The 132,167-nt window shown below is 41.4% G+C and overlaps 1 protein-coding gene across 1 annotated transcript; it reads left to right on the plus strand.

Moving 5' to 3' along the window:
* The first annotated feature begins 22,754 nt into the window (after positions 1-22,754).
* On the plus strand, positions 22,755-119,497 carry COLEC12 (collectin subfamily member 12). Its single transcript, XM_066562266.1, has 10 exons — positions 22,755-22,866; positions 34,251-34,301; positions 100,155-100,277; positions 106,424-106,522; positions 109,027-110,073; positions 111,498-111,986; positions 112,110-112,246; positions 112,986-113,095; positions 114,778-114,923; positions 116,101-119,497. The coding sequence occupies exons 1-10, from the start codon at positions 22,860-22,862 to the stop codon at positions 116,118-116,120; spliced, it is 2,229 nt and encodes a 742-aa protein (XP_066418363.1). The 5' UTR covers positions 22,755-22,859; the 3' UTR covers positions 116,121-119,497.
* Positions 119,498-132,167: the final 12,670 nt, after the last annotated feature.

Raw genomic sequence — 132,167 nt, forward strand, 5'->3', positions numbered from 1 at the left:
AGAATACTGATTATATATGGAGCCTCTCGTACAACAAATACAGCCTCCTGACTCTGCAGAGAAAATTAAAGAGTGGTGGTATGGGTAGATAAGCAGAGGCCCTGAGGGATTTGTGAGATGGCCACAAAAAAAGAGAGGCCAAGGATAGTCTCAAAGAGGAGGCAGGAGAAGCAAGGCTGCTGTGGGGAGCAAGGGGACAGCAGGGCAGAGGAGGGCAGGGACAAAGGTCTCACCAGGTATCCCTGGGAATGTTGGCCCTGCCAAAACTGCTGCTCTGATGGCTGTAGCAGAAGCAGCAGCGAGTCTGTGTGTCCTGAGCAGTGGCCCAGGCAAGGGAGGCACCCAAGTCACTGTCATTTTCCCATGCAGATGCTCTGCCCCAGTAGCTCTCCATTTGCTGTCTGCTGCTCTCCCTGGCACTGGAAGAGAGCTCTCCACGTCTGCTTTGCCTTTGCTCTGTTGGGTTGTGCTAAATCAAAAGCCAGCCCCTCAATGTGTGTGTCAAAGATGTCCACACACCCATTTTTTGACTCCCAGGTGGGCTTTGCAGCTTCTCTGCTGTCCCTGCCCTTCTTTACAAGTATGTGCTGAACTACACTGTGTCACAAACATGCCAGTTTAGAAAAGATAATTAAAATTTTATTGAAAACATACACCAGGAAGAATGTCTGCTTAAAAGCTGCCTCTCTGCATGTAACTATAGGCTCTACCTTTCTGTTTTCAGCTCAGAAATGAACAAACCACACAGCTAGGACTTACAAGGAATGCTTATTAAGAAAAAGCAGTTTCAAAGAAGAGTCTGAACTGAGAGATGCAAAATTACTGGTGGTGACCTGAAGCAGGTTGGAGCTGCAAACAGACTGTCCCTTCGTGTTCAGTAATTTCACTCCTGGAGCTGCTTCAGTTACAGCTGATTCCCTGCTCTGCCCTGCCCTGCCCTGCCCTGCCCAAGAGCTGTGTAGGTGTATACATACACTTACGTCAAAGGAAAAAAAAAGAAGGATGAAAAATACTTTGTTCTAAATGGGAAAATATCCATCTCACAAGGTTTAAAATGGAGAGCTTTTTTCCTCACAAAATGGAAACCCTTTAAAATGTAGATATGTGTAAAATAGCCTCCCCAAAAAAACTTTGAAGAACAAATTAGCGGGTTCTGTGGCATCTCACCAGGCTGTGGAATTTATGAAAACCACATTCCTCGGATTCTAAAACACTGGCCATCCCGCTGCTCTTTCAAATAATGTTGATTTTGCTGACTAGTCTCTCTGAAAGCCAGCACAGTTGTCTAATTGTAAGTAAATAATCTCAGAACAAATCCATGTTTGACATACTAGCATTTACTGTTTTGCAAAAGGGATTTACTTCAAGGATATTGAAAAATTCCATTGGTGTTTAAGGGGAGTAGCAACTGTGACCCTCTATAAATTAAAATACTTGACCCTGCTATATGATATAGAAGATCCAAAGTATTTCACAGGTTCAGGTCAGCGAAGGCAGAAAACAAGCCCTGCTCCTGAAGGTGCGGTATTGTGTTCGCACAAACATCCGCCAGCACCGTGAAGGTTTACAAGGGTGAGGTATTTCAAGCTCAGCCTCTTAGGCTCATGTGCAGCCCCCCATACCTTCTTTGGGAATGTCTAAGGTTGATTATAAAGGAATACCCTTACAGATCATGTTGCTAGGAAAGGACATGCTGGCCACGCTCAGAGCTGCTGTGAAGTGCTAAAGGGGGACACTGGTGCCACTGTGATGTCAAAGTTCAAGAGCCTCACAAGTCCTGTGGACCACCTACAACCTGAGGCTGCCAAATCCTAGCATCCTCTATATTCAAGGGAAGATGAAGCCATGAAATACAGTCTAAAAGCCTGGAATGGTCAGCTTGAGTGTCACCCACCACTGCTCTTCTGAGACCCTTTCAGGGCAGGCTGGGATAACACAGGGACTGGAGCACCAATGCCTCGCTGCTCTTGAATGCAATGCCATAGTGGTAGCTGTAGTAGTGGCACTACCACAAGCGCCCGTAGAGAAGGGTTTTCTTGGCTGAGATGTCACAACTCTCCTTCTCTATCCATACAAGCCAGGACCTGGCAACTTGGCATATGAGCAAGCTCTGAAGAGCTCATCATGGTCTCAGATGATGATGCCACAGCAGCAACATGGGCACAGCAGACTGCATGGCCTGTGGTGCCTGGGAGCCCCAGCCCTGCCAGCTTGGAGCCTTGCCCAGAGCTAAAAACTGCCAGGACAAGGCAGATGATGAGGGAAATCTGAAGTGCAGGATCACCCCCAGGAATTACATACCCACACACGTATATTGAATATTGTGGCCAGAAATGGGAAGGATGCTGGACTGAATTTCCATCTGTCATTCTTCAATTGAACATAAGAAGCTACATGGTGTGTTGGGTGTTTTTCCATCACCAGTATGAAGATACAGATCTATATCTCCCTTTGTGGAATTCTTTAAGAGCTGATATTTATGATGTCATCATTGTAGTTGCTGTTTTCATTTGTGTTAGCACTACTTACTGTAGCCCTTGTTTAATATGAATATAGAAAAAATGCATCCTTTTGTAGCACAGCCACTGTAATATCACAGTCACTGTATAACTGCTCGAAAAGGGGTGCAGAGCTCCTTACAAGTTCCAGTGATTCCAGATTTACCCCAGCACCATACCCCATTAAACCTGTGAGCCTTATTGAGGCCAAAACCAAATTCTGAGCATGATGCAGAATTCCCAATGATGTGTGCTTTGGTTTGTTAGGTGTAGGCTGCTGTTTGAGGTTTTTTAAGAAGAACACTTTCCAGGTTCTCCCAGTCTGTCACTGTGCTGAATTCAATGTGCCTTGTACCATTAAGTGTTATAAGACAAAAAGGTGACAGATCAAGAGCAATCAGTTTTTCGCATCCTATTTTTTACATGGCTGAATATTTCTTCTTTTTACTATGTGTTTGGTGTACATGGAGTGAAGAGTTTTAGCCTGGGACATATTTTAGTTCTAACCCTTTTAATATTCCCATTATAATGAAGAGACAAAACTGGCTTATTGTGAACTAATTTAATAGAAATATTCATAAGAAACAACAAAAATGTTTTGTGACTAATGAAAGCATTCAAATTAGCTATCCAGTTGTTTAAAAGGTCCTGCTAATAACATGTTTGTATTTGTCTGAAAAGTTAAACTGTTGAAGTACAGTCAGTGTGATGGAAGCATATAAAGTTTTGTTTAAATTTTTGGCTCCTACAGGGAAAACTGTCTCTTTGGATTTGTGTGCATCTGTTTCTGTCTGAAACTAAAATCCAATGAATCAGGAGCTGGAACAGTTTTTGGTGTTGATTCAAGTGGTGCATGAGAATTCAGGTCAGTTTTCTTACTGGATCAGTACCAATTTCACTATTTCCAGTCAAAGAAGTTACAATACTTGTTCTTAAAATGTTCTTGAATGGGACTGCATAAAAAACTCCAGCATGTCAAGCCAGTTCTTCTGGACTTGTGGACTGCTCATGGGCAGATCACTCATAAATGCTGCTAACAAATTTGCCCTTTGTGACCTCATGCTGTGAAGTTACCTCAATAATTAAAAGAGTTCCTATATCAAATAACAAAGCGCCTTTTTTGACAGTGGAATGTGTAATGTTTGTAGATTTTCCTCTCCAGTAAGCTGTCAACATTTTCAAAGGAAAACAGGAAGATGTCTAGCAGGGAGATCACAAGGTAGGGAGCCAGGAGGTCTAGGTTTATTCCCGGCCCTGCCACCATCACATTACATGATGCACAGCTCCTCTCTGCTTTGTTTTCATTATTTCCCACACAACAGTGCTGTTCCTGATGGACTCTGGGCTGTGCTCTTGGTGTTGGGGACCATTGGGGAAGCTCTGGTAGCAGAAGATGTTCACAGAACTCCTGGGTACATACAGCAGTGTGATTTTTCAGAAAACATCGACTGCCTCTGAAAAAAAAAAACTGTACAATTTTTTGTCTCTCTGAAAAGTTCAACTGCTTTGTAGGAATATTAACCACTTTCCCATGAATACACGCACTGGCCACGAAGGTGCCATTATAATAGTTGTCATTTAATCCAATGTTTGTCTTAAGCAATAAATTTTCAGCAACAATCCAATTATATTTCCCTGGGATCTCAAATGGCTTCTTTTTTTTTCTTTTCTTCTTTTTGAGGCTGAATTAACAGTTACGTAATATAAGCAGTTTTTTTTTTTTGCTTTTGCTTCATAAATGATTTTTTGTTAGGCACAGTGGAAAAAGAACACTATATAACAATTCAAAATGAAGTCATCTGGCTTTGTGTCCATCTAACAATGTTAACAAATATCCCACATCTAAAGGAAACAAGAAGCACTATTTCTGTGCCATGTTCATTAACTGCACTTTGAAGAAGCACAACACAAAGATGCCTTTATTAAACCAAGCATGCATCTTCTTTTTTATTTCCCATGGCATTTCGTTACTTTTTTGCCTGTGTTTCAGTGATGTTGCTTCCACTGTGGTGCACCTTAAAAAATCAGAAACAAATTCTCAAAGCCATGATCTTGCTGTTCCACTCGGTGTGGGTTCCTACCTTGCAGCCCAGCAGAAGGGAGCTTGTCCAGCTGGGACTGCAGATAAACTACTCCACACAAAGGGAAAATAGAAGGCAACTGCAGTTATCACCAGCACACAGCCTTAAAGTTACTTCAGAGTAACTCATTGGCTTGTCCCATGCTCTAATGGGTTTTTGCTTCCAGCATGTGAGTATATTGGATGATGCAAGATAAATATGAAAAATGAAAATATTAGAAATGTCTCCCTGCTTGTTGGCATTTCCATATTGCTTCTGGGAAGAAAAATAAAAGAGTAGAAGGGTTTTCAAGCTTAGATTCATGCTACTAGGAAAGTCTTACAATTAGTCTACGCCCAGTCTTCCTTAATGTGTGGTCTCCAAGACATCAGAAGGGAGACTGTGAAATGATTGCGAAAAAATTTAATAAACACACACATGCACACATATTCCCAGAGATTCAAACAAGCAAGAAGGAAAAGCAGGAGAAAATAAAACTAAAACTATAAAACTAAATAAAAATCCTGTATGGAGTCTAACCTTAGTATTTGACCATAGTGAGAACTACCTTGGTAAGGTAATCCTTGGATTTCTTTTTTCTTCCCTCACCTCATTAGGTGGTACTTCAGTAAGGAGGAGTGATAACACTGGCAAACACCTTGAGTGAAGGCACAAATTTCACCACTGAATGGAGTTTGTGCTCACACAGTAAAAGGACTTCACAGAAAAAACATCACAAATAGACACAGAATTTGTATGGACAAGCGTGTCAGTTTGGAGTGTTTATTTTAATCCTCCTTTCTCTAAAGCCATAGGCCAACACAACGGCTCTGGCCCTTCCACCATAAGGAAGTAGGACAGACTTGATGAGATAGCTCTGCTTGGAAGTGAAGATGGATGCCTCTGTAGCTGCAACTTATTTAGGTAAGGAGGGAATTGCATCTCTCTTGGATTCTCCTCCAGAAGCTGGTACCTTTCTGGTATATTGTACAATGAACTCTCCCTCTTGGGGGCACAGAAGAGATGAGCAATGGCCAAGGACCTGTGCTGTTGCAGATCTCTTTGTCCCTCCTCTCCCACCACTGACCAAAACTGCAGGTGCCAGATAGAAGAAAACTCAAAAGAGCTCCTGCAGGGCAGCTGTCTTGGTCTCTGCACCTCTTCAGGCCCAAGACAAGCACAGCTGAGTAAGCAAATCCATAGGGGATGGCCAAGGTAAATGAATAAATTAGTTAATTAAATGTTGATATAATTAACTCCTAATTTTTATATAGCACCCAAAAATTATCATTTGAGCCTCTCAAAAGATGACAACAGTTTGGCATATTCATTAGAAATTGCATTATGTTTTTTCTGTTTCTTAAAAAAAAAGTCCAAGGAGCCTCTTGCCTTCCAAGAGAGGAGCTTGGGCACCACCAGCAGTGGTGGGACTCCAGCAGATGTGAACGGGCTCTGCAATAGGGTATGGGCTCTTTTCCTGGAAGTCCAGATCTTTGCATGCACACACACACACGCTCAGCTAATGCAACTCTGCTGATACTATCAACAGCTCTTCTTCTTCTTTTTCATGACCATGTGTGGTTTTGACTCGATTATTCCAAAACTGTGCAGCTAAGTCTGCCCAGCTATCTAAAATTAAAGATCTTAGCTGGCTTTTCCTTTTTTTCCCCTCCTTTCTTCTTTTAAGGTGGTTTCATTACAATCTGTCCTCCTTTCTGCTGTTATGACTGAAAGGAGATAATTTAGGTGAGAAGACAGGGGAGAAGAGTTCAGAAATCCTGTGTGGTATCATCTTCATGTAGGGGAGTGTGTCTGAGAGAGCATTTAAATCTTCTGTGTCCAGGCTGAAGACTTTCTCTTTTTCCTGGTGACGCAAGTGTTTTCTTTGCCATTAGCTCACCATGTGGGAATCAGTGTTTTAGCATGCATAACAGCATGGCAAAAGTTTAGAATATGCTACAAAGCTTAATGACAAAAATATGTGTAGAATCAAATAAATCAAAATCTTGCTTTTGGACTGGGTTCTGTGGGTGGAAGGTTGTTCTTATATTTCATTTTAAAGCCTTCATTCATTCCTGCAATAGAATGCTATCTGTTTTGTTTTTAATTTGGTCAACTTCACACAGTTTTTCACATGCAATAGATATAAGATACCTCTTTACTCTCTTGTTTCTTTATCCAATATATGTTTTAAAGTATGTAATATTTACAGTTTGACAAAAAGTAATGCCTTTTACTCATCTTGGAGGGCTTAGCACCAGGGGCCTCATCAAATGAGTGTCTCTTGATTACAAAGCCAAGCATTAAGGCTCAAAGAGATGATTCTTTCTAGCATAAACTCACAAAAATATGTCTTGTTGAGACCTCTCAATATGATGTAATATAAAAAACATATATAAACACAGGAATTATTCAGAGAGGTTTTGCAATCTTGACAAACGACCCATTAAAAGATGGATTTTTTCTCTGAAAGGGAAAGTTATTCTTAGCATCAGAACATTGCCACTTTCAAAGTAAAGTAAGTGAAAGGGGGTTGTATCTGTTCACAAGTAGTTCAATTTTGTACAGACCTTGAAAAAATTGCAAACAAAAAAAAAAGTCTGTTGAATTTTGCATCAACATGTAGAGAATGCAGTAAAAAACTTAGAAGTGTTATGAGCAGAGCAGGAGTGGAAAAGTCAGGGTGGGCAACCACCCTAAGAAGCAGCAGGGGAAGGTTTATGAATGCAATATCTGCTGACAATACCTGAATTGGTGGCACATGAAGTACCCGTGGACTGCGTGCAGCTTCCCAGGACACCCAGACTGGGAGACACAGAGGTGCCCAGGCTGAATAACTGATGACCTGATTTCTAGATGGTATGAAAGAGGCACATACAAACCCACATCACTGCCACCAACCTAAGGAGAAACCAGGACCTGTGGGGAGGACTTCACAGGACGCATCCCTTGTCCTACCTGCCAAGGAGTCCCAGGCAGACTGGCTGGGTACTCATATCTGGATGCCTGAATGCATTTATTTGGGTATATACCCCTCCTGATGCTTGTCAGCATATGGGCACAAGAGTGTGAATGAAATTTACTCCATTTTACCAATAGAATCACCTTCCCCTCTCTAAAGTGATCTTTGATAAATCAAAGTAGTGTAGTGTTGCAACATTATTTCTTACAGATGTATGGGGAATTCTGGCTTTCAAAGAACTTTGTGTGCTGTTATGAAACAGCAATTGCTCTGCCGCCTGCTTGCAGTGAGAGCATGGGCAGGTTCCAGCACAATTTGCCTCTAATAGCATAAAATAGGAGTTACACATCCAAACCCATCAGATCTTTGTTTAACTGGATTGGTTTTGCACGGCTTTCCTTTCTGCCAAGAAAATAAATAAATAGAAAAAGGTAATCTTCTCAACATGCAGGGAAATCCTGACTCTGCTGAAGCCAGTGGCACATATCCCATTGATTTCAGGAAGGCCAAGTTTTCAGTGATAGCTTCTGGTCTTCCAAGCTGTTGAATGTGAAAGCTGAAGGCAAAGGACATCTGTAAAGGTTCCTCCTTACCAGACTGTCTAGAGTTAGCACCATCAGAAAGAGCAAAAGCAGTAGGACTACTCTAAAATGAACATATCCAAATATCATTTGAAGTTCAAGCAGATATTTAATCGCTTTTAAAGATCTAAACAATACCCACTCCTGTACGAGATGAAAAGTAAATAGCATCTTTCCCATTAGGTTAATGGCAGCTTGCTCCATCCCTCAGGAAACAAGCAGCAATATTTACATCCACGCCTGCACATGTCCTTGAAATGTGTTCATTTCCTTCCTATACAGGTTTTATTAAACTACCATCCTGTCTTAGAACAGGTCCTAAAACACAGGCTGACTTTTTCATCAAAATATTTGCCAATGCAGTAGTGCTCACTTCATCAAAATTTGAAACATTTTAAAATATGTTGATAAAAATCAACTCCACTCCAAACTCTTTCAGTGCAAATGTTTCAAGAAAAGCACTATTTCAAGAAAATAGATTTCAGCATACATTATGAAACTTCATTTCAGCATTCTGAAATTATGTTTCTATTTGTCTTGAGTTAATTTTAAAATAAATTTTATAACATGGCAATTTATACAATACTGCAGTTAGCAGATGACAACAGCGTAATGCAATAAAAACTATCATCACAGCTGAAATATTTTATTCTCATCCTGGGTTTTACTATCTTTTAAAATCATTACTGTGTGCTGCTTTCTATCACTGAATGAAACCTCTTTCCTTGATCACAGTGTCTCCTGTTTTTTGCGAAGATCTGGTATGTCACTCCTATCCAAGTATTTCCTGTTTGTTTTGGAACTAGAGAGTCTGATAAATTCTTTCAATGCAACAGAAATTGGAGACAGCTACATTGAGAAGATAAAATGCTTTAATGTCAATAAACAGAAGCCAGACTTTAAAATTATTTAAAGTAATATAATGAAATATAGCTGAAGTCATAAACTGATTTCAAAGCAATGAAAGTGGCATAAAGTAATATCAAAATGTAAATCATAAAATAAATACAGCATACATTTAAAAATTTTTAACCCAGAATTTCAAACTCCAACCCATAATTTACAGTCTTCCAAATAGATAGCATTTAAATTTTTTTTGGCACTGTGGAGTATAAGAAAAATAGGTTCAAATGTCATTTATCCTTTAATTCAGAATAAAAACAAATTTTCAACAGCAAAATTTCCTGAGCACATACATCCCATGTTTTGATCAGGACTGATATTTAGACAAACAAGTTAAAAGAGAATTCCTCTTTCCAAAAAGTGCCACATGTTATAGAACAGCATGAGCCTGAGCGAGCATTTAATCAAAACTGTTTAAATTTGGAGTGCTATTCATAAACCATGAAGGAATTCAGTCATTGTTCCAATATCAATCCATATATCATCACCATGTACATTGTAAGATTATATATAGTTTTCTTATTAGCCAAAAATGCTGCCCATCAGCGTAACCAGGAAATCCATGTAAAGCTGTGCAATTATATACAAACTGTTTCAGCTCACCCTTGCCAAGAAAAAACATCAACAGAAGTGTTGTCTGCATGACCAATTAATTCCTGCAGAAGGCTGAGAGCGTCGGGCCATGCACGAGGCTCTTCACCTGCAATACTTGGTGATACAGGCATCTACAACTGGGTGAACACGTCTGAATGTATCATTTGTAACAGTGTTTTGCCTGACTAGAATGAACTTGCCCTAAAACAAGCAACAGAGACTCTAATGAATAATTTAGAATTTACTTTTATAAAGAATCACTTAGGTTGGAAAAGACCTCCAAGATCATCGAGTCCAGCCGTTAACCCAGCACTGCCAAGTCCACCACTAATCCATGTCCCCAAGAGCCACATCTACACAACTTTTAAACATCTTCAAGGATGGTGATGCTACCAGTTCCCTGGGTTGAAATGCAACAAAACAATCCGCTCAATAGGGCTCACCTGGACACATACAGGTTTTGAACTTTCATCTTTCTTGCTCATTCTTTGCAATTATTAGTTGCAGTCTTATTTCACAAGACTATTAAAATTCAAAGTTTTGGTAAGAGCAATCCATTCCAAGGACTGCCACCACCCTGAAAAAAGCTTCCAGTGGTATAAAATGCTGCTGCCTACTTAGTTAGCAGAGCAGATCATGTCCCAAGGTTTCATTCTTCACATTTCAACCCCACCATAAAAGAAATCCAATCCAAGATTTCTTGTTTGGTGACCAGATGCCCACATAGCTATGGCAGTGGATGAATTCATCTCCATCATTATCACCTTCTACAGCAGTTGTTTTTCTGGAGCAACTACCAAAGTCAGAAAAGAAGCTCCAAAGTGCAGCAAATGAAGGGCTCACAGGAGCACTCTGCTTCCAACTGGATGAAAGAAGCTTGAGCACGGCCATGCCATTTAACATAGGACCATGTATTGTACCTCCTATCAATGTAGAGGACTTTCATATTTCACTGATTCAAAGTTGAATTGGGACTGGAATACATTCTGAGAAGACATAATGAGGGTTATAGACTCCATAGTTTCCCAAATAACTTATGTAAAATTCATGTTTATGCTTTAGCTTAGCCCCAGTAATTCACCACAGGCACGAGAGGAGGGTGATATGGAAGACCACAGAGCTGGAGCACCTCTCCTATGAAGACAGGCTGAGCTGGGGTTGTTCAGCCCGGAGAAGAGAAGGCTCTGGGAAGACCTTATGGCAGCCTTCCAGTGCCTGAAGGGGGCAAGGGTTAGGCAAGAAGAAATGGAGAGGGACTTTCTACATGCACATGTAGTGATAGGACAAAGGAGAAGGCTTTTAAACTGACAGAGGGTAAGTTTATATTAGATATTAGGAATAAATTCTTTACGGTGAGGGTGGTGAGGCACTGGAACAGCTTGCCCAGAGAAACTGTGCATGTCCTATCCCTGGAAGTTTTCAAGGCCAGGTTGGATGGGGCTTTGGGCAGCCTGGTCCAGTGGAAGTTGTCCCTGCCCATGGCTGGGTGGTTGGAACAGGATGATCTTTGATGTCACCTCCAACCCAGACCATTCTGTGATTCTATGACTCTATGTTGAACACTTTTTCTGAAATTGGAGGCTGCACTTTCACATCCCCTTTCTTCACCCCAAGGCCACAAAGAGGTTAGGAAGAGTTACCAGAAAACACTCTTAATCACAAGGAGCTCATTCCCTGTAGGAGGGGGAAGTGAGAGGTGGCTGCAGTCACGCCCAAGGCTCTGCTAACCCAGTCTGTTTTCTGGCAGCAGCTCAGCCAGTCTCTCTGAGGCAAGGTAATGCTTGTTCCTGTAGCCAGCAAATGCAGCCAGTTCTCACCCTCATCCCAAGGCACCGAGCTGCTGCTGCTGAATCAGGGCTGCACAAAGACGAATGAGCCCAACGGGAAAGGGCAGGGAAATGGAGACAGCTCACACTCATAAAATGAGAAACACAGAGTTAGAAGAATTACAGAAACTATAAAAATCCTCTGCACTTTGGAATGTCCTTCTACCAGCAAAGCCTGAGAAGTCCTTTCCCCACAGTAATTCCTCTTCTGTGTCATCCAAACCTCAAATTCCTCTCTGGAAATGAATGTGGATGGGACTATATTTCCCTGTGGTTGTTGCTGAATGACTCAAAACTTTTCCCTCCCTTTTCCTGTGAGACCGAGGGGCCACATCAACCAGCAGCAAAATATTGCACTCTGCATTTTAAGTCTGTGAAAAAAGTAGTATCTGGGCCAACAGAACAGGAAAATTGGTTACAAGTTCAGGTTTCTTTAATTGCAAACACAAATATTATCAATATGTAAAATGAAAGATGATAACATAAAGTTAGGCTGCTTGGTTGGGTCTACAGAGGCTTGCAGGCGTGGACAGAAAGTGGCTCCAGATGTCCTGCCTTGAGGACAATATACACTACTGCTCCTATGAGCTGGGCCAAGGCAAACTGCCTCAAAGCATCCTAGCTTGCCACAAACACCCCACTGCTGGCCATATCTCCAGCAGGTTCTTCTTGAGACTTGTCTGGAAAGGTCAAGGGGGAGAAGACCACTGCCAGGAGCAGCTTGTACCCTCCACTGCTGAATGCAGCAGCACCAGCAACTTCAAGGCTGAGAAATGGCTTCTGTGCCTTGGTCTTCAGCAACAAGGTGTCTCAGACCTTTATGCCTAGAAGTGATGGTCAGGGAGAGAGAGAAACTAAAAAAAAAAAAAAAAAAAAAAGGAAAAAGAACTGAGTCAGAGGTTCCTTGGGAAACTTTGATCTATGTCGATGGAACTAGATAGGGTTTGTGCAAGGGCTCCAAAAGGTTCAAAGGATAGTGGTTAATGATTCCTGCCACCTTGTCTGGTGACCAGTTACAAGCAAGATCTGTCCTGTCTTATACCTATATTTCTGATCTGAAGGAGGGGATGGGGTGCACTTTATTAAATCTACAGATGAAACAAAATTGGGGAGTGCATTCACTGGGCTAGAAAGCAGCCCTATATCTAGGCAGGCTGGAGGACTGGGCCAACAGAAATGTTTTGAATTGAAGAGCAAGTTCAATTTTCTGCTCCTGGGATGGACCAACTTACTGGAATGGGACTGGCTGGGGACTGGGAGCATGGGGAGCAGCTCCACAGGAAGGGCTGTGGGGCTGTGGGGGACAGCAAGCTGAACATGAACCAGAGGTGCACCCCAGCAGGTGACAGCAGCTCCTGCTGGGAGGCTGGGGAGGAGATGGAGCTGGGCTCTACACTGTGCTCCACGCTGGGAGGATGAGAGACAAGCATGCATTGAAACAAGGGAGATTCAGACAAGATACAAGAAGAAACTTGTTCAGCCTGAGTGATCAGTCCCACCCAGGCAGGGGTGCAGGTTGCCCAGAGAGGCTGTGCAGTCTCTGCCTTTGGAGCTTCCAAAATCCAAATGGGAAAAGTACTAAGCAACCTGGTCTGGTCTCACAGCTGACCCTACTTGGAACAGGAGGCTGGACCAGAGATCTCCTCATGGTTCCTTCCAGTATAAATGACTCTGTGTTGCAATTTTGCTATTCCAGTGAATTTTGTTCTCTGATGCTTCTGCATATATTTGGATATTCCTTTCTTTGCAAGTACCTTGACTACGTTCATTTAATAAATTAAAAAATGGAATTTATTACACAGGCAAGTATCTCAAGGGGGAAAAAAAGGAACATTGTGAGCAGACTAGCTGCCTGTTACCAATTTTGAAGTCTATTTTCTGAAATCTAATACAAAGCAAAACCAGTAACACTCCAAAACTCAGAAAAATACATGGTAACAGAAGAAGCAAACTCTTCCATACTTAAACTTATGAACATCCCCCAGGAACAATGGTCAGGTGGTGCCTCTGGTGCCTTGCTTCATTTTCATTCCTCATGAAGATTTTTTTTTGGATGTATTACATGTGGCACATGGACTGAACACAGTGCTGCTCCATGCTTCACAGTTCTCCCTGCCCTTGCAGTTATCCATTGCCCCAGAAACCCCAGAGATCTCCAGGTCCTAAGGGAAAAGTTTGAACAAACAGGTGTATGTACATACTTGTTCTGCAGTTCATGCTGAGTTTGACAGATTTTGACTGTCAACAGGCACGCCTGGTCTCTTTCCATGAAGAAAACAGCATGACAAATAACAGCATGAAAAACTCTGCACTTCAAAGGGTTATTTTATAAGTGTGTGACAGAACTCTTTCCTCTCCATCCCAAGTGTCCCTGCAGGAACAACAAAGCTGGTGAATAATGTGGAGCTTTGCTCCTGATCTCTGTGCTGCTCCCTTTCTGGGAGGCAGAGCTGGAGACCTCACTGAGCTCTGTCAGCCACAGCAGATATGCCTCTGCCAGAGCAGGAGGGAGTTTTTTCCAATCTCAATACTCTGCTCTAGCACCTGCACTGAAATGGGCTAATAACAGCACTTCTTTCCTGAACTTTAACCTGAAATGTTTGGAATACCCTTTACACAATACTCTGGAAGCCAGCTGCATGCTGAGCAGCCATCTTTAAAGTAGAGAAAAGAGGTCTAGACTCTACCTGAGGGTGCATGAGTGGCTGATGCTGAGTCTGGAAGCCAAGGGCTGTAACTCATTGCTCAGCTGGGCTTGTAGGTAGTTTTATGTGGATCTGTAAGAGGCATGGATGCATGTGTTTCATTCCTCACAAATATCTCAAGTAGAGAAATTGACTTTTCTAATGTGGGAGAAAGCTTTGTAGAGCTTTCAAAAGACCTGACAGCCTGGACTGACACAAGAAAGATCAAAATCAGCTTGTTCCCCTGTGTCCTCTCCACAGATACCTCCAAACACATTTTGGGTTATGTCTTCCCTTTATAGGGTTGCATGGTAGATGAAAGATTAAAATCTCTGGCCACCATGGTCATTCTTTCTTCATTCCTGAACTGGTTTTGGCCTTTCTTTAAAGTTACCCAATACTTTCCATTATAAGGACCTTACAGCCTTGCCAGAATTCAGTCATCCTAGCTGTAATTTCTCCTGCTGGCCGGATGCCTCTGGCTGATTTTGTTTGGACTTCTTTTGATAATTTTTTTGGAAAATTTTCAGTCATTTCCAAGAAAGAACTTAAGGGAAAATGTATATATTGTCGTCTATGTCAAAATCCTGTAGATGTTTTCCTTTAAAAACTCTCATTTCCCAGGCTTTGCATCAAAATCCTGAAATCTGGAGGATAGGTGATCTTTGTGCCTGGAATAACATTTTCTCTTTCCCAGTGGGAGTCTGCACAGCATAGAAGCAAGATGTCAACCCCAGGTTTGTACAGTGAGGAAAACTTTAAGTCTTTTAAGAGTTCTACCTCACTTATTGTAAAGGTCAGAGAAGAGGCAGGGAAAAAGAAATTTCTGATTTTCAAAGCTGAAACTAGAGAACAAGACTCTGACTCTGCTAGGCAGTGCCCATGTGATTGGAGCAGCTACACTGGGTCTGGGTGGGGTGGAGGTGACTTTCTTCAAGTGGCCAGCACAGTGCTGTGGTTTAGATTTGTGACCAAAAGAGTGCAGATAACACATCCATGTTTTTGCTGTTGCTGAGCAGTGCTTTCACAGCACCAAGGCCTTCTCTGTTTCCAGTTTGAGTAGGCTGGGAGTAGGCAAAAGGCTGGGAGGGGGCAGCTGACCCCAACTGCCCAGGGATGTTTCACACTAGATACAGCATGCTCATCAATGAAACTGCAACTTTTTGTGCTCAGCTGCTGCTTGAAGACTGACTGGACATAGGACTGCTGGTGGGAGGTGATGAGTGATTGCCTTTGCATCAGTTGGGATCTTCTTTTCCCCATTCACTTATTAAACTGCTTTCATCTTCACCCATGAGTTTCTCTCACTTTTGGCTTTCCAACTCTCTCCCCCGTCTCTCTGGGGGAAAGTGAGTGAGCAACTGGGTGGGGGCTGAGCTGCCACCAGCTGGCCTCAACCCATCCCAGCAACTCACCAACATCCAGCTCATCCCTGTCTGTCACTACCCATGTTTTTCTCAACAATCCTGACAGGAACCCTATGGCTTCATTTGCAGAAGGGCTGAGCACTGCCCCCTGACTTGGAAGTCAATGGGATGTAGCCTTCAAGCTTGGAAACACTGGGCATGACTGTAGCTGGATTGCTGGTCCTCTGCAATCAGCAGTACCCCTCATGTCCCAGTGATCCACTCGTGGGGTTTCACTCAGAGCCTGCCAGGGCTGCTCTTTGCAGGTTTCACACGCATGGAAAGATGGGAGAGAAAGGTCAGAGGCAGCACTGTGTGTAGCTGAGCCTTGTGGGGCTGTCACTGGGACTTTCAGCCAGGCTTGGAAAGTAGAAAGTGGAAGGTGCCCTCAGGTGTATAGTGTAAACATCAACAACAACACTGGGTAGCTCAAGAAATCATTGCACTTCAAGGGACTCACTTCTTAGGAGAGAATAGCTTTAATCTTACTGTCTTTCAGCCCTATAAAACAGAGGTATTAATACTACTTATTGCTTGCAAAGTTGAATTAAGATTTGTGAAATGCTACCCTGATGACAGACATAGAGGAAATCAATAATTTTACCTTCAGTGAGGAGCACGAACATTGCAGTGAATGGGACCTATAGGAACAATGAAGAAAAGATAAAATATTGAAGGGGTGCTCCCTAAATGAGTTCAGCCCTCCTCTGTACCAGATAAATGGAATTATGAGAGAAAAAAATTAACACACCATTATGAACTAGTATTCATATTGATACCTTTTGTCAGTAGGAATGTATGTCTTGTCAATAATTCCAAACATAGGCAAGTGAGCTGAAGTCCCATGGGAAATCTTTCTCCTGGCATTTCCTATTGTGAGTGCTCAATTTCACCACCTCAATAATGTTTTTTGACCACAACTATTTGCGCATGCCTAACAAAATGAAAAAGCCACAGTATCTCTTTATAGCCTTCATTAATATTCCCAGTGAGTATCTCATGCTCTGTAATCTACCTGAAAGAAGACAGAAGCAGAACACCAGTTGCACCAGAAGCAACTGTTGATAATAGGTCTCAGAAGCAATCACTTCCTATCTTTTGGTACATTTGCTCCTTTTGAAGTCCATTTGCTGTAAAAAAAATATCTATGTAAACCTGGTAAATTCTACTAAAAATACTAATCAGAGTGGCCATCTTTTATTTTCAGTATGTTCCAAAAAGCAAAACTTCAAAGGTTCAACACTCTCCATAAATATTAATTTAGATAATTTACAGATGTGTTCTACATAGCGTGCAAAATACTTTACAATTGCAGTCATGATGTTCCCTGATTTTCAAAGGGTTTTTTTCTCTTTTTGGGCCAAAGTCAGAGCTGAAGGGTTGTAATTTAATATTCCCCTGGACCTACTTACACCCACTTGTTGAAGCGTCAGGGAGTCCTAATGGGTGGAACTCACAGGCTGAGGAGCCAAAATACATTGCAATAATGTTAACTTAATATAGGGAGGATTCACTGTATTTTTATTTGCTTTTCTTGCTGGGATCCTCTCCTGTGACCAAGCAATATACAACCACACTCAGTCCCTGTTTGACTCTGAGATCTGCACTGCCAGGCAAGGGGTCAAGAAGACCACATATGGTATTCCAGTACCTGAAGAGATCCTACAAGAAAGATGGAGAGGGACTTTTCACAGGAGCTCACAGTGACAGGACAAGGAGGAAGGGGGGTTCAAACTGAAAGACAATAGATTTAGATTAGATAATAGGAAATAATTCTTTACTGTGAGGGTGGTGAGGCACTGCAACATTTCCCAGAGAAGTGGTGGATGTCCCATCCCTGGAAGTGTTTAAGGCCATGTAGGATAGAGCTCTGAGTAACCTGGTCCAGTGGAAGATGTCCTTATGCACAGGAGGGAGGTGGAACTAGAGGATCTTGGAAGTTCCTTCCAACCCAGGCCATTCTATGATTGTATGATTGTGTCATGCATTTGGACTTACCATGTGAATCTCTATTGACATAACCAGCAAATCTGGGGAGTGGACACAGCTGAACTACGCTGCTGTGTTGGTGTCTGTGAGTAGCCTACACCAGCTTCCACTCCCTCTAGTGCCAGGTGCGCCTACAGAGACAGCTCTGTGCACCACTTTGCCTCTGGGAGAAGTTGCACAGCCAGACTGGGGCGTGCAGAACACACCCAGCTCATGCCCAGATGTGTGGCACGTAAATGACAGCAGACTGATTCTTCTCTGGGCTGACACAGCCCAATTCTGGGTTCCTGCTGACTTGCTCCCACTAAAGATAGCCATAAACTGAATGTCATTGGCATTTGGACAGTCTCAAAACGTGGAGAGACCTTTGCTGCTTTCTATTCACATAAATCAAACTCTGGCCAGTATCATTTTTATATACTCCAGCTGAAGAGAGAGCTGACCTGGTTAGACCTCAGGCAATAAGAATCTATTCCTGAGGCAATCAGAATTATTTTTCTGTGTGTTGAAAGAAACACATTCTATGAGCAAACAAAATGTCATAAGTAATGTATAAAAATCTGCTTCTGCAAGGATCCTAATTAAATTGGCACAAATTATTTGGTCTTGGTTTTAGTGTCTTCAGCATTTTAGCACTCTAGCAGTAATGGAATTACTTTTCATTATGGAAATTTTGGAGTGCAAATGTCAAATATTTCATTGGTTTGGATATTCAGCAGATACAATGGCTACAATTGTTTTAGACAACTTTGACAAAAAACTGTGCAAGGAAATTGGTCTGTAAATTGCCAGAATAAAATTTCACAAACTTTCTGAACTGTAAACAATCTCTCTTCATTCAAAATATGAAAAAACACCACAATGATGTGTTTTACCAAATATCAAAAATATTAAACAGTGGTCCCTCAATCTCACCCGCAGATGATCGTAATAGCTGTACTTTTACTTGCATTCCAGCATTTTGCTTTTATTTAAATTTAGTGCAATGTGACTGTCCAGCCTATTCTAGAGCTATCTTCCTTTTTTTCCTTCCAAGATAAAAAGTTCACAGCAATTGAAAGACAAGAGAACTGGCACATGAGCCTTTGCAGGATCAACATCCAAACCATGGCTAGAACAAGTTTGTATCTCTGAGTAATTCTGGCATACCGAAAAGACAACCAGGTGTTTTGCTACTTTCAGAATCCCCCTCAGTCTCACAGTTAATCAAAAAATAGGAAAGGAAAAACAAAAATCAACCTCACTTGCCAGGGACAAGTCTAGATAACTAAATACTTTCAAATTATGATGCTAATTACCCAGATTAAGAAAAGGTTCATCTGTAGATTTAACAAAAAATTTTAGCAAATAGCTTCACCATTTGTTCAGGATCATTTACAAACTCATTACCCAGATCCAAGGATAATGTCTTCACTCTGGGCAGAGCTCCAAAATGGTCATTAACAACAATATGAAATTGTTGTGCAGAAAAAGATTTATCATTAAAATATGTTATAATACTCAACTCTTACTTTTCAAATGAACATTTTGTATGGAACCCAAATGGTACTTACTTCAGACAAATGATCTTCCACATATGGTTCCCGTGTCACATGCAGTTCTCCTCAATGATGCATGCAATTTTTTTTTTTTTGAGACTTTTTTAAATTCAATTGCTGCCCTTTGTATTGTATGGGAGTTCAGGCTGTGAGAAAGCTGCCGATCAAAAGAGAATGCCACACATGACTCCATGTGCAAGGAGCAAGGCTTCCAGGATCTCCAAGACTTGCCAAAGAGCACAAATTTTGTAGGTTAGGTTCTGGGAATGAGCCAGGTGAGGGTAATGGTCCGTTTTGAAGTGGAATCAAAGTGAACAAGAACTGAGCCCATTACCTTGGGTTTAAATCACTTTAGCACAGCCTGCACAATTTATTCTAAAGTGCACACGGGGAGATTAAACACTGACATCTTTCTCTTTTGGATTACTGCTGAATTTCAACACATTTTGCAGAGCAAAAGTGAGTGAGACTCGTTATAAACAAACTTCCTTTATATTCAAGAGGAGACTGTAACAAGAAAAAAAAATAAACAATGTGCATGTGGTTGGTAAGTGCTTAAAGTCACACCGTGCCACAGCAACTGCAAAGCACTCACATGGGCACCTTATTTCAGCATTTGATGAATAAATTGTAATAGTTCCATATAAACAAGCCATATTAAGGCAATATGTAAACATTTCTGAAGAAGGATGATTTGTTTAGATCCTTTAGCCCTTCTCTGAGTCTGAATCTGGCTGCAACATGGGATGGCTTTGTGACAGTCAGCCCGTTGTGGTAGTAAGCTGCTGTTATATTGTTATTGTTGGATGAAAAAACAGGCTTCATAATTTATGGCCTGAACTAGGGTAACAAAGAAGCCCCTAAAATGAAGCATTTCTGTGAAATTAGTTTCCCTAGAACATGGTCTAAAGTTTCCTAAAAATAAAAGAATATGAAAATACACTTGAAACTTTTTCTGAGAAGATCAGTGGTTTTCTGCGGAAAAGCAAAGTAACCATGTTTGGCAAATTTCACCATAGATTTAAATGAAACTTGAAAAATATGAAAGAGTGTATAAAAAGCTAAAGTTTGTGAAGGCCTGTGACTGAGCAACACAGTATTATGTTTCCTAGCATAATACAAACCTGTATTATATAGTGTACTGCACCCTAAATATGTATGTATTCAGCTGAACATATACAATAATGTATATGCTCCATAATATCAATTATCCACTTATGTTTGTTAAGTGTGCTTGATCAATTACCCCATCTCCATGATCCATCAACAATCTGTCCTCCCCTTTGTTAATCCCAGGATTGCTAAGGGTGGTGATGGTGTCTAACACCTACACCCTCCTCTGGTGGACAGACATGGATTTGTGGGAAGGAAAAAAGAATGCTCACTTTAGAAGCTAAAACATAAAATACTTGGGTTTAAAGGAAAGATTTGACGTGTGAAACAGTTCATGAGTTTCCTGCATTTCTTTACTAACACTAGATTTTTATAGCAGTGTTAGCAGAAGCTCATCAGCCATTTAAATTAACATATTTTTACCTATACTTTCTCACACATTCCTAACATACGTATAGGAAATCCAGTATGGAATACAACTTACACGATTAAAAGCCCATATGGAAGTTTATTCCAGAAATATGAAGTGTCCCACTGTGTTCACAAATTAATAAATATTTTCAAGCCACAAGAATGAAGGTAGACCCCAGGCCTACTAAATCAATCATAAGCTCTGTATGAATTCAAAATATGAATAATTTTTCTTTCAATTAATAAGGAACATATTTTCCTCAGATGCAGAAATTAACTCATCAGGCTCTGCAGCTTTGGTTGCTACTCTTCAGTTCATTAAGGTTACTGTATAAAAAATTAGAAAAGTGTTATCTTTACTGCTTTTGAGGAATTTTCTAAATTCCTGCACAGTCCTACTCCTTGCACGTCACCTGATGACACAGGTTTAAGGCCATATTCTTCTTTCCCTATCTTTTTTTAAAGCACTTCTTCTGCACTGTGTTTTCAAACAGAGGTACCCTCCTATGGAGAAATGGGGCTTCATTTACTGCTTTCATACAATCAATGAAAAGTGGTGGAAAGGTTTCTTTTTGCAAACATACTCATGGGCTTTGGATCAGAGTTTTGATGGCTTTCAGTTTTGAAAACAGAATTTTATTGATTCTTTAAAATAAAAATTGTAAATTAACTTTGGAACCTCACACCACCAAGGAAGCATGAGCGTGTCTCATAAACATCGCAGTCCTAATCCAACACAGCACTACAGGGACCCCGCAGTTACCTGATGACTGTATTCAGATTTAAGTGTTTTACTCATGATATTCCAACTGCTAGAGTGTAAACTAAAAGCTGAATCAAGTCTCTTTGATATCTGAGCCCTGCTTTAAAGCAGCAAATGGCTGCTGCAGCTGGTATTCCAATATTTTCATCAGTCCCAAACTAAAGGTACTGCCTCCAAGTCAGTGAAACATGCTCAAGCTGATGTCAACTCAAGTAATCAGAACAACTGAAGGACTTCAGATGTCTGAATCTGTTCTTTCATTTTTGCTCCAGAATGACTACTTTTAGTGGATTTAATCCTCCATTCCTTGCTGATATGAGATCCTACTTGATAGGTTTCCAATGTTTTTTGACCTGGTGTTAAATTAATGCTGTGACCCTGAGCCATGACCTTTCTGGTACACTCGGTCCTTAATAGAGGTATAGACCCTCTGGAAAGACCAAGCAGTATAATCATTTCTTTGGGCATCCCTACATTCAACAGGCTGTGGTACCTCTAATTGCAAAGGCAAAATCGTGTGCATCTTCTCACTGAATCAGGAGGGTCTCTGGTGCCTCCACTACTCCCTGCCTCCACTACTTCATTCCTCCCCAGACCGAACTGGGGCACACTGCACCTGCCCTGCCTCATCAGCACTGATGTTAACACTCAAAGCTGGATCATAAACATTTATCACCGTCTTCAATTGCCTAAAAACTGGTAGCTTTGCAGAAAAACAAACTATGCCTTTCATGAAAACAGGAGCCTGGAAACGATCCCTTATTCCTGGCAACATCCAGAACTAGAAAAATAAAAGATGACTGGCCGTTATATCCCTAATCCCACAAATATTTACGCACACTCTCCAGTGCCTGTAGTGCACGCAGTCCCATTGAATCCAACAGGACAATTCGTGGCCCTTCATTCAGCACCAGGGTGAATTTGGCACATCCTGCAGCAGTCAGCTATGCACCCCCGCTCCAGGGTCCCTCCATCGGCGTGCCGCGAGTGAGGCGCGCTGCTGTGGGGAGCCTGGAGACATCACATTGGAGAGGAATCCCCCGGGTGCCTGCACGGCCGTGGGGAGTGCAGAGCCGGGACCGTTCTCCTGCCGGGAGCACCACATCCCGCCTGAGCTCCCGGGGTCCCTGACGGGTGTCCTGTAACTCCCGTCCGGGGCTGCTCCCCACGGGCACCCCGGGCTGCCCACGGCCCCGCACCCCGGGAGCCCCGCGGTCCCGCAGGACGCGGCGGACGGGGCGTGACACCCCCGGGGCGCGACACCCGCAGCCCCATCCTCCGGCGGGACCCCGAGCCCGCCCCCGCCGCCCGGCCCCGGCCGCGGCCCCTTCCCCGGGGCGGAGGGAGGGAGGCGGGGCCGGGCCGGGCTCCGCGGGGCTGGCGGCGAGGGCTGGGTGCCGGCGGCTGCTGAGCAGCGAGGCGAGCGGCGGTCATGGCCCGGCAGTAGGCAGGGAGCGCCCCGCCGCCCGCCGCTCCCGGCGGCAGCCCCGCCGCGCCCCGACCGTCCTATGCGAGCCGCCCCGGCGCCAAGATGAAAGGTAGGGACGGAGCGGGGAGCCCGCACACGTGCACCGGGCACCGGGCAGCGCGGATGGACAGGCGGCGTGCGGGAATGCCGTGCGGGAATGCCGTGCGGGAATGCCGTGCGGGAATGCCGTGCGGGAACGGGGCGGGAGCGCGGACAGTCTCAGCAAGGGGACACTGCGGGCACGGCGGTCTTGGGGACCGTGCCCGCGGGACACGGTGCGGGCAGGTGGCGGGCACGGGCTGCCGGTGCCGGGAGAGGCAGAGCGGGGTCTGACCGCGACGCCGGGGTGCGGGGTCTGCGCCGCCGCCGCGGCTCGGAGCGTGTCCGTCAGTCCCGGTCCGGGAGCGGGCTGTCCCTGCGCGAGTGTGTGAGTGAGCGGCATGTGTGCTCTCCCCCCGGCACGGTTTCCCTCGGCACCCAACTTTTGTCTTCCCCCTGGCCGGTGCCCCGAGAAGAAGAGTTGTGTTTCTCCCTGGTTGATTTGTTTATTTTTTGCCAGCGTTTTGCGATGTTCTTGGTGTTGCTTCTAAACATCTGGCAGTGATTAGGTGCCAGTAGAAGCTTAACTGGCTTGTGAAATGTATTTGGCGTATTTCTCCTCTGCATCCACCGCCTGGAAAATTTTTGGTCTTTACTTTGCATCTGTTCAAACTGAAACTTTGTTTCTTTTCCTTTTTCTCTCTTTTCCTCCCTTCCTCCTCTTTTTGTTTTAAATGAGTGGAATGTCCCTGTCCTACATAGCTGTGACTGAGAGGCATCACAATCTTTAAAATGAAATAAAGAAGCAGATTGCCAAATTTCTACTCTGTAACCTAGTAAAGATGTATGGGAGGTGCAAGAAAGCCTTCTGTTTATGAAAATTGATAGCCTTACTGCAAAAGGCAGAGGCTTTACACACTGGGGAATACTTACAATGAAAACATCAAAGGACATTATGGAAAGTTTAGGAGTTGGTTGGGACGTTGTGAGAGTTTAATTCAGTTTTTCTTCAGAGGCAAAAATAAGCTTAAGGAAAAGACATACATATATGAAAATTGCTTTTGGGCACCACTGTGCCTGTTCTTGGACTGCAGAGTTTTATTCCAGATGCCAGGAGGCCAGTAAACATCATGATAGTTACACTGAGTTTCCAGAGTCTAAGATACCAAATGATGTGATTATTTATTCACTTGCCAGAGTAGCTGCCTGAAGGGAGGAAAAACTTTTGGGGGGCATTTATTTTGCAAGCCCACACACACACTATTTAAGTGACTTCTGACACTGTGGCATGGTGCCTCTCCAGGGCTGTGCAACATATGACAAATAATGTATTTACAATGTTCTTTTTTTATAGGCTGCTCATGCCAAAAATTTTGTCATCAGCTTGTCATTATCAGCATAAGTGTAAGGGCAGGAACAAACCAAAATAATGGGGATCTGATAGTAGATAGAACAAACCTGTTACCACTGAAAGCCTTACACTGCTTTCTTTGGGGTTTTGGGGAGAGGTGGGATGCAAAGGAACAAGGATAGGAATAACATATAATGCAACTTGTGTCTCCTTCCATTCTGCTTCCACCACTCTTTGCAAAGCAGAGCAGTGGCGTTCAAAGGGAGGATGTAATTCCTGCTCCTGGGAGCACTCCCTGCTGCCCCACACTCCATCAAGAGGGAGTGCTAGTCCTTACCATTTGGCTTGCCTAAGAGTGATCACAGCCAACTTATTTCTTTCCCCCAGAGAGTTACAGAAATCAGTCACAAAACATGCAAAGAAGAACATTTGAATGACTGTGCTAATAGCAAAAGAAAAGAGTCAAACAAATCATCACATCAAGTGCTTCTGCCAGTGTAAGAGAAGTCAGAGAGTCAAACCAAATTTTGACTCGGTCATTTCCTTTTCTGGGTATGGAGTTGGATTTTCATGTTTTCTCTATAAACTTGATGGTAGTGATAATTGTAGGACTGTAGAACTTTGTATAGTTTTGTATTTGTTTTTGTTCTCAATAAAAACAAAAAGATCTGTTGATTGCAGCTGTCTCTGTATCTACCCTCTCTAGAGAATGGAGGAATATCTAAATAATTACATCACTAAATATCTGTAAGGAATAAATTATATTTCCATTGCTAGTATTTGTAATGTGTTATGTTTTAAATCAGTAAAACAAATTGAAGTTTATGTTCAATATGCTGGCAGTTTTATTTCCAGAAAACAACACTGAGCTCACAAACTTTGTCCTATTTTTTAGCAATAATTCATATGATTTATATAGGGATTTGTCTGCTCTAAGGTCAGATATATCTTTATCAAATGATACTTCTAAGTTATAGTTATTTATTGGGGTATGAAAGAGCACTCGTTGCCTGGGAAACAAATGAAAACAGCTTCCTCACAGTCAAACACCACCACATGTTCAAAACCATTGGCCCTAATTTAAGACAGGGACAAGCATTGTTACAACTGAGAGCTTCTTCCCATATAGCTGCAATATATTTTGTAATTGCTACTTTAAACTCTACCTGTAATCACAACTGTCATGGCAGTGCTGGTGATAAGTATTTTCCTCTGAAATATGGATACTGTTTGGATAACCACCTAATACTAATGCCCAAAATCAGGCAATGACAAAGCCAAAGTGGTCATTTTGGGACTGCTGCTCCAGGATGCCAGAGAAGCTCTTAATTAATGATGCTTAAAGTAGCTTAGCTGCTTCTTTTCATTCCTTCTCCTCCTCCCTCTCTGCCATGACAAGCACCTTGCTGTGTACCGCTTGTATAATGGTGCTGGAGGACAAATCATCTGGGATCCTGTGGACCAAATATTCTGTCTCGTGCTGTTGCTCTCATTCTACACAAAAGGATGCACGGGGGAGAAGCAGGTGTGGCCCTGGTTGTGTTGCACTGGAGCAATGAAGCCCTTGGTGCCTGGGGACCAGCCTGGCCTGAACGCCTGCCCTGCTCATCCTCAGCCCCTCTGCCTCAGAGGCGCTCAGTGCGCTCCGTGCACAGGAGAGGAGAGCACACCCAGCTCCCATCTCATGGGGCATGCCACTTCAGCTGGCCCCAAGTTTGCCTTACACAGTGAACACTTTAGCAGACAATTAATTACCATATCAGCCTGAATTGCTAAAATTGTCCCTTCTGTGGGACTTAGAGCCGGGATGTAATTTGAAAATAATGCTTACAGTAGCAAAAGCTGATTGTGTATGCAAGATCACTTCTTTCTTGACTACCTTGAAAAATTTTAAATCATCTATTTATGTGATGGTTACCTTCTTGAGAGGTTTTGTCTTTCTCTCAGTTTTGATGCCACTGCTAATTTTAAAGAATAAAGGAATAAAAGTTATAATTTTGTAACACTGCAGAAAACTCTCTCTCTCTCTCTCCCCCTCTCTCCTTTGTGTGCACAAAATCAAATGAACAGTCATCTGCAAATAGGTCTTTCCTGGATAGAAACTTCAAACCAAGAATTTTTTTAAAAATCTGGTCCAGAGCATTTTGCAGAAGCCAGAAAGCATCTGAAAACCAAGGATTAGAAGTGGAGTGATCCAGTAACCTTTCCTTAGTCCATTTATAACAGAGCTTATATGAATATAGTGACATGAACATGAAACATATGCAGGAGGTCTGAGTGGTGTGTGTTGGACATGTCACAGGACCCTACAGCAGAAGTTCAAAGGCACGAGCAGTTATAATAAATGTGTGATAAAACACAGAACAAATCCTGAGCAATGCTACTATACAGTCAGTGTGTGTCCTGAATTGATTGGTAGCACAGAGGATTTTAAACATATGGATGAGAAAGATGCAAGTGTGTATCAAAGCATGTTCTTACTAATACAGAGGAAAACAGAGCTATGAAATTATAAGAGAAATTAGTTCCTGTACAGATAGAAATATTACTATACAACTGCAAAGGATATTGAGCAGAATTAGCATATAAGCGATTTATGACAGGAGCATTTTCAGTAAGAACTTGTAATGTTTGTTATTGCTTCAATTCTACTTTTCCCAGCCACACAGGACTAAGAATAGCAACTAAGAATAGCACAGACAAACCTCCCTATGAAGAATGGAGTTGTTTAAAATATACTTTTTCTTCTTCTTTGGATAACGTAGATTCATTTTAGTCTGATTTTGCTACAGCTGGGGGCTGAACAGAGCCCTTTTTTTGTCACAACCACTAAACAGTTTACTTAGATCCACACTGAAAGACTGTTGTGCCCAGAGGTACAGACACTTCTGCCTGCTAGGATAAGGGGGGAAAGGTAATCTTGCAGAGAGATAGAGCTGATCAGGCCTTGCAGAGATAAAACAGAGTAAAATAAAGAGAGCTGGGACAAATGTCAAGGATGAAAGCAGCTCAGTACTGCAAAAGATGCATACCCAGTTATCTTCAGCTTCACAAAACCTTCCTTATTCTGAGGTTCTGTATGTCAGAACAGAGAATCTCTCCTCCCAGCCCTCCCCCTTGGAAAGCAAAATAAAGACACTTTTTACAAGGCATGGAAAGTGAACCTGATCCTCCTCATAATGTGAGTGTGGTCTGTGCGAGCGAGGGAGCAACCTAAGATGAATTGTCTTTGGAGTTTCACTGCTTCCTCCTAAAACTGCAATCCCTTTTGGTGCATAAATTTGAGGTGCAGACTGGGACATCACTGGGGAACAAAGTGACTGAGTTATGGGAGGTAATAGAGACGTGTTGTTAGGAATGTGTATGCCATTTTAATACAGCTGTTAATTGCCTCCTCTGACATACAGACAGGGAGGCACAATTTTTCAGTGCACTAATGAGAACATATCTGTTTGCTCTTAAATCATTATTCTGAAATACGATATGATTTAAACTTTTAACTTCTAAGGTTGATCCTCCACACCATGCAGCTGCTCCTGACCCCGGTAAGGTAATGATATTCTGTGGCACTTATAGGCTAACAAGTCTTGTTCAAAACTCCCTATTTACTGTCTTCATCTTGTGGCTAAAAAGCAAAACCAGAGTGATTGTTTTTATACCTCTAAATTTCACAATCTTCTGTCTTTTTGTGTGTGTTCCTAATGTAAGTGCTCACATTTTTTGGGCACAGCAGTAGGGGAATAGATGAAGGCCAAGACATTAAAGTGCACCCATTTGTCACGATTACTGGTTTTGTTTGTTTTATGCATGTGTTAAGTGATGGGAGACACTATCCAAGTCATAGGATAGTACCAAGGGAGGATCTCTGATCTAGGACATTGCCTCTTTCAGTCACTAAGATAAGCAGAAAAATTCCCAGATCATCAGTCTCGGTTGGACAGAGCTGAGGAAAAGCCTCAGTTTTGCTGCCAGAATCCAAGCTCAAACAACATCCCAAAGGATGTTTTGGGATGTAGGGAGGTGGTCTCTCTTCCAGGACAGCCTCAGCTGAACTTCTGCCATGGCTGCCCTAAAGACCAGGTACTCTGCAAGTGCAGAATCCATGCCATCCCTGTCCAAGAGAGTCTGCTGCCTGACAAGCCAGACAAAGGAAGGGTTGGATAATATGGCAACACTCAGCCAACAGCAGTGACTGTTAGTGTGACGTGTCAGCTTGGGATCCTCCCAGTCAGGAAGTGCTTCAAGTGTGGGGTAGGATTTTGTGAGGGAGAGCTTATCAAAATAGAGGCTGAGAGAGAGACTTGACTATGAAAGGGGCCTATAAGGGAAAAGTAGTGGAGAAAGGCAGAACAAGAGGACAAGTGAAATAAAGCATCTGTGAAGAGAGCTGGGAATGAGCAGCCCATTAGCACAAGCAGGAGACTGTCCAAAATAAAAGCTATGAAAACCAGTGGAAACCAATTAGACTGATGAAGTCATCAACATCTGAAGGCCACAGCTGCTTGCTGTGCTTCTGCTGGCTCCATTTCACCTCTAGGTCAGCAGTTTGAATGTAGACCCAGTTAATAGTGAGCAGAAATGCATATAAATCTGGTGGCAGCTCAAAAAGCTTTTGAAATGTGATATGAGAAAGATATTGGTCTCGCTGTTCTTGTCTGCCTGAACAGTTGTTAATATTACAGAAACCTCACAAGTGGACGAGTTTTGCCTTTCAGTGAAAGTGCTGAGAGGGAGAGAGCAGGCAGAAGCAGCTTTTTGACACTGCAAGCAGTCTCTCATGAAGGAGAGGCACTTGTTAGACAGTTCTGAGTAGAGTTCTTCATCCATGCTGATGGGTTAAAGAGTGGAATACTGTGATTTTCAACTAATGGGCACAGCTTCTTTCCAAAAGGTACAAGTAAAAATCTCTCCTTGATAATATTAGAATGAGCTTTACAGAGTTGCACTGAGGTGTAGCTCTATAGTTCCCATTAAGTCAGCAGGAAAGGCAGGGCTCTAACCATTAAAGCCCTTTGAAAGAGAGATTTATTTTAGAGGAAACTCATGCACTGGACGTCATTTTTACTACAAATTAATCTTACAGTCTGACTTCCCAGCCTGGTACTTAGGGGTAAGTTCTAATGTACTGTAATTTGAGTTTTCAGGGGGTTATAAAAGAACTTCTAAAATCTGGGGTGAAACTTGGCATGACAATTTTCAGCCCAGATGCTTCATTCTCTCCCGGAATAGATTTTCCCAGATTTTGAAATGCAATGTAGAATATTGGTTTGTTTTCTTTATTTAAGACTTCATACAGGTCTTTAAAGAAGGATTTTGTATCCATGTTTGCAGCACACAAGTGCTCTTGAAATTATTGGATACCACATGTCTGCAGCCACCATATGACCCAGCATCTCTAATGGTTCTGAGGTCTTGTTTGCCTCGCTAGTTAATTAGGTTTAAATGGCTGAGCAAGGTGTACTGTTAAAAGGAGACAGCTGGACATGTACATTAGCAGGTTTCTTTAACACCTTCCATATGCCAACAATGACACCCATGAAAGGAAGGGGCTAAAATGGAAACAACTTCCCTAAAATCACCTTGCACCAAAGGCTCCTCAGATCTGGTGCTGTGGTTTTATGCCCTGTATTGTCTCAGGGGCAGATTTAGCATCCATTTTGGCTCCAGGCCAGCTCTTTCTTGACCTCAGAGTGACTCATAAGTGATCCATGATTAATTTATTTAAGGTTTAAGAACAAGAAATTAAACAGTTCTACTCCACAGATTTGCTTTGCCACTAGCAAATTAATCAAATGAGAGTCTAATTTGTTTTAGATTAAATGAATTCCCTCTGTTCACTGTGCTAATCCCCAGCTGAACTGCCTTTTCATAACTCCCACTCCCTTGAAGTGTTGTACTGTAACTTATTTAACTCTACAACTGAAATTACTAGAGGTGTTGCAGTAATAGCTTATAACTGGAGGGCAAGTGGAATTTGGCATTGGTACTCAATTGGGCATGGATATTGCCAAAATCTCTCAAAGGGTTTTTTTTTTTTACTTTTTTGGACCAGAACTCTTACTTTGCACTGACTTCCTAGAATATTTGATGTATTGCTGTTCAGCCTCAGTGAGACAGTGACTTGTAGCAGTCTGCTGTAATCTCCCCATGACAATCTGTTCTAGCATCCAAGGAGTCTCTTGTAAACCCAATAAAACAGGAGATCTCTGATGGCCCTTCCCTTACATGGTTAAATAAATTGGTCGTTCACATATGTTTCTGTTCTGCCCAAAGTTCACCTTTTTTATGGACCTTCCTGCTGCCAGAGTTCTGTACAAGTCAGTGGAATAAGGGACCAGCTTTTCATGTTTCTTCATCTTTCTTATTCTGGATTTGCGGTTCACAGCTGAGAGCTCAGTTGGGTGTCTTATAACTGAGTTAGGGCTGGTCTTCCCCCTACTAAAGAGTTAATTCTTGTGACCAGGACATAACAACAAATTCTACTTGATTGTCTGCTTCAAGGAGGAGTCTGCCCTTCATATTTTTCGCCTATGAAAATAAGCCTTGCCTGCATATTAATGCATGTGTATGTAACAGAAATACTGTGTTCATTCCAGTCCTCTTTGTAACTGAGGACTGGATTTAAACTAAAGTAAAATATTTCTAACTTAAGGCTTCCACAGTGTCCAGCAAACTCCTCCTACACCAGCTGCAGCCTCACTCAAGTGTGGGCACCGCTGATGTGAAAATGCAGAATTTCCATTTCTAAGATCAGCCACTGGTGCTCAAAGCTCATGAATTTCTGCCACAACAATTTCTGATATTACCTTTAAAACCATAAGTCATTAAAATATACTGGAGGTGTTCATAGTATTTGACTTCTTACTTGGTGTATATTTTCTTAACCTTTGTAATTCATAACAGATCACATTTTCATAGTTTTAACTAGAAAAGCTGTTACCTTTTAAATGAAAACTTAGGTTCTCCTGTATTTTGCTGATTTGAAGATATCAGGAAACTTTGAGATTTTTGTAGAACTTGTGACAAAATTTTAATATTTTCAGCACTGAAAAAGGGAGCTGAGGATCAAGTTTCTGCTGCCTCCAGTGAGGACAATACTGCCCAACAGACATGGGAGGAGCAGGCTGGGTGTAGGGCTTTGCCTTGGGACTTAAATTTATAGGCTTGTTTGTCAACTGCATTTTTAATATTTCAAACATAGACTTCTTCTGAGGTAGGACTTTCAACCCATCTTAGTCTCTTTTTCCAAAGTGCTGTAATTTCTGAATGTTTAGTCTAAGCTTGCTTTATTAATTTCCTCCATCTTTTTTTTCCTTAAACTTGTTACACTACAGTTAATATTTTAAAGTACTATATTTGCACATGATTTCAGCAAAGTTGCAGTTGTGACTGAAAGAACATTGAGCTTTGTCTGTTAAATAATTTTTAAAGATTTCTCCTAAAATTACATTGATTGCCTATTGCAAGATCAGCTCACAGAGATGATGTTTGAGATTTTACTGATCAGGGAAACGAGTCACCACTTGACATAACTGCCCTTGCCCATCTCCACTTCTTTGTTTCAAATATCACAAGTGCTCTTCAAAATTAGGAGATGAATGATTAATTATAATGTATCCAAAGCTTAAGGAAAAAGCCCATCCCTAGAAAGAATAACATGCAGCATTGCAAATACTGAAAAGCATATATATATAGATACTTAAAAGTATATGTGTGTATAGAAATGTATCATATGTACATATATAAACATGTTGCATATACCAAAATGGCCAAAGAAACAAAAATGTTGCAAAAGCCAATGTTGTTGGTCTAAGCATGAAAAACAAGAAAACAAGAAGGGGCTGTCAGCCCGGGAGGAAGGACTTGGAGATGTGGTGTGGGATGAAGCTGCAGGATTTAAAGGTGGCCTGGCTGTATAGATCAGCTGCGGGTCAGATAAGCCAGGTGACACTCCTGAAAAACAAAGGAGGCAATTGTGTTGCAGCCTGATAGCAGGAGAGGGCAGGAAGCTAAGGTCTCTGGAGCTGTTATCTTATTTTGTGCAGCATTTTATCTTTCGTGCAAGAGGGGAAGATCTTTCCTGTGTAGCTCACTACTGGGATGAGAAGTTGGTTGCTGACTGTTTATGGTTTATTAGTACTTGTCATGTTTAGCTGGGGGGCCTTGTCTTCAGATAACATTTGGGACAATTGTGAGGGTTTGTTTGGCTTGGTTTTTTTAAAGGTTTCTTTCTGTCTTCAAAACCAGGATGTGTTTGTTTTGCCTAAGGAGCTTCCACTGACTCTTCCACTTCTTAAATGCATATCTGAGTTGGGGGTCTAGCTAAAGATATGGACAGGAGCACTGCTGGCAATAAGCAAAATGTCTTACCTGGTGAAGAATATGTTTTTAGCTGTTTAATCAATTGTTCTGTCTGAGTAAAGGGTGATGTTCTGCAAAATGATGCATTTCATGGACTCTGCTGCTGCTTCAGGCAAAGTGTCCTGAGACTTCTGTCTGTGGCACCTCACAGGTCAGAAGGAAGAACAAGTCAGATTTCCTGCTGGAGACATGCACACAAATTGTTTAGGCTTTGTTGAGCCTGGATGCAGACTGTATCTTTGCCTTTGAATTCATCCCCCCAAGGCTCTGTGCTGTCCCAAGTTAGCTGTGGCACCAGTTAGCCCAGTTTCATGATGCCAAGCAGCCCAATCATGTGCAGCAAGTCTGTGGGCAAAAAAGATCTAACTAAACACAGACTTCTCACACCATCACACGTGTTTATCTGCTTTGAGCTTGCTTTTCCTCCACCAGTCATTAAATGTTCCCTCTGGGAAATACAGAGGTGGGAGAAGAACAGCCTGGGTTATGCTGCCCTCCCAGCAGTTGATGCAGAGGCTGGGGCTGGTGACAAGGCAGAGCTTTTGCCTTTCCTGGCTCAGCAGAATGAGAGGTTGTTTTGGTGGAAGCAGGCTGAACACATGAACACAAACATATTCTTTTTTTAATAAAGAGTCATGGGTGTATTTCTTTTTTGCTGATGCCAGCCTTTTCCTTTGCTGACGGAAGGAAATGGAGAGAAATTCCGCTTCTGACAAAATAACCTTGTGATTATTAGCATATTACTGCTTGCTTACTGTAAAGATGAGAACAAAAGGCATGATGGAATCATCAAATGATAGAATATCCTGAGTTGGAAGGGACACTCAAGGATCATCAAATCCAACTCCTGTCCCTGCACAGGCCAGCCCCAAGAATCACATTGTGTGTGTGAAACCATTGTCCTAACACTTCTAGAACTCAGGCAGGCTGATGCTGTGACCCCTTCCCTGAGGAGCCCGATATTCTCCTAACAGCCAACCTAAACCTCCCCACAACTTCCCTTCCCTCGGGTCCTATCATCAGTGTTTGCCCCTCCACTTCCCCTCACGAGGAAGTTGTAGATTGTTGTGAGGTGTGTCCACGGTCTCCTCTTCTCCAGGCTGAACCAACCAATTGACCTCAGCCATTCCCCTCTAGACCTTTCACAATCTTCACCATCTCCGTTTTTATTTTTCTTCTCTGAGTGTCTCTGCTCTGTTTCCCATGTTTTATGGGATGTGACATTTTCAGGCCAAGCTAGTGTGCATGGGAGGTGATGGATGGATGGATGGATGGATGGATGGATGGATGGATGGATGGATGGATGGATGGATGGACAACCATCCCCTCAGACTCCTGTGGCCCGGGCAAGCTTGATCAGGTTGCACACTAGTGACAATTGTGGCTGTCATTGTGATGAGGAACATATATCTGCTCTGCTCTGCACTTAGCTGGCCAAGCAGGCCTCAGGATGGCTGCCAGTGACAAATCTGCACAGTTTGTAATCCAGAGTTCTGCTGGGGATTCTCACTGGGGGAAAGGTTCTGAACTGCCTTCTGCACTTGGAGACAAAGGTGGGATAGGAGCAGCAGAGGGGAAGAGCAGTAGCATGCCTAACAAACCAAGTAAACTTACATTATTTGAACATGCACCTGTAAAAACTTCTTCTCATCTTTTTCCAGTGGTAGTTGTAATAATCTGCTGCTGTGTCTTTCTTTCTCCAGACGACTTTGCAGAGGAGGAGGAGGTGCAGTCCTTCGGCTACAAGAGGTTTGGTAAGTGACAGCAGTCTTTCAGCTTGCTTTTGCATAGTGCTTAGGGTAAATCAAACACTTGCTATGAAAAACTTTCTTGCTGGCAGCATCGAAACATACAGGTACAATCCCATCATCCACATCCAATATCCTCCCAGAGGAAGGTGTGATGTTTAGACTTGGTTTATTTTCTTGGCAAACATAAGGCTTCCAAAATAGTTCTTTCATTAGGAAACTGAAGCCCACACCTGAAGAGAAATGAATGTGCTGGCTGTGAAAAAAAGGGGCCATGCCTCTTACATGTCCTCTGCCCAGCTGGGCACTGCTTCAGCCCCCATCTGCTGATGTGCAGCAGAGTTTGTAGGTTTTCCCCAGAGTGGTTTCATGGCATCTCCTGTAGACATGGCTCAGTTGTACCAGTAGCTGAGCCACAACACAGGCTGTGCACTCCTCTCAGAGGAAAAGTATATGGTATGAATGCATTCTGATGTCAAAAATTATTAAAATGAGGTTGCTTACTTTCTTTCCTTTTTCCTCTTTCCTCTTTTTTTTTTTAATGTTTGTTCACCCAAAATGGTCTTCTCCTGTGAGGAGGGTAGTACCACGCACAGGGGTTAGCAGCCTTCATGGCCCCTGTTTCCAAGGCTCTTGTGATCTCTTTCTGTTGGGAAAACAGTCTCTGCAGTCAACAGTTTCACCCAGGGCAGGAGAATGCCTGTCCCTGTGGCAAGGGGAGGGTTACATGGTGGCCTCTGAGCTCCCACAGTGCCAGCTCAGCACAGCCAAAGGGGCTCATCATCAAAGCTGCTGGTGCCTTTTCACCTATAAGCCACCAGAATAGTTCACCTCATGTTTTCTGTCATGGGAAAGTAGCTGCAGCAAGAGTCACTTTCAATGACCCCAGTTGGCAAATGGATAAAAAAGGCAGGCTGAAAATAAAAATGAAAAGTAAAAAATTCCTTCCATCCCAAAAGGAGCAGGAGGAGGCAGCGTAAGGAGATGTGGAGTTTGGGAGGTGAGGATCACATTCGCATGACCTTTTCTACCCCCTGAACTACTCCATTGCTCCCTGCTGCTGAGCTTTATTTTGGATAGACCAGCCAACCACAGAGCCAGCATCTGTGGCTTGGAAAGTCCTCCATAAGGCTGCACACAGGGTTTTTTCCTTTTTTGTTTGTTGTTTTCCTTTTGTTTGTTTCCATTTGTTGTTGTTGTTCTGGATTAAGCCCTGGAATAGCAAAAAGGCAAAGCAAATCTTGAAAAATAGGAAGAAATGCTAACTGTTGATTTCTGTCACCTTCAAATAAGTAAAAATTACTGATATTCATTAACAGCTATAAAAATAGATTCCTTTGGTGTTATCCTCTACCTGGCTATCCCTGGTCAGCACTCTTGCAGTGAACAAGATTTTAGGGAGGAGTGGGCACTCCATTATCCTTACTGTCTCAATAGTAAGTGCACTGTTGTGACGGGATGGGATTTTTGCCTTCTAACTTGCTGTCATTTCTTTCCTTCTCCTGGGTATCGTGATGCTACCAAGGTGAGTTATTTCTCCCCTTAGAAATACAGACCATTTCTAGAAATGCTTGTGCTGTTGTGCTTGGTGGGGCAGCATGGAGAGAGGAGAGGACTTACAATCTGGAAGTGGTAGGAGGAGATTTCACCACAAGAGGAGGAGTCAGGGTAGTACCACCCTTAGGAACCAACCCTGAGTGCCTTATGCCTCAGGAAAACAACATTGCTGTGGTCAGGAAGGTATCCCAAATATCTGCAGTACAGAAGAGTCCTGAATAAAGGGGGAATGGGATGATGAATCCATAGCATTGACACGGGTGAGAGCTGTGTAATTCAGTAGGGTCCCAATCCAAGAAGCCACCTTTGTCCATACTATTTTCGAGCCCAAACTTCCTTCCATACCCTTCTCATCTTTCCCAGCCTCATGGGGCAGCTCAGGGAGGAGCTAGGCTGGCCTGGTTTCCACACACCCCTGCACCAGCATACATGGTGTTTGACTGTAGGTGCTCATGCTTTTATGTCCCTTAAAGGGTTTATTTCCCCTTCTTCAGGAAACCTGACTCAGTGAGTTCCCACCTCTACAGTCTCTGCTGCATTTCCAGGCAGCCTCTGAGCAGCCTCTGGAGAGAGTGGGAGCCTCATTCCTTCAGCAGTGCTGGCTGCTTCCTCATCTGGCACTGGGGTCCTCCAGACAGAAAGGTGACCTGCACGACTTTTAAAGACTCCAGACTCAGTGGACAGCTGGGTCAGCATTTCAAGTGAAGCACCAGAGGTTGCTCTTGGGGCCAAAATGCAACTGAGCTCCTGCCTGACCAGTAGGAAATGTTACTCCTGCTGTCTTGGTGTTCCCTCTTGGCCCTGTGTCCTTCCTGGTAAAAGAAGGCGAGAAGGGGGAATCTCAAGGCAAGAACCAAGTTTTATTACACAAACCTTGATAAAAGGTAATTTTGAAAGAAGTGCTGTCTGTCTGCTAGCTGGCCCTGTAGAACTGTTCCTGTACAGCCTGTTGGTGTAGGCATGGATGAAAACAGCAGTGGGGATTTTGTTTGAGGAGTCAGAGTGCAAGAGCAGTTCTGTCAATATATTGTGATTGGAGAAGTCCCTGTATGCTCCACGGACATGAGGCATAGTAGGTGGACCTTGAGTCAAGTACTTTTGACTCCATCATTTGGAATTGGGAGGTCTTGTTTGGAGCAAAATGTGCTCTGAGGGGCAGAAGGCTGAAGTATAACTGGTTTAAAAAACGTGGCTAGCAGTCAGTCACTGCTGGCAGCTGGGAACATGTGTTGGTCAGCATTTGGCAGGCAAAGCCTTGACCAAGCTGCTTTCCTAGACTTCAGCTGAGGAGTTTATTATTAGCTGCCTTGTTCCCAGAGCCCGTAGTTTGGTTCAAAGAAGGAAGAGATCAGCAGAAGGAGGGAAGGAGGGAAAGAGGGAGGCATTCTCCAGCAATTCTCATTTTGGGGAAGAAGTTTTTGAAAAGAGGACTGAATACGCACTGTCTTGCACCACTTCCCCTTTTTCTGAATCATTCTGTCCTTCCTTCTCAAATAAGTTAATTTCTGAGAATTTGTCAAGCTACTGTATTTTTTAGTCAATAGAACATTAACTGGTCATAGTAAGCCAAACATACTAAGCATAACACACTAACATATTAAAGAGTAACGAATACAGATGCAGACAACTCCTAGGAAAATACACATCAGATTTTTTTCTCCTTTGAGGTTGGGACAGATTTGCTGCAGGGGGTCAGTAAGGAAAACAGTCTTTCCAGCTCACTGATGCTGTTTACTTCTTTTCAATGAATGCTACAGATGTGCAGGGATGCTGCCAGAAGTTGCTCAGCTGCAATGCCTCCAGATTGCTGCACTGGAAAAGTGAGGAAGCATATTTCTTATTCCAGTTACTTCATCTTCAATCCCATTTCTCAGGCTGTTTTAAAGTTATCTGCTCCAGATTGCAAGCTAAGTCTCTCCACTGGTTTTCCTCTACCAGATTGCCACCAATATTAACTCTTTCATCAATCAGTGTCACTGGTTTGTACCACCTCATGCACAACTCACTTTGGGAAACAATGAATCAGGAAAGGGCAAAACTTCCTTTCCAATATGATACACTTTGGGGATGCTAAATCTCAAGCATTAGAACTAAGACTAGTTTCTAAATGGTAGGCAGAATGATGAGATCTCTTTCTGGGAGGGTTTGACTCTTTCCTCTGAGATTTGGGCTCTGGGCATCTCCACAGGCAAGGGAATTGAGGGGATGAAATGGACTCCAAGGTAGAAGATCTGATCTTCCTAATTCATGGCACTCTGAGGTAATATATGTAGAATTCATTATGCTTTTTTAAATTTTATTTTAATGTTTAAGAACTTAATATCTCTGCTTTAATAGAGTCTTTGAAGTAGAAATTTCCTGTTAAATTACTGGTTGCATAGTGCGGAGCAATGGTACAATATGGAATTGCTGAAAGCAGAGAAGATTGTCTTTGACCTGTTGCAAAGCACACTTGCAGTGTTTAGAAAACAGGCTTCAAATAAATGAGCTGAAAGCCCTGCTGATGAAGAGAAGCTTCCCATGGAATCAGAAGATAGGACCAGTACACTATAGATAAGTGGAAGACTAAACAGCTTGTGCAAGATAATTACCCTTTGCCCTTGACAAATACAGCCAGAATTACAGACTGTGAGCCTGTTCTCCACAGAAACACCCATCTTGGCCACCTCCATGCTCTAGATGGTGGGTCAGGATACTCCTCACCATCCCCTCTCCTCTTCCCTGCTGAGCTGTCAGTAGGGGACAGTCTCTCATGTCCCCAGGGGGGAGGCCCAGTGCACACCAAGCCACTGATCCTCCAACCTTCCCTGCACCCCTTAGGTCAAGAGCTGCCAGGGAAGGGGAGATAAAAATTACCATGGGCCCCCCTCAAGGAAGGCAGGTACTTCTTTAGGTATCTTTTGTGGGGTATGTAAGATTTGACTGGGTTAGGATACCTCTTCCGTGCAGTTACAACCATCTAGCTCCTAAGCATGATTCCAGGTGTAAGAATAAAACCTAGGAATTTGTGGACCAGGAATGGATGAATCATCCTGCCATGGAGTAATGAAATCTGCTATACTAAAAAAAGGTGAGGGGGAAAAATATGTTTAAAAACATATTTGTAAAACAGGGTTGTTTTTTTTTTTCTTGATGAGTGGTCTGGGAACAGCTGAACAAGATCCATTTAACTGTTTTCTTGCTGTGCACTTTTTATAGTATTTTGTACAGTAAGAAGTTATATATTCTTTCTTCACCTTTGATAACATATAACTAGGGAGTTTTAGGAATGTACAACTGATAAAAGTGTTGTGAATGGATTACAGCAAAAATGAAAACTTTAAGATACAAAGCTTTTTCTGAAAAGGATTTTAAAAAATACAGGGTAGTTTGTGCCTATAAATAACTGTTCAAACATTATCAAAATTCATGGCTCAGAATTTTGTGATAGTTCAGGAACAGCATTTATTCATTAACACTGCACAGATGGAATAATTTTACTCCTTGTCTCTGAATAAATCCAGGCCATTGTTCATATCTCTAATAACAAGCAGCAAAACAATGTCTGGCATCAGCCTGGTGGTATGCTATATCTACACAAACCTTAAGCCCCTATGAAAAAAAAAATTCTAAGCTTTAGGAATTTGTCGACTTTTCTTTATGGTTTGTAAACGACCAGTGAGGGATTTCAGGTGCCACAACCACATACCTCCCTGGACATTCTTTCACTTGTATGCCTGCAGTGTGTAATCATATGGCTTAATAAAAAGTCACAGGGTCACTCACACTCACAAAGGCAGAGGAAAGTCAGGCACTGTTGCTTCCAGTTCACTGATCTGGCCATATTTGACAGATGAGGATTTTGCCTGCGTGTGTCCTGGGGTATGAAATCCCCCCTGAATGGCGATGCCCGTGTGGCTGTTCATTTCAGGCCAAGAAATTTCATTTGAAATAACCCTTTTAATTGCCATGGCCAGTAAGGTGGGAGGGGATCGAGCCTGCCCTCTCCTAGGGTGAGCCCTGAGCAGCTGAGAGAATCCAGCACCCTCAGGGGTCCTGGGTTTGTGCTGGGGCTTCAATCCCAGCATCAGGGGCTGCACAAGGAGGGACCACCTATGTACGGTTTCTTTGTCTTGCTTTTCTTTTCCAGTAGATACTCCCAGTACTGGAGCAGTTGGCAGGGAATTGAAGTCTCAATAAATAAATAAAGGATGCTGACATGTATTGCCACTGCAGAGGAATGTGCTCAGGAACTGTCAAGGTGCTCCTGTGCCACCATTGTGTGTCCCTCCTCTGTCAGTACCTTCTGCCTTTTGCAATGTAATGGCACATGTGATAGATGGGATATCCAAACAACAAATTTGAAACCACCTGTCTTCATAAAGATAGAGAATAGTTGGTGGACCCTGAGAAATCCATTAGTGTCAGGCAGTAATAGCAAGATCCAAAAAGTTATCAGGTCTATGTGCCCTGTGCTAACTTAGTCAGGAGCTGAAAGAGCCAAGATGTTCAGGTCTGTGGGTTTGAGGCTGCCCCTATCCAACCTGTCCTGCTGTGCCTGGCTAAAGGCACTTCTAATCCAAGCCCATAAAGAGGCCTCTTAGCAGTGCCGTGGGGCTAAAGTCATTCCAGCTGTGTGTTGTTATGTAGGCAATCTATTTTCTCTTAGTTACGGGTTTTTCCTATTTAGTACAATTAAAATTCTTGACGTGCTTCTTCATATATTGCATTCGCATTCTTGGAGCAATACCTGCTTGATCAATCTCTGTCTTTTACAGGGGTGAATTGAAAGGCAGTGTGGTCACCATGATGTGTGAATTTTGCTCTGTCTTTTTCATTAGAGCTATAAAATAGGTGTGTGGGCTGAACAGCACGTTGTATTTACAAGAGGAATGAAAAACATTGGCAACACTGTAAGCAACACCTGGGGATTTTGTTTTTATTTCCCTGTAAACTAGCTGGACAAATAATGATGTTTGGTAACATCAGCTTGCTGCCAGAACATCTAGGCTGCATTTTGGACTGTTCAGCTTTGTAGCAAAATTACCTGTGAAATTACTATTTTGGAAGGAAACTGTGCACTGTGTTTTCAGTGCTTGGTACCATTATGTTTCCATGCAGAAGAGTAACACAGGAAAACTGTGGCAGAAATGAAAACTTCAGATATGACGCCATCACAAGATGGAAGGAAAAAATAATGGAAAATACACATTAGTGGACTCTCCCAGCATGGCCGTGGGATTGTAGAATGCACCAGCATTACTCTTGAGCTCCTCTTAAGCTTTATTCCAAATACAAATCTGCATTTGTAGCCAGCTGCTACTATAGCCAGCTGAACTTTAGCTTTCAAGTGCTCACATGTCTGCAGTTGATCTTTGGCTTTTCTGTACCTTCTTCATAATGATTTTATCTGAAAGTGACACAGGGACACTGGTCTTTCCATGAGAAAGGGGATGCTGTATTCCCTTGAGGCTATTTTTTTGGAGGAACCTAACAACACACACAAACACATACCTGTGTGTGTGCTGCTTACTTTGATATCCTGGATTCTTTTTATTTCTTAGGAATTTCTTCAACCTGTACTGTAGCTCTTTGCATAGTTGGTGCCTGGTTTTCCATGCTCCTGGGGGAGCCACTGCAGAGAAGGTGTGAAAATTACCCAGCTTCACCCAGACCTGAATGTGGGACCTGGACCTAGACCCAGACCTAAATATCTCTGCTGTCCTCTGCCATCACACTCAGCAGCCCCGAGCCTGGCTAGTGTCCTGGCAAGGTAACACTCTGAATGCAGCTACATCACGTTGCTGTACTTGGCAAATTTCTTGATAATTTTCAGAGAGAAAATTTTCTGCCTGAAGATTGACTTCCATATAAAATCTGAATATAGGATTTAGGGTAGGAGTTATGTCATCTACTTTTAGGGATCTGTGGAAACTGCCTCTTTGAAGACACCTGTCCTTAAAATAGCAATAGCAAGGAAAGGCCAGTGCTGCCGGAAAGGACTTCCATGCTGAGCAAGAGCATCACCATCCTGATCATTTTGAGTTACTACATAAATAATACTGTCAACTCCACATCTCTGTAATATGTCTTATATAAAAGCTGGGGAAAGCCTAAAGAAGCCTGTGAGAGAGAACAGTATAAGGGATAGCACAAATGAAGAACAGGCTAAGTGTTTTAGGATGATTTGTCCTGTTTCAAACACTAACAAGGAAGCAGGATGCTTCCTCCTCCAAACCAATCCAAATTCCACTGTTCTGCACTACAGAATATTAGCCAAAATAAAGCTTGGATTAAAATTTTACCCAGTCTCAATTAGCCTTCTATGGGTAAATCTTAGGTGAAGCAGCCAAGAGCCAAAAAATTTCCATTTCTCCTGTTCCAGCCTGGGCTAAGTGAGTGGGCTGAGATTCTGGAGAGTGGAGAGAGTTTGGGAGAGAGGCGTGAGTGGAAAGGAGTCTTGCTCGGTGCCCAGACCTGGCACGGACAAGAGTTGTGCAGTGGGTGTGTGGAGAGCTTTGTGTCCTGCAGACACTCTTCAGCTTGGTCAGGACTGCATCTGGAAAATCCACCCACTCAGCCAGAGAGAGAGATTGATGCCTTAAATAAATAAGATGTGAATGTGTTTTTGTGATTCAGCTTGTGACTCTTAATAGAAACAGCTGAACTTTCTGTAGTAGAGGGAGGGTGAGACCCAGGGATCCACTTTGCTTCAGCCCAACTGAGGCTTGTAAGGAGATTTTGTATTTAAGGTTGTGTGAAGACATTCAGGCCTAGCATAGCAGGACTTTATGTCTTCTCTGGCAGCTGTTTCATAATGCCACAAAGAGGCAGAGCAGAATTGTTTTCCCTTAAGGATATCTGGGCATCAGGGTCTGCTTAACAGGGCTTCACTGCATATTTTTCAAAACCTAACATTTTAAATATTTGGAAAATGCATGTTGATTTGCATTACATAGCCTGTGTCTGTGAGCTTGTTTTTCAAGGTCTTGGTCAGGGAAGATTGAGAATTCTACCCATTTTTAAATTTTTAATTAGTCCAGGAATGGACATGGAAGCTTTTACCTCCCAGGCTTGTTATGATCAATATACCCTACATTTGGTAGTGCTCAATGGCAGGAAAAAACCTTCCCTTTTGTGTTTTCTTAGTGGGTGAAGGTATGATTTCAGACCATCTGTGTATGTAGTGACAACCACTGACTGAAAGATTCTTTACATATATTTCTGCTTTATCATATGATAGGAGACAGTCTGGTTCCAAGAAATAATAATACATAGAGCCAAAAAATAATTTTTTTCCTTCTTCATTTGTTTCCAGAGGTTATTTGCTTCAGGTGGAAATCTGTTGTATAATGCCCCACATTTATTTCATTTTAGATTTGACCTGTGAGTCTTGAGTTGGGAGTGGGAGAGATCTTGTCTTTAATTAAGACTGCACAGTCTGAAGCCAATTAATCCAGACACACACTGTCCAGGTTTCAGCACAGCAGCTGTGCACAGCTAAACTCACTTGTCCCCAGAAGTTGCCACACGTCCCTTCTTGCATGCACAGATGTTTATATTTAAACCTGTGTGCTTTGTGTGAATACATCCAAGCTGGATTTGGCTCAGTGTGTAGGACTACCTAACAGCACAACTTCAGAAACAGACCTGTAGGACCAGATTGCATGTAGGTTCCATCTGGAAATTTATGCTCCAAATATTGTTTCCTAGATCTGGAAAGCCAAAAATCTGAGAGGTGCTTGTGCTCACTGTATTCCAAGGCCCCATTCAGGAGTATTCTGGCTGCCTCAAACAAAGTGACTTGTCTCCTTAAGAAAACAGGCTTCTTCTCATTTAATGATGCTACATGTTAAACTTCTTTAGCAAATTTATAAAAATAACCATGTGCAGATTTCAGATTTTTACAAAATTTCTTTACTCAGGGTGCCTTGCAGAAAGCAGCAGCATAGCTTAGTTTTAAGGGAAGGCAAATAAACCCACATCATGTTCTTCTGCTCATTACACAGGAGCTAAAAAAACTTTCCAGAATATTGACAATTTTAATACTAATATGGATTTAAATAGTTAATCAAGGGTAGCTAAAATTAGGAGTAAACTTGGGGGGTTCAAAGTAATGAGTTTGGTATGCATAAGGGTCGGAATCAGCTGAAATACTGCAGGAGGAAGAAGAAGATTAAACTTGTCTTCATTGTCTTTCTCTTGCCTCATCAAAGAGAACCAAAGTAAAGATCATTTTTCAGAGACCTGTCATTCAACCCTCGGAGACCATCTCTGCTGGTCTCAGATCAGAACCATCCATTCTGCAAAGGTCCAAAGCAGCACATGAAGCCACATCTGTGAAAGATCTCTGTGCTTTGTGTGGTGGTCACAGCTCAAGTTCATCATGCTTCAGAAAACTGCAGGCTCTGTGGAGATGCTGGTTTGTGGTGCCGTGGTCTGCTTTGGCTTTTTTAGAGGTGATAGGAGCAAGGCATATGTGGCTCCTGTCCTTTCCATGTTTAGCTGCAACTCTGTCCTTTATTCCCCCTGCCCATATCAGTTAGGTCTGGAGTGGTCCAGCAGAAAGTAGAAAGCTCATTTCAGTACTCAGCCCATCAAGAGGATGCAGGAGGGAAGTTTGGTAGCTGCAGGAAATGCCTGCCCTTGTCAGAGGGCGATTGGCACCCCATAAACCCCATAAACTTCACAGCTGCCTCTTGCTTCAGCAGGCCTTGACTCTGGGCCAGGAGCAGATGAGACTCAGCATGAGTTTGAGCCCCTTTGCCCAGCGTGTGACCACCGTGCGTGCTGACCCACAGGACGGGAGGGTGCTGGCAGGGGCCCACCTCTGCAGCAATAGCCACATCTGCTCCTCTGCTGCAGCTCTGACTCCTGAGAAACTCGTGCTCTTGGCAAGCTGCTGTGTGAAATACAACATGGTGAAGCTGTTTTTATTCTCAGTTGTCCTGCAAAAGGTTACTGTGAGTAGTTCTGTGCTTTAATAAAAAGAAATAGAGCTGTGTTCTTCACAACAAGCCCTTTTTATTACAGCTGGTTTGAATAGCAATTGGCCTCTAATCATGTCTCAAATAGAAAGAAGACCCCTTATGAAAGCCATTCATTTACTACAAAGAATGAACTTTCCCATGCATGAAACCAGATTACCAAAACAAACCCACCAAATAAGCAAAAGAGCTACCAAGAATTTGTATATGTGGGTATTCAAGGTGACTTAGAAGACATTAAGTGGAAGTGTCTTTGTAAAAGGAAGCAGAACAGCTGACTGTGAAATTAAAAAGCATTTTACGTCAAAGGAATACTTAGATCACTGTAGCCTTCTTCATTTTGAGCTTGACGATTGTGCTGATGTGGCACTATAATAATTTACTTTATTTTTCTCCCTTCTGGGAGGTTTCTAAAACAATATTTTTAAAAGAAAAATAAATAATGTCTAATGTCTTTTCAGTTGTTCTTCTGGGAAGTCTTGTGGTGAGTTAAAAGAAAATACTTGGTGAAGCTGTGAATGGGAGACATTTCCAGGGTGGGAGTGTTTTGAGGTTTGTTTGGGTTTTTGTATTACTCTACCCCTATGTGTTTTGGGGTTTTTTTAATAGTTTTCATAAGCTTTTAATACAGGGGAAATTAAATTGAGAAACTCTTCCTTATTCCACCAGTTTTGGGAGCTTTGCAGGACGATGAGTTATGGGACCATTACCCTCTTTGAAGTCCTGATGGAGGGAAGCCATGATACCACCCTAGTCCTGCAACCTTCTCTCAGGCAAATTCCCAGCAAGGTTTTTTTGGTGGTCACTTCTCTCTCCTTTTGCTATCAGATCTGTATATGAAAAGGTTTCGTAGCCTCCAGGTGACCATGTTTCACCTTTCAAGACTGCTGTTTCTAGAACATCAGAGTTCCCAGAGGGAACCAAAGGTAGTGCTGTGGTCATTATGATCTCATGAGAAATGTCTTCTTTTCCCCCAAACACCTTCAGTTTGGAGATTGCAAAGCTTGTTCCCCTGCTCCTCTGCTCTGAGCAGCACTTCACATCACAGGTTCCTAAGCATCCTCCCTCAAAGTGAAAAAAACACCACCTGAAATCAGATCAGTACTTGAGAGAATAGGTAATGTGTTCATATAATTTCCTTTGAGATTTTTAAAATAAAATACAGCCCTGCAGAGTTGACTGGTTTTATGAAAGACATCCCCTTTCTGATGGACACATTGCATCAACTCAGCCACCAAAACTATGAAGTTGAGGGCACAACTATTTTTTTTGTACTAGAATTACTAAAGCTGCATGAAGTCAGATGGGGTTTTCCTCCTGTCCTGTGCTGGCAGTGCAGTGCTGAGAGCAAGAGCAGGAGAGCCAGGCTCAAGATGACAGAGATGCTCTGCAGCTGTGTGGAGGCAAAGCCACACAGAGCTGGCAGGGATCAGCAGGGAGGGGGGTCATCCCAAAACTCTGCCAAGGGACTCTGTTATTGCAGTCTGGTTACTCTGATTTGACCACTGCTCAGCAGGGTTCATATTTCTGTGCCCATTCATAAAAAGCAGTGTAAAGACCTTTTAACCTCTCTGACTGATGCCTGTTGGGGCCATTCCTCTCCTGCCTTGATTTGCTTTTATTTTATGTACCAGGCTTGACTTCACCAGAGCAGAGCATGCCACACAGGCGCGTTTCAGACAGTGTTAAAACAATCTGCAGTCTGGAAACCAGCAGGGTCCCCAGAGAGGGAGTTAAACCCAGGGAGTACTGATCTGTTTCCTGCCTTTGTTATGATTTCTGCCATGTAACCCAATCTCGCCCACCAACCAGCCTGAGCGAGCCCGGCCAGCTGAGTCAGCAGGGCATGGGCTGCTGCTGCTCACCTCACGTCAGCACAGCCAGCCTCCAAAATCCCTGGCAGGTTTTCAGGTTAATCCTGCCCCAAAATAGGTGGGTGCTCACCACCTTCACCCCCAAGCATCAAACAGAGCAGAGAGGAGGTGGGCAGGGTACAGGGTGTGCTCCCCAGTCAGCTGCCATTGTGTGCCTGTCTAGAAGGGATATCCAGGGCTATGAACCCAACCCTCTGCTCTTATATGGGTCTCAACACAGCCCTTTAGGAAAATCCCACAGAAAATGGGTATGGCATTTAAGACTCTCGGGTGGGGACTCTTCTTTCATGTCAACCTCCAAAATGTTTAAAAGACTTTATGTTCTTAAAGAAAATAGAGCATTATCTGCACATTTTTAGCCCAGCACAGTGTGTGTAATCTTGCAAATGCAAACAGGTAAAATGGGACGTAGTGTAGCGAGGGCAGGGAAGGAGATGGTGCCATGATCTGGCACTGCTCACAAATCCAGGGAGTTTCACCTCCCACTCCCAGAGAGAGCCAGGCCCTGTGAGGGCAACCACTGCCTGCCTGTGAGCAGGGCTGCCCTCACCCTGAACCCTTTCACTGTTCAATGTCAAATCAAACCAGCACCCAGGATTCTTACCTTCTCCAGGACTGCCAGCCCAGTGAGGAGGAGCACTGGGAGGAAAGTCCTGGTGCTGCCAGGATAAAGGCTGATCAGTTCTTTGGGGAGAGGAGTGGGGCAGTGCTGGACAGCACAATCCCAGTCATGCTGTGGGTCCAGGTCTCCTGGCAGAAATGCTGCGCTGTGCCCAGGAGCCCTTGTGTGCAGATGGGGAACCTAGAGTGATGCATCGCAAGAAAAAATCATCTTCTCACTTTGTTTTTTCCTCTTTCTTGCATGACTGGCATGAGCTGGAGCTGACATCTGATCTGCTTTTGATCTTTTTCTATCATGGGCTGTATGTTTTTTGAAGCATTTCGCTGCCAGAGCTGACCACTACTGAGAGACAGAAAAAGCAGTCAGCAAACATCCCCTTTTAAAACTGTGCTGGTTTTAAAGCTTTGCAGATTACTTTGCTTGTTTTTCAGCCAACTCCTAAGATGTTGCCAGCAGATTTCCAGTAAATTAGACATTTAAGTCAAAGTGGCTTATTTGAAATATTTGAACAGTGGCATGAGGAAAGCTTAGGTGAAAGACAGAGCTGGGAGGAGGATGATCTGTAATTTGTCTGCAGCTTTGCCTGGTGCAGATGAGATACTCACAGCAGACCATCTTTCTCGTCAGGTTATGGTTTGTTACAAGGATTTGTGATTTTCTGTGCTGATTTCCCAGGCCTTAAAATTCTGATTATTCATTTCAGCTGTAGTACAGTAAGCAAAACATTGTGCATTTTTTCGGGGATTTCTTGCTTCAGGCTCTTTTTGAAATTCATGGAAGCTATCTGTAACATAATTTTCTCATAATGATTTTAAATGTCTTTTAGAAATCTGAGGGGAGTGGAGAATTTTGTGACTATCTCTCAGGAGTTACATTCTTAGGTCACAGACAATTCTTTTGCAAATAAGTACAGCTCCACTGATTAAAGCAGTGTTGTCCCTGACAGTGTTGAAGTGTGAAATGATTTGGGTAGATTTGTGTCATCCCACTGTTAAAAGACAGAGAGTTAAACAATACTTGTGCAGGCAGCTGAAAGGCCTAAATAAGTATGTTGCTTTAAATCACAATAAAATCCATCATTTATTTTCATTGTATTTAGTGAATTAGAGCCAGGAACTCAGTGAGCAAGACTAGTTTCCTCTGTAGTTGCTTGCACCATGCAGTCCTTTAACGCTTGTCAGAGGAGCATAAAGAAGTTTGTTAACATCAAAGAATTATTGCATCTCACTGTGAAGTTCTTAAAGTTTTGCAGTAGTAAAGTTAGTTCTGCCATGAAGTTTTGCATAAGGTTGGTATGGGATTTATAAAAATAACATTTTGTTCAATACTGGGTCTCCTCACTAACTGATAGTATTAAGAGACTCTTACTTTCCTTCTACTTAACTGGTAAGTTGGTCTTTACTACAGGCTGATTTGAGATTCCAACATTGTCATTGCTGTATTCTTAATATTTAGTGAATATTGTCCTAGATGACTGGGTGATAAAACAGCTAATAGCTAAATTTGATTTTATGATAATTTATGTTCTGAAGCCATGACCATCTCCTCCATGTATAGAATATATATTATCCCAGTATCTATGTTTCTGATATTTTCTTCTCTTTTAATGGGGAAAACGTTGTCAGAAGCAGATTGAAAACTCAGGGCCATGCCCCAACTGTCCCGCAGATTTATGCCAAAGGAGAAATAGCAAGGACCAGGAATAAGCAATATCTTACTTCCTCTGTTTTGTTCAAAAAAGCTTCAATGTTCCTCAGTTCCCTTGAGGCAGTCCTCTGTCCTCATCTTGATTCTGGAAAAGTGTTTCTTGCTGTTTTTATGTATCTGGCCCACTGGGCCGTACACATGTCCCTGCTCTGTAGATGAGCTGCCTGCCACAGCTATGTTCAACCCTCCCATCCAAGCAGAAGCAGCCCTCTTGCTCTGAGAGGTGGGGTTTCATTCATGAGATTACTTGGAACAATGCCTAAAACACAGAGACAAAAAAAAAAAATTAAAAAAAAAAACAGTTGAGCAAAAGAGGAAGGCCAAGCCTTCCTTTTATCACGAAATTCAGTCATGAGTATCACCAGCCTCTGTGGAGGGCAAGCTCATACTCATTCCCTCAATGGCATTTCCACTCCAGGCAGAGGGAGTGACCAGGAGGAGACAAAGCACCTGCTTTGTATCCTATGCTGGCTGCTGCAGCATCACTGTGGCCTGAACTAATCATTATGGACAGCAATTAAGAGTAATTGAGGTAGTCTTTCTAGCCCAGTGCTTTCTCTGTAGCTTTTAATAAGGAGAAATTAGAAGGGGAAACAAATGCTGTTTTTCACTAAGCTCTCATGAGCAGTTTCTGATTGTCTCAGGATTCAACAACTCATTAGGTGGAGAATTGGCAGTGCCTGGTTTGAGTAACACCAGTTTTCTGCATGTCTGTGTGATGACGCTGTTTACATTCTTGAAACATGTGGAATGTTAATTTTTCTGTTCGTTTCTTCCCCCCTGGTATGGGGTTCTTGGTCTATTTTGAGCCTGAGCTTGTTTTCCTCTATTATGTAAGAAGAATATAGGAAGTGATGTGCTTTCCTCTAGTGATACTGCAATTAAAGAAACTATGAAAACAGGACTGGCCAAATAGAATCTTTGTCACAATAAATCACTGGGTTTGGAAAATATAATGATAATGATATGATTTTGTTTGGGTTTTTTTTTTTAATATTTCCCGTGTTTGGTGAGATGAGGACAAGTTCCAAATGGATTGCAAAAGAGCAGCATGTTTGTAGTGGTAACAGCCCTGGCTGAAACAGCTGCCTCACCTGCAGCCTCCAGGCTGGGCAGTCTCTGCTGGGACCATGTCTGACATACCAAACCTGTGAGCAGTGTCCAGTGCCTGCCAATGAAAAGAGAAAATGTCTAGGGAAATTTTATCTCCCTTATCCCCCATCCCAAAATGTGGATTAGTTTTTTTTCTCCCCATTTGTTTTGGCCTAAATTCAGGACCCCAGAGCAAGAACTGCAAATGGTTGGTGAGAAGGAGCAAAGAAGATTCGGTGCTCATCCTGCTGCCTGCACAGCAGGATGCCCATTCATCCTCATGCCCACGGCTCTGTGGATGCCCTTGCCACACCATACCTGTGGGAAGACATCTCCATGCATGCCTACAAATTGGGGTCATCAATAGCCTCTATTCATAGCATGCAACTAAAAGGGTGAATCTTCCACCAAATTTTTCTCGTAAACACCACACATTTTTTACAATCGGGCCATTTGAGCATAACTTGGGGTCAGCCAACTGTGGTAGAGAGTGCTGTAACAAATGGGAAAACTGTGCTTGTAAATGCATAAGCTTTTCAGAGGCAACTGCTGATAAATTCTTTCAGTTTACCACAGTTTCTCCAAGGAGATTTGCATTTTTCACTTTCTTGTCATCAGGGCTTCAAAAATAAAGGCATATAGGCTGATGTCTTCATCAGACACCCTTCAGGCAACGCAGGTCTTGTTTTGGAGGGTCTGTATGCTCTCAGGCTATCTGTAAACAAAATGCATATATTTATGACATGTTCTAGAGAAAGCAGACAGAATCAGAGGTCTTTACTTCTGATTAGCTTCTACTTTGAAAATATTTTCACAAATGCAGTTTTCACATTTAAATAATAAAATGTCACGTTCCTCCTTCTCACATACCCCTTGCCTTACAAAGATGTTAATGTGCATTATTCCTGTCATCTGTGCAGTAACCCTCATCTTTGTTCATTACATGCTTGGATCTTGTTTTTCCAAAGCCTGACTGAAACAATCTTGTGGCTTCCTGTAAAGCTGGGAAAATCAGAGATTCTTCTTGACTGACCAATCAAATACATGAAGAAAACTGTAGATAGATAGTGATTGATGGTCTGAAAGAAGTTTGCACCCAAAAGCTAAGTCTGCGGCCATGATGGCACAAAATATCCAAGTAATGAAAATCCCTCTGGATCCTCACTCTCTCAGTGCTTGGATTTCTTTTTGGATGTCTAAAATCATAGAAACAGAATCAAAGAATGTTTTGGGTTGGAAGATACATTAAAGATCATTTAGTTCAACCCCCATGCCCTGGGCAGGGACATCTTTCACTAGATCAGGTTGCTCAAAGCCCTGTCCAACCTGACTTTGAACACATCCCATAATGAGAAATTTATGTTGTCTCTGGGAAACCTGTCCCAATGTCTCACCACCCTCATAATAAAAAATTTCTTCCTGGTGTCCAATCTAAATCTACCCTCTGACAGTTTAAAACTGTTTCCCCTTGTCCTGTCACTATAGGCCTTGCTAAAAAGTCTCATTTCATCTTTCTTATAAGCCCTTTGTAAGTACTGGAATGCTTCTATAATGAGTCCCCAGAGCCTTCTCTCCTGAACAACTCCAGCTCTCTCAGTCTGCCTTCATAGGAGAGGTGCTTCAGTCCTCTGACCATTTTTTTAGCCCTCCTCTGGATCTGCCCCAACAGGTCCATGTCTTTTTGTACTGTGGAAACTGGATGGACATACAGAACCGGATGCAGTATTCCAGATGGGGTTTCATGAGAAAGGAGTCTTGTATTTGTGGGGTGCCCCATGTCAGGAAGGAATGATGCATCTGACTCCATGTTCTTAGAAGGCTAATTTATTATTTTAAGACACTATATTATAAAGAATACTATACTAAGCTATACTAAAGAATAGAGAAAGGATACTTACAGAAGGCTAAAAGATAATAATGAAAACTTTCCAGAGTCCCAACACAGCTGGACGGTGATTGGTCATTGAGTCAAAACAACTCACATGAAACCAAAGAACAATCACCTATTGAATAAACAGTCTCCAAACCACATTCCAAAGCAGCAAAACACAGGAGAAGCAAACGAGATCATATTGTTTTCCTTTTTCTCTGAGACTTCTCACAGCTTCCCAAGGGAAGAATCCTGGGCAAGGGGATTTTTCCAGAAAATATGACGGTGACAGAGTTGGCAGAGTGACCTGCTGGCCATGTGTCTTTAATGCAGCCCAGGGTGTGGTTCTTGCTGGTTCATGCCAAATTTTTCATGCACCGGTATCCCCAAATCCTTCTCTGCAGGGCTGCTCACCTATCCATTCGCCTCCCAGTCTGTACGGATACTGGGGATTGCCCAGACCTATGTGGAGGATGTTGCACTTGGTCTTACTGAAGTTCATGAAGTTCACGTGGGTCTGTTCCTTAGTCTTTGTCATGGTCCCTCTGGATGGTGTCCCTTTGCTATGATGAGGGACCACCAATGCAGTCATTCCATCATAGAATTCCACCAGATTATCAGGCGTGATTTGCCCTTGGTGAAGGCATGCTGGTTGTCTCTAATCACCTCCCTCTCTTCCATATTTTTCAATGTAACTTCCAGGATGATCAGTTCTTACCAGGCATGGAGGGGAGGCTGACTGGTTGGTAATGATATCTAGCAGTGAATTAGGAGTTTATTGAAAGACTGGGAAGAACAGGTATTTTTTCTGCCTGTTGTCACCATGATTCATGGCCCATCTATTTGTGATATGGAAGTTTCAAAACATGAAATGCTTCTTTCTTATAGATTTCACATGTGGGATTACATACTGCAAGTAGGACTGCATTGCATGAGGCTGAATTTGGTGTTAAATTCCAAGTATATAAGTTTGTTTTTGTACGGAAATACCTCTGTTCAGAATTAGTGCAGTGCTGATGTATTGCTCTAATATTAGAGCTTGCCAAAAACTTTCAACTCTTTTGTCCCAGAAAAAAAGTGCTGGCATTTCATTTTTTTATTTTCTTGTTCTGAATAAAGGCACCATATGATTCCCACCCACCTTCCCCCACCAACACGGGACAGTTGCAGAAAGGATCATCTTGGAAAAGCTTATACAGCTTTATTTTGAGGTCTTCAGCTGAAGAGCAGCTTCAGAATTCCTGAGCAACTGAAGTATTCTACTTTATTCTGGTGTGATTTTAAATTTTGTTCTTCTGTTTTATGGGCAAAATAGATCAGATGAATTAGTCTCAGTTTTCACTAGGAGGCTGGGCTTCCAATCCAGAAATGCATCGGGTGTCACAGTGGTTTATTTAGGAATACTGTCCAGTGTTTCCTTTTTGCTACCTCAAAATAAACACATTTCAATTGAGTAGTGCAATTTTTCACTTTTGCAGAATGTTTTGAGGCTTGTTCATTATGCTTTGTCCAGAATCTAAACATTACCCACAGCTTATTTTAGCTTTCATTAAAGAAAAATCTGAAAGTTTTTGTAAATACTAAATCTTTCAAATGGAACTGCCTTCTTCCATAGACGCATTATTCTACTAAAAACTTCTACTGGGTTTAATTTCCCAAAAAAAAGTGTCAGATTTTTCACTGTGGTTTCTTCATCAGTGCCCGACTCAAAAATATATTGCAAACTACTCCTCCTTTTATAGAAACTATAGAAACTATGTATTTATTATCTGCAGAAAATCTGAGAAGATCTGACTAAAATGTTTCGTGCTTGCAGTGAACAACTGCTCCCTTTCCAGGGTCTAAATGATGGGCTGCTGCTGTTACTCATGGTGCTTATTTCATAGCATCTGAAATTCATCAACAAAAAATTCATAGTAAGAATCGTGCAAGATCTTGTGGTCTCAGCAGGTGAGATGAAGAAAGAGTGGGTAATAACCTGCAGGCTAAGGGAAGGATGTGACAACAGGAATTCACACATCTGCTGTGTTGGCTTCTAGGCTTGAGATCCAAAGAGTAAAAATAATAGACTGTAGTAGCATTTTAGGAGCATCCGCGATTCCAAGAGAACCTTCCCCACTGGATGACTAAGTCCTCAAGTCTTTATGAGCAATAAATAAATTAGTTCATCTGTTAGCTGTCATATAAAAGCATATTTTCATCTATATTGCCTTCCACAAAAATTATTGAGAACAGGCAAAGGTTTCTAGCCCTGTTTATAACCAGCTAGTAAACATGAGGCTGAACTACTCTCCAATTCATAAATGTTTGGGTTTTTTTACTTTTAAAAGTCATTTCATCTTAACACCTCTGGATTTTTTGGTACAGGGCAGGGAGAGTCTTTATATGTCAATCATCTTTATCTCATTTCAACTTCTTAATCTGGAACTACCACAGGGACATTTTACTAAGGGATTTCCAGTTGGTTTTGGGGTTTTTTTCACTTTGAGTATCAGAATGCAATGTGAGTTTAATGAACACAGTCTAATAAAATCACCAAGAGAATATGTAGTAGAGCTCAAATTACGATTTCTAGATGCATCCAGATTATGCTTTAGAGAATAAAAACCTCTCTAAAACTTGCAGAATAGGGCACAGAGATGAAGGATGGGAGGGATGTAGCACTCCCATTCTTCTGCTCAGTTCGGCAGAGGTTTATCATCAAGTGATGTGTTGCGGCTATAAAACTGCTCAGTGTCCCACTCAGATCAGGGCTCTATTTGCCTGGAGTGTTCTATGCTGAAAAAGGACTTGTTGACAGACTCCGTGCAGCAGCAGCATCACGGAAGGTATTACAGCTAATTCAACATGTCTCTGGCAGGAGTTAGGTAAGTTTGAGGCTTCTGTGGTAACACTGGGCTTCCACATCAGCATTTGTGAGAGTTAACTCAGTTCCTTGTGAGCAAATATAAACAGACCAGTTCAGGTTGTACAAATTCCAGGGGTGGAACCAGTGCTCACAGCTGTGACAAAACAGGAGTGTGACGTGTCCAGAACAGAAGGATACTGTTTCTTCTTGAAACACTCTAAAGGCAAGGAAGATGGAATCTGCTGAAAATGTATTTTTGATGAAAAACAACCTTGAAGTTATAGTGTTTTCTGATATTTAACTTATTCTGTTTGTCATCTGAAATGATAGCACAGACCATTTTTTATTACTGTAGTACATGTACCAAGTCTCATGTAATTAGACTGTTTTCAGCAGAAATAAGCAAACTGAAGAAGCAAGTGAGATTTTCCTGACAGAAATCCATGATAAGCAATCAAATGTTTGTCTTGTCACTGTGGAGAAAGTCAGGCTGCCTGCTCAATCTGATGAAAGTTTTCCCTTGGATTATTCAAGCAGCTGAATCCATCAGCTCTGCCTAGTTTGGGGTGTTTTTTGTCTGAATTAGGTTGTATGTGACATGGAGGTATGAAAGAAAACCCACTGGACAGATCATGCTTCTGTATGATGCAGAATTTTTCATACTGTTATTCAGAAAGCTTTTTGAGAATTGCAGCCCACCCTGTTGGGTGTTTTCAGGTGGAAGCTGACTGCGTTCACTTTCTCTCAGCATTGAGGGCTCCACATTAGAAAATGGTCCAGGAATTGGCTGCAAACTGTCCATAAGCTGCATTGTTCTGGCTGAGGTGGTGTGCACCCCAGCTCCCAAAACATGTGATGTAAACAGGATGAGTGTTTTGCTTTTTCTGGTCGAGTGTGGAAAGAGTCTGGCTGACTTGTTGTGCTCCTCTCCAAAATCTTTTGGATGACTTAGAGGAGCTAGGGAATCACCAAGGGGATCAGGGGTTGAATCATAAGGAAGGATAGTGGAGTTTAGTGTGTGCTCACTGCTAAGCACTAATGAAGCGAAGCTGTCCTTGACTGTGCACGCCAAGGGGTGATACTGAGTTATGTAGCCCATGGTCCAATTCTGTGTTAATTAAGCCCTTGTTGACACCTAATTGGGTTTGAGTGGGTGGCATGCACCATTTCCTTTTCTATCCAGAGCATTTTTGGGTGGTCACAGCACTTCAGACACTTACACTGTGTATACCTCAGGCATCCTGACCTATGGCCCACTGTCCTCTGCTCAGGACAGTGTGGTGACAGGGTGGGCAGCAGACTGCTGTCTCCCATGCCTGGGTTCAACAGCAGTGGCTTTGAAGCTGTGCTTTTGGGGCTGCCCCCACATTTCACCACAGCTCTGTCAAACTGAGGAATTTTCACTTGATCCATCTCACCAATCTAAAAGGTATCACACTTTTTATGCCTATTGACAACATCTGTCATGGCTAACCAAACTAAGTCGGTATTGATGGAAGAGAATTTGGTGTCCTGGATCTACTATTAACTATTACTCAAGAATGACCATGAGCTGCAAACTTCTTCATGTCTTCCCCAGTTTTCATGAGGATAAATCCATGATGAGAATAAATCAGGATGCAGTAAATGGTGTAAAGGAAACAGTCATTTGGAAAGAAGGATAGAGCAGCCTGGATGGGTATGTTAACCTGGGCACTGAGAGAAACTTTAGATTCTTGAAAATGTTTTGCAGGGGCTATCCCAAAGTCCATGTAGCTTCAGTAATCCAGTGATCTGTTCCAGCTGTTATCATGAGCACCACAGCATAATAATCACCTCCGTGTGCATTACTCATTCTGCATTTTGTGGTATGTCTCAGTACTTATTGGATCATTGACAGGGGAAACAAGCCATCCATTGAAGGAGACCTGGATGTAATTAAGCATTGTTCAACTGAATCCTATTAGTGTTGAATAACAAAAGATGTTCCACGTAATCTGAATTAGTAAACTACATGGAGGAGTACAGCAGAGTCACGAAGGCAAGGAGCGATGCTCAGCAGAGACTGCTACTCTGGGAGATATAGCCTTAGTGACATATTAGCCACAATGCCTGTTAGCCATGTGTCATTAATTCTGGCTTAACATTCTCCAGATATGAGAGGGAAGTGCTGAGGTTATGCAGGCGTTGACTAATGACAAATAAAACCTGGCCTGGCACGGAAGAACAGGAGATTTTTGTAGTCTATAGTGAGCACATGCCCAATATAAGAGAAGACAGAAAATATTTCAGGATGGTGCTTCTGCTTTGTCACAGGAATGGATGTGAAGTCCTGGGGAATCTGCTGACCCTGTGTAACAAAACAATAGGATCCAGACAGACCGCTATTAGCAGACCCCAGTAGGATCTCCTTGCCCTGCAGGTGGCTGATGCTGCACTACAAGTCTGCTTGTGTAACTGTGATGCAGTGCAGAGACACACATTACATAGTAAACAGTACCATCAGCATCCAGGGGAGAGATGCTCAGTTTCTGCAGCAGAGTCCAAGGCAGGCTGGGTAATCCCCAACCCTACCAAGCACCAAGCCCATGTTCTGACTGACTTGCATCCAGTGTGTGGCTTGCACTCTGGCTCAGATTGCTAATAAATTTAGTCTGCTGAGGTGCTCAGGGATCAGTTTTTAGGCTCTAGCTAGGTGTGAGTCTTGCCAACGTAACCATGCTCAAGTACTTAATTTTAGACAGATTTCCTCTTAGCACCTGGACACCTATAAATGTGTAAGCTGAAATGCAGAGAGAGAAAATACCTCAGAAACTCAGCACTACATTTGGCACTTTTAATGTTCTTGATATCAGTGCAATGCACTGGGTGAAATGTACCAGTTTTATTCCACCATAAAAATGATGAAAAGGATGCAGTTTTCAGGTTTCTTTCAGTCAATTGTGTGAGCTTTCCTTGTTGATATGGTTGTTAAAAGAAGCTTCCTGTTCTTTTTAGTAAGTGTTGTGGCTTAACCCCAGGTGGTAGCTAAGCCCCACACAGGCACTCATTCACTTCCCCACTAGCAGGATCAGGTAGAGAATCAGAAAAGTAAAAGTGAGAAGACTTGTGGGTGGAGATGAAGACAGTTTAATAGGGAAAGCAGAAGCTGTGCACAAGCAAAGCAAAACGAGGAATTCATGCACCACCTGATACTAGGTCAGTAGGTTACAGCATGGTGCTAATAACACCAACGTTGCATGTTTGATCACTATCCAGGCCATTCACTTGAGAGTTGGACTCAATGATCCTTGCAGGTGCCTTCCAACTTGGAATATTCTGTGAAATATCTGGGAGATAATTTATTTCCCCTGATCAGGCAAGTATTCAATCATCTCCAGAAAAGGTGAGCTCCATCACATCAGTGAGTTGGGGAGACAAGCACCATCACTCTAAATGTCCCCATCTTCCCCCAGCTCTGTATGCTGAGCATGATGCCATATTTTATGGAATATCCCAGTGGTCTGTTGGGATCAGCTCTCCTGGCTGTGTTCTCTCCCAGTTCCTTGTGCACCCCCAGTCTGCTCACTGGTGAGGGGACGTGAGGAGCAGAAAAGGCCTCAACTCTGCATAAGAGCTGTTCAGCAATAATGAAAATGTCCCTGTGTTATCAGCGCTGTCTCCAGCACAAACCCACAGCATAGCCCCATATCAGCTACTAGGAAGAAAATTAACTCTACCCCATTGCAAACCAGCACAATAAGCAAGAAACAGCTGTGGACTTTAGTTTATACCTCATGTGTTCCAACACAGCAAAATGTTGTAGGAATTAAGTCCAACAGGCACAAGTACTGAATGCAATGATGGAAATAATACTGGTAGAATTAGGGAAATACATGGATTATTATTATTTTTGTTATTACTGTTTCATCAGAGGCCATTATCCTACAATTTTTCTTTTGGAACCGGATTTCAAAGCTGATTAAGGAATTTTCTTTAACCAACCATATTTCAGAAAATTCTCACCAGAGGAAGATGTTCAGTTACATCTTGTACATCCATTCGATTTACTAAAGACATCTGAGGCCAAAGAAAAATTTTGCTAGTCACTTCTCTTTTTTATTAGAAAAAGAGAAATCACACTCTCTTCAGCACAATTATGTTGGTTTCTTGTGTATCATGTCATGGATAAGCTGCATATTCATCAACAAAGTGAGGAGATGTGAAGAGTTTTTATGAAAGTATTTTCCTTAACAACAGTAGGAATTCACTGGTCACTTCTCAGTCATCACTGATCTTTTCAATAAGGGAAAGATGTGTCACCATCCTTCTGGTACAGGAGGTGAGACTGAAACCAAGGTAAGAAATTTGCTTGTGGTCATGCAGATCAGCATTTCTGAGGAACATGTAGAGCAATTAGCAATTAATTTGTGCTCTGATACAAGACAGGAGGAAAGTCCTAGTGGTCTTCCAGCTCTAGTGCAAATGCCTGTGTTGTGCTGGAAAATTCACATCAACTCCATTTGAAAAATGGAGATGGAGAAGGAGAAAACATGCTTTACAGATGGTGTGGTTCTTTGCCTCTGAGAACAGCAGAGCATGGACATCAAGAGAAAGCGAGGCAGCTGGAGACAAAGCAAGGCTGGTGAGGGGCACCCAGGTCACTTTACTCAACTGCATTTCAGATCCACGATCCCAGCATGGATATAAAATGCAAGATACATTGAACAAGTGATTTATAACTGAAGAGGTACGTGCCAAAAAATTTTTGACACTTCTTAAAAGTTTAGTGTTGCTGTGGGAGATTCTTAAATTGCAGCAATGGTAGGAAGTGGCACTGTTAGGAAAATTTATAGACATTTCTAGAGCACCTAAAATTATTGGATAAAAAGTAGCAAGGCCACGCAAACTCAGTTGCAAGCGCAAATTATCAGTCATATAAATTCTCTTTCCACGTGTAGGTGTAAGGAATGAGAGAAGTAACTATGTGGCCAGGTTGTGGTATGGCTAAGAAACTTGGCATAACTAAACAAATCATACAGCCTTCCCTGTAGAAGAATACCACATTTAGAAAGAGCAGATGCCAGTTGTTATCAGTGCCAGAGATGAGTTGCATCCAGCCAGAACCAGTAGGAATGCAAGCTCCAATATGTTTCAGGAAAGAAAGATGAGAATTCAATTTTAGGTCAAATTTGACTATGTGATCTTGGTTCTCAAGTGGTTTCATGTCTGGGAGAAATCTATAGTTTGTAAAAAGTTAACACCTTAAAATGGAAATTGTGGTCAGGAGGTTTCTTCCATTCAAAGTAAATGAGAATATTTTGGAGCATGTAAATAAGAACCTAATTTATTTGTCACAATGTCAAGTTTTCCAATCTCCTCTGGTAGCTCTGAAATGAAGGAAATTTTCTACTGGAGGAAGTAAATGTAGCTGGGTCTTCTTTTGCTTTTCTTTTTTTTTTTTTTTAGAAACTGCAGAACAACTAAATACAAATGCTACACCAACTACAGAAGTCTGTAAAGAAATCACCCAAGGGGTGTTTGCTGTTGTTTTCACAAAATCTATAATGCTATTTTTAGATAAGAAGTTAAACTATAGGAAATAAACACAAGCCTCCCAAGCCATGTGTTTGAGAGGTATCCAAATTGAAGGCCAGTCTGTTAGAAGACAAATCTACCATGGAAGCCCACAGATTTGTCCTGTATCTGTGTGGTACTTTTCTTGGGGGTTGAGACAAGTAGTGGCTCACAAACAGCTCCTGTTTTGTTTCAAAGCCACATTGTAGTAGGCAAGTGTTTGTGCAAACTGAGTTAGGGGCAGCTTTCAGCTGGTATGGAGTACCTGCTGACAGGGAGAAAATTACATTTGCAAATGTTTTATCAACAATGTTTTATGTAGAACCTTTTGTAATGAAAACAGTAATATGCTGTAATACTTGTTTACTGCAATGCTGAGTTTTTGATACATCACTCTCCCTCCTAACCATATCACAATTCATGGATTTGGAGAAGCTGAGTTCACATGGGTCAGGAAAGTTATTTTGAACCATGCTCTTGGTGAAGCAGAAATAATGTCTGGTAGCCCACCCCTCTCTCATTTTGCTAGTTTGTGCTGATCCCCAGTCCCTTCCCAGGATTGCTGAGACTGCCATACCCGTAGGATGGGAGTAGTCTAGCACTCCAGATCAATGAAACCACCCACCAAGAAGGTATATACAGGATTTAGGATTAAAAATCCATAGCTTCAGGCAGCAAGGGAAGTGCAACTCTTCTGGCCCTGGTTGCTGAGAGAATATAGAGTAAAAATCTGTCTTTAGACTGACAAGGATGAGATCCAAGCTCCTTGGCTTCTCTTTAACAAGGGGTACTCCCCCTATTTTTGGTGTTCACAATTCTCCTTAGCCTTGGAGAAGTGAAGACAAACTTTAAATGAGTGTTCCATCTGACGAAATGCTTGCTTGCTGAGCTGGCTGAGCAATATTTCATGCTTGTTAAGCTCAAGATACATCTTAGCACTTCATGAACTATTGAAAAAAAATCCCTTACTGATGCTCAGCCAAGGTGGCCATGGAAAAGCAGCATGGCTTGAAGGGCTGTCGTAATTCCTAAAATTGCTTTAAACACCCTGTGCTACTGTGGGAGAAGCAACTTTCGAAATAATGTGAGTCCCTTGTGGTCATGTTACCTAGGGAGTCTCTGCTGCAAAATGTTCTGGAGGCTGCATTTCTGCTGGAGAGGACCCTGTGGTCTGCCAGGGCTTGGCACTGCTGTTGGCTGAGCAGGAATGTCGCTGTCTGTGATGCCAACGCAGAGCCCAAGGGCTCGTTCTCCTCTTTGAACTCAGGACCCCGGAGCAGAGTTCCTTGGTTACACAATAAAATAATAAAAATGCTAGTTTAAAATTTGAATTAGTAAATAACTATTTTTGGCTTTCTCAGAGACAGCATCTGTAAATAATCAGGCAGAAGCCTTTCCATAAAACAACACAGAAAAACCTCAAAGAGCATTTAGATTCTGCAACATTTAAACAAAATTTTTAACTCATGGGGAAGCCAACATCAACACAATGCTTCCTGCACATAAAAGCATGGAATTTCTTAGCAGTGTGGGGGCAATAAATGACTATCACATTTCCCTCCTTCTAAAACCTAAATATTTTTCAATGGAAATAGTAATATTGATGGAAAAAGAAAAGAGGACCTTGAGTTATGTAAGAATTTATTTAAGCTCTGAATCTCCATACACTACAGACTGGAGGCTAATTAAAGAAAAACTTAAGCTGTTCAGTTTTGCTCTAATTGTCCTCCAAGCTCAGGAGATCAAATATGCTAGCTGAGATCCTTCTTCTAATCATTTACATTTGTGACCTAAGTTTTGAGTTCATTCCTGCTGCTCTCAGCCAGGTCCTTCCTTAATTCAAACAAAAGAGATGAATGATATACTCTTAATTTTGTCCTCTGCAGAGGTAGGAGGACATGATGACAAACAGCTATACACTTTTATGCTCCTAGCAACCTCTGACCACAGGGTTTGCCCACAGGGTTTGTGAAATCAGAAATTCATAGCCAAGTACATATGCATGGGTTATTTGTTAGGGAAAATGTGAACATTTACCAGTGTAAAAAAATTTAATACTTTATTCAAGATGCTGTTACCTTGATTTCTTAGCTCTTTTAGGAGGTTTGCTGTTATCTCAAGGGGCTGCCTAGTCAGGCTCTTGTGCTTTTGAGTGGGAAATTGTTTATGAATAACTGGCTAAATTTCTAGTCATTAGACCTGACTGAAACCTATGGATCTCCAAGCTGTGGATGAATGAACCAGCACGTAGCAAGTTTCTGGGAGGGATGACTGTTGCAGGCAATCAAAACTGGGAAGTGTTACAAATTTAACATGGCTCCACAAGCAAGCTCTGTGGTTTCACAAACCACCCCTGGTTTGTGAACTGCTGCTAGAGAAGGGCTGAATTAAGCATTTATTTAATCTGTGTGAATCTCTGAGTAAAGAAGCAAAAATCAGTCTTGCGTTTCCTGTTTACCAAGCTGGTTAGCTTTCAGCTATAGTTTGTAAGTTGTCATTTAGAGTGTCTAATTATCTAGCTTCCCACAAGCAACAGATTTGTGACTTTTCCCAGATGAGGCACAGTTATGAAAAGTTATACAGTGGAGGAGTCAGGATAATGGTATGCAAAGTTGTGCCTAGATTTGTTTTTCTCTGCTAAATGATTTACTCATTTTGATAGTCTGACAAATGCCAAAGCAATTTCCCAAAAAAAGCTAATGTTTGCTTCATCAGCAGCTTTCAGAGAAAACAAAATGTTGTGGTTTAGACATGGGAATAAGAGATCAGAGAGTATCACAGAGATACTGAGCTTACCAAAGTGCACCCACTATGAGTTCTCAGAGCCCTCAGAAAGAGGTCACTCAGTCTTGGTGGCACCTGGGAGCCTGGCACAATTGTAGCTCCTGGCTGAACCATCTCCTGGCCACCTCCTGCCTTCTGGCTGCTCCCAGCAGGTAGTGCTGGGCCACAGGCACATAAAGCAGTGCCCAGGCTCTCTGCAACTCATCGCTGACCTTCTCAAATGAACAAAGGACAGCTAAGCTGGTTTGCAGCTTTGAAAATCCTGGTTGGGTCTACTACCACATGAAAATGCTTTGATGAAGGTAAAACCTGAAAAAAGACAAGACTCCATCCTCTGGAAAGATTTTAAACTCTATCCCACAGTAAGACTTTCTTTGGATTTTTTGTTTGTTTGTTAGGGCTTTTCGTTTGTTTTGTTCTGCTTGTTTTGTTCTGTTTTGTTTTTTAACTGTTAAATTTGGGAACGGAGCAGAGATTGGCACTTCTGTTATGGAACCATGAGAAAACCAAATGTTTGTTCTGTAATTACTTTTTCAGTGTAGCTTTCTTTTCACAGAATTACAGGATGGGTAATGTTGGAGAGGACCACATCTGGTCCAGCCTCTCTGCTCAGGCAGGGCCATCCTAGAGCACATTGCATCCATACGATTCTTGAATATGTCCAGTCAGGGAGACTCCACAGCCTTTTAAGGCAATCTGTTCCAGTGCATGGTCCCTCCAAAATCAATCTAAGCTGCTCTCAGGAGAACAAAAAGCTGGTGTGGAGTTTGTTACCAGCAGTCTGACAGACCTGCAGTGATGAAACTGCGTGCCAACCCTTAAGTGTTGTTTGCACATTATTTTGTTTGCTTGTTAATATGACTTGTGGCTTTTAACATTTTTCTTTGACTACAGCACTTACAGTTTAAGAAAGATACTCTGTGAGTTTCTCCTGAGAAAGGTACCCTTAAGAAAAGTTTCCCTGCAAGCAGGAAGGATGCTGAGCAGAGAAACTCAGACAGGAGATAACTGTCAAATGGCAATTCTGCAACTCTTCAAAATACAGCAAGAAAGTGTTACTTAGCTACCATGTGGTTGACAAAAAGATTTATTAACTTGGTTAACACATCTCTTCAATTTACCAATTTTTAGGTAGTGTAAACTGATGACAATAGATTTTTAGTACATAAATTGAAGACATAAAAAGCAGGTGCATTTCCCCAGGTTACTTGACCTTACAAGTACTGGCTTATGCTGCTGCATTTTCATACAGGCACTCCAATTTTTCACATTATATCTAGTATCCATACATTATATCTAGTATCCATACCCCATACCATGACTTCTTATGGTACTTTCCAGGTACAGAAAGTTAAGTCAGGAACTGGGTTGATATAGTCTCACAGATCAAAAAAACAATTTTTTGAGATTGTGCTGTTTAGGTATTGTGAAACATTTCTGTCATCCTAGTTCAATAGGTAATGAATGCAGCATGATCAGCACCAACACAGAAGTAATAATCTACAATATGTTTTTGAACTTTTTGTTCCTATCTTCCCCATTCACTCTTTTCATGCCATGTGGGTAGCTAACAGATGTGTTACATTATACTGCATTAAATCCTGTAGAGGCAATAGTCTTAAGTGCTGTGTCAAATATTTATAATGTGGAATTATTTTAGGATGGGATCCAAGTGCAATATGGCATCCTTCATAGTGTCTCTCTTGTTTTTGCATGAAGTGGAAGCTCAGCTACTTACAATTACAATTTTACTTCTTTAGTCTTCAGCAACCCTTTTCATTTGCCACCATTTGAATATGTCTTAATTATTACCATACATTAGAGCCACTGTTGCTTTCTTTATTAGCTCTCTTATTTAGGCTGGGAAGGGCCAAGTTTTCAAGATTCCCATTCTAGCCCTACTGCTCATCTGGCTGGGTTCCTTGGGCCCCTGAGGCTCAGCACACATGCAGGTACTGACGGTGCCCTCCAACAAGCCCATGGCTACAGACCCAGCACTGGGAAGGGCCAGCCTGGAAGTCATCAGTGCAAGGCTGGCTGCGAGGTGATGCCATCATGAGGGGCCCAGGATTTGGCTGATTGGTGCTTCTGGCCTGAGGGTCAGGGCGTGGGGTGGGGAGCCCAGGGGGGCAAATAAGCCTGGCACATCCTGCCAGCTGTTTTGCACCTTTTGCATTGCAGGGAGGTTATGCTTTTTGATTATTATGTTCTCCTTGGTGTTCAAGACACTAATAGTTTTAATAGCAAGAGGAATTTTCACTCCTTAATCTGCTTTATCTGCAAAATGCCGTGTTTATGTTCAATATCTTGCTCTTTTTTTTTATACTTTGCAAAGATAAGGACCCTAACCATAGCAGCCTGTTCTGAAATCATCTAAAATACTTGCAGCTATTTTCTCTTTAGAAAACCAGCATGTTAAGGGAGTTTGTTGTTCATCTAAGGCCACATGTCTTCCACTTATGAATCTGCTTAAATACCAAACTTCTGCATCCTTCTTTTACTTCCTTTGACTTCCAAGCTTATCTAAGTCTTTTTTAAATTGAACTAATTTACAGGTTAAGTTAGTAATTAGAGATTCTCTACTCAGAAATGTTGACAATATTTTTACTCCTTATTCAGAAATATTTCTCTCTGAAGGCATTTGTTACTCAACCTGTATGATTGACTCCATAATTGAATTGTTCAGTTCCTTTTGATTGTTTTATTAATTTACCCACACATGCAGGATCCCAGCTTCATAGTTTGATATTCATCAGGAAAATATTTTTTTTTGTTGGTAGACAATTTTCTAAAGACTTCAAAATTGTTTTGTCATTTAGATAGTTTAGAGGCATCATTCTCGGCTACTGTAATTCATAGAGTCTGAGTTTTGTTGAGGCCAGAGTCTGTTCCAGTTTGTTTGTCCATTAGGCTGTGGGCATGGCTAATGTAGCATGGAGAATGCCCAGACAGTTCCATGTCAGTCTCACGTAGTGACACATAAATAGGACTGTTTGCTATCACTCTATCACTTGAAGAGAGAATTTACAGTGATCATCATTGGTATGGCTGTAGCTGAAATACAAGCAAAGATGGATGAGATGATCAGATGAGATGAGATTAAATGAGATGTAGAGAGCACAGAGCTGAAAGATGAAATATTTTGTACAACAAACATGTGTCCTCTGCCAGACATTTTCTGAGCAGTGCCAGTCCTTACCTCTGCACAAGTGGTATACATTCATTTCAGTGTTATCACTTTTACTGGAAATTTTTCTCCACATTTAGGACTTTAGAGAATGTATTCTACTATATCTTCTTGGTATTTTGTTGATATTTGTTTGGTTTCCAAACTAAAACCAACAGCTTCTCTATTGTAATAATTATTGTATTACAAAGGGGGGCATCTATGAACAGTGTGTAGCAGGAAAAATGAGGGTAGGCCCCAAGTTTCTCTGCCTTCTTTTAATACTTTCAATCCCAAATCCTAGTGTAAAAGTAACATAATTTTTATCATACTATCTTGACAACTTTAATCTTCTCTGTTGGCACAGGCTGTAACTCACTCTTCAGACCCTTTCTCCTGTTTGCAAATGGCCTTGAGGAAAATGGAAACTATCTGCTGTTCCATTAAAAAAGAATTGAAACAAACATAAAGATCTTGGCGCAGAAGCCCAAGTCAATCTTAGTTTCTCAGTTCAGTGCGGCATTTTCTCATTCCATAAGAAAGGAACACTGTCTGAGGTTTTCAGCTATTCTGGGTGGGCTCATGAGCCAGCAAAATGAAGGGGTGGTTTCTACCAAACTTGGCTCGGGTCTTGTGTAGCAGCTCATAAACACCATGATTTGCATAACCTCTCCAGCATCTGCACAAAAACGACTGTCAGTCAACACTTCTGGCATGTCAGGGTCATTCTTAACACATTAGATGTGAAAGGGCACCAACAGGGTGAACTTAATATCCTTCCACTGATGTGACCCACATACCATCCAAGACAGGGAAGGATGTTTTCAATCAGGTCAAAATGAAGATGACTACAAGCTGGGACCATTCAGTCTCTGAGCTGTTTATCAATCAAATATATGATATTCTTCTTATGGGATATTCTTGAAACTATCTAAATTTTCAGGTCTCATTGAGACATAAAATAGCCAGACTGTCAGTCTGGTTTTCATTTGTGCTCTTTTCAGCTTGGCTGTAATTGAGAGCAGCCTCATGCAGTTTATCTATAACTTCCATATACTTTTAGGCCTGTGTGCTTCCTGCTTTCACACAGGGTCCATTAGAATAGCAACAAGAGAGAAGTTTGGGGAAAAATAAAGAAAATGTGCAGAATACATTTTGCTTTGACAGACTATTTGACTACAGGACTCTGAAGAAATTTTTCATTTTTAATTCATGCTTGCTTTCAGAGTCACAGGGTGGTGGGTTTTGTTTGCCCTTTAGTCCCTCTTTGAGTTCAACAAGATTTAGTTGCTAAGGCCCTTTTTAAAGTCACAGGAGGTTTGCACCTGCATCTTTAGATGATATTGTGCCCTAAAGTAGCCTATGCCTGCATGACTTGCTCTGAGCCCCAGAAACAGCCAATGAAAGGACATTGTCCATTCCAGGCCAACATCCTGGCTCCTGGACTCTTTTTCCTTGACTATGTCAAGGAAGATAGGTAAGGTACAAGAGGTCAGTGGGACAACTTAAACTTTCTATGAAAAAAATTAATGAGGCAAATGAATTTGTGAAAATTGTCACACCTGGGTCTCAATCTTTCCTTAAGCCACCCAACTTTTCTCAGGGCACTTAAGAGTCGTGTCAACCCCTGAATAACTGAAATTCCTGCTTTCATGCTCAGCATGTTCCTAAGTGCAATCCCCTTCCTTCAGCAGACTTGAAGGCAGGAATTCTTTCAGTCAGGCCTTCTGAGGGTTTACCCACTGACCTATGCAATGTCTGTTATGGCAAACAAATCAGCTTCATTCTTTACATATTTCCTCACCATTGTCCTGTCATTGTTCATAAGGGGCTTTTTCTAGTTCACTCAAGACATAACCAGTTGTTGGATGCTCTGCTTTATCTTGTTATATATTATCCTTGAAATCCATTTAGTGCCTAGTATTTTTTGAAGCATTTTTCTTTAAATCATTCAGAGTCTGCCTATGATTTTGATTTCCATCTTGCACATCCACATATGATGACAAAAATAATGTCTGAGTTGGAGATTTGTACTGTGGTCTTTTAGTAATAGATGTTTGCTGACCAAATATTATTTGAGATGGTAAATGTGGCTGTTGCCCTGTGAATTGATATCCTGTCAAAGAAGTTGGCATCATCTCCTTTTCTGCATCTCCAGGGGGATAATATGTTGTTTCCAAGGTATGGAAATTATTTAATATCTGGTATTCATGCTTATTTCCAAGCAGTATTGGCACTAAAATGTCACTGAGGATAACTTTACTTTGTTGGGGTTTTTTCATGACAGACTATTAGTACTTTGGTTTTGTGAAGCTGAATGCTTCACTTGCATACTGGCTGGGCTGTCACTTAAAAGAAAAAGACTATCAGCAAACTCAGCTTAACTGGTGATAAACTTTGTGGTAACTTTATGGTAGACCACCACATTTCTCTTTCCTCGAAACTGAGTACAAGTCAACAAATGGAGATGGATACAGGGATTTTGCTCTAGAAAGAGCCAAGGATCTGGGTTTTAGCGGGGCGAGGGACTGTGTGCACTATCCGGGGAGCGCGCCCTGCTTTGCACTTTGTCGTGGCTTTTTTGGGGAAACACTGTTGTCCCAAAACATTTAATATGATCTGTAATAAACATTGGAAAGGGTGTTAGAAGAGTGTGCTCGTAAAATTAAAGCCAGGTCCAGCTTTGAGTCACTCTATGATAATGCCTGCCTTTTTCAGGCTTGCTTGTATTAATCAGTTTCAAAAGAGGCTGAAATGCTGTGATGATGAACATCATTTGGAGAGAAACAAATTAAAGTAGAAGGGAGTTCAAATGCACATCCTTCCTCTTCTTCATTTTAAAGAACTTCTTATGAATGAGTTCCAAATTACACAATCAATCAGATTCATTTGCTGGTGCTTTTTGTCAATTGATTTTACTTCTTTTTGACAGCTGCATCCCTGCGCAAATGTAAAATCTGAGCTCCCTACTGAGCCCTGAGTTTGGAACAATTCAAACCTCATCTGAAACTCTTTATCCAAGCTTCAGTACTGCCCTTCTCTGTGTGTGTGTGTATGTGTATATATATGAAGTTCAAGTCTTTTTCTTACATGAAAATGATTGAAAGAAATGTTTTTTTCACTGATGACTGGTTGAATAATGTTTAGTGTGTTTAATTCCCAACAATCAGTTCCATGTGTGATTATAAAATGCTTTTCTTTCCAAAATAATGTGGGCATCTCTTTATTACTGTTCTATAATGCCAGTACCTGTTTCTTTCCTAAGTCTCGAAGACTATATGCAGCTAGTAAGAGTACTAAAAAAGGTCCATTTATAGAATATGTGTGTGTGTTTGTGTATACATACACTTAAAACATGCATGGCTGTTACACATGCTTACTTTAGGGAGTATCCTACTGAGTTCTAGGTACATCATTTACCACAAATGTATTGCTTAAGGTGATGGTAGGTTTTCAATCGTACTCCGCTTTGTCACACTGAGAAACAATGAGAGCTTTCCAAAATAGTTTACATGCCATATAATTATTTTAGCAGCTGTGGTTTCAGTTACCTTTAATTAGTTCCCCCTGCAGCTCTAAATAAAGAGAGGCTTCTGTTAAATGCAGTTATTTTCTTCTGCAGATGGCATGATGAAGTGTGGCTACTCATAAAAGGAGACTACCGAACACCACATGGCAAACTTGAGGATCTAAAGCAATGTGATTATGAGTTAAGGACCATGGATTTCTCCATGGATTATTTACAATTTCCAGTCAATATGTTTTTATATCAGAATGTTCAGCGCTAAATTTTATGTCAGCTGGCATTGTTGAAAATTTTGGCTTGGATGCTTGAGAGCTGGTGAGATAACCCTCCACCATAATGAAATGGTGTTTTGACATTGTCCTGTATTTTCCCCATATCCCCACATTTACTTGGTTCAGCAGCCCTGACCCTCCTAGAAAGCATGGCTTGATCTCTATGAACATCTGTTAAACAGATGAAAAAGCCTCCTAAAGACAATTTCCTTCTCTTATTCATGGGAGAAATTTTCAGACCCCATTCAGGCCTATATGGTTTTAAACATTCCAGTTGGAAACTGTAGGGCTGCATTCTGTTTTGTGGGACTCAATGGTACATGCCCTGCTGCCATCCATAGCAGCAAGCAAACACACTACTTCTTTCCAATTAGGATTTCATATAATAACTTCTTACAGAATTCTTCAGATATATCAAGTTCATCAACTTTGTGACTCTTCAGCTGTATAAACAAAAGCCACATGAAGCAAAGTAAGGGTTCACAACGACACAACTTGAGTTTTAAGTGGTAATTTTAGTGAATTTTTTTTAGAGGTAAAAACAAATATACATAAATAAAGATGTTTGACTTGTATTGCTGCTGACTGACAAGGAGGGATGTATCAGAGTCATGACTTCATTCCATGAGAGTGAACTTCAGCGTGGAAGGCGATGTAAGACATCGTGAAGCAGGTCCCAGCAGGCAGGAGAACCCTGCTGGCTTCCTTCTGCAACTGCTGGATTGTTTAATTGATTTAAAAAGTGTTTCTGTTGCAATCACAAATGTTCCAGTTTGCACTGTTACCCAAGGTCAGAGCCCACCTGACCTCCCTGGCAGAGGAAGAGAAGGGTAAGGAAATCGGGAAAAAAGAGAGTAAGCAAATCACTCTAAGGAAGCCTTGTTTCTTTTACCCCAAACCCAGCAGAGCAAGAAAGGCTGAATTGAAAGGGAAAAGGGCTAAGACTGAGATTGATTAAGAGAGGTCCAACCCGAAGAAAAGGCAAAGAACAAAACAACTAAGACAGAGAAAAATAAACTACATTAAGATTGAGCTCAGATGAGGCAGTCGGCCGCTGGCCAGGAGGGAGCAGCTGCGGCAGGAAGGCCCGGGTCCCATTGAAACAGAAAAGGGGCCATCTTTCTGCTGGAATGAAAGGGAAACAAAAAAATAATTCACCTTTAAAGGCACAGAAATGGGATTTGAGGCTAGGGGAAGGGCAGAGAGGAATAAGAATTTGTGAGTTATTTTTTTCCTCAGAACAAGGCAATGGCTGTTCAGATGCTCCCAGAGAGCTGTGGGATGGTGCAGATTAATCAGACTGGCAAGAACGGGTAGGCCACTCCAAGCAGCTTCGGACTCATCAATGAATGCTTGAAAATCAAGCAAATTTTCTCATTTTTACCAGGGGAGATGAGGCAGATGACATATTATACTGATGACATCATGCCTCACTCCAGATGTGAACAGAGAGGAAAGAAAGTATAGGATGGATATTTCCCCACAAGCCAGTGAAATGCTCGATACTGAGGGGGAGCACGAAGTTGCAAATCTCAGCACACTGAGGCTCCACAAAATAAAGGGCAGAAGGAGGCAAGGCCAAACCCTGTGCAATTCTGAGTTAAATTTCCAGGTTCAGGCAATAGAGAACAGATATAATAAATTAAATATTCATGCATTTTAGAAAATACACCATGCACACTAAGTTAATGTCATCAGTGAAACAGCAAAAAGTTGTCTGTGTTGTGTAAATATAAAATTTAGGCCGGATCAAAGTGTATGGAGGGAGCATCTCACCTGAAAGAATTCACAAAGTTATTTAGAAAAATCCTGGGGTTTGGTATATCTCAGAGCACTTATCTACTGTTAAAAGAAACATGTCCCACTTGAAGAATTGTCCCAGTTTCATAGTACCAGAATTATATATTTTAGGGCCCTGCATCAGAAGGAAAGGAAAATTTTCAAATTTATGTATCTAGTGAATGTAGAAGCAAAATACCCTCTTCAAATTCTGCTGGACTGGAGTTCCTGACTCTCATAGAGCTCCTCAAACTCCCTGTTCCTAAACTGTCCTACTGATTCTTGCTAAATTAGGTGCCAGACCCTTGCTTCTTCAAGTGAATGGGTCTAGTGCCAACCAGACAATGAAAAGGTTGAGATTCTTTATCTTGATGTATCGGTAAGACTGACAAATCCTGGGAAAAGGGACACTTTTGGAATATATGTACTAAAGCATGAGAAACACAACCTATGGACTCAACTCAGGACATTTTCAGAAAACCCATTTGTGTTGGGGAAAAAAAGAGAACGTAATGCTGCTGTAAGTCCTTTATTCATGCAAATACTATGTGGGGACATAACAGGAGGGTGGTGTCACATCCTGGTTTTATTTTTCCTTTTTTTTTTTTTCAGAATTGTTTTTATGGATTTTTTATTATGGTAGATATTAATTAATTGTGAACTTGTTTGAAACTCCTGGGAGTGTTTCCATCATCTTTGAGTAGGTGATTTATCTTGTCTGTCTGCAAAAACTTACAGCTGTACCAGAAGTAGCTGTTTCTCAGCACTGCATAAATTGTCCCCAGATTTGTACTGACAAACTATGCAAAGACATGCTGGGGTTTTGCAATATTATAATGCATGTTGAAGTCCTCCTAGAAACTATAAACATAAGATTAAAGAATGACTGCCATGTTTGCTATTTGAAACTTTTGCAACATTTTCCCAAACTTTGGAGTACTGCTGTAAACAAATAAACAAAGCCACAGGAATTACTCCAATTAAGCAGTATAAACAGGCTGTGTCCTGATCAAAACAAGGGCTAGCTAAATTCAGTTATGGTTGCATTCTTATGCAAAAGAGGTTGGTTTGTAGTCAGAATGACCCTATCCCTGCGTGGCTATGCCAGGCTTTCCATTATGGTGTTTCCTATTAGGAGCTGCAGTTAAGGTGACCTGGAGGTTAGAGTGCAGCCCTGAGAATCTGTGGCTCTGCTTTGGCTCTCTGGTTCTGGCACAGCACCTTACAGATAACCACATCTCAGATCTTGAGGTGGTAACTGAATACCTGAGGCACTGCTCAGTCCAGTGCCTTGTCCGAGCTGTATCCCAATTTCCCAAGGTGAGTAACATACCCAGCCTGGGTTACAGGGTGCCAGCTCCTGCCCAGTCCAAGGAGACACAGGACCAAGCAGAGCACTGGACAGATAGCCAGCTCTGCAGTGGCATTGGCTTGTAGTTCCTCCTGGTGTGGCAGGGATACAACAAAGCACACAGGGGCAAGGCAGAGGGGTACCGGAGGAGATTGCTGATGAGGTGACACCAAGATGATCCTGGAGTAAAGAACCAGCAAAGGACTGGACAAAAGCAGTGAGGTCCATCTTTAAAAGGCCTGGAAATATATTGGACCCTAATCTTTGTGTGAGCCAAGCCCTTGGTTTCCCAGCCTCAGCAAGCTAGCACAGTGGTGCCAGCTTCCCCATGTCTCTGCTAATCCAGATGAATGCAACTTTGAACATGAGAAATGCAAATCTGTACAGTGTGTTGAAAGAGTTGTTGTGACATGTCGCCTGTGGTGAGCAATTCCTAGCAAGTGGGAAGCCACAGTGTGTGGCAGCTGTTGCCTCTGACTGATCTTTAAGGGTAGCTCCAAGGCTGAGTGCATTGCAGTAATTACATCTTGAAGAAAAAATAAATGGAAGTGGAAAGCTTTGGCTAACTGTGCCAGGCCTGAACAAAAGGTTCTAAAGCCTTCAGTGAAGCAAATACTGTGTTGGGACCTAACCAGGAGATTAGTGTCACCTCAAAATCATGAGCTTCTTGCATGAGAAGAGAATGGCAGCCTTCAGCAACAGAAGAAACAACTCCTTCCAGTGTATCTCTGTCTTTCCCTCCTGTGTGTCAGTGATGTAGACATCTGGAGTTGAATCCTAAGTCAAGCTATGCTTCAGCAAAAAGAGTCAGTCCAGTCCAAATGTGAGCCAGAAACTGGAGAAACAGAGGAAACTGAACTGCACTGCTTAAATGAGGGCAGATTTGAAATACACATTTCACCTCTGAGTAATGTAGCAAGCTCTTCACACTTCGCGAATTGGACCTATGGCACTAGGATGTTCAAAATAAATGGCATAAATAGTTTTCATTTCTGGTTTGATTTCTTCAAAGATTCTGTCAAACCACTATGAAATATTAACTAAACTTTTAATATCTATTTAGAGGGCAGAACAGATATTTTGTATACACTTACATATTTTTTTTTTCCAGAGTCACATTGCAATGCATTTGAAGCTTTTTTTTTTTTTTTCAACCCCAAGTTTCCATGGTTTTCTCAAGATAAAGCCAGAAATGTTAAGTCTAGTCAAATTTTATACTGGTTTGGTGACAGCAACACAAGGAATAGAGGCATAGTTAGGTTAGACATAGCTTTGGTTTGGACCTAGCTGTAGCCAAGTGCTTTCTCTTTAAATTTTCCCAGTTCTGTATATTATGTGATTAAAGAGCATAAGGCATGTGAGTGGATATATAAACATCCCCCCAACAGCGTGGAACAAGGCAGCCTGCAGAACGTGCGGTTGAAGTTGTCAGCTGCAGATACTTACCCACATGCAGGAATGGAAATACTGGTGACATTCAGCTGGTTTTGGTCTGCTGAAGTATTTTTGTTTGGGGTTGGGGTATTTTATTATTGGTTTTGGGTTTAGTTTAATTAAGAAGATGACAGACACCATACAACTTCTGCACGGAATTTATAATGGATGGCTCTGTCTGTACTTGGTACTTCACACAGATATACCACAGCAAGTAGCTTCAGGCAAGTTTTCACATGTAAGATTTGGATTTTGGCATTGTAGGTCACTTCTGTGTATGTCCCCTCACAGAGACATTCTCTGAAAGCAGCCAAAGCTACAGCATCCCTGTCTGATGTTGTTACCTTTCCAAAAGATTCTTTAGCAAAATGACGTGACGAGGCGGTCTTGGGATTCTTACGTTTCTGAAGTGCTGCGAAGGCTTTAGAAAGAACTTTTTTAACTTATTGAAACAGTTCTAGCCCAAAAAAATTAAAAATATGGCTCACTGCTGAAATTACTCAATGAAAAGCAAAAAAAACATAGGGCTCTGTTTTGATTCAAAATCATGAAAAATTACATGTGGGGCTAGTCCTGTCCAGATTTTCAAGAGGGTTAAGAAGAATTGTATGAAGAGATTTCTGCTCTTTGCACAAGGAGGAACCAATATTCTTAGCCTTTTGTACCAGGGTGGCAAAGGTCTGGGTTTGATGTTGCAGATTTTCCCTGTGGTGTAGTAAGGAGAACTTGCAAACTGGACACTGGCTGTAGGAACAGACCTTTAAATGGTTTTCTTGAATATTGAAAATACTGAGCAAAACTGCTGACTCTCAACAGTCAGAGGAAGTGCAGACTTGCATGAACCTTCATGCCCCACAAAAAAAGTAGGCTTATTTTGAGTATCTTGTAGTGACATAGTTATTTGCCCTTGTGCTAAGACAAATGTAAGGTTTGCCTGGCCATCTAAACAGAAAGGCTCTGGAGAGGTTTGTGTGCACAATGTCTTGGGAGAAGCACATTTTGTCTCAGAAGGACATATCATCCTTCCACATTACTAAACAATCAGTGTTTTCATTTTTAGATTTAAATGCACTTGCCCAAGACTGTTGGCATCTCTTTCTAGCCCCTCATTGCTTTTAACTTCACTCCACAATTGTAAAATGATGCAGCTTTGAAGTTGCCTGCACAGGAAAGTGAAAGCCTTTTTATTCTTCTGAGTAAGAGTAACCACATGAGGACTTAACGTGCTTTAAGTCACATGCAACGTGCTTCATATGTCTAATTGATTTATCTCAGCTTTCCCACATGTCCTCACACAGGCATGCCTCAATGCAGCTTGAAAGGAGGGAGTGCAGCCTCCTGGCTGAAAGCTGATGGTAAGTAATTAAACCTAGCAGCAGTGAGAACCCCTGAGACAAAATCTTTGGCAGTTTTCTACACCATGTAGTGAGCTTGGGTCACCAAGGGCCTGTAAATAGCATCATAATGACTGGTTCCTCAGCAGGGATAAACATGTGCTTTGAGTTTTCTAAATGATTCAGAGGCATGCTGTGAGATAACTACTGATAACAAGCAGATGTGAAGTTTGCTTTTCAAGACAGGGAGGCTGAGGGGGAAAGTCAAGTTAGATTTTAGCTTATGGACCTTAGAAAGCCTGATATTTGAACATCATTAAAGCCTTTTTTTTTCCTCAGAGGAGGAACTCAGTTGTATCTGATGAAGATAGTGCTGTTTTAAACCAGATCTTGTCAAGGCTAGTGGAATAACTGTAGACAAAGCTTTCTCTGAATTTAAACCCAAAGATAAAAGTGGCACCTCACCTTTCAGGATTAGGAATGTTGTATAATTTCAAAATCTATTTTACATTTTGCCAGTGCCTTTCTGAAAGCTTTTTCAAAACTTGCATATGGATTAGTCTTTTTTTTTGTTTGGTTTGGTTTTTATTTGAGGGTGCCCAATTGTTGAAGGATGTATTTCGTCATACCAGACAGGAGGACACAAAACAAAGGTGCTGAGCTGATGTGCCTGTACTCAGTGGGACAGGTGCAGTGGTGCTGGGAGTGCAGGGAGAGGCTCAGTGCTAACTTGGGGCTCCCAGCCCTGTGTTTCACATCACCAGCAGTGATACACGAGCACTAGGACGGTGCATTTGTGAGGCATCAAAGGAAATCTGTCAGTGTCCCCAGTCAGGTTCTCCATTCTTTCTCAGGGAGGTTTGGAGTTTTGGTAATTCTGCACAAGTGAAGTAATGTAAAGAAACTGCATCTCTTGGCATTATTTAAAGAGCCAAAGACCATGTCAATATTCTTTCCTTAATTACAAGAGTTCACAGCAAACTGAAAGGTGAGATCAAAGCTGTTTCAGTGTTCAAGGAGAGAGTGAACTATTTAGTTAGAAAAGTGTTTGCAGACATCATTAATCCACAGTGACTTCTTTGAAACATGTTGGAATAGTTGTGGGGATGGATTTTTTTAAAAACAATTTTTGGGTATGTTTAGGAGTTTGCTTTTAAATGGCTCACAGTACTTTAAACCCCCTTTTTTTTTTTTCCCTGAAACAGCAGTAGAAGAGGAAAAGTTTCTCCCTATCCTTCCTTGAGGGGCCAGACAGAGAGGGAGAGAAATGAAAAGAGTTCTCCAAAGCATACTGGGGCTCATCAGTTGCTATACCTGTCTGGTGCCTCTTCAGTTTCTGCTGTGTCCCAGATTTCCCAACAGAAATGCACTTGTTCCTCCTGTGATGTGAGCTCCCAGGCTGAAGGTGCCCCCTGGGGATGCACATGCCTGTGTGGCAGCTCAGCCCTTGTCTGAGGCTGGAAGGAGCCAGGTCTTCAGGCACTGTGGGGCACAGTTTGGGCATAGCTGGCCTGACACCCCTCATTTCACAGGCACACGTTCCAGCTGAAGCACAGGTACTACAAGCAAGAGAGAGGTACATGGGGTGACTTTCCTGGTGCAACGGGAAAACTGAATTCAGATAAACATCTCTTCAAATGCAGTAAGGGAACAAGCATGGCATATTATTGCTGCTTTCCTTTCTGGTCTTCTACAGAAAGAATATCCCAGCATGGGATCTTGGGCAGCCTCTGTGTATTCAGGAAGTTATCCATGGGGCATCTGTATATTTGCTCTTTGCTGTTGAGTTGGTTTCCATGAGCACGAGCACAGTTACTGGCTGTTGTGAGCTACCTTCTTCAGCCTGTCCATCAAAACTCCTTTTTATGGTCATACAGTTTGGTGCAATTAATGGTTTTCAAGAGCCTAGAATGCTTTAAAAATGCATAGGCTCAGAGCTTTACAATTAGAGGGGACCATCATGATAATGAAACCTGACCTTTTTACAAAATACAAGACAGCAGAATTGCTGAACAATTCCCATCATTCTTTTTTCCTGTAGCTAAAGCATATCTTAATAAAAGACATGAGACCTAATTGTAACATTTCATGCAGCACAAAATCCCTTTTATGTATTTTTCATTGTTTCCCTTTGTTAATCATCATCTCTTACAAGAATTATCAGCTTGTGTCTACTTGGAATATATTTAACTTCACTGTCCACTACATTGGCTTTTATCATGGTTTGTTTCTTTGAAAGCCATGCATTGTCAGAAAGGGTTTCATTTATGAACAAAACAAGAATAAGTCAGCTTAGTCTCATCTTTGATAAACTCAGTAAAATTATATTTTCTTTAACCCCTCATTTTAAGAAAAGTTTTTATCATCCTTTCATCTGTACTGTCCAATTCTTTATTACGTTTCAGTTGCTCAATAAATGGATGCAGAAACAGCATAAACTATTCCAGTACCATGACCAGACACAGTTATACCACATCTCTAATTTTGCTTACAGACTTAGCCATTGCATTTCCTCTCTCCTCATTTACTCTCTCCTCAGTTACAGGGTTTCCTACTGTCAGGCTCTGGTGGTTACCCACACTGCCTTCCCTGCTTGCTAAAACACAGTCACCTATCCCTCCTACATGACTGGGCTCTTGCCTTATATATTTAGTTTGCAATATATTAAAAGAAGACAGTGTTGGATGAGCAAATCCAATTGCCTCACAGCTGCTTTGTAGTTCTGACTCCTCTGTGTTTTCCAAAGTTTGTGTCCTCTGGTGGGGTTTTCAGCCATGATCCACAGACTGGTGAATGCACTACAATTGCCAGATATTTTATGCCATACACACATATTCTCCATATCCTCATGCATCTTTCTGGAGATTATGTTGCCATTTGCAAGGATGTGGTGCTGAATATGGGCTTCATGTCAGGCTGTTTTTGGCTTGGCGCCTCTTTGATGTGTCCTCATTCAATGGCCAGGTGGGCTTGCAGTCTGCACAAAACTTCTGACAGCTGCAGCCTTCAGATAACAAGTGAATCAGCATGGTGGTAGCCTCCTTTTGGTATACAGTCAACATCCATTTCTGTCACAGCTTCCTTACATGACACAATGTTATGTGGGGAAGGCAGATACTCCTCTGAACTTTTGTTGAAGTGGTATTGCCATGAAAATGGGTGGATTAACTGTATCTCCTGCTTTTTGGGGGGATTGAGAGAGGAGGAAGTTTAGAGGGGTGGGTTTTTTGCAAACTTTGTTCTGTAGTGTATCAACAGCCCTCACTGCCAGACTTCAGGCAAAGTAGCTATAAATATTGTACTACCAAGTCATTTGTAATACATTTTAGGTCACACCATTCAAACAGTAACATATTCAGTGCAGTTCCTGTCCAAAATCACTTCCAGGTTAAGGACAGGGCTGTAAGGACATAAGCTGACCCATCAGGCAGCCAGGTGGCAGACTCATGTGCAGTCACTGAATCCTAAAGCCACCAGGGATTTCTGCAGGAGAGTCAGAAGGAGAAGAACATGATGGAGCAGGTCTGGGGCTCTTTGCATGAGGACCAGGTGCTGCTTGGCTCTTGAGAAATGGAGAGATTCCCTTGTGCATACGAAGTTTTACAAGTGAGAGGAGGGAAGGGAAGGCCAGGGTATGAAAAGAGAGACATTAGGGTAGGATGACTCCCCAGGACATCTGGAGTTACTGACAGACCCATGTGTGTGCTGTGGAGATGGGGAAGTGGGACATAGCAGAGGGATGCAGGAAATATGAAGGAGTCACGTGGGGGAAAGGGGGGTAGCAGCTGCTTTGGAGCTCTTCTGGAAGAGGTCAGAAAAAAAATGTAAGGAATCCAGGGGCAAAGGGATTTTAATCATTGAGTCTAGGGGTGGCCAACCTCGGGTTCAAAATTTCAGTAGTAAAAATGTGGAGAAAGCTAACTGTAGAAACTTCTAAAGAAAGAACCTGTGTGACTTCATGAGAGCTTCAGCCTGAATTACAAATCTGAGATGTATATATAAACCAGCAAGGAATGAGCTGATGATATGCACCCTTTTGAAACAATGTGGGAAATTAAGACTTTGTTTTAAGTGCCTATAGGAAGGCTTTCTGGCAGTTTTAACCTCACATTCCATAAGTTTTCACAGGGACAGCTGGAACTGCTGAGCAGGTGGGGTACCAGCAGGAACTGTGGTATATCTAGCTGTGTATGTGTTCATCCAGGGGCGCTTTGGTGTGTGATAGGCATGGCAGGTAAGGTGTCAGAGCCTGCAAATCTCTCAAGGTGTTTGTGAGAGGGGAGATAGGGATGTGTGGAGAAGGCTGGAGATAACACGGGTCACGCGGTTGTTACCTTGTCTGGCTAAAATTTAAGTTGGTTTCAGAGGGCTAATTTATTCCAGCCTGGTTCCTAAGTGTCTGGTATCTACCAAGCTGACTAGGTGAATTAGAAGAGAGGCCTGGGACAGGAGAAGGAGGGAAGCTAAGTCAGGATGAAGGCATGTGAGCCAGAATCCCATTATTCTTCAGCCTTGGGTAAATGATGTGGTATTAATTATGAGATGTTCTGAATGCAAATCACTTCCTAAAACTCTTCAATGAGCTTTTAGATTTTCCTCATATACCACTTTCATAAAGCAGGAATTTTATGTACAGGAGATATTCCAGTTGTGCCTTTTGAATTTGCAAAAAGATGCTCTTTTGCATTAGTTTCTTCTAATGATATTTTCCCCACAGTCCAGGCTTTATATTGATATTTTCAGAGTTTCTTAGGGTGTTCCTGGAAGCACTGCCTTGACAGGGAAGAAGGAAAGGGTACAGAAAGCCTGAGTCCTGGGAAGATATAAGCTGATTTTTAACACAGTTCTTGTTCTGAATTGGTGACCCCTTTTTTGAAGTCCTTTTGAATATCCCACAAAATATATTAAAGCAACAAAACCAGAAATTTTTGACATGGCTTCTACAGTCTATTTCAACCAGTAATATTTTAATTGCAGTATCATATCCTAGGGCTGTTCTGTTTTCACTTGTACTAATTTAGATCTAGAGTTATTACACTGAACTTATCCTGGATTCACATTGATGTTAGAGTTGAAATTTTGGTTAAGAAATAAAAAAATTTGCTCAGAAAGACAGCAAGTTCCATGAAAACCTGTAATTAGGACTTTATTCAGTGTATCTCAGCAATGGAGGGACCACATATTTCAAACTATTACCTGATGGGAGTCAAATTTTGTTTCTGTGCAATTTAAGGTGGACAGCATGACTGGCAGTTTATATTTAAGGACAAAGGTGTAAATACAAAATAAAATAGTCAAAATTTTGCCATCAAGCTTAACAAAATGGCCAATGTGGCATATTTTAGGGCTGAAAATTGGATTATGCTAAGAATCAAAATCTGAGGAAATGAGTTATTGTGAATAAAGAATTTTCAATTGGCAAAAAATGTCATAATTATAGAAAAAAAATCTTCTGTTTTCTGTGCTCACTGAATCACAGTATATTATTGTTTTTGTGAGTTCTGTGTTCATACCAGACATGTAGGGGACAAACTTCTTTTTCTAGAGTTTTTGGTTTGATTCCATCTGGTCAGCCAAAATCAGGATCTCAGCCACTTTTTGATTGACAAAAATAAGAAAGTAACTGGGATTAGTCTAGAGTCTTCAAAACTGGGACCTTTGGCTTTATAGTAATAATAAACCAAATTTCAGAAGAGCTGAACCACCAGCAACTTCAGTTAACCTCCTACCCAGGTATTTAATTTTAAACTCTCTCTTTGATGAATGGTCCCAATTTCAGCAGGAGTTCCCAGGTAATTTTGAAATGTAAGCTGTTTATTTAGTAACTCCCCTGGACCTGGAAGTGCTTTGCATTCCTGTGGGGCAAAATGAACCCTTTTCCATGTTTGACATAGAGCTGAATGGTGTGTCAATACTGAAGAAATGCTTGTCCTGCTGACCAGCACGTTGGAGGCAGAGGAACATATATTTGAAAAACTGCAGTACAGGCAGAACTAGGAAAACCCTTTAATTCCCACTGTCTCCTCATTTTTACCAGCAGTGGTGTTTTAGACTAGATATCCTGAAATTCTGTATTAGAAAACATCTTCCCATAGTCTGTTCACTTGAAAGTCAAAATATATTCATTTTGTCATCAAACAATTGCAGATTTAGGGACAAATTCTGCAGCTTTCTGAGTGCCTACAGCTGCAAGTTGAATTGGCGCATCTGTGCTGCCATATGAATACCAGACTTGATTTATGAGGTGAATTTCCACTACAGAAAATTGTCTCAATTTATGGTAATAGTCTTTTAGAGCTGAATTTCAGTCTGTAATAGCTGCTAAGCAAATTCAATCTGTTAAAATAAATGTACATTCACTAAAGAGTCTTCAGTCAAGCAAAGTAAAAAATATAAATTTTGGAACTTATGTCTTTGCTAGTTTTCACGCACAGCTGAAGGATGAGCTGTTTTCCTTTGATAAAGGGTGGAAAACCAGGGAATGGACATCAGTCAGCACACCAGATTTTGGGCTGAGTTTTATCTGTGTGATGACATTAACTCTGTGAGGCTCCACCGGAGTTGGTACAAGGGTAATTTGGCCTCAGTGCTGTATGAAAGTAAAATAGATTAGTCTGCAACTTACCTTGAAGACAGGGTGAGTCAATGACAACTGGCACTGAATCCAAACACTGAGCCTTAGTGAAAATTCAAGGCAATGGAGTTTTTTTTCACTTTGTAAGATTGCCAGGTACTGTTCAGATGAACTAAGAAGACACAGGCCCTCATTCTTCCTTTTTGCAATACATTAAGCATCCTTGTTGAAGTTTAACAGTGTTCAATTAAGAAGCACCCTCAGTATTACAGTGGCATTTTCCCTGTTAATAAGTGTCAGACTGGAGAATAGAGGATATCTAGGGGCTCAGCCTTCCACAGTTTGCTGCCTGATGGAAAAAGGTGCTAAAACACTAACACACCTACAGGCTTCAGAGAAACCCAGAGTAAGTGTGAACATCCCTCAGACAGTGCCCTGACACGAAGGTGGTCACACATTCCCTGCAATGGCTGTCCCCCTTCCGTGACAGAGTCACTGCAGTTCCCAAAAGCTTCCCTAGAGATTCCCTTACTCCTTCCCCAGCGTGGCAGCCGTGGCTGGAAGCAGAGCAAAGCCGCCCCCAGCTGTGACTAACACAGGGAATGATTCAAGGCTCAGCACACAGGGAGGCAGTTTTCTTGGCTGTAAAAGGCTGATGTGTTGATTGCCTGTTATGCCATGAAAAGCTGTCAAAAGTCCCCCATTTCTGTCTCTGTTCTTTTGCAAGTTCCAGGAGCCTTCCCAGCACGTGTGGATTAAGGAAAGTTTGCAAGAAAACAAGTTTTAATGCTTAAGCTTTTGTGCATGGTTGTCCAGTACTTCCACCAATCTTCCAGGGTTTGATTTATTGTGTCATTCATCATCCTTTTTTGGTTGTAACTAAATTGTCCCAAAATGTTTAATTTCTTTCTCAAAGCAATGGGCAAATACAACAGAAGGGATGCTCAGGATAGGGACAGCAGGGACCAGCTGGATCTCAGAAGTTTTCTGTGAATGTCAAGTGAGCTTCATCTTATGTAGTACTTCAGTAAACAGCTTCTACAAGCCTGTACAAGTTAGCCCTTTTCAGTTTTCTAGATAATTCTTCTGTTTCATATCCTGGTCCTAAATCCTTACTTTCCATACTGTGTTTTTTTAGTAGTCACTAGCATTATCAGCAAATTTTCATTGGTTTAAATAGTAACTCATTCTAGTAAAAGTAGTAAAAATTTAGTATAATTATGTTTTCCAAAACTGTTTTAATTGACTGAAATACTGTTGTTCCCTTGTACTTTTCCATACTCACTTCTATACCCTTCAATGAAAAAGTTGGACTTCAGCAAGAAGAGTTTTCCTCCAGAATTTGGCTGAGAGCTCTAAAGAAGGTCCAGCAGACTGGAAGAACCAGCTTTAAAGAAAAAAAAAGGGGTCAAGATGAGAAATGTGTCCTTTCACCCCTACATAAGAGACATATACTTGACTCGGTTGTTGCCTCCCAATGTGGATATCTGTGCCCTCTCTGGGGAAAAGCAACAACACGGTAGTTTTGTCTAACAAACCAGGTCAAAGATAACTCACCAAAGCTCTTAGCATTTGCTGGCAGTATTAGAGGGCCATTATTCAACATAATGAACTATCCTGGAGCAGTTTCTTCCCCTCTATTAATACAAGTAGGCTTTTAATTAGCTTCTAGCTTTTATTCCTTTGGATAATTTTTTTTTTTTCTTGAACCGACTTATTACCTGCTTTATAAGAAAAAAACTAAACCTCCTTGTGTTCCAGCATACACTGAACCTTATCACCTGCTGTCTCCATCCAGTGCCATAAAACATCTGGGAAGGTTATCTGTTTTAATTCTGAGCTCAGTTGGATCTGAAAGACACATCTCCCTTGGGGCAGTGAGGCATCTTGTCATCACCATGAACTTCCCCTAGAGACATATTTTCTGTGCAGCAGGCCAGAGCACAGCCACACGTATTTCCATCTGTAGGGATTAGAGCCAAGGCACTTAACTACTCTGACCTCTTGTGTGTGATAGGCTGTGCACTTCTATCCAGTTACTCCTGTACAAAGTCCAATGACTTTGTTTTTGGCTAAAGCATATCTTTTAAATGAGGAGTCAAGCTTGATCTAAAGGCATTAAAGTACAGGGAATCCCCTGTGATGGTAATTTGTTCCAGTTGTAATCACCCCCACTGCTTCAATTTCTGCTTTTTTTCCAAGGAGAGTTTCTACCTCCAGCTTGTAGCCAGGAACATATGTTACTCCTACCTCAACATCAGAGTGCCCTTTAGTGACAGTGCTCCATTAAAGCACCCAAGTTTGCAGCCAAGACTTCTGGTTTTCTTTTAATTACTGTTTTCTTCCAAGTATGAAAAGCATCTGGCTCAATTTAAGGCTCTCACTGTAAACCCCAGACTCCTGGTAAGACTCGTAGTGGTGGAAACACCTGGTGTGACTTGCAGCCTACCCATAAGGGACACCAGGGTCATGAGATCAGTGGCAGCTCCCTCCAGTTTGTGCTGCCTTGGAGGCAGTGGCTCTCAAGACTCCTGACCCCATCAGAAGCTGCCCTTGGCCACCAGCTCCAGGAGATTTTCTCTCAGCCTTTGAATGACTGGTGTGGCCCTGGAGCTGTAGAGCTGGTCCAAGGTTGTCCAGCCTCCAAGTGCTGTCTCCAGCACAAGAAGCTGGAAGCCACAGCAGTGAGTTGGGCTTTCCCAGTCCGTGTGTTGAGCTGAGTTCTCATCAGTGCTGTGGTGGCCAAGGCTGGTCCAGCTGCCAGCTTACTGTAGCAAGCTAAGGAGCTGGCTCTGCCCTTTTGTCCTCAACATCACAGTGGGAACAGTTTGGTGGCCTTCTTGTCATCTCACTTGTTATCTTCTTTGGGGCCACTGCTCTCCACACACAGCACACAGGATTTGTGATTTTGTTTCCACCATTCTCCTAGATACCCTGATATTCACTTTCCTGTATGTGGTCCCAGTTCAGCTTGTGACTCAGCTTGCTTGAATGGCTGCCCTGTATTCATCATTATGTTTAGTTATGCAGTAAGTTTTGTGCTCCCTTGGGAAACCTATAAGGTTTGTGTCTGCAACTGAGAGTGGCCAAAGAAGGATTTCCTGCAAAGCTGTGTGCCATTTTCAGACAATCCAAAATATTATGGAGCAGCTAAGCAGTTTACTAACTAATGAAATAATGATTAAAAATTAAGTGCTCTTCTGTCCTCTGGCTTCTGTCCATGTACAGTAAAATTTTGACCTGAGTTTGCTCATGCACCTTGGCAGAACACTTAGAGGAAATTTCTGTGAGTTCATTTGAATTTCTTTAACAAAGCACTCAGCAAAACAAGGAGTGGAAGAGAGAAGAACCTGCATAACAAATTATACTACCCAGTTTCTGCAGGAGTGTAACGCTTTTTGCTGGGCATATCCTCTCTCATCTTATGGCACAAGAACTACCAGGGCATTTGTCAAGCAGTTTAATCTATTTTAACTGTGCAACACAGTTCATCTAAAAATTTACAGACATTGATCTCACCAGTAAAAAATAGTATTCATATAGTAGAATATGAAGAAACTGAATACATTAATTCTCCTTAAAAATATTTTTTGAACTCTTAGTTTTCACAGCTTTGAAGTCTGTCTAAACTGTTTAAATAGAGTGATGCATTGTTCAAATGAGATGGCAAACAAGATGCCATCTTTTCTTGTGGATCAGGAAAGAAGTGGAGAACAAGAGGAACATGCAAAGTAGTGAAAACTCTTAGTCTCTTAAGTGAAAAAGCTACAGCAAATGTGTTCAAATAATTCTTCCTTTTGGAGATTGGAGTAAGATTCAAAGTATGAGGAGGTACAAAGTGTACTTAACAAACAAAGTCCATATTTCATTGAAAAAGAAGGTTCTGCTCACACTGAAAACTCTGCTTTTTGTGATGTGTGCCTTTAGCTATAGTTTATGGTTTTCAACATTTCCAGCTCTGCTTTTCAGGAGGACATAGTTCAGCCATGGAAAAAATTTGTACTGGACTGAAACCTACCATACAAGGAACTAGCCAAGAAATAAATGTAGTAAGTCAAATAAAACTGCGGAGAAACAGAATTTTTAGAAAATATTTTTACTCTTAATACATGAAAATTATTCTTCAGCCTATTACATATAAACCCCAGAGCACTACTGGGACTTTGTGCCTGAGGATTCCAAAGACACAAGGAAGAGTTATTTTGTATTTTATTGGATTTTCCCTAAATAGGTTACAGTATCATGTGTTAATTTTTTTAATGCAGAGTTTCCACTGAGCTGCCAATTTGGCTGCTTCACCTGCTCTTCTGTTTTATGCTTTTAGCTTGTCATGGAACAAAAACCATTTTCCAGCTCCCTGGCTGAGTGATACACCTGCACTGGTGTAAATTGCATGTAAGTCTGTGGAAGCCAGAGAGGTTGCACTTGTGTAACTGGAGCTGTGATAGGGAACAAGAGTGTTTAGTGCAGTTTAGTGCTAAAATCATTTGACACTTGCTTTGAACAAATAAATTACAGTGTTTTCACACTTAGTTGGAAAGGCTGTGGGTCAAGGGTGTGATGTATTTCTCTGCTGGAGTTCAAAAGAGCAGCTGCAGAGTATGGCATAAATAACACCAGATATGGACCTCTTTGAGAGTGAAAAGGCAAGATATATTGACCTTGAAGTCAAATATTGACCCCAGATTTGTTTCAGTCTTTTTTTTTTCTCTTCAAGGACCAATAAATCTTGGTATTTGGCAAAAAACCCCAAGAATGGAAATGCAAATTCAGGTTGGACACAAATATGATCAATTCTATTAGCTTTCTAAGTTCTTGCCATCTTTTACAGAAAGTACAGAAAGGGACTATTTTCTTTGTATTTTTAGTGGTATATCATATCAAAACAAGGAAACTGATAATTACAGCCATTATTTGAGAACTTCAGCATTCCTCAGAGAGTTAAAAGTGTGGTAAAGTTACAAGTGTAGAAGAACATTGGAAATCAGTGAGAAAGTTCTACAGCAGATATGTAGGTTTGCAGTCCAAAAGTCTTTGGCATTAACTTCAGGCAGAATAATTTTTCAAAATGAGCTTAGACATCTTGACTGAGTTCACTCAGCTTTCTTCTTCCCTCCTCCCTGAATAGTTGTCCTCCCAAGTTTTAGTTACCTTGGGATTGCTTTCACTGAAACACAAGCTAATATTTGGTTTGGGGTTTATTATTGCACAGGGTTGTACCTGTCACAAGAACTTTTAATAATATATTTATGCATCAACTAGGGAAAAAAAACCCCAAGGTCTCTTTTACAATTTTTTGTCTGAATTAAAATTTACCAATTCCCACTTGTAACTATATATTTATATTATGCCTTCTGCCTCTTAATTCAAGTGCTCTGGGATTTTCTCTCCATTAAAGAACATACCTTTTGTAGTGAAAAGTTCTAAGTTTTTCATTTAGTCTTTTGGGTAAGAAAATTATTTTCTTCAATTTAAGCCTTTTACTGTCAGCCTAAATCCCCTGACAAAGCTTGTAGCGATAAGCCTGAAAAGCACAGTAAGATTTGAGTCTTACCAGACTAAAGACTTGTAAGTTTGACTTAAGTCAAACTTTAAATCAAACTTAAAAGGCTTGTAAGTCCTATGAGGCATGGCTGAGGGAGCTGGAGTTGTTAGCCTGGAGAAAAGGAGGCTCAGGGGTGACCTTATCACTCTCTACAACCACTGAAAGGAGGCTGGAGACACCTGGGGGTCGGCCTCTTCTCCCAGGCAACAAGTGACAGGACAAGGGGACATAGCCTCAAGCTATGACCCCTGCCAAGGGAGGTTTAGGCTGGACATCAGGAGGAATTTCTTAATGGAAAGGGTTGTCAAGTATTGGAATGGACTGCCAAGGGAGGTAGTGGAGTCAGCAGTCCTGGAGGTCCTCAAGAAACAACTGGATGTGGCACTCAGTGCCATGGTGTAGGTGACAAAGTGGAGATGGGTCAAAGGCTGGACTTAATGAACTTGGAGGTCTTTTCTAACCAAAATGATTCTGTGATTCTGAGATTCTTAGTCCTCCATCTGCAGATGTGGAATCTCAGGAGAACCTGGCCTCATGGCAGCTGCCTTCCCCTTGTACTGCTCTGAAGACAGGGATCCTGCCAGGCTTTGTTAAAAAATATTTTGCAAAGACTTGGATCTCCATGATTTCATAGGCTATCAGGGAAAGGATTATAGTAAGGAATGTATGTTTCAGGAAGATAATTATTTTTGCAGGTATTATTATCATTGCTGTTGCTGTTGAAAGTATAGCAATTTTTTCATGTTTAATGGATTTGTCAGCTTCTGTATTTTCGTGATTGCAGTGGAGTTTTCACCTACTTACTACAGTGATTGCATTGACATTAGGAAGGCAGCAGGGTAGGTGCTATGTAGGCAGGTCATATGTTTGTTGTCTAATTGTTGGCTAATTCCTTATCTTTCTGACTGCAGTGTTCTGGATGTCCTGCATGCCTTTTCCTCACTTGTAGATTTAATTCATAATTTCCCAGCATTTGTCAAGAAAGTGCAGATTTGCTTATTGTTTTATTAGGAGGGAAAACACGAATTATGTTCACCAACCATACTCCCACCTCAGTACAGAAGATTTCTTGTAGTAGTTTACAGAATAAAAATTTCCTCTGTAGATAAAGGTGAATATTAACCAGGGAAAAATCCCAGAAATTGTGACAATATTAGGTGGAAAAAATCCATTTTTCGGGGCTGTTTGCTCCTTTCATTGCACAGTCATTACACATTGACACAGGCGTTTGAAAAAAATGTTCTGGTCGCCTGAGGAATTCATTCTAAGTCTGCTTTTTATCCAGGAAATTAGATGCTAGTGAGGTGTGAATGAACCAGGAGACCTTAGAAGTCAGAGATGCTACAGGACATAAGGAGACAGGAGAGTGGGAAGAGGGAAGAACAGAATGAGAAAATTGAAAGATGGGAGCTGCACTGGGACATAATCATTCCTTAACCTAGAGATCCAGCTTCACAGGGGAAAAGTTCCACTTTGAAAAGATAAAATTCTGGAAAAGGAGGCAGAGGGGGAGGTTGGTTATATTGGAGGGTGGAAATAAGATTTATTGTGCCTGCCATCAAGCCTGCAATATTTCTGTAGAAAAAGCCCTACCTTTAGAAAGTGGTTTTAGAAGGGCAGTGAGGTGGAAAATAAATCCAGGCCCTGACAGCTCCTCTCCTTTGGAGGTGATTTAATGCAGAGTCTCAATTCAGCTGAGGGGAGTAAGGCAGCACACTTCCAGAGGAGCAGTGCTTATACCTCGACATAATTTCTCTCCTGTAGTTGAGCATGTAGCCTCAGGAGACTGGGAATGAATTTACAGCCAGTGGATTTGTGACCATGAGCTACGTTCAGTGCAGTGCCTATGGGGTTCCTTTCTTCTCAGCTCAATGTTGGTATCTCAGCCAAGCATTCTTGATGTCACAGGGCAAAGGCTAATCAGAAGTGGCAATTTGCATAATTAAAAGAGTAGAGCAGTCTTCTTTATACCTACTGTTTTCTGAACTCACTTTTTTTTGAGGTCCTACATTCTTCCTTGTGGCCCTCTTCATTATTGGGGTCACCTTCCAAATAACAGGTCTATGTAACTGCTAAGTACCCAGCATGGAGAGAAACACTTTTACCTCTTCTTTTTTCATGCACATGAATCTTTTAAATTCCAAATAATGTCCTCAGAGAGACTTTTCATTTGGAAAAGAGGAGATTTTTATATTAGAATGGTTCTTAATGAAGGCAACAGAACCATTACCACTAAATCCAGAAGAGTGTATAAAGGTATATATATTAATTTGAGGCATCAAATCTTGGTTAATTTTTTTCAATTCTGTTAATGTCAGCATTTATTGCAGCATTTCAACTGGAACATAACAAAACCTGTAGTTGCAGATATATCTGCAGGTTTGATTTTCTGGGTATACTTGTTCAGTCTCAGGCAACAATTTTTTCCTGCTGAAAACCTCATCAAGTGTCTCTGTATTTTTCCCTAACAAAAAAAACCCCATAAATATGGTTTTTATGCTATTAAATATGGTTGAAACTCTATTTTGTTCAGTTCCACCATGTAGTAGATGAGAGAAAAAATCCTGATGAGGAGGGCATGCTGGTTGTACTTCTGACTACTGAGTGAAAATTGGTTTAGATTCATATGAGCTACAAGAGTTTAAAAGCACACTTTGCTGTAACACATGGTATTTTACAATGCTCTTAAATGAATGACCTGCCTCAGCCATGTCAGGGGTGCATGTGTGCACAGAAACTTACATGGAACAGATGGCTGCCAAATACTTCCACTTAACTTGTGAAGGCACATAAAAAATTTAATTTCTGTAGTTAAATGGAATAGCTTTTGTGGCAACATCAGTGGATACAGAAATGTTGCTTTGTTGTGCATGGCTGGAGTTCCCATTGTTTCTTGTTCTTTAAAACAGTGATCCAATGTTTTTAGCATTGCCCTTAAATTCAAAAGTTGCAGAACTGGTAAAAGAACAGGTGAAAGCTTTCTGTGAAGAGCATCATCTTTGCATCTGTGCCCTGGATGACTTCATCATGTCCTTGGTGAGTGGCCCTGCAGCACATGTGGCAGTGCTGTGGTTTTGGCACCTACCACACTCACAGCCATGGAGGGGATAATGTTGCCCTCTTCAAGAAATGTGTCAAAAGCCACAAAGCATGGAGTTAACCACTTTTTCTGCCTACCATTTAGCACCATTACTAGGGTCACTAACACCTAAGTACTGTATTATAAAATTAGAGAATCTTAGGGAAAATACACACTTTGGGTGTATATTATATGGTACCTCTTTTCCTCCTTTCAGTCAAATGTAAATTGAATTAAGGTGAAAAATCAGTTACATTAGTCATCAAATTATATAATCTTAATTAGGATCTATGTTTCATTAGGAAGCATATTTATTTCAGAATGGAAGGCCTGGACTTTTACAAAAATGGCATTACTTTGCCATCTGGCACAACTCTGAGGCACAGATCCCTTCCTTGACTTTGCTAATACTTTGTTACCTCTGGTTTTATCTAAATCATTGAATGGAATATCTTCAGGTTGTCTTAGGAAACTGTTTCACAAACCAAAAATCTGGCTTTGATCTCCCTATAGATCTGGCTATATTTCTTCTTGCAAGTCAGTCTGAATTCTTCTGTATTGAGACAGAGTTTGAGAGAGGCTCTTTATTGTCATGTGTCATGGCTGTCTTGCCTGTCATTGAACAGGTCTTTAATTCATACATAATTTCTATCTTCCTTTAACTGTTCTAGTTTTTCTCTCATCTTTTGAACAGCCTAATTAGATTTTTGGGTTTAGTTCCAGAGACATGCACTGAGTGATCCGTTACTTGATTTTCAGTAACTGAGGACAGACACATCTCTCTTATTCCAGACAGTTATTAAAAAGCACCAGCACTTTCTGAGGTTTGTTCTGGTTTGAGTTTGTCTTTAAATCTAATAGCCTGTGGGATGCTGGACCCTCTGCTGGTGTGATATTCTTACCACATTGTTATGGCTGGACCTTAAGCTAGTGCAAATCCATGATTTTTCATAAAATTTACCACACTGGTTCTTCAGCTCTGTTTGTAATATTTGCCTAACATACAGTTCGGATACACAGCAGTCTTTGCTTACCCTGTGTTGTGGTTGGGCTTTTTGTATCCTTTCAATTAAAATATTTAGTGTTTAATCACAGTAGGACATTGTTTGGTAATACTATATAATTAAATGGTGGTGGTTGTTGAAGTGTATAATTAGGATTTCTGACAATTCATTGTGATTCTCTGGACTGCTGCAAAGAAGAACAAAGCCAGAGAGAAAATGCTGCCTGGGTTATATAAATAAGTGAGAGATGATGGTCAGGCTGAAAATGAGGGTTCTCCCCTCCTTTAATGAAAGGGTTTGTGTACATTACATAGAATAAAGTATTTCTTAGGCTGAAAGCTTTCCAGAGATAATAGTGTTGGCCCTCTGAGACTCTTTATTATGTCAGATGTGGGATTCTGATTTATGGGAAGTGGCCGCTGCCTCCAACAGGCTCAATCTGGTGTGTGGAGGAGAATTTGCTTGATGGCCCCTTTGTGCAGAGCTTTGAGCTGCAGTGTGCAGATCATTAAGAGCTGGGTTTTCCCAAAGTGTCCCAGAGAAGGAAATCCCTCATGTTTACTGAAATACCCTGGGCTTTTGGGACAAAATGCCCCCCTTCCACTTCAGGGGATGCAGGGACAGGGTGAGCCCTGCCAGCGCCAGCATTGCTCCCTCAGTGTTGAGAGTTGCTCTGCAGAGGTGGGATTGTGAAAGTCCTGGTGGAGTCTTCAATTCTCTTAAGCATTAATGAACAACTCCTCCCCATTTCTATTTTTTAGGAGTCTGGGAATCTGTTCTCCTAGAATGCAAGCTGAAAGTCCCACATAATTACATATCTGCAAGAATTGTAGAACAGTTTGGGTTGCAAGGGACCCTTAAAGTTAGTCATCTAGTCCAAATGCTCTGCAGTGATCAAGGACATGTTCCTCAAGATCAGTTTGCTCAGAGCCCTGCTCACCCTGACCTTGAATGTTACCAGGGATGGGATATCTCCCACCTCTCTGAGCAACCTGTTCCTGTTTCACCACACTCAATGTAAAAAAGTCTTTGTTTTATTTAATCTGAATCTACCTTCTTTTGGTTTAAAGCCATTTCCTCTTGTTAGGACAAGAGGCCTGCTAAAAAGTTTGTCCTCATCTTTCTTAGCAGCCCCCTTTAAGTACTGAAAGGCCACAATAAAGTTCCTTTGAAGCCTCCTCTTCTCCAGGTTGAACAGTCCCAACTCTGTCATCCTGTCTTCATAGAAGAGATGCTCCAGCCCTTCTGATCATCATGTTCCTCCCCTGGACCCACTCCAGCAGGTCCATGTCTTTCCTGTGCTGGGGACCCCAGAACTGTACACAGATGGGGTCTCACCAGAGCAGAATAGAGGGGCAGATTGCCTCCCTCCACTGCTGGCTACACTGCTTTTGACACAGCCCAGGATGTGTTTGGCTTTCTGGGCTGCAAGAGCACATTGCCAACCCATGTCCAGCTTTTGTACACCAGCATCCCCAAGTCCTTCTTGGCAGTGCTGCTCTTGATCTGTTGATGCCACAGCCAACCTTGTACATGGAAAGAAAGGAGCACCAGGTGAATAGGAAATCTCGAATGTGAAGCTCAGGATAAAACCACAGGAACTGGTACCACTGGCCCTGGCAGAGGTTGTACAGCCTCTCAAGGCACAAATTCTCAGACTGGGCTTTTGAGGTGTGTTTTCTTCTCTCCAGTGGTTATTGGCACCGCTGCCAGCTGTGTAGCAGGGCAATGAGATTATGCTGAACACTGTAGAAACCTGTGGAGATGGAGTGGTTTGGGTTGGGTCCATTTATTTATTAATTTTGGAAGAAAGAAGCTCTGTGTCTTGCAGTGTTTACTTGAAATCTAGAGTGGCTGTTTCAGCCTGTGTCTTGCTGCCATGCTTCATAATTTTCCACCTGGCATAGGAAAACTGGCACGAGTTTGGTGGATACGTACCCACTGCTTAGATTTCAAGTTTAGCTGCCCAAATTGCTTCCTAATAAATAACCAGAAACTTTTCCAAAGCAAGCATGCTTGCATTTATCCCTATTTGATTACAAAACCAGAAGCAAAACTAGCAAATTCCGGAACAAATGACAGCATGTTTGTGCTAAATATTTTTTCCAATGGCATTGTAAAAATCTGATGATTAAGTTAAGCAGGCTGTTGCAATCCACCTGCCCACAAGCCAGCACTGCACTATTTGGGTGAGCAGGACCATTGCCATTGTGGAGACAGGGCTTGCCAAAACTGTGGAACGGGAGGAGGTGTGGACCTTTATGTATTAGCTAGGAAATATGTAGGGCATCTGTTTACATGTAGCTCAAATTATAGCTTTTACAGTGTAAGAATAGACTCTAAACTGAAGAAATTAGTTTTATCTCAAAGCAATAATTTAAAAAGGCATGAAGCAGTTTCAATTTTTGCCATTATAAAGAACAATTGCTTTCTGAAGTAGGCCAGCATATGGAACTATCAAATCATCAGTTTTGTTCACTGCAACAAAACCATTCCTGAGGGATCATGGGAATTGTTTTTGTGAGAGGTAGGTTAATAACCTGTGGCACAATACAAAAGAGAAGACAAAAATCTCACTGTGAATTTTGTGGCTGGCTGGATCCAGTAATCTCAAACCTATACAAAGTTATTGTTGTCAAAGATGCCGTTGCCTGCTTTTTCTTAGTGTGCTGATATAATATGCTGGGGTTTTGTCATTACCAAAGCTTCTCTGTAAAAAAAAAATACACACACACATATTTTCCCATATATTTGAATATAAATGTGTTTATGCGTATGTGTATATGAAAACACTTATATGCCTGAACTTAAAATCCTCTCTGTCCTGTGAGACAAACTTACTTTCATAAGTGCTAGTCATGCATATTAGTAAACACCTACTGTTGTACACTTGGGTGCCTGAATTTAAGCACTTTAAACCAGTTTTTTCAAAATATTTAGATATTTAAACCTAGAGATGGATTCCTCATGGGATCACCTACTTTTGCTAGTGAGATAGACACCACTGGGAGCTTGTTGCAACTCTGCAAAGTTAATTACCTCTCAGTATTTAAATCCTAATTACACACTGAATCACAGAATGGTTCATGTTGGAAGGGAATCCAAAGATCATGTAGTTTCTGCCTCCCTGCCATGGGGAGGAGGCCTGAATTAGATGTATATAGTTTGCTCAAGTCCCTTTAAATATAGATATTAGATCCACTGCTGTTTTGAAAATATTAACTTTGAGAAAACAATCATTTGAAGGCTGCAAAGTAGGCTTGCAGTCTTCCTTTTGAAATTCAAGGGATGTTATCTCTTTTCAGTGAATCACACTGGGGAAACCCCCTCCAAACTAATGTATTTTCATTTCCTGCACTACTTTTTTTATCTTATCATTATTATTCTTATTTCTTGTCAGGGTTATGAAGGAAACCTTGCAATCTTTGTCAAAATTGATTTGCTAGCAGAAATATTATGAGGCCACCTATGATCTTGCAGCCAGAGCCAAGAAAAGAACAGAGAGGCAAATACTTGTAAAAGAATTATTCAGGAGAAAAAAAAAGTGTGCATGTCTTATTCAAAGATGTGCTCCTGAAGTGTAATACACTTGAGGAGTCAGGCATTTTGTAAGGTGGTTATAAAGAGCAAAGCTATTTAGTCTCCCATTAAAACCATGGAAGAAAATAACAACAACAACAACAACAACAAAAATCCCCCCCAAACAAATAAAACCCAAAAAATCCGGGTCCTCCTTCAGCAAAACCTCTTCTTGGAGCCCAAAAGGAATCTGCAGATGTATACCCCCTGCGTGAGAACAAAGTCTTCAGTCACTGGAATGCAATGCTATAAAAACAAATACTACAAAGCCTGGTAACAGGGGGATGTCTCACTTGCATATTTTTTTGTGAGCATTTTGGTTTGCAGAGAAGGGGGTCCCCAAAGCATGTGAGCCAGCAGGATCTCTTTGTACTAGGTTGCTCTCTGTTTGGCCAGATGTCTTCCCAACAGTGAGGCAGAAAAACCAGAGCTCTTATTAAAATAAGTCAGGGAAAGGAATGGAAAAAGGCATATGTCCAGTGAAACGAGGCACATTGTGTCCCATCTGATATTTATTAAACATTGATCAAATCAGCAGTGAGAAATGCACGTCATGCGGAAGTGACCCCAGCTCCCTGGGTTTGGAAGGCAGTGACAAATGTCTGGGAGCAGAGCAGCATTGAAAACACGTGTACAGGACACAGACAGGAGTGTGCTGCACTGGGAGCATCATTAACAAATGGAGAAGAGCTGACTTCAGCTGAGAACGCCCTTTTGCAGGTTTTACATTTGTTCTGTCAGTGGGATGTGTATGTAGGGTCCTTCCCTTTCCATATAGTCTGCAGCTTTCTAGATGAAATGTGATACATGTCCTGGAAGAATTCTGCATTTTATGTCAGTCATAACAGCAAGCAGTCTCATGGATAAAATTGGGGGAGTTCTGCCAAATTAAAGCCCGAGCATGGGCTCCTTCAAAAATCAACTCACAGCTTTTGTGGTAAACCTGCATGATTTCATGCCAGCCTGCTGGGTTTTGTGTAATCACAGTAAGCATTTTTAATTGACTCACATTTGTTGTTGCTTAATATTTTGGCTATCACATCTTTTGAGAACCACCTTTGAATAAAAATGTGTCCTCACAACATGAACTAAATGCATCGCCTATATCAGAACAATCTTATTTGGGCATGATCCTTAAGTGAGGTAGTGGGGATGAATAACAGGGCAAGCTGAAGTCAGGGTGTGTGCTTGGGAATTTGGGGAGCTCTGATTATACTGGAGTTCATCCCTACACAGAGAAGGTTGCATTCATGGCTTTTGCATATAGCCTGATGTATTTAATTGCTCAGAAAGACATCAGAATGACTCTTCCAAATCAGGAAGAGTACCTGTATCTTTGGTATTTTTGTAGTAGTTTTTATATGTTTAGTAAACTAGAAAGTCCTGTGTTACTAGCAGCAGAGTTAAGCACTACATGTTTGTAATAAAGAGCAAATATGATTGTTCTGAAAGACTTTACTGTATCCCAGGTAAAAGAAAACAAAGGAGTCTGTTAGAGCTCCCTGGCTTTTCACTCCAGCCCTGGACTTGGGTTGTGTTAGATGAGGGTAGCAGGGGTTCATTGGCAATCAGAAGTAGTTTTAGGCTGACAGGCAGAAAGCCCCAGTAAGGAATGCAGTACACAGTTCCAGGCCAGTTAGTTAATGGAATCACTCCAGCCTGTATGATTGTTTTAGTATGATGTCCCTGTGTTATTGATACCAACCGTCCTGGGCTGTAAAAGGATGGAGAGGTCTGGCTTTTGTTGGGGTGCTGTTCTGATGTCAGTTTGAAATACACAGAAATGAAAAGTTCTGAAAAGCTGAAGTGCTGTTTTATTGAACCAGAGGTAGAGAGGGTTGAGAAAGTGAAACTGGATCCCTGTGAAGTGCTGGAACATACATGATGCTTGATGCTGAACTGCAATACACCCAGTGACATCGGTGAAGTTTCAGCTCGTTACACTACCCAGGAAGCCAGAGTACAGTGACAGAAAGCAGGTCATGTCATAAAATGAGTAATCTGACTATGAGACACTTATCAAGTGAAACTTTTCATTGTGCAATTGCTGCCAAAGGCTTTGTTTTTACTTCTGCCTTTCTCTGTGTTTTGTACCTCTGTAGTCCATCATTTTTCCCAGATTAAGATCTAGGCCCGTTTCAATTAACATTAAAATAAGAAGGATCAAGCTTTCTGTTTGTCTGTGTATTTAGAAAGTGAATGTGACATGAGTTTTGCCCCAAATTTGTTTTTGGATATGTGGAACTTTTAAAGACAACCAAATTGGAATTTTAAACCCTTCCATGAGAAGGAGCCTTGCATTTAGGGCACAGGGGCTCAATGACCCCATTAGTACTGGCTAAGGCCAGCAATATGGTATTCCAGACACCACCAAGTTCCCACTGTGAGATCATTTCAGTCTCTAAATACCTATTGCAAACCTTTAGAAAACTGCACTTTCCCTTTCCTGCTTTTTCAGCAGTTAGAGCTTCCTCACCAGCAAACTCCTTGAGACCAAAGAAAGCAAGTCAGCCCATGCATCAGGATCCACAAGCAAACCTGACTACTGAATTATGGACCCTTCACCTTTTCTTTTGTGGCACAGGAGTTACCACCCTTCCAAATCCAAGTCACCAATAACTGGGCTATGGAGCTGCCTGTCTCTGTGCCAGCTCCCTCCCTTCCCACCCCACGGGCAGAAGAGAAGCCTTTACCCTCTGGAATTTCTGTTCTTGAGTTTATGCTTATAAGCCTTTGTCTCGTTTTCCCATAATGTTCTTGAAAAAAGAACCACATGTTCCCAGCTGGTCTTATGCCTAAACCACAAAGAACCCAAATCTATGACATCACTTTCATCACATGGCAACAGAATGTGATGTCACACCTGAAAAGTTTAGAAAAAACATATGATGATGTAATGTGGAAAAGACCTGAAAAATATGCATTTCTGCCTTACCCACAGCAAGTATATGTGCAGAGAGGATTGAAGAAAATGTCTTGTCAAATAAACTGTATAAATCCTCTTCCTCCATTGCTCCAATATGGTAATCCTTCCTTCTTCAAGTACCTTAGGTTTAAAGGAAGCCATTGGAAAATGTCATTGGAGAGAGAAATGCAGTTGACTTAATTCATTATGTTGGTCACCCATCCTTCTTGAACCCAGGGGAAGTGGCCTGTGCTTTTCTCTTAAAAAAAAATGAAAAATAGAAAAACACTCTGCAGAAGGTAATGAGTTTGGAAAAGTAAAATCATCTGTGTGTTAGGCCTCAGGGGAAATATAAGTTATTCATAAAAAGCTACAGAGCAAGTTTTGATTAGTTAAGTAATCTGGTACATAGAATTTATTAGAGCTTAAAGCTTTCCTGTGGGACTCCCCTAATAGTACACAAGTAGAGTGAAATATCAAAGAAATGCATTTTCTGACAGACACAGAAATTTCGGTTAATCCTGGCCTGCTTAGCGCACCTTGGAAAGATGGATAAATCCCGTCTGTTTCTTCCAGCACATTGCTCCAGTTTTCAGGTTTTTACACATTTGTGCTTCTGATTAATAACCCATGCTCCCAAAACTCTTGAGCTATTCCCAAGGAGCACAAAAGAGGAAAATAGGAAAATTGCTTCCATAATAGACTCAAAGATATCAAGCTGTTCTGGAAAAAAGTTTAAATATAGAATAGTAAAGCTCTGGTTTCTTTCATCAATTTGAGGCCATTTTTCTTAAGCTTGCCCACAAAGAGAAATTCACCAGAACTTTTTCTGTGGATGAACAGATCACTGTATCAGTAATGCATCCCTTCTTTTCTGTGGAAATAGTGTTCTCCAAAACCCCTCAAAAATATGCAAAAAGTCTCGTGGAAAGAAAGTGTTTGCACGGTAACTTTCTGTGGTGCTTGTTACAAAGCAGAACTACTCCTACCAGACTTTCACAATGCTCTTCTTTTTCTGTGGTTTTTTTTTCTGCCAGAACATTTCTTGTGTCCTATTGCCCCCATAGGGATATCAAATGCTAAGAGAGAGCTGCTGCGGTGTGATGCCTGACAGAGGAGATGCTAATAAAGGTTTTATTTCCAAAACTCACCAGAATCTTGTTAGCACAATCAGAAAATAGCCACCTCTCAGGAGAGCCAGAGGTTGTCCAGTGAAGCAGAACCTACTTCTCTTACACATGCTAAAATCCCAAAGTGATTGTTTCACTGAGCAGATGTTCTAACCACTGTGAATTTTTATCCTGGCAGCACAGGCAAATAGGAACCCCATATGTAAACATCACCTGCTGAGATAAATAATTTCCACTTTAGAAAACAGAGGAAAGGAGATGGGGAGACAAACCCAGCAATGTGTTCTTTGCCATTGTTTTAAATTTCTTTAAATTTTCTGTTGCAGGTATTCAGGAGGGGAGCCAATGTACCAAGTGTAAAAATAACTGGGCACTGAAGTTCTCCATCATCTTATTATACATTTTATGTGCACTGTTAACAATCACAGTAGCCATTCTGGGATACAAAGGTATGTATGTATGCATTGAGACCAACATTTCACTTTCAGGCAAGCATCCAAACACATTGTCACTTATTAGCTAGCCAGGCAATTTGTCACGTTTTAGCCTAAATGTCAGTACTTGGGCAATGTTGGCTTTTTGTATGTACATACCAACAAACTACAACCTTAGAATTTCACTTTCAAATAACTATGAAATTTTGAAACCAGACTAGACATTTGAAAGGGAAGTGGAAACAAAATGATCATTCCTCCACCAAGAAGGAGTACTGGAAGACACAAAGCTGTGTAACATGTGCAACAGCCAGGAATATCTTACTAATATAATATTTATCACAGGAACAAAATGTAGTATCAATATTACTTTGAAATATCTAGAAGAAAAATTAAACCAGGAGGTACCAGTGTATTGACTATCCACAATAATTGTGATGAACAAAGACACTTAGATGCTTTTAACAGTAATTTCAAAGATTCTGGTAGTTGAGCAACCCAGTAATGGACAGAATTTCATTTGTGCAAGTCATTGGTTGGGCACATTGGGAAACATGGCTTAAAACTCCCATAAATCCTTATCACAAATTAACTGTAGCCACTTAGGCATTTATAAAAATGTTTTGATGTAAATACCTGCTTATTGTGCAGTTACATCTATAATAAGTTAAATAAATGTCGATTTCTGGCATGAAAAGGAAAGTGAACAACATCATTGTGAGCATTGTAACAGGGCATCACAGCTTGTTGCAGAGAAAACCAAGCTAGTTCTAAACTACCTGTCTGAGTATGGCTCTGAGAGTAGCTTCAAAACCCCTCTAAGGAGCTGAGTAAATATCCATGTGATTAGCATGCAGTGTGTCCTGTGCTGCCAACAGCTGCACTCATAGCAGAGCTGACATCACCTCTGGTCCTTTGCCAGGGAAAGAAAAGGAAATTGTAGAAATAGAAAGGATAAATAATTATTTAAGAGGATTTGGCACAGTTTGAGTGGGAGAAAAATAAATCTGTTTTGTTTAGAGCGAAGATTTGTCCAGGGAAAAGAGAGAATGTGAGGAACAGATAGAAAGACTTAGGTAATCTTGTTTCATGATAGACCAGACAGAAGGTGGCAAATTAACATCAAATGTAAAAAAAATGCAGTACATCTATGTGGATACATCTCCTGAAGTAACTGGTCTCTGGAAGTCAGATTTTGAGGGACAAAAAGCCTTCCAGGATTCAAAAATTTATTCTTGATCTAAGATGATTTGGTCAAATGGATTGGGGGAGGCCTTTGCAGATATAAATCTGCAAAATCTGCTCACATCAGATGACAATGGGGTCTTTCCCAACTTAACTCAGCCACTAAACGACTGGAATTTAGCAGAATTTCCCTCAAGAGTTTTACATAAAACTATCATTTCTGGGGCTTCCCAGAAGACTGAGCCCTCACTCAGCATCAGATGCAGCATATCAAGTTGGATACTGTTCTTTATCTTGCTTTGGCAAATGATTTACATGTGTGGAGGAAGTAGTATCAATAAGGAAACTGTCCAGCAGACTTTGGGAGAAGGATTTTGTCTTCCTCATTTCAATCTAGTTTTCAAGTTTCTTTCTCTATGGGGGCTGCTAGCACCATCTTTTCCCCAGGCTTTGCTCTTTACTTGAGGCCCAAACTTTGCTTCACTCATTTCTAAACTTCCTTCTTTGAATGAGCAGTCACTCATCAGGGATGAGTCTTTCTGTCATAGCAGTACCAAATCACAGCTATCCAGGACAAGGACAAAAGAATTCCCTCTTCAAAAAATAAATGGAAAAGGGATTGTAGGAGGGTGAATAATGCATATCTTGCTCGCAGACCCTAAGACATTTTGGTGACCACTGCTCACCAGCTTGGTGGTTGCAACATTTGAATGCCAAGGAAAAGAGGCAGAAACAAAAGTCTTGTTGAATCCAAGTATTCCTTCTGTAACACCAAGCAGCAAATGGTCATGTGTGAGACACTAATTCTGCCCTTTGTACCTGCAGTTTCAGAGCTTTGTCTTCAGTGTACCTACATGCTAATTTGCAGAAAACATAAGTTAGATAAGCATAAGTTAGATAAAACCCCAGCTGACAGTACATGTTCAAATTAATTACTGCAATAGTTTTGATTGTGGAGAAGGGATTAGGCCTTAAAGGAAGAACAAAATTCAGAATAAAAGTATATTGTTCTTGAACTCTCCTCTCTGTATCAGAATTTGGCTTCTCTTTTTTACTGCAATATTACACTGGAAGAAGGAATTCTGCTGGCATCAGGGATTATTTCAGTCTCTTAGCTAAGTTTCCTTTACATTTGCCTCCCACACTTATGTTTATAAAGCCCAAAACTACTTTTAAAACTTTCATTTCCTACGTCGCATTTAAATATCCTTTGTGATTTAAAATGTTAAAACTACTAATCAGTGGATTAAATATGGCAAGCAAAAAAGTAACTCAATGGGAGGCAAAGTCAACACAGAACAAACCTCCAAACTAGTGGTAGAAATTATATAGTATGTTGGAGAACCCTGAAACCAAAACATGAATGAATAACAAGGAAGCAAAACATGAAGGAATAACGAGGCAAGTTTAGTATTCTTCTCCTTTGAGAAGACAAATTGTTGTTTAAAACACTAATAAAGCAATCTGCAATTTTTTGCACATACTTTATTAAATTAAATTAAAAATACAAAGTTATAATTTTTCTGGCACCAGCTGGTGTCAGATTAGTCTATTGAGGATGAATGATCTTCCTGTGGCTCGTTCCAGTAAGGGAATGCTTGTGGCTTGAATTTCTGGTAGTTTTTATTCTCTAGTCAGTCCTTGTTTTTAAGTTTCTTGAGTAATGCCCACCATGACTTTCATCTGATTCTTTTATTTGTCTCCCAGACATAGTTTGCCTGCCATTACCTGGGGCCAACACATCCTGGTGAAATGGCACATTTTGTCATAGTGGCTTAGATGCAGACGGTCCTCACTGTTCTGGTCAGCAACTACTTGAAATTTTGGCTTTCTTTAGAGGATCTTTACCACATTTTCCACTGTGATTTTGTCAGGAATTGAGATGATAATGCAGAGAGACCAAGCTGGATTCAAACCAAAGAATTAAGGTGAAAGTTAAAACCTGAATTAAGGTGAAGTTAACCAAAAGCAAGTTAAGACATACACAGCTTTGCCTTTTTAAGAGCAGGCAGATTGTTGGGAGCAGCAGAGTGACCTTTTGTGTGGGATATTACAGCTGATCTGCCTGTTTGCCTTTTTCTGGAGAAGGTGGAAAGTGGCTGTTCAAGTCTGGGGCACTCACTAGAGGCTGACTTCCACTTCTGAGAGTGTTCCACATGCTCACCTACCACTGAAGGCTCCATCCAGAGATGGTGGTGGGAGCTACTACCAGAGAAGGAAAGACGTTCCCAATAACAGGACATGAGCCATATAACCTCTTTTGACATCAAGAGCAACAAAACCCAACACTGGCCTCTCGATACTCAGTCTCTCCCAAATTCTTATATTCCACTTGCAGGGCAATAGCAAGAAAAGCAAATAAGCTACAACTTGCTTTGGGCAGGGGATCAAGCTCCCCAAATCCATGATTTATTTGACCATGGAGGCTAAGATCCTACCCCAATATAAAGCAAATACATGCATTGGTTTATCTATGGGATAGCAGCTTAGCCCTTGAGCTAACCGTGCAGTCAGGTTTGCAGAGACCAGCAGGTTTGTTTCTGCTGCTGGAGTTCAGTGGTTTGGGGTTTTTTTCACTTTGAACAATGAAAATACCAAATGCTGTTATATAATTACTTCGGTTCAGTCTCATTTAACTGCCAGACAACTACTTATTGATAGGATTACTACTGTTTTGTTTACATTTGCTTTGGACTCTTCAGGGTTAAATTTTAACTCAAGCTTCCAGTGTTAGATTTCATTCAACCGAGAAAACATACTTCTTATATGATAGTTTAATTTTACAAACTTCAGATCTGAAGTACAAACTAGCATTCATTTGGACAGCAAAAGGAAGAAATTACATTTTTCTTTTAATTACTGATAATATATATTCATTTTCCAACTCCAAGTGTGTTGTATAACTGGGGAAATAGTTCAATATTACACTAAAACTGAATTAACAAGAACCATAGGTAACATGACATTGCTATTCAAGGCACAGGTTCAGCAGAAACACTTGAATTAGGCCTGCTTTTTAAATACAGATGATTTCATAAGGTCCCTCTAAGTGCCCAGAGTGAGCCATGCCCTGGCAGTGACTCTCTCTAGACAAAGGAGAACACCACAGACTGAACAAGGAGCTGCCTAGAGCCAGAAGGAAAAGCCAAGTCCTCACTCTCTCTGCATGTGATGCATAGGTGTATACATGCATCAGTGGAGTGTCAGAAGTAGCTGAAGGACCTTTGTTGATCTGGGGTCCAGCCTGGAAGACAGCAGGGCAGGACAAACAGAGCGTCAACTCTGGTTTCATTTAGGAAAAATGGCATATAGCATTTTGACAACTTTAATGGGCAGAAGAACCAGTGAAAAATTAGTGCCATAATGGGGAGAAAAATGCTTTCTAAAGCTGAAGATATTGAGCAACTGTCCCTCTGAAAAAGCAAAGCCTTTATTGTAGTCTGGGTCTGCTGTTTAGCAAGCAATCTGTCATCATCTCAAACACAGAAAGCCACACTCTGCACAGATAGTAGAGTCTCTTTTTTACTGGCTTTTTAGCAGCCTAGAAAGGAGCAGGCAGGTAATTCACCAAAGGGTGTATGGTCTCTCTGAAGACCCTGAGACTTTTTCTCTATTGTAACTCCTCAGTGATGTTCCATCAGATAGTCTTGGTCTGTTTTTCTCATGCTGGTTTTGGGGAAGCAGTAAAAGCCTCCAGTGTAACTGTGGTACCCAGAATCAGAAAAACAAATGCAAACGTTAATAAAGAAGGAGCACAAGATGGACTACACTTTAAAGGTCTGGGGTTCGTGTGGTTGCTCATGAGCAGCAAAAGATTCCTAAATTTCACTTCTTGTGAAAACCCAAACCTTTACATAGCAACATTTTTATGAGACTCTTTCCTAGCTGCAGATCATTTCACAGACAGAAAGAGTTAGAGGTACCCCTATCCCACACATGTTTACAGAACCTCAAAAGATGGAAAACACTTTATTTCTTCTGTTTGAAAAAAAAGGAGCTGGCACAATAACTTGTGTAACCTCTCCCAAGGTTGTTACAGACCCATTCTGCTCCCAGTGTAGCAAAAGGACTAAATAATCTCATGATGAGAAGCAATTTCTATCCCTAGTTGTGAATGCAAAAGGCTGTTAGACAAAGTCTAGTGTGAAATCTGTAGGCTACCCCTAGCCTTGCAAGAATTTCACATTTTTGCCACTGGTTGCCACCCCGGGCTGTTTATTTGTTGCTCTGCTTTTTCCATTCCCATATTAATTTCATCAAATAATTGAATGTCTCAGTGACAATAAAAGTACTCTGGCATTACAAAATAAAGGGCACATCAGTCATAAATCTGCACTTCCTGAACGACCATCCTTTCAATCTTAATGAGGCAGAACCATTTCAAGACTGCTTTGAGTGATCTGTACCATTATCAATATGTTTAAACCCCCCAAAACATTTAGTGATTACTATCTCAGTCCTAAATTTACTATCCAGGTGGCAACTTTTAATGATGAAAAGGCACAAGGAAAAAAAGAAATCTTTTTAAGGAGAAATGGCTCATAGAAAAATTAAAGGAAGTTTCATTCACACATCTGAGCCTTTAGCAATCAGTTTTCCTTTGCCACACAGCACTGTGCTGGAAGCATGGAAATACTGTTAAAAGAAAATTACTTTGTTTGTGAGGAAAACCCACAAAGAGGGATTTCCTCATTCAGGAGAGAGATTTCTCATGGGCAAAAAAAAATCATTAGGGACTGCTGGCAGACTGAAGAAGTAGAAGAATTCTGGGTCCACCAGCAAATAGGAGCTAATCCTTCCAAGATTTCACAGAGCAACAGCAGTGTGTAATGGCAAGCAAGGCGATTTTAAGATGTTTTCTTTTTTTTACTGTTTGGTGATAATGGTGTGGGGTTTTGTTTGCTTTATTGTTTACTAGTCTTTTTTCATAATTTCCCTTTTCTTCTTTTCATAACACACTGTTCTCTCTCCCCTAGTTGTAGAAAAAATGGACAATGTGACAGGTGGCCTGGAAACATCCCACAGAAGATACACAGAAAAGCTCACAGAAGTGGAGAGTGATCTGAAGAAATTAGGTAATCTACACACTAGCAAAGCCCCTTTGTATTATGGACCTGGGATGTTCTCCTGGCAGATTGAGGCAGGAAATTTGTCTGAAAAATCTCTGCCTATGACAAGATACAGCACTTCCATTCCACTTTCTCAAGTACTTGGGAAAGTACTTAAAAATAGTTCAGATCAGCTCCACTTAGAAGAGCATTTTAAGAATACTTCAAAATTTACAGTTCCCACTGAAGTCACTCTGAAACATTTATACTTAATACTTAAATAAACAGACACTTAAACGTTGTCCTCAGGAGAAAATCTTCTCCGAGGTAGAGATCTAAAACATAACAGAAGTTGTTCTACAGCACAAAAGATTCTACATAAAATGAGCACCTGTCACCCAGTCATCTTGATGCTGTTTTAGCAATTAAGATTCAAAACTGTAGACCACTTTTCAAGGTACACAAATAATCAGCTATTCAAAATTCTTATGTCTGAGGCAAGTGTATTACTTCCATAAATTGTTTCTTGATCATCTCAGGGAATACAGGACGTAAGATTGTTATGTGTTTGAGCCTCCCAAGCACTATCAAAGTTCTTAGTTTTCAGGAAGATGTAAAAAAAATCATGGATAAAGATTCTACTCTCTAAGTGTACATTTTTACTTTTCTTCTTATACATATAGTTTTTATTGTAGATGTATTAATATACACATACATGCATGTGATTCTTGAAATAAATTTTGTCTAGTTTTGTAAACCATATATTGTGACATGTATTTCTAGGAAAACTTCCTTGCTTGAAGCTTGATTGTAAATTTTTACAACTTTTTTCCCTGAAAAAGGAGCTGGCTTCCAAAATATTTGTACACTACATTTAGTTCAAAAACATGGGGTAATTCAGTGAGAGGTGCTTTTACTGACACATCTACAGAAGTAAAAGTTATACTTTACTTCTGTAAAGGTTGCTTGTGCAACCTTTTGGGTTCTATTTGGGTTATTATATTATGCTGACAAAATTTTCATGACTTAGAGCACTTTTGCTTCTTTTATGGCCACACGTTTTTACACACTGCTAGATGGATGCTCAGGGTCATCCATTCCCATTTAAGTGGGCTTGCCATGGAGGAAGTTAGGAAAGTTCTGGAGCAGTTTGAGTAGGAGACATAAAAGTAAGAGAAGTGCTGTAGGGCCAGAAGGATAAAAGCGTGTGGTGAATGGAAGGAAGGCCTTCAGGGATTAGCTGTATGTGGACCTGGGAGTTGTCAGAGCTGTGTGAGGAGCACAGTATAATTTGAGCTACAGCCAAGAGGTAAACATGGAGTCAGAGCTGAGAAGATCTGGGAGTGAGAGAAATGGCAGGGAGAGGAACTGTGCTCAGGAAGATGTCAATCTGCAAAAGACTCCATAAACACTTCAGGCTGAAGTCTCACAAGCCATCATTTGACATTTACATCATGACTCATTCAATCACACCAGACAAAAGCACCATACACAGCTGTATGCACTGTAATTTATGAAAACCATACTGCTCTCTCTTGGCATCATCTGAAATTATGGACTTGAGACTGTCTAATTCATAAATATAGCTACACGTAGATGAGGACAAAAATATATGGACTGTGAGCAGGATAGTGAAGTGACTGAGGTCAAGCAAGAGAGTCTTCCCTGAGAGCAAGTGTTGACTGCTTATTTCTTTGGTTTCTATGTCCTGGATGATAGGCTGTGCAGTCTCAAATGCTTCATCATACTTGGACAAGCTTCCAGAAGTATTCCGCAGGGCAATGTAAGCACAGGCAGAGATGTTCCTCAAAGATTAAAGGTTTTACCTTCCTCAAACTCAAAACATGAGGAAACAATAATGGCAAAATAAATGTCATTAAAAGCAATAGTAATATATTAGAGAGAAAACCAGAAATATATCTTATCCTGACATATCTGAAGTAGCCTGCTGGCAAAGCTTTTGTCTCTAATCCAGATTGCTTTAAAATAAGTATGAGAACTTATTTAAAGCTAAACCCAAGATTTTAAAAATTGGAACTATATGTACTAAATCACAATGAAGGTATTCCGCTTGCAATAAAAAGAAAGAAGAAAACATGAACAGATAAAATAAACTTCTGATCTTTCAGCAAAATCCAGTTGTAACTTCAAAACCTACACTTGCTGGTACCTGTTTAATGTTTTGAATTCTGTTTCCCATTCAGTTTTCATTCAGAACACAGCATTCTTGACTGCATGTACTCATCAGTTTCTTACCATAGTTTTTCCCATTTGTGATGACAGAATCACCATTTTGTTCTCCTCAGCAAGACACCAGGTCTCCATCAATTCCTCTTTGCTTTTTTTCTCTGTCTAGAGGCAGAACTTTGCTTAGTGGTTTCTCTTTTCTGGAAGAGATAGCATAAAAGTTCTACTGAACAGTTTGACAACCTGACTGTTCTTAAAATGCACTGTGCTGTTTTATACTGTGTTTAAAAAAAAAAAACCTAAAGCCTTTCCTTTTTTTTTTTTTCTTTTTTCCTGTACAACAGATGACCAAGCTGGACAAAAAGCCTTGAATACTAACACTGAACTGTCCAGCTTCAGATCTGACATTCTGGCTCTTCGTCAGCAACTTCATGACATTGCAGAGAAAACTAGCAGAAACAAAGACACACTGGAGAAGCTGCAAGAGTCTGGAAATTTATTAGATGATAGGCAGAACCAAATGAAAAGTGCCTTAGATAGTAACACTTTCACGATCATCAGTGTCAATAAGACTCTTCAGGCATATACTGGCTATATCAACAATCTCCAACAAGACACAAGTAATATACAAGCAAACCTGCAAAGCCAAGAGCATTCTCACAATGTGGTCATCATGAGCCTTAACAACTTAAATCTGACTCAAATACAGCAAAGAAATCTTATCAGTGTCTTACAGAAGTCGATGGAAGATACAAGCTCAGCTGTTCTAAGAATCAAGAATGACTTTCAAAATCTGCAGCAGGTTGTCCTTCAGGCCCGGAAGGACACTGACTGGCTTAAGGAGAAAGTACACAATTTACAGGCCTTGGCTGCCAACAACTCAGCAATGGCAAAAGCCAACAATGATACACTTGAAGACATGAACAGTCAGCTCAGCTCTTTTAGTGGGCAGATGGAGAACATCACCACAATTGCCCAAGCCAATGAACAAAGTCTAAAGGATCTCCAGGAACAGCATAAAGGAGATGAAAACAGAACTGCTGCCAAATTCACCAATCTAGAAGAAAGGTTCCAGGTCTTTGAAACTGATATAGTCAATATCATCAGCAACATCAGCTACACTGCTCATCACCTACGGACACTGACAAGCAATCTCAATGAGGTCAGGACAACTTGTACAGACACCTTAAGTAAACACTCGGATGAGTTGATTTTTATGAACAGCACACTAGCCAATATTCGCATAGACTCTGCATCTCTCAAGGTGCAACAGGATTTGATGAGGTCAAGGTTAGATGTTGAAGTTGCCAATTTGTCAGTGATCATGGAAGAAATGAAGCTGGTGGATTCCAAACATGGCCAGCTCATCAAGAACTTCACTATCCTACAAGGTATGCAGCTTCCCTAATGATGGTGTGTGTGCTGAATTCCTGCTTGCATTACTTCTTTAGTTCTGTGGAAGTTATTGTGTGCTGGTACAGAGTCCTGGGGTTTTCCATTATCTAATCCTAAACTTTGGAAATGAACATGTAGCTTGAATTTTCCGTACTAATTTTTCTATGCCTTTTTTACATAGCTAAAATGGGGATGTTATGAAAGAAAGTTCTGACTTAGCAGAATTTTACTCTGTCTGACTGACTGACTGACTGGATCTGCTTTTGATTTAGTTTCTAAAATAAGTGAGTGAAGGTGTGGAACCTCAAGAAACCAATCCTCAGTAAGGAGGAAATGGCTAAAAAATATATGTTGGACCATTCCCAGAAAGGTCCACCCTTACTGAAAAACAAGTTACTATTTCACTTTAAGCCAGTTGTTAATCTGCCAGAAAACATCCTACTTTGCTTAGTTTTTAATCCTGGGATACTCTATTTTCTCCAGAAATAAATAGCATCAGGTTTAGGAGGTTTCTCCCAGCCAAATATTATCCCAAATGAAAAGAACACTCATATTTCCAACCAAATGTGAATCAGCCTAAACCTCTAATCACAAATATAAATCCATTGCTCCAAATAAACTAAGGCTGCATTAGAGCCAAGATTACGTGTCAGTAACCTTAACCATTCTCATTTCAACCAGGCCTAAATGATTCCAGCCTGGAAATCTGTCTCTGGAGGAGTTTGAATTATGTAGATTAGTGCCGGGGGTGGGAAGGTATTGACAAGGTATTTGCTCATCCATGAACAGAATCCCAAACTGTTTTGTTGTTTATTGCTCTCACAGTATTGCCATTTCCTGTTGTGGGTTATCGTTCCCTGTCTTGTTAGAGCTGGCCATTTTGCAACTTCTGGTCTTTCCCACAGTTGGCCTTTTGCTCACTATCCATCATTTTGTCTCTTTTTGACACCCTGTTATTGACAGACCAACAACGAGGATCAGGAGAAAGAGTCCTGGGACTAAGAGCAGAGAGATGAGACTAGAAGGAGAAGGGAGCAGGGCAGAGTGAGGGAACAGGACCAAAAACACACAGCTCTAGTGCATAAACTAGTACAGACAAGTGCACAGAGTTTTGCAGGGACTGGCACCTTGCCTGGTCACCTGGGGCATGGTGTCACTGTCCAGTTCACATGGCTGGGTGTATCAGAGTATTTTCTGTATCTTGTATTTTGTGGAGGTCAAGGAAAGGACGACAGTATACAGGACCTGGAAAGCAGCTGCACTATTACAAGCACTGATGAAAGCAGCTGTTAGCCCGGTTTCTGTGTTTTTAAATATCCAGTGGTGCTGGTCTGAGATGTATTAAACAAGCCCACCCGACGTGGGCTTTTTGTTTTGTTTTCTGTGCATATCCCCACTTTGTACGCTTGCATTGTTTCAGGCCCTCCTGGTCCAAGGGGACCTAAAGGTGACAGAGGCCCTCAAGGTCCTCTTGGCCCCGCTGGCCTAAAAGGACAAAAAGGAGAGAAAGGAGAGCCTGGACCACCTGGACCTGCAGGTGAGAAGGGCCCACCTGGGCCAGCCGGGCCACCAGGAGAAAAAGGAGGGAAAGGTTCAAGAGGATCGCCTGGTTCCAAAGGTCAGAGAGGTTCTCCTGGCAAGACTGGTCTGCCCGGACCAAATGGAGACCCAGGGCCACCAGGGCCACCAGGCAAGGACGGTCCACCAGGGCCCCAAGGCCCACCTGGATTTCAAGGCCTGCAAGGAACGGTGGGAAGCCCAGGGTTACCAGGACCACGAGGAATAACTGGGCTCCCTGGGGTCCCTGGGCTGCCTGGTCCGAAGGGCCCACCTGGCCCACCGGGGCCGCCGGGCCCAGGGATGCCAATGGCGCTACAGAGTCAGCCTACGCCCGTGCCCGAGGCTAATGGTAAGCTATCACCACACTGCATGGTGTGCAGGGGAATGGCTTTCTCCATTTATTACTGGCCCTATCACTGCTCCCTTGAGTTACTAATAACAGGCTTAACACAAAAAAAAATTCATATCACAGGTTGTTTCCCCCGTTGGAAGAACTATACGGAAAAGTGCTACTACTTTTCAACTGAAAGAGAAATTTTTGAAGATGCAAAGTTATTCTGTGAAGAGAAAGAATCACGCTTGGTTATCATCAACGACAAAGAGGAGCAGGTAATTACCTTCTCTTGCTGGTTTTCAAAGAGGAAGTTTGAAGCTGTTTAAGATGCAGAAACCACAAGATAGTGGGAAGCTGAGAGCACCATGAATTCATATAGTAGAAGTAAACACATTGATTGACTCATTAGAATTTTGTCCACCCTGTGCCTGATCAGCAGCTTCTCCCTGTGCAGAAGAGTAGTGTGAGCAGAACTGATGCTGACCCTGAAGGTGGTGGGAACAGAGCAGTCAGAAAAGCTGCTGAGAATTGTAGGAGTTTTGAACCTTTAAAGATGAAATCCATTACGCCTTGTGTACTATCAAAGTATTTTTTGCAGCAGTGAATATAATTTAATTTTAAATTATCTGATTTAATACAAGCAGCTTAGGACTAGTATGACCCAAAAGTATCTTTAATCTAACTATGTTTTTAATACTATTCAACATGGCAGTGGAGGTGTCAAGATACAATTTCTTACTCTTAGGGTTTTTTTCAATTTGTGTTGTAAGATATTAGCTGTGGCTTTATGTCAAGCCAATTTTCATGCCTAGCTCTCTCTACCTCATTGCAAACAATGAAAGGGATTCTAGTCTGGGCAAGGGGTCCAAAGGCCAACTCCTGAAACATATCTTCAGCTTAGAAAAATTTCTCTGGCCCACCGTATTCTAATAACAAGAGGCTTATGAAACCAGTGTAGTTTATTGGTGCCAAAAACCATTGTCCTTGTTATGGACTAAGCTCTTTCTTTCACAGCAATGGATAAAAAGGCAGATTATTGGGAAAGGCAGCTTCTGGATTGGACTAACAGATACAGAGAAGGAAAATGAATGGAGATGGTTGGATGGATCCTTACCAGTTTACACGTACGTAAATAAAAAGCAATGCTGTCACCCTTGCTGACACTTCTAAAAGCAGCATCTAGAAATTATCTAATGAATCCAGATGGTTGTAGATGCCAATAATTTAATTTCTTACTGAGAGTGCTGGGGTTCTTTCTCTCTGCCTTCTCCATGCACAAGGATTCCTTTCCTTGCCAGAAAGAAAACTGAATGTTGAATGAAAGAATCACATAACTATGCAGCGCAGTGTTTCTTGCCAAAACTTTTGCTTCTGACTTTTATTACAAAGTTGAGATGGAAAGCACAGTTTTACTGTTTTGGTTTGAATTTTCCTTATTTGCATTACAACTGGCTATAAATAGAGTACTCGTTCTAATAAAAAATGACCAGTCTTTAGATAAAGCCCAAATCCAAGTGGAAAGCATTCAACATAAGGAAAATGCATGAAATGAGGGTGTCTATGCTTTGGCCAGCTGAGAACTGAATTGGCAGCTTTCCAGGAATCCTAGGGCTACACCTAATTTGTCCTAAATGGAACAGATTGCAACCACCCAAATTTTTAATACTGAGGAGTAGACTAAAGAGTTTATAGATCTTAACATGCTGTGCTTCAGAAAAACAGGCTACACAGTCAGTCAGATGTTACGAAATGATTAGCTGTGATCTCATTGGTGTTCATTTAGATGAAAAACATGGAAAAAGTCAGATTCATTTCAAATGAGCCGTAATATTTTCCCCTTTTTCTCCTTTCCCATTTTCATCTTTCTTCCTCTTCATGGCAGCACTGTGACTGATCCTACTTAAGGTTCTGCTTTTAGTAGATTTCCACTGCACCATGGTTTTAGGTGCTCTGTCATAACCTCAAAGCTGTTGGTTACAGATTTTTGGAGTATTTCATTACTTCTGGAAAGCTGTGTGTCCTCCCAGGTGCCTGGTTGGATGCTCTATGTCAGGCAGGCATGTTTTTTAGCTGAGCATGGACTGTGCCAGTCAGCAATCACAAGCTCCCTTCAACAACCTGTTTCTTCAGGAAAATTGAGCTTTTAAATCCTGAGTTTGGAAGCATTTCTCACTCGTTAAACAAAAACAGGATGAGGAAACACTTGCTGCAAGATTTTTTGCTTGCTACCTTCACTTTCGCCATCAAAGCTAACGATCTCAAAAGATGTGTGTAAATATACTGTGTGCATTTCTTAAAAGTCAGTAGAATTCCCTTCCCACCTGAGCATGTGTCCCTAAAACACATGGATCTTTGCTGTTCCTCCCAAGATGCCCACTTTTGGTGCAGTCAGAGAGCTTTGCAGTGAGCGAGGGCAGACTGTTACCATCTTGGCATTACCTCTGAGCCCGTGGGCTCTTCTGAGTCCCATCTGCCAGCGGGAATGCGGTGTGCAGGTTTTGCAGGCTTGGAGCAATGCACTTGGAGCACGGAGCACTCCCACTGTGTGTGCATGTACACTCAGAAACTAAAATAAAGTTCATTGGTCTAAATTTAGGTCTCTGAGTTTTGGCAGCCTGAGGCTGAATAGATTCCCTTCTCTGTAATACATCTGTTTTCCATTTTCAGCAAGAGTCATGTATTGTTTGTTTCAATGTGTGTTTCCCGTTCAGAACAGATCTCATGATGTTTTCGTTAATTTCTTGTGGTGAAAACCTGCCATGTGTGCTGTGTTGTGCAATCATATCTCTTGCTTTTTTGTGGAAAGGAACTGGAAACCTGGGCAGCCTGATAACTGGGATCATGATCACGGGCCAGGGGAAGATTGTGCTGGGTTGATCTATGCTGGGCTCTGGAATGACTTCTACTGTGAAGATGTTAACAATTTCATTTGTGAAAAAGACATGGACAAAGGTAAGCCAGGCCCTTGGTTTGATTATTCCATCTTGCCCATAGTAAATGTCCTGCAGCTAGAGGTGAGATCTTGGCTAAATGCTACAGCAGTGCCTTGTTGAGGAAGAGGGGGAATCACATGTGGGGCACTTCTACTCAAATACAGATTCAAATGCTGGATTTATTTCACTTGGAAAAAGCAGCCTCGAAGCTGGCTATAGCCCTGGAATGCCCAGAATCTTGACCATTTCCTGTAGGCTTTACACATGCCTAAAATTTTGGGCAAGATTTGGCACATGCTCCAGATCCTACACACACTGGAAGCTGCCTTTACAGGCTCACACAGCAGGGAAAGCTGGCCTTAGGGTGGCTCAGGAGCCAGTCTTCAAAAACCAGAAAGTCTTTATTTTGAAAGTTTGTGCAATAGGAGGCAGTTGGTGAGTGCTGAGGAGATCTAAAAATTCCTATCACAGCTAGGAGATGTCCCATGGGACTGAGAAGCTGGGTCCATAGGCCATCAGCAGCTCATCCTGCAGCTGGAGTGAAGGACTCATAAACTGCTGGTGTGGCCAGCAGACAGCCAGGTGCTTGCCACAGGGCATCTCTCTCTGTTGACATAGGCATTTCTGCAGGAGCAGAGGGCAGGTGGTTCCCATGGCCGCTTAGAGCCCGGCCCCATCACCACAGAACGTGGTCAAACATGGCACAAAAGTGTTTGTGTTCATGGTGGGGCTCTGCCTGAAACATAATCTCCTCCATACAACCTGTTTAAACATTGCTCTGCCAAGGGTGCCTGGCCCCTCCAACTGGAAACCTGTTGGTTAAATTTCAGTGAAGGCAGACATAAATGTCAGCTAGAGCCAAAATTACATCCCATCCATAGTCCCCTAAGACAAAACTAAGTGCTGAACAAGCTTTGTGTGTGTAATTCTGTTTGGATGTCCAGAGTGAAGGACCATGTTAAAGTAACAATATGATTTACCCTGATTTTCCTACATACATTTGTTATTTTAAGAAAACTTAAAGGTTTACAAATATTTATCCTCCAGGACTTACAGGATCCGAGTACAAGTCTGCTCAAATTTTTTCCATACCTTGATCTCTGTAAGTTTTCCTTTTGGAAATTTGTTTAATCTTCACAGGCTTTTTACGGGATTTCTTTTTCTCTTTGTTTTTCTTGTTTTCTCTCATACTGTAGGGCAACTTCTTGGAGTGTAATAGGCTGTAACTTTACAGATACCTTCGTATTAAGGAAATTTATGTAAAGAAGAAGAAAATCCTGGGAAAGAGCAACACTGACTTCCAAAATTGAAAAAAAATATGAAAACAGAAAAAAAGCAAGCACTGAAAACTGATTTAAAAGCATCAAGGAATTCAGCAATAACTCTTCTACAGCATCCTGTAATTATTTAAGGCCTTTTGACCCTCAGCATCAGGAAATACTGTTGGACTAATTCTGTTTTAGATTTTCTTCCCAACCAGTAACCACATCCATAAGCAGCTTGTGTCTTCTGAGAAAAGACATTCTATCAATCTGAGTAAGACTGTTGGTCACTTATATCGAAAAACATAATGCAGCTGTGTAAACAGTTGCTTAATTTGCTAAAATCCCAAATGTAGGAAAATTATACAGATACACGAATATATAGATTTTATATAAATATATATATATAGTCCAACTCTTATCAGTAATATGGAATATACTTTTAAGAGCTTTTAAAACTTTGTATTTTTGTACAAAATATTTGCTTTTTACAATTGTTCTCTTTTTTACTGACTTTTTTTACAAATATAGTGCACAGGGGCCAAAGAAAACAATAAAGGTACTAATAATTCATTAAGGTTTGCTGTCAGGCCTAGCTCAGCTATAGAGAAATATTTTTCCAGTTAGAAATATTTTTACTTTCCCAGATGATTTGTTCTGGTTAAATAACTTTTAAAGCAGATTTTAGATAGTGTTTTCCTTACTGTATGCAGTCTAGTCTGCATGTGTAACAATTAAGTTGACTAAGGACTAGATACTCATTATAGCTCTGATCACAGCCAGTGTTTCATTGGGGTACTATGGAAAGACCATTTTAATAAAAGACCAACCTTCCTTCCTTCCTTCCTTCCTTCCTTCCTTCCTTCCTTCCTTCCTTCCTTCCTTCCTTCCTTCCTTCCTTCCTTCCTTCCTTCCTTCCTTCCTTCCTTCCTTCCTTCCTTCCTTCCTTCCTTCCTTCCTTCCTTCCTTCCTTCCTTCCTTCCTTCCTTCCTTCCTTCCTTCCTTCCTTCCTTCCTTCCTTCCTCCCTCCCTCCCTCCCTCCCTCCCTTCCTCCCTCCTTCCCTCCCTCCCTCTCAGGAGAAAATTCCATGGAAGTAAATCTCCAATTTTTAACAATCATTTAGAAATGTTTTCATTCCTTCTCCCTTCTTGTAAGGAATTCTACCCCAGTAGTTGCCACACATACTGCAGGTCAATCCCAGATGAGAGACTTTATGAAAAGAGAAACAAAGAAGCTGCACACACTGAAATATGTTTAAGGCAGATTTCAAGATTTGGTGAGAAAAACACGCCATACCCAGAAAGTCTAATAAACTTGCACTTCTCCAAAGTGCTTTGTAAATCGATCTGTCTGTTTTCTTGGACTGGTACTTCTCTCCCAGACATAATAGAAAATAAAATATGCTGCAAAGCAGAAAGAGATTATACCATTGCCCAGCCAGTTTCCTCCACAGTCCCATGAGCCATTGTCTAGGCAGTTTATCAGGAATTTTAAAAATTAGTGGGTTAATTCATTAGCAGAAACCTTGGTATTTGTTTCCAATTTTTATGCCCTTCTCATAGCCACATGCTCTACAATGAAGGAAATTGTTTTGGCTTCTTGGGAAGGAGAGCTGTTTTTCCATTCCCTCCTGACCTGCCATTTACCTTGGCCAAATGCAGATATGTTTGTTGAAATACTCCAGCTCTGTTGGAAAGAGACAAGATTCTGTACTTCAGATTTTCAAATATTGCTCCTAAGATAAATCAATTAAAGACTGCTGTTTCCCTACATCTCCCAGTCCTTCCAGTGATTTAAATTTCAATTATAATTTTTTTTAAAAATACAAAAATGTTACATTTGAGAATCTGTCCTGTGGGTACAAATTAGATACGAGACAGGAATAACACAAAAATTGATTTATGTATTGCATAAAAGGGTTTATGTATTACAGCTGCAGAAACCCTGTGTCACCATTGTGGAGGCAGGGCTTGTCTTCAGACAGTCTGAATTTTGTGAACCTTTTCTTTTCACAAGGTTTTGAACAGAACTTGATTCTGCCATGCACTGTCATGCTGTACCAAGGAGCTGTGTGTAGGCACATGCATAGTGTTTACATATGTATTTACACATTGTCTGTGGAGATAATGTTAAACTGCTATTTTTGGGATAATGAGGTACAGAACTAGTATTTTGTGTGCCCAGAGAGCCTCACAAACCCTGGTGAGTGGAGACTTGAAGAGCCCCACTGAAGTGGAAGGACTGCTACCTTTGTTTTGAATGTTGGCTTATTTGGGTGAAATAAGCCTGTTTTGAGCATCTACCACATTAAATTACATTCTTTATGCTTTTTATTGATGTCACAGACTTCTGTCACCAAAAGAAGTGAATGAGAAACGTCTGTTTAAGCCCAAGCTGTATTGCTTCCTTGCCCAGATTTCATCCCTCTCTTCCTTCAGCAACAGCAGTGATGGTACATACACAAGATCAGGTTATCCAAGAATTATCAAGTGTCCCCCAGCCAGAGGAATGACAAGCTGAGGACACTGAGAAATGAGATGTGACTGGGCTCACACCCTCTGTTCACACACTTGAATCAAACACTGCAGCTGTTAGACAAAACTGGATGAAGAGGGATGCTGCAGTTGCATGCCTGACGTAGCCAGTCAACCTTAAAATATGGCCTGAGCAGCCAGGCGTGCTGAGACAGACCATCCTTTTGACCTAGTATTCCTGCAGGAAGGAAACAGAGGTGTCCAATGGCAACAAGAATTGAAATCACTGAGAGGACCAAGAGTGTTAAAACAGCTCAGGAACACATCACAGAAAGGACAGATTGGCAGAAGCGCAAGCAGGACACCAGAATGGGCCAAGAAATTGTCATGAAAGTCACACCTGCCACTCCTTAATGGGAAAACATCCCCATCAAATCTTTCTGTATGGTTTGAGCAAAAATGCAGGTTTTATAGAAATTTTTGAGTGATAGCAAATTATTATGTCCCAGCTTGAGTTTTGCTTCCTTCTTATACCTAAGTATTGTAACTTATCATACTGAGCACACATTCCCATCATCCTTCTTGTTTTACATAAAAATTAAATACAAGTTCATATACCCTGGCAAGCAGTGGGACTGTTGGAAGAAAAAGAGGGAAAGGCAGAGAAGGTACAAAGTCATTGTGATTTACATTAAGTTCTGGATTTGTTAATGTCATTTCTGACTAGTTTCATTAATTTATTTGGAAATGCCTTCAGCTGATTAGAGCTTATAAATCTCAACTCTCATTTCCTTTGTTGTCTATGATTAATACTTGCAAATGTTCCAATAAAGGAATCACTAAGTGGAGACAGAAATTAATGTTGTTAACTCTGTGCATGTGTGTGTAACCAAGAGGGATGTGGAGATCAGAGGTATGTGGACCCAGAGCATTCACAGGTATTAAAAATCAAACTGATGAAGCTTTTTTTCCATTAAAGCCTTCTTTTTCACTTACACCACCCTGGTTCTGAGCATGGCTGGGGCTATCTTATCCTGTAATTGCAGGTTTAGTGCCTTGTTCTTGCAGCACATAGGGGATAGGAACATGGTTTGGAAGGTCTGATCTGAACAAGACCTTTAAGAAGGGCTGAAGCCCTTTGCTGCTTACTGTCCTAGCACACCAAACACCTCAGATGAGCCTCCAGGTGAGGGATGTCCTGAACTATGTTGCATCAGTCCCACATTAGCCATTATGATGGCTTTAATTGTCTGTTTATAATGGCTGATCTGGTCTTGCTATTCCTTTCTCTCTCAGACAGCTGACCTCCTCTTATAATTTTTTGTTCCTGGCAAGTAGCTACCCTGCTTTTAGCAAGTAGCAGAAACTGGTGTCTGATCAGTGGCAAGGCAAGGAGCTGGTCAGAGGACAGCCACTGGCTGTGGGAAGAAACTGATCCACAAGGAGCAGGGGAAAGGTGGCTGAGTCGATTCACATGTGAGAAAACAAAACCACTTTTCCCCAGTGCAGGCTCCTTGCCCAAGAGCACAGCAGCTCACACATCTGTGGCATCCAAAGGGAACAAGCAGTCTCCAGCCTTGCTTTGTTTTTCCTCCCTCACTTCTGTGGATGTTGGTGTTCCCCAGAGCTCTTCCATGGCTCTTCCATGAGCTGTCCCCGGAGCAGGCTCTGCACTGCCCTGTGCAGGTGCTGGGGCTCACCCAGGTGAGAGGCCAGCAGTGGGACAGCTGCCCATGCCTGGCACTGCCCCCAGCTGGGACACCCTGGGCTCCCCAGGGCTTGGGCAGGAGCTGGAGAAGGAAGTTCCCAGTGCTTACCCACACTCAGAGATACCTTGGGCATCTATAAATGGGATAGTAAACTGCCTTACAGACAAAACCCTTGCTTGCCAGAAACCAGGCCTTCCTAAAACCAGAGCCTATTTGTTCATTCACGATCTCCACTGCATTTTTTCCATGTTGTTTACGGGAAAAAAAAATCTAAAAAACTTGGCTAAAATTTTTGTTAAAGTTCTCATCTGTTTTCTTTCATATGGTAGAATACGTTTGGTTTTTCTTCCCATCTGGCTCAGAGATGAAAAAACATTCTTCGATTTCTTTTTCAAAATAAACTCAGTGTAATGCTATGAAGTTTGTGTGGAGATGTTTTGGGATTTTTTTAGACCAAAACAATAAAAGCAAATTACCAGGCAAATAATGCCCTTTTTGGAGAAGATCTTGCATGCCATGATGGTTTTCTTACCCAAGGAACTTCCCAGAAGCAAGTAAGTATTGCCAGCCCCATTTTGTGACTGGAAGAAAAAGGAGATTTTCAAGAATGTGACTCATTTTGATGTCTCATTTTAAAGATTTTGTTTATCAGGTAGGTGGTTTTTAGAAGTGACTTTTTCCAGTGAAACCAACATTGACATACAGCAAATTATTTTTCATACACCTTAGTAAGGAGGGTGGGCTTTACAATGCTAAATTAAACAGAGGGGTATCCTTCCCTCATCACCCTGCACACGGGAGGCAACCATTTCTGCTGCTGTTTTGGAGAGCAGAGCTCAGTGTGATCACAGCAGAGGAACACCAGCAGAGTGTTGTGGTGTGATGTCCATCCTGTCCATCCCGGTTCTTTCCCCAGGTGTGCCAATACCCTCTCCCTTCCCCTCCCCTTGCCCCCTTGCTAAGTGCTGTCTGTCAATCATCAATCTTGGCATTCCAGCAAGGGTATCGTGTGATTGGCGAAGCTCAAAAGATGCCTCTCAGCCCTGGGGACATCGGGCCATCCAGGCGCCACTTGTCCCCTGAGACTCCCCCCACCTTACCTGGTTGGTGGGATCCCTACCCCTTCCCTCCCCCTCTCCCTGGGGTTAAAAGACACAGCGACCACGCGGTTGGTGGTTCTGTTGGAGCTGTTGCTGCATTCAGAGGCCTGTGTGCCAGGAATAAAGCTCTGGATCAAAACCCTCCAGCAGAACCCGACTCCTTTTTCCTTCACCTCGCCTTGAGGCCTCTCCACCAGAGGTAAACGTGAGCTCCTGCATGCCTGGACTTGTCCCAAGCGCCAAGCTGCAGCATCCAGCCAGCCGAAGGTGTCTCTGAGGTGAAACCACCACAGCTGCCACCTTTGGTCAAGCAGCAAGGGCCAGACGAGCCCAGGCACGTTCCATCTGGCAATATTGGTATTTAATTCCAATAGCAGAGTATAGCAATGTTCTGTGTGGGTAAGAGTTAACACCTGACATTAAATTACCAAGAGACCCCTTAGTCAGAAACAAGAAGGTTAAAGGACTACTGAGACCTCTGACTCCTCTGCAACTTCAATAAATCTTCCCAAAACCATACCAACTTATATTTTAAAAATAATTATGAGTTGCTTTATCCCTTTAATAATTTTGGCTGCTCTTCAAAAACTTTATTAGGAATCTTCTTTTAATAACCACTGTGAATGCAATTATGTCCAGTTTAGACACATTTGTTCTGGTTCCAGTGGTGTCCTTTAGCTTAAACAGCATCTCTCCTGGGACTCTCAAGTAATTGTAGTGGTCAGTGTGGAGCCATTCATCTTGAGACACAGTACGGGGTGGTTGGGAACAAACACATCCCTCTGACCAGCTGGGGAGCCCTGATGACAGAGCCTGGCTCTGATCCCACCATCCAGCCCACAAGGGATTATCTGAGGACACTCTGGGCATCTTGATGAATGGTGGAAGTTTCCATACTCATTTTTTGTTAGTGTTGCAAGAGAGCAGAGAGCAACAACACGGGTATAAAGGGTGGTTTCCCGCTGAATTAGAGCAGGTTACAAGTGCCTGTCTTTTTATAAGGCAGTAACACATTTTATAAGGCATTTGAAAGATCAGTCTGTGTATCTGAGCTTAAGCACACTTATTCTGGGTTTACACCAGAGCAGAATCTAAGTTCAAGTTATACCTAGGTCCTTGTTCTTCAAGAGATTAAAATCTCTAATTCAGAGATTAGTGTGTGACTTCTACTTTTTCTATCTGTCCTGCCAAGGCACAAACATCCAGCTCAGGCATCAGTGTGATTCCAAGCTCAAAGGATTGCTTCCAAACTTCCCGTGTTTGCAGTCATGCTCCTGCCAGCCCTGCCAGAGGTCCTGCTGATGGAAACTAGAAGTCTGAAATGTGACTTTGGAAGGATTTTGTTTAGGAATCCTTCTCATTCAGAAGTCTGGGCATATTGCAAAGATGACATTTCTTTAATTCCATCTCTATTACTCACACTCATATAAAACAGATGATGAAACATTTTTCTGAATGGCAACAATGTATTTTTGTCCACTTTGGTTTATTATGTCAAAATAAAAGACTGGAAATTAGAATCAGACAAAGTATCCTTGGCATTGCAGTATCTCACTGTAGCAGGCAAATAATGTTCCTGGATTATTGCCTGTGAGAACAGCACAAACTGCTATCTGAACAACAGACAGCTTCATGCTATCTGCTGGCAGAAGCAAACTTACCTACAGGCACAGCCTTGTCACTGGCCCATCATCTGGCAGACTGGGGCAATCCTGCTTTCCTGCTGTGCTTCAAAGAAACTGTAGGAAACAAGAAAGAGAAAAGGTCAAGTGAGAAGAGCTGACGACAGAAGGGGAACAGAATAAAATAGAAAGGGACAGCTCAGGGAGTAGTAGAAAAAAATACAGAAAATGATTGAGGAGTATAATGAACCCTGATGTCCTCATTGTGGTTTCTAGTAAGATCAACCACAGAGGAGCTCTCTTCTCAGAAACAACATAACAGGGGCAGTGTCATGGTTCTCGTAATTCCCACTCTCAGCTGTGAAAAGAACACATCCCTGCCTTGCAAGAGAGGCATGTCATTCAGTTGGTGCCTGAAGTCATGTTATACTTTCCCAGCACAAACAAAAATTCCTGGTGGCTCCAGGTCTTCTGGGAGCTGGGTTGAGGCTTTTGTTTTGGTGGTTGGTTGGTTTTTCCTACGTGTCCTTTTCCTCCTACACAAGTTTTGAAACACAGAATATTTTCTAGTTTTCCATCTGTATTAGAAGTACAAAACTCAACTTTGAAAGAAAGAACAAAAGCAAGAACTTACAGTAGGTCTCCAAGCAACAAAACACTGTCTGCAGTGGAAAATATGTCCACAGCAGTATTTGCAGCTCCCATTTTTATACTAAATTCTCATTGGTATCAACATTTGAACAGGTGCACTTTGTGAAATCAAACATGGATCTTTAATAAACAAGAGCTGCAGAAATGTACATATGCTGAAAATGGGGATACAAAGAGGAGATACCTTCATTTTTAAAAACAGACAGTTGCTGAATTTGAACACCGGAGACACTTCAATTCTAAATACCCTTGAATTTGCTTTAATGGTAGCATTTTAAAATGACCAATCACTGCTTATCCCCAATTTTTAACTTTAAGATGCAGAAGATGGGGACTCTCAGCAGTCACCAGCTGATGATTTCATAGAAAAAAAAAAAACTAATTTCAAAGGCAGATTGGATCTCTGGATACCATTTTATCCAGATTAGCCATGTTAGGAGAGGGAAGGTGGTCAAAAGTCCAGGTCAGGAGTCTCCACCAGGTGAATTAACTCTTTTTGTGGCGAAGGAGAGCACTTTATTTATTTCAGGTCTTATGAGGTCTCACAGTCTGCATCCATCTTGTGACATCTTACATATGAGGAAATTCTAAAAATAAAATAAGGCAAGAAAAACCACAGGCAGAACAGCTGTTGTTCTACCCAGACAAAGCTTTGAATTAAAGCCATTATGAAGGACCAGACTCTGCAATTGAAAAGCCATTTACATTTCCAAGTCTGATTCCAACTGCAAATCTTCAGTTATATATATGACAGATTAAAAGACTCTGGCCTCACTGCACTTCTCCCTGGCAAGAGAAAAACCATCTGTACAGCATAGCTTGTGGTTGCTTCAACTCTGTAGGTACAATTTTCTAAAGGACATGGTGATATATTTTTTCATTTCCCTTCCCTTTATTTTAGCATGCAGCAAAATCACGTGCATGGCATTTTTCCCAACCCTGTGGTAGCTGGGACTCTGGCTCAGGAGACTGATTTGTTTTGATTTGCTCTTTTCCCTTAATCTGAGAGGCTACTGCACTATTTCCTTTGTGATCATACCAGCCAGGGTAAAAACTTTGTATGAATATGTGGCTGTGAAAGCAGGAAAAAGAGCCAGGAATACTGCTTTCTTTCCAAGCACAGAGAGACAGTGAATATGAGTGTACACCATGTAATAGGCTGCACAAACCCATCTGGAACTGGCTCCCGCAGCACTCTGGCCATGCTCTGGGCTACTCACACCACAGGTATGGGATGAAGAATGACAGTCCTTCCACATGGAATGCCAAGAACGAGCTTCCTGGAGCCCAGGCAAGCCTTGTTTTGACACTTCAATCTCCATTTGAGAAGTACATGGCTCTTGTACCACAGCTGATGGAGGCAGCTCTCCCCTTTCACTGCTGATGCTGCAGCCAGAGGTGTTCCCATGCTCAAAGACCCCAGATAACACTGGGTCAAGCTTTTTTCCAATGCACATGCAGCATCTTGCAAGGTACAGCCCTAATTATTGAACATTTTGAAAAAGAAGTTGAAGAAATCAGGTGAAGAAGCTGAAGTTCTGCTGGGAAAACAAAAACAAAAATAGAAACTACACCAAACCTAGAACAGGTAAATTATTTTATCATTAGCTAAAAATATAAGTAGAGATTAGGGAAAACAAAGTATTTGTTGTAATTTATTGTAAGTGTGACCAGGGCTGTCAGGCACTGGAAGGGACTGCACACCACATGCTTCTCCTTCACATGAGATGACACATCTGAGAAGACACCAAGTATAATACCTGTGGGAGGACCGAATCAGACCCATTGCTTCTGTTCAAAAGGGATTGCTGCCTGAGAATGAAAAACCAAGAGGAAGGGATTTATTCAGACATTTACTCTTGGTGCTTTACTGCTCAGGGCTATCTTCTCCCACTGCCAAGGGCGTGGTTGCCAGCTGTGTCAGATATGCCACCCTGTGTGAACACCTCAGCCACCCCACAGAACCTGTGACAGCAGGGTGCTCACCAGCACTCCACCAATGCTATCCAGTGTCACATACAACCTGGACCTCATTTGGTGTGGTTCATATAATAACAACTATATAATGGCACAAACATGAAATTCTAGAGCATGAAGTGTGTGCACTTGAAAAATATATTATTTGAAACATCAGCTAAAGGACTTTTGAGTTGCTTTCTAATCCTAATATATCAGAGCAAATTATGTCATTTATGTGCCAACCAGAAAGAGAAGGAAAAAATCTTAGAGAGCATTGTGGTGAGTATAACACTTAACTTCAGAATTTGAATTTAATGAAGCAGCAGTTTTTTCTAGTAGTACTCATACCATGGTTGTGAGATTTAAAATAGACTGTCCCGTGCCCTTATCTGAATGCCATTGTAGTTTAGGTTACAGAAGTTAGAGGTATCTCAATGTTTTTCCAGGAAATTAGGTGGAATTTGCCCTGTGCTTTAAAAACTCAATAGCCTGGCAACAGAGGATTTACCCAGCAGATGTCCATCCCTCTATTCACAGATTCTCTGCAAACACACTCAGGCTATAGAGTCCTTTCTCCAGGGGAGTCAACCAGATTAAATCCTGCCACTGTCATGCAAGGTTTCTATGTGTAGCGGTCTGTCACAAAAAACAGTTCATTTTTCTTCCTTGCTTGTCAGATTTCTTTTTTACTAAATAAAACAGTATTTTGCTGTAAAGTCTGAGGCTGGCAGGGTTGTAGGAGATATGAGTACTACCATCAGTTTTCTTGATGACATTTGGCAAAGATCTAATGACCTGGGGTGGTAAATCACTTAAATTTTTGCTTGGCTTTAAACAGATCATTGGTCCTATTCATCAATGTCTAAGACTCTTCACCCCAGTTTCTCTCACCATTCACTAGAGATGCTGATGATTTTTTTCAACCAAAGAACAGTTTTGTGAGCATTCCCACAGAAACACTTGCAAAATACTTTAAGAAAGTTGGCTGAAAGATGAGTAGAAGTATAAACACACAGAAAAGATGCACTAGTTCACAAGATATTTGTAACTGACTAAGGAAAACAACCCTTTGCCTCCTTTACAAAACAGACAGCAGCTGACCAAAGCAATTACTGCTTCTCCTTACATGAAAGGCCTATACTGAGTAGACAGAATTTAGGGGGTTAGATTTAAGTACAGGACTCTCTGAGGTCGACTCTATCCCTCCTTTTGTAAAAGCAGCAAAAATGTTGTACTATATCTGTAGAGAAAAATATGAACTTGCACTGTTGCCATATATACTACAAAACTAAGGTCTACCAGCCCCTACCTGTGAGAACAGGGGCACAGGTAGTGAGATATGGCAACACTGACTAGCTGCAAGCAACATCACCACTGCTCCAGGAAGATTGATCCCACCACCAGCACCTCCCAATTTCCCCTTTGCCAAATGCCCCCAGCTCAAAAAGCTGGGATAAGATTTGTGTGTACTGCTTGCTCTGCTTCAGATGGCTTTTCTTGCAACATATCTTTCTCTGATTTACACTTTTCTCATGTGAAGAAGCCACAGAAGTTTTAAAGCATTTTTAGATCTACAGCTTCATCAAGAAAATGGCCCTGCTGCCTGCTCTTGAAACAGAAATTAATCTTCCAGACGTGGATTTTAAAGGAAGACTCCATGTGGTTATATTTAGTCTCTCTAGAGTCTAATAGATACCTGAATAATCTTAGGAACCTTCAGTGAATACTTTGGAAAATTATTACTGTTCCCTTAGGTAACCCAGGGAAGTAATTTATATGTGAAACTTAAGTAGGTGAGTTATATATAATATGAAACAATGTGATTGATAGAAAGCTGTAGTCAGGTGTTATATTTTGTCATTTGGGTATTTTATCTTCAGGTTAGAAACCACACTGTTACCTGAGCATCCCTACTGCTGTGAAGTACAGTGGCACCTCAGATTACTAACCCTACCTAAAAATTTAGGGGGAAATATATTTTGTTTGGTGGACTGACTTTGTGTGTTAGGCAACTCTTTGCACATATTTCTCCACAAAATGAGTTCTCTTTTTTTTCGTCCCACCTGCTCTTAAGGAGTGCAGAACAACATGAAAACAAGGAGAAAATGTACCACAGTGTCACTTAAACTGGTACTTAGAGTCAAGGGAAAGTAAAGAAAGGAAAACTAATTCCAGAGTCTCCTTCCCCTTCAACTTCTTCCCCAAGAGTCAGGAGAAATTTTGTGTGGTAGTGAATGCTCTCCTTCAGCTGTTTGCCCAGATCCCGAAGTTCAGGAAAGCACAGGAACTTGCCTAGGAATTTTTCTTTGGAGCTACCTCCATGCTTAAAATATATGCTAGCAGACTGTATAATTGACAATGATCTAGTGAAATCTTGATCCTGAATTGTTTTTACAAATCTGTTGCTGTCACACCTCTGAGCACAAGCTCCAACCACTGATTTTAAAATCCAAAACCATAGCTCAGGGGCTCAGTTTCTTATGCTGCCATACTAACACTCTTGTTTTAATCACATAATTGTGAAATTCCTCAACAATAAAAAGGCCAGTGGCCAGTAACTATGCCAAACTATTAGAAAGTTAGAGAATTTAAGTCTCATTATGAAGAATTCAATACCAAATGTAGTGAGGAAACTGAAATTTTTAATATAATGATTGTGAATACACAAAGAATCCAGACTTGTGAGAGTCTGAGGAACCAGCTAACTAAGGAGAGGAATCACAGTGACATTGCAGGTACTTCAGTGTTAGATGTATCTCTTGATACATGCAGTTTGCAATCAGGTTTCATGGTTCTCTGTCTCAGGACCATTACCAAGTCCCAGAAAAAGCGAGAGGGTTGATCAAATTTTTCTTCAGTTTTGTAAGAAGCATCTAAGGTCAGCAGACATCTGGAAAAGCAACAGGTGTGAGATTATCTTGAGCAAGTCAATTTAGCCATTACTCCTAGGCTGTAGCCTGCTGAAGGGTGGGTGTGTGCAAGCATCCTGCCAGTATGCTGGTCTGCTCCACTTGCCAGAACACAGCACAGGTGAAGTAGGGGAGATCATTAAGTTATTTCTGTCATTGAGATCCATCCCATCTAATTTATGGTACCTAACCGAGTGCCTAAGAGATAAGCATACTTGTCCTAGGCTCTCTGTAAGGGCAACAGACCACCACAGCGTCACTTTCTCACCTAAATCCTGAAACACTGCTTTATTTTATCAGAAGATGTGTTTATGAAGGCTGGGATCCTCACTTAGTTCCACACATGACAGGGATCTGGCCTTATGGAAGGAACAGAGCTATTTATGAGATCTAAAACTGAATACAAATTAGTAGGTCTTCTACCCCTCACCTTTCATCTCAATGCATTGGAGCCTGCCATTCCTACATCTTTTGCAGGAGTGACGTTCCAGAGCTTAGCTTCAAGGCTCTTCATCTGGGAGGTACCCAAGAAAAAAACAGCCTTACCATTCTACCCAGTGATGACTAGGGACATCTTTTGAGCAGTCTCAGAGCCTAAGAGGGCTCTGCTATCAACCAATACCATTTTGCCATCGTGGGTATTTTTTTGTTTGTTGTCACTTGGGTTGATTCTTCTGCTGGAAAACTAGAGAAGACTTTTCATGAGTTGCAGCAACCTGCTTGCCACATGTTATGGTCACACAGGATATGAGGAGCCCTTGGAGAGGAGTATCACCATAGTGGGTTGCACCATGGCAACAACACTTGATCTTCTGGACCTGCACTGTCTTTTTCCACCTAGAGAAACAGCTCACCTTGGCAAAGGTGTGGATGAATATGCATGTGAGAGTGAGGGTAAACAGCTTTAGGTTTGCTACAAATGGCAATATTCAAGAACACTGGATGTCTCCATGAGCTTTCTCCAGTACTATATGACAAGCAAGGCTGCCTGGAAAAAGACAGCTTCTAATAGCAGCAAGCACTTGGAGAAAACTGACAAAAATGTTAACACTCCACTGATTCCAAGTCTGTTCAGATGTTTTGATTGAACAAGCTATACTTCCAAATGCCTCTCCATACTTCAGTAGATGAACTGTGTTTTTGTAGTTAGATAGTTGCAGTAAGGGAATGTTCAAAACAAGAAAACCTCTGGGCATTTATATCATGGGGAGGCATATTGATATTGCAGGGATTTTAAAGTGACTGGTTTCTCTAAAGCAATAAGAGTGACTAATTTCCCTTTCAATGAATCCACATATGCTCAGTTCTCAGGTTTTGAAAGGCAGCCAAAGCAACATTCTTTCAGGCTTTAAGTTGATACAAACAAAGTATAACAGAGAGCCCCAATAGCAAAGTTTATCAATGACACATGCCTTAGTTAGAATTTACACACAGACATGGCTGGATTTTTTCACTTTGTTTTCAGATAGTTCTTAAAGAATGTCATCAGTTGCCATAGGCTGGCAGTTTCCAGCCACAATCCATCTGAGAGGGGGACACAAAACCCCCTTGCATGGACAATCTAAAATGACATTTAGAGAGCAGGAGGCTGAGGTGAAACACAGGTCCCCAAAGAGCAAGGTACTTTACAAACTTCAGTTTGGGTATGGAGAACTTATGGGTTATGCAGTGTTGAAAAAAACCAACCCAAAGCAAAACCCAAACACAGATTTACTAAAAAGGAACATATTCATAAAGTGAGCTGGGAGATGTAACATGTACAATTTGCTGTTCGTCCTCCCTATGCTTTTTGGGGTTTTTTTCAAGTATCTTAATAAAATTGTTACCTGTTGACCTTACATATTTTAAGATACTATACTGAATTTCACTACATTTTTAAAACATTTTCCCATTCTTTCTTTATTCTTTGTCAAGGAGAACCAACATGTGAGAACAGTGCATGGTGATCATGCAGCAACTGCTCCAGAGGATCCCCTCTTGTAAATTATACCCTGTGCTGAAGTACAGAAGAGATACAGAGTGCAATAACTTCTGATATAAAAACTTCACCCAGATAGTTTTCCTCGTTTGGGGAGATTTTTGGATGAATTCCTGCTATGCAGCCTCAGCAGGGCTTTTCTTGATTGCATCTCTGTAGCTTGAAATACAAGAGTTGATTCCTTTTTTTCCTCTTGCCTATGCATGTCAGAGGTTATTTGGACTGGACTAAACACTGGTGGGGACCATTTCCTCATTAACCAAGCCCCACACAGAGAACTATTTGGCACACAAATTAAAACAATTGCAGCATGGTGGATTTCTTCCAAAGCAGGCTGAACATTTGAGTTAAGATAGGCTCTCCCTGCTTTAGCTTATTTTATTCCTCCAAGGGTGCTTTCTCTCCCTCTCTACTGAGACCAAGCTCACTCTCCAACACTCATAATTCTGACCCCTTCTTACCCTTTACTCCCACTTCCTTCCCCTTAAGGATGGGTCATCACACTCCCTCCATTCACCTATCTTTCTGGGATTCTCCCTCTCTTGTCTTCTTATTCTAACTTTCTTGACCTCTTCCTTATTACCCCAGTCCTGGATTGCTGGGTATCTTTGCTCTCTTTTTTCAAATTTATAGTCAAAGAAAAGCTTGTTTTCAAAAGTTTACGATCAGAATTAGTTGCCTACCTCTTCCACTGGCTTTTGTATGGTTTTTTATGTTTATGTTTGAACTAGAAGTTCTTTGGGGCAGAGCTGTATTTTTTCTGAATATTAACAAGGAAGGTCAAAAAGAAGATGACAAGGAGGTAGGAATGAGCTTCAGAAGTGCAATCCACAGGAACTGAATTTGCAAAAATGGTATAATTTTTCAGTCATATATCATTTTCATATCATTTTCAGCATAATCACAAAACAACAACATTCATACCAGAATTCATTCAGAATTCATACCATTGGCAGATGTGAAAGCAACCCCAGGCACTTGTGGTATAGAAGCATAGATATCTGGTCCAGAAGATGTCTTCCTGCATTCTTTAATAACTAAGTTTGACATTATAATGCACTCATGAATTCAGTTAAAGGGGTTCCATGTCAGAGTATGCTCAAAATGAGAGGCACATTGTAAGGAAATTCCAGCTTAAAAAATGTCCAACTAATCCAAGTTCTCTGCTGAAATCACAGTACCATTGTTAGGTTAGAATCCAAAAAATATTGCTATGTGATGGGAAGAGTTGTTGATAGTATGGTTTTTGTGAGTACCATGCATATTGTGAGACCTTGCTCTTGAAAAAAATGCCAGATTTCCATAGTCCTAGTAGCACACAGACAGGAATTTTAGTAAATTCTTTTGGCAACCCCCCCCCCCCACACACACATTCTCTACACTGGGATAAAAAAAAAACAATATACAGTAAACACTTTTGCAAGTTTTTGACTCTAGGGTCAAATCCCTGGTCTTGGTCCTTTAAGTCCTTAGTGGGCCATTTGACAATCATTGCTGTTTGTGACCATACTTCCACCTACCTGTAGATATAAATTGATATAAATAAAGTATAATACCTGGCAGTATTCCAGGTGTTGTATGCCAGCAAGTCCCATGTC

Source organism: Molothrus aeneus, chromosome 1 (genome assembly GCF_037042795.1).
Source record: "Molothrus aeneus isolate 106 chromosome 1, BPBGC_Maene_1.0, whole genome shotgun sequence".
Lineage (NCBI taxonomy): Eukaryota > Metazoa > Chordata > Aves > Passeriformes > Icteridae > Molothrus > Molothrus aeneus.

Coding starts and splice junctions, on each gene's coding strand:
- COLEC12 (XM_066562266.1), top strand. Junction 110,074..111,497: donor GAACTTCACTATCCTACAAG/GTATGCAGCTTC, acceptor GCATTGTTTCAG/GCCCTCCTGGTCCAAGGGGA. Junction 112,247..112,985: donor TCAACGACAAAGAGGAGCAG/GTAATTACCTTC, acceptor TTTCTTTCACAG/CAATGGATAAAAAGGCAGAT.